This window comes from Periophthalmus magnuspinnatus, chromosome 8 (assembly GCF_009829125.3).
Source record: "Periophthalmus magnuspinnatus isolate fPerMag1 chromosome 8, fPerMag1.2.pri, whole genome shotgun sequence".
Classification (NCBI taxonomy): Eukaryota; Metazoa; Chordata; class Actinopteri; order Gobiiformes; family Gobiidae; genus Periophthalmus; species Periophthalmus magnuspinnatus.
In genome coordinates, this window is record NC_047133.1 from 14,815,760 (window position 1) to 14,937,372 (window position 121,613).

At 41.3% G+C, this 121,613-nt stretch overlaps 4 protein-coding genes across 6 annotated transcripts; 3 read left to right on the forward strand and 1 right to left on the reverse strand.

Moving 5' to 3' along the window:
• Positions 1-775: 775 nt before the first annotated feature.
• Positions 776-28,899, reverse strand: LOC117375327 (sodium- and chloride-dependent GABA transporter 2-like). Its single transcript, XM_055223790.1, has 18 exons — positions 28,820-28,899; positions 28,147-28,300; positions 27,908-27,982; positions 23,981-24,242; positions 15,506-15,640; positions 14,275-14,412; positions 13,842-13,941; positions 13,095-13,227; positions 12,377-12,511; positions 6,710-6,813; positions 5,957-6,081; positions 4,915-5,027; positions 3,580-3,717; positions 3,336-3,438; positions 3,066-3,166; positions 2,576-2,746; positions 1,791-1,881; positions 776-858 (listed from the first exon to the last, which is right to left on the reverse strand). The coding sequence occupies exons 1-18, from the start codon at positions 28,897-28,899 to the stop codon at positions 776-778; spliced, it is 2,241 nt and encodes a 746-aa protein (XP_055079765.1).
• A 4,307-nt stretch (positions 28,900-33,206) lies between these two features.
• Positions 33,207-43,794, forward strand: LOC117375328 (sodium- and chloride-dependent taurine transporter-like). Its single transcript, XM_055223791.1, has 12 exons — positions 33,207-33,327; positions 34,222-34,356; positions 36,812-36,949; positions 37,164-37,263; positions 39,123-39,255; positions 40,401-40,535; positions 41,114-41,217; positions 42,009-42,133; positions 42,643-42,755; positions 43,308-43,445; positions 43,586-43,688; positions 43,790-43,794. The coding sequence occupies exons 1-12, from the start codon at positions 33,207-33,209 to the stop codon at positions 43,792-43,794; spliced, it is 1,350 nt and encodes a 449-aa protein (XP_055079766.1).
• A 235-nt stretch (positions 43,795-44,029) lies between these two features.
• Positions 44,030-67,839, forward strand: LOC129456473 (DNA-directed RNA polymerase II subunit RPB1-like). Its single transcript, XM_055223792.1, has 8 exons — positions 44,030-44,107; positions 44,487-44,657; positions 44,833-44,934; positions 46,390-46,509; positions 47,088-47,142; positions 50,445-50,762; positions 66,675-67,758; positions 67,821-67,839. Exons 1-8 carry the CDS (start codon positions 44,039-44,041, stop codon positions 67,837-67,839), a joined length of 1,938 nt encoding a protein of 645 aa, XP_055079767.1. The 5' UTR covers positions 44,030-44,038.
• On the forward strand, positions 67,730-116,568 carry LOC117375286 (neuronal-specific septin-3-like). 3 transcript variants are annotated; one of them, XM_055223755.1, is made up of 11 exons: positions 67,730-67,970; positions 99,246-99,447; positions 100,744-101,006; positions 102,603-102,731; positions 106,961-107,042; positions 108,348-108,485; positions 109,446-109,563; positions 110,716-110,811; positions 112,694-112,790; positions 113,733-113,784; positions 114,951-116,462. In XM_055223755.1, exons 1-11 carry the CDS (start codon positions 67,940-67,942, stop codon positions 115,144-115,146), a joined length of 1,404 nt encoding a protein of 467 aa, XP_055079730.1. In that variant the 5' UTR covers positions 67,730-67,939; the 3' UTR covers positions 115,147-116,462. The 3 variants fall into 3 exon arrangements, with proteins under 3 accessions (XP_055079730.1, XP_033827474.1, XP_055079729.1); XM_033971583.2 differs by lacking the exon at positions 67,730-67,970 and adding an exon at positions 89,549-89,640; XM_055223754.1 differs by lacking the exon at positions 67,730-67,970 and adding an exon at positions 92,232-92,328 and having other exon boundaries at positions 114,951-116,568.
• The last annotated feature ends 5,045 nt before the right edge of the window (positions 116,569-121,613 follow it).

A 121,613-nucleotide genomic window follows, 5' to 3' on the forward strand; every position in this document is an offset into this window, starting at 1 on the left:
AAAAGAAAACATTGTAACAAAGCTTAAAGCTCACAAGAACCCATTCTGTGTAATATAGATCCTTTAAAAACAGCAAGGCGGTTCTTAAAACTGAGTTATTCTCTGGCGTTAAATAAACACAGATGTGCTGCACAGCTCCACAGAAAGAAAGCTTGAGTTCTGTGTAATCTGTGAATTCAACTCCCCTCCCCCACAGATAACTCCCTCCCTGCCAATAATTCATTTCATTTTAGCTGGAAAATGGTAATAGGCCTATTCATTTGATTCAAAAACAAAAACAAAAAATCCACTCTGGCAGTGTGGCTTTGTCATGACATTTGTGATGACATACCGGGCAGGCCAAATACATTTTTTTTCTGCAACAGTTTTTGAACATTAAGTAAGTTGTAAAGTTTAGTTGTTTTAGATCCATAGTGTTTTAAAGCAGACCTACTGTGCAAAATCAACTTTTTAACGAATCAACTTTTAACCATGTGTGGCATTATGGAGTGGATCTGTCTAAGCTAACTATTCTAGGGGAGGAGACACACCAAGGAAAGAGGAGCAGAGGAGAGAGGAGCTGAGGAAACACAGCAAGGAGAGAGGAGACACAGAGCAGCATCATTACTCTCTCATAAATGTGTTTGAACATGTTTTTTGTTAAGGATTATGCAATATGTAAAAAATCCCAGGACTTGTGTGGTTGCAACAATACAACTCCTCACTGTGAGACAAATTAAGTTCTATTATTTTATCTGAGGTCTGGCTCGTGAACTCTCGCCGTGGTTTCCTCGCCTCACTCCTGTTTCCTCTGTAGTTTCCTCCCCTTGCCTCCTCTGAGCTGCCGAACACCCTTAATATGGCGTCTTTGATTGACAGCTGAAAAACAAGGGAACAATGTGAGGAATTGAGAAGAAGGAAGCGAGGAAAGATAATTGAGATGTGGCCTGTTGACTCTTCCTCCTGCTCCCCCCAGCCCAGAGACAGAGGGCGCGTCCCAGTTATCTTTCTTCCTTCTCCTTGCTTCCTCTCCTCGTTCCTCCATTTCTCAGCAGTCAGTTAAATGCACCATATTAAGTGGTGTCCCAAAAGTTCGGAGGAAGCAAGGGAAGGAAACCACGGAGGAAGCATGAGCGAGGGAAGGAAACCATGGAGGAAACATGAGCAGAGGAAGGAAACCACGGAGGAAACATGAACAAGCGAAGGAAACCATGGAGGAAACATGAGCAGAGGAAGGAAACCACGGAGGAAGCATGAGCGAGGGAAGGAAACCATGGAGGAAACATGAGCGAGGGAAGTAAACCACGGAGGAAACATGAGCGAGGGAAGTAAACCACGGAGGAAACATGAGCGAGGGAAGTAAACCACGGAGGAAACATGAGCGAGGGAAGTAAACCACGGACGAAACATGAACGAGGGAAGGAAACCATGGGGGAAACATGAGCAGAGGAAGGAAACCACGGAGGAAACATGAACGAGGGAAGGAAACCATGGAGGAAACACAAGTGAGGGAAGGAAACCAAAGAGGTAACATGACCGAGGAAAGGAAACCATGGAGGAAACATGAGTGAGGGTTCAGGAGGGAGACGTCAGATATAATACTTAAGCTGTATTTGTCTCACAGTTTATATTGTTGCAACAGCACAAGAAGAGCCCCAAGAATAGCCCAGATGACAGGCTTCATGCACATTGATCTTGCGCAGTACAAAAGTAGTACAGTGTTCCAGTACATTTTATTTAACATCAAATACAACACATCTAAGGGAAGGGATGGATGGAGGACAACAGTGTGGAGGGGTGACACAGCTAACTCCTTGTGATTAAGAGCTTTGCTGTCTTCTCTGTGGACACCCTCTGCTTTAGCCCCTCCTCCTCTGCCGGGGTCCACAGAACACGCAGCCGCTGGAGAGAAGAGACGAGACCGTTAGACACTGGTGTCGGGTATCAGCTTCAAATCTGCTTAAAACTATTTAATACAAAATAATGTGTTTAATTTCATTTAAATGAATTACACTGTTTAGTTTGAGTTGGTTTATGAGAGTGTTCCATACATGAGGGGCATAGACTCTAAAAGCAGTTTTCTCTTGCTCCATGTAGATTTGTGGTACTTCTAAGTATCTCCTGAGACCTGGTACTGATGAGAACTGCATTGAATCAGGGAGGTGAGATACTGTGGCGTTTTGCCAGTATAGTTTTGTAAATGAAGTTGTGGGTCAGTGAGGTCCAGCCAACCTTGCTTTACAGAACACAGGGAGTGTAGAAAATGTCAAAGTAATAAAATTAAGAGCACTGTGTATCAGTATCAGGATAGTAGAGATAGTGTCAAGATTTTTTAAGGTGCTGTTTGTTGCTTGGCCATAAATAATGTCACTATAATCCAGTGTAGGTAGGACTGTAAATTGAATTAATGTGTTACGGTCCTTGTGGCAATCGGACAACCTCCCAAAAATACTGGCCTACGCTGGAGCTTTTAGGCCCATTGCCCTTATACTAAAAAGTCCAAATATCGACCTGATATAGTGGGCAGCCATTATATTGGTGCGCATGTACCTCACTCACCACCTGAGCCACTGTTGCCCAAAACAAGCTCTCTTACTTTTAGAATGGGGCCCTTGGAGAGGCAGATCTTGATGATGGCCCAAAGTGGAATTGGGACAATGCCAGACAGGGCAATGGTCCATCCCAGACCATAGGCCCAGTTTGGGAAGAGAGCACCATCTCTGGAGGTCAGGGGCTCAGTGATTAGGAAGGAGCAGACCAGGAACACCTGAAGTAGAGAGACACACTCAATCTGGACTTGTTTGGATAAAAGACTCTACGTTACTACTCACTCGTTCACGTAGCAACCACACAAACAAGTGGTACAAGCAATTAGCAGTGGACGTTAACACTTTAAGCACAACACTAATACACATACCTCACTGAAGTTGTGTATGTTATGATCTTCTCATGATCACACTATTAAAACTACCACAAAACTATAGTGATTTATCAGAACAGATCTTTACAGTGAGAGAGCTCACGCCACAACACTGACCATCCACTGCGTCCTATGTGAAAGACCCTTAAACACTTTGTTTCTGTACCATATAGAGCAGAGGAGTGATGTATGTCCAGCACATTTTGAACAGGGAGGGGATACTCTGTCCAGTCATGGCTTTCACTTCCTCACACAGCCGATCTGCCCCTGTGTGACAAAGGAGATGAGACTGAAGCTGAAATCCAACCATTCATATTATAGTACATGTACTCTCCCCTGTCCAGCACCCAGCCCATTTAACTTTTTGCACATTTTACTCACATGAGGGCTGTTTCATCCCATACAAGTCTCATCATATAGTCATACAATGGCTCACCGAATGCCCAGCTGGCTGCTACACACTGGATCATAGATACAAATAAGATAATGGCCCCAGATGCCCCATAGTAGTCGATGAGCTGGAACAGGTAGAGTCCTGCCTGAAAGAGAGCAGGTGGAGAGGGCAGGTTGTCTATGGCTGACAAACATGGTATCTGAACGTATTACTGCAGTGAAAATTACAATGCTTAGAACTATCAAATCAGCTGAATGTAGGAGAGGGTAAGATAAGTGAGAGTTACCGAGGTGGTCATGGGTATCTGCACGATGAAGCAGAAGAGGCAGAAGACAGTGAGGAAGATCTCCCTTCTCCACGGTCCCTTCAGCTGCTGAGGGAACAGGTCAATGATGGAGGAGGTGATGGTCTCCAGCCCTGCAAACTGAAACAGACAGAGAGAGATGCATGCTCTGCTCGGATAGAAAACAAACATGACACACAAATAAAAGGGGGGGACTGAGAAACATAAGCATCAAACTCTAATTTATCTCAGGTAAAAAGAAGTTATATATTTTGTTCTGAATTATACACAAAGATGTCTTCTGCAAATTAAGCTCATTGAGGCTAACAGTTATAAGGGCTACTTTGGAGCCCTCAAGTGTGAGTATCATAGCAACCAAAGAGCCAATCAGGAGGGAGGGTGATGAAGGTATTGCCATTAACAACACTGTCAATCAAACCTGTTGCTAATGCTAGCGGGAGTGACCTTGAGGAGAGAAGGTACCCAGGGACGATGTTCAATTATTTTTCATGTCTTTATTTACGGACAAAACAGCGAAATAAAAACACCACAATCATTTAGAGTGGGCTAAAACAAACATTTTAAGACTAAAATGACAGTTACAAAGAGAGGGCCAACACTTTTTCAATAGAAAGTGAATTGAAGCCAGAGTAAATGGAGCTGGAAACACTTCTTTGGTCACTTTCTATTTGGAATGAAGCAATGTCCATTTATATAAACAGTCTATTGGTTGGACTGGCTAAAGTTTAAGCACACACAGAGTTTTTTCGTGCTCTATGGTTCGATTCCAGACCCTCGTGCAGTCAAACAGAATGTAGAAGGCACAGGCTGCTGTTTGTACCTATTCTTCTGCTGTAGACTGGGACAAGAGTGGTCTGGGGCAAAGACAATTTGAATTTGTTTGTTCTCTAGGATTCTCTGTGCATATGAACGTGAGTAGGCCTGTTACGATAAATACTATATCGACTTACCATTCAATGCATGACAGTTATTTTTGGGGGTTCATAGTTATCGTGGGGACTTTTTCTTTGTACTAGTGGGAAAATGCAGGTTATTTTAAGAGATTTGGGCTGTAGAAGTTTGAATCATGAACTTCTATGACTCATTACAGATACAAACTAATCACTTAAGAGTTGCATTCTATTTATTGGAGTTGATTTTTTTTTTTTTTTTATCAGTATTGTACATTTAGAATAGTTTCATGGTTTGGTTTCAATATTCTCGTTTATCATCTATATTTACTTCAGAATTATATCGCACTTGTTATTGGGACTGTACTAGTAGTGATATGCTGAGATTGTTTTTGGTGGTGGTTGTAGTGATGTGGTGTGAGCTCACCACAGTGTCCAAGCCCAACATGAGGAGCATGATGAAGAAGCAGACGGCCCACAGCTGAGGTAGAGGCATCAGGGCCACAGCCTGAGGGAAGGCTATGAAGGCCAGACCAGCACCTACATGCAACAGAATATTTTAATCTATTTATTTCCCTTTTTTCACTTCATTTATCTTTCTTTATACAGGGAGAGCCCACTGAGAGTACCTGACTGTCTTTTTTATAAGCGCCCTGTTTAGACAAAACAAAGACAACAAATAACCCATTTAACTCATTTAAAACATTATAAACAGGTCCAGTATGATTATTCATTTTTATTACCAGATTATTAAAATGCTGTAATGATACCAGTGTATCCATTTGTATGTCTGGCTTCCATTTTTGGGAAGCAAAATAGCTAAAAACTTCTTTTTTTTCCCCATTTCTGTTCTAGTACAGCCAGTTTTTGGAAGTAGACAATCATGAGATCTTGTATTAAAATTTTTTGTATTTAAGCAGTCTGTCAAGTAAAATGTATTTATAAAAGTCCCTTTTATAAATACATTTTATACAGTGTTCTCTTTTGACAGAGCAATGGCCAACCTTTTTTTTTTTCAGATATTTAACTTAACTATTATTTACTGTGTTTTTATTAGATTTTTTTATTAAAGGCTCTGAACCTGACTTTTACTTAAACTCATGAAAAACAGAATAAGTCAATTTGCAGTGTTCTTAAGTTAGTACTCCTTCTGCATTCATCATTCACTGTGATGATTTCATCTTTCAGAAAAGGGAGTGAAGTTTTGCTATCACGATAACACAACTTCCATGCCAACTGTGCACTTCCTAATTGCTGGACGATAAAACGCTATACTTAGATGCAGACAGCACACAGGATTTTCAAAACAACAGGTACCTAAGTATGTTATGTGGGGAGTATAACATGCTTTCTTGGTCACCATTACACATGCATAATTTATCTATTTAATAGTGCTGTGACATGTCAAGTTTTTGTATATTTTAACAGAAAACTTGAAAACCACATAGATTTCTTTTGGAGAGTCCTACCTGAGCTGACCACCATATCCACAGTCACCCCCTGCTGTTTGGCCATGAAGCCAAGAGTGGAGAAGACAGCAAACCCGGCAACAAAACTGGTGCAGCTGTTGAGAGCACAGAGCCACAGACTATCCCTGGAAGACGCACAAAGAAACAAGGTCAGGACTGCTCAGACAAAGGCAAATCAGGAACAGACGTGGGGGCTATTGACTTAAACTGCTGTGCCCTCTACTGGTGTTTTGAATAAAAATGTCAAAAGGGAGGTTATTAATATTAATATTCTTCCAATGCATTTTAATGAACACTTTTCTTAAAATGCCAAAATTAGCCTGGAAGACTTGTTTTCATCTGTAATCCCATGCCTGATGTTATATTAGCCTAAAAACAAAAAAAGTCAACCTACAACAGCCCAACACAGACACAAATCATAGATCATGCACATCATACAGATACAGGACAAAAGGCCAGTAGGGGGCAGCAAGTGCAGGTGTAATCAGTGTTGACATGTCTGATTTTCAACTACTGTTTTAACTGCATTTTGAAAGTGTGATATGGGTGTTTGGGCTTCTAATGATTGTTGTGTAAGGTTCCATTCAGAGGCAACTCCTTTACTAACATAAAGGTGCATTGTGTAACCTTTGGAGTTACCTCTCCATGGAGATGTCATTGCCATGCTTGAAATGTTTCAGCATATGGCATTAAACTCATCTATCTTGCATTTATTAAATTACAAGTGCTGGAAACTAACTAAAACTTACTTACCGGTAGCAGTTGTTTTTCGTTTTGTTGTAGCTGCTCAGTGTGATCAAAGTCCCTGAGGCCACTCCATAGGAGAACATGACCTGAGAACAGGCTTCCAGCCACACCTGAGGACACACAACATAGTCAATGGACGTGGACTCTATCTACAGTGCAGATAGACTCTACAGAGCAGACTATCCATTTGATGGATGTTTTCAAATTGTCAACATCACTATGCCTCAATGAAGAGTGCAGACGCAAACCGTGCTTGCTTTGTCTGTGTCCTTCTTTACTTAAAACATTGTAAAGACAAGAATGCCAAACCAATGCAACAAGTTACCACTTGAGATACGCTGCTGTTAGGAGACGGTGTTATCAGAGATGTGAGCAACAGAGGAATCCAAACCTGCTTCTATCCCAGTCACACTGTTTCTGAAATTACAAAATTCCTGCCAAAAGTTGTATCAACACACCAAGTAATTAAACCGCTGATTGTGCAGGTGGGTCACCGAAAGGAATCAGACTAAAATCTTGAAAAAGAATTTCACTGAATTATTTGAGGAGCTTAATAAAGTGGAAGTTAAGACATTCATCAGTGGACCTCTTCCTAACATAGACAGAAGGAAGATGAACAGATTTACTCGGCTTTATCAGCTGAACACATGGCTGGTCAACGCATGTGCAGTCAAAGGATCGCATCACAGAACTTTGATCTATTCTGGAAACGAGAGGACCTGTTCAAGGGAAATGTTTCGCACCTGAGCAGAGGTGGAGTGAGGGTGTTGATGGATAACCTCCTCCACGCTCTTAGCACAGGCCTGAACTGGGTCCTGGACCAGTGAGAGAAAAGAGGAATGAGAGAAGCATTCCTGCTGTGCCAGCCATAGACCGAGCCAATGTGTCAGCACCATCTGCAGCACCACAACTACAACCACCACCTCCCCCAGAGAAGGAGTCACCACCAGCAGCACAACCATCTCCCCCAGCAAGAGATTCAGCAGCACCACCACCTCCCCAGAGAACAAGTCAGCAGCACCACCACCTTTCCAAGTGAAGGACGCATCTCCAGCATCACTTCCCCCAGGGCCCTTGTCACAGGCCTTGAACCTCTCTGTGATAGTCCCAGCAGTGGTTTCAGTCCCAGAAGCACCCCCATCACCTCCCCTGCCCACAGACCAGCCCCCTTTGCTACATCTACTCCCTCTAGGGACTCCTCACTCTCTTTTCCTCCCCACCTTCACCCATGGCCCTTCCCAACCATCTAGAAAGCCTCATCAGATCAGGAATTAAGATGGCTCCCCTCACACCTAATATAGTGTGATTGAGAGAAATTTAATTCACATTCCCTGTAAGAAGATAGGATCCAGTCCTACTGAAACTAATCTGAAACTTGCTGTGCCCAATGTCAGATTTTTATGTAACAAGTCATTTTGAATTAATGATTTTATCCCTTCTTTTAATCTTGACTTTATATTTTTAACCAAAACATGGCTCGACAAAAACACAGGTAATGCAATTCTAGTGGAATCAACTCCACCCAACTTCAAATTTGAATCTGAAACACGAGCAAACAAAAAGAATGGTGGTGTGTGTGCGTTTTTTAAAGATAATTGGTTGTCATTTGGGGTGTTTTCATCTTTTGAGTATGTTTTCTTTAAAATGGAGCTAAACCAATCATCCTCCATATTTTACTTAGTCATATACAAACCTCCCCAGTGCTGTCTGAGTTTTATTGATGATTTTACACCATTGCTCCAATGAAGGTTAAAATGTTTAAAGATAAGAAGAAAGCACCATGGAGGAATGATGACTCGGTCAGGGCACAGAAAAGGGAGTGCCGGAGGGCTGAACAGGAATGGTGCAAGTCAAAGCTCCAGGTTCATTATGAGATTTACAGAGAAAAGATGCACATGTACAACCACAGTTTATGTAGAACAAGGGAGAGGTATTTCTCTGACATTATTAGAAGTTGTAGTAACAACTCTCGTGTCCTGTTTGCAATAGTAAACATAAACAGACAAACCCTCCAGCTCCGCTGGTGTTAGAACTAATTTCCGCATCTAAGTGCAGTGAGTTTGCAGTGTTCTTTAATGATAAGGTTCACGGCATTAAAAATGCTATCAATTCGGCAGTGCAAATAACAGCCCAGCACCCACCTAGACACTTAGAGCTGACTCACTTTGCACCTGTAACTGATAAAACTGTCCAAGAGATCGTCATCAGTCTGAGTTCATCTACATGCTGCCTTGATGTGTTACCCACTAAATTTCTAAAGTCTGTGCTCAACAGTTTGCTGTCACCACTTATTTGCATAGTTAGCATGTCACTTCAATCTGGAACATTCCCAAGAGCTTCGAAAACCACGGTTATCAAGCCTCTCCTAAAGAAGATGTCATGATCCATGTTTTGCTCTCGCTGTATTCTCATCTCCCCCTCCCTCACCTGCCTGTCTCCGGAGCTGGGCGGAGTCCTGACTCCTCCTGCGCGTACCTGCTTCCCATCAACACAATCAACATCACCTGCCGTGGATAAGAGGGGTCAGGACCAGTCACTCGGCGCCGGAACGTCCGCGTGCTTCACGTGAATATGCTCATGGCTTAACACCTTTTTGATCTTTTGTATTCCCTTGTCTCATTGGAACTTTTTTGCTCTGCTCCAGAAATCCGCCCGAGAACCAGCTCCGGATCTCCCCAGCCCCTGCACCTCTGTCCTGGTATAGTCTTGTGTTCTCCCTGTTTCGTCGTGTACTTGTGTTTCTCCACACTCATGAACCCGCACCTACGTTCCCCAGCTTCTATGGACTATGAACTATGATTTATTGGACTATGAACTCTGATTTAGGAACTATTACTTCTGTGATCACTTAGTGTGAATAAAGACATTGTTAAACTTCGTGAGTCTCACACCTTTGGTCCCTACGCCTCACTGGTTATGACAGAACGTTCCGGCCAGAAATGGACCAAGCGGACTCTAGACCTGATGCTACGCTTCAACAGGCGTTTACTCACCACGGCGATGTGCTCGGACAGCACGAGCAAACCATCCAGACCCTGTTGGAGCACAATCAGTCCCTCGTGCAGCGGGTGTCGCAGCTGGAGAACCAGGTCACCACGCTGCTCACGCACCTGCCCTCTACCGCCGCCGCTGCGAGATCTGTTCTACCGCCCTGTCCTCCGGAATCTAGGAGCACCGATCCAGACCCGTATGCGGGGCAGCCGGACCTCTGCCGAGGCTTCCTGCTCCAGTGCCTCTCCGTGTTCCAACAGTGCCCAGCCCGTTTCCTCACTGACGCGGCCAGGATACGCTACGTCTGTGGGTTGCTCAGGGGTAGGGCGCTCCAATGGGCGGAGGCTAGGTTCGCCAACTCTGCTTTTGACAGCACGGACTTTGAGACTTTTTTAAATGAATTCAAGCTGGTTTTTAGTGATCCCCACTATTGAGCTGACGCCGCCTCCCGCCTGCTAGGCATAACTCTGGGTTCCAGGTCAGTGGCGGAATTTACTATTGAATTTTGGACACTAGCGGCCGAAGTGGATTGGTCAGACAGCGCGCTTACAGCGGTATTTTCCAGGGGACTAAATGACACTTTGAAAGATGAGATAGCCGCACGAGATGAGCCCTCCGACCTTAGGGCTTTGATCACACTGGCCAACCGCATAGACAATCGGCTACAGGAGCGTCGGCGGGAGACTCGTCCTTCCTCTGTTTGGACCGTGGTTCGCCCCCCGTCGCTGGCTGCGAAGAAGAGATATCATTCGCCAACTTGGACCGAGACATGCTGCGCAGCACCGCCCCCAGAGGGACCCCCCGACCTGGAATCCTTGTTCCCACTGGCCCATCAGTTAGAGGACAGTTTGCAGATGGGCCGGAGAGAGGGACGTCATCTGCCAGTCCAGCCCAAGATGCGCCTTTCTACCCTTCCCCCGGAGGAGCCCATGCAACTGGGTCGCACATGTCTGTCGGCCGAGGAGCGTCAACGGTGGCGCCGCCTAGCGAGGGCGTGCCTCTATTGTGGTGGACTAGGACATTTTGTGGCCACCTGTCTGGTACGGCCTAAGAGGAAGCGCCAAACAGTGGCTCTGGGAGGACTGGTGTTGCAGCCCCGTATCCCAGAGAAGGACACAAGGGCCTACGTCTCCACATGCCAGGAGTGTGCCCGGGGTAAGGCCTCCCACTTGCCTTCCACACCCGACCCGCCTTCCCCTGCTCAGGACCCTTGCTGCTTCGCTGGACACTATTTTCCGTCCAGGGACTGCCTTGTGTCCCACCAGTGACATTGTTCCCTCTGTCCGGTCCCCCTCTTCCCACCCGTATCTGTCTTTTGGGCCACCAGGAGGTGTCCCTTGGGGGGGAGGGGGGGTACTGTCATGATCCATGTTTTGCTCTCGCTGTATTCTTGTCTCCCCCTTCCTCACCTGCCTGTCTCCGGAGCTGGGCGGAGTCCTGACTCCTCCTGCGCGCACCTGCTTCCCATCAACGCAATCAACACCACCTGCCATGGATAAGAGGGGTCAGGACCAGTCACTCGGCGCCGGAACGTCCGCGTGCTTCACGTGAATATGCTCATGGCTTAACACCTTTTTGATCTTTTGTATTCCCTTGTCTCATTGGAACTTTTTTGCTCTGCTCCAGAAATCCGCCCGAGAACCAGCCCCTGCACCTCTGTCCTGGTATGGTCTTGTGTTCTCCCTGTTTCGTCATGCACTTGTGTTTCTCCACGCTCACGGACCCGCACCTACGTTCCCCAGCTTCTATGGACTATGAACTATGATTTATTGGACTATGAACTCTGATTTAGGAACTATTACTTCTGTGATCACTTAGTGTGAATAAAGACATTGTTAAACTTCGTGAGTCTCGCACCTTTGGTCCCTACGCCTCACTGGTTACGACAGAAGAGTAGTATTGATGCCACGATATTGAACAATTACCAACCAATCTCAACCAAAAGTTGCTTACCAACAGCTTATTAACTTTCTCCAAATAAACAGTCAGGTTTTAGAACCCACCACAGCACTGAGACTGCGCTTATCAAGGTGACAAATGACATCAACCTGAACATTGATGCAGGCAAAGTCAGTCTTGATCCTGTTAGATCTGAGTGCTGCTTTTGACACTGTGGATCATGGGATCCTCTTACAGAGACTAGGGGACTGGGTGGGCATCTCTGGTACTGCACTAAACTGGTTCAAGTCCTATCTAGAAAACAGGGAGTACTTTGTTGAAATCGGAAAATGTGTCTCAGATGAAATGTCCCTGACCTGTGGGGTTCCCCAGGGGTCAATCCTGGGACCCCTGTTGTTCAGTCTCTACCAGAGTCAGGACTAAACATGGAGTATCAGTGTTTAAGTTTTCCTTCCTGTCTTCCTGAAGATGTGAGACAGGCCTCTACTTTGACAATGTTTAAATCCAGGCTCAAAACGGTTCTGTTTATCTGTGCATATGACTGAAAGGTTTTTATTCTGCAATCTTCTGTTTTAATGTTATGATGATTATTTGTGATTATTTATGTTTTGATTTGTGTGATTTTAATGTCCTTCTTATTCTGTAAAGCACTTTGAATTACTCTGTGTATGAATTGTGCTATACAAATAAACTTGTCTTGCCAATGTTCTGTTATCCAAAATAGTAAAAAAAAAATCTATTTTGCGTAATTTAACTTTTAGCATAAAATGTAGGAGCGGTCACCTCCAGGTCAGCCAGGCGGGAGGGTTCGGGGTACAGGTAGAAAACCACCCCATCCCAGGCTCCTGGCAGTGTCAGGCCTCGCACCAGCAGCACAGCCAACATCACATACGGGAATACAGCTGTGACATACACCACCTGAGAGACAGCGGCACACACACACTCCATCAACCACAGCAACAAAGAACATTACACAGATGACAGTAAGCAGTCAAGAAGGCACTCCATTGTACATTTTATAAAAAATCTTTTATTGGTTACATATGGGATGGGCCAACGTGTTTTCGACACAGATCTGGTAAGATAGGATTTATCTGATAAGCCCTGACAAAAACCTGTGACTACCGATGTCAAAATGTGAGGGCTTACCCTATGTAACCAACAAAGAACTTACTATTCGGCCTCCGGTCATTTTTTAATTGCTTTTTCAGTCCATCACAGTTAGATTTTTAGTGTACAAACATGCTCATCTTCAGTTTGAAGAGCCTTTGAGCCTTATCTTTGAGGAACACCTTTTTTTGGATTACCCCTGAAGCTCTAACTCCTTCTGTGTTTTTTACTGACAATAAAGACTTAACAGAAGTATCCCCTGGCTTAGTATTTTATTTATCCAATCCCAACATTTTTTACAGATGACATTTTCCATATATATGTCCAAAAGTATTGTACAAACTCAAGTGTCCTGTAATTTGAGGTAAATACATTTGGATGGGGACCACACCTTCCCAGTGGAGCGCACTCCTTTCCAGACACAGAAGTAGCAAACCACCCAGCAGACGAAGAGAGAGAGCAGCACCTGCCACTGCACCTGCCCTGGCTCCTGGATGCCCTGGGACAAGGACAGCACCCCCCGCCTATAGGACACACACATTAGGCTTAAAAGCAGGTTAAAAAAGAGCTTTAATCTATTTTTCCCCTTCTTTTTTTCTAAATTACTGCTCTACTCTAATTATATCAGGATTTAGAAAGTGTCTGAAAACAGGCTGGTACTCTGCAGGCTACATATGCTGCATATATACAGTTGTAAGCAGATTGTACATTTATTACCACATTCAGGGCATTAGCTATGCCTTTCACATGTAAGTATGAGTGTGGTATAGAAACTGTATAAAACAAAAACATGTTAGGAAATATGGTTAAAATGGCAATGAATGTCACTGGCACAAGAGTGTTCTGTAACAGTTATCCCAAAGAATTACCCATCACACATTCTGTTCTTTGGCTTACTACTCATTGTTGTGTTTGCAACTGTGTTATTACTGTTATGCAATAACTGTAAAGTATCATTTTGGCTTGTTGCATATTACCACATTTTTATGGAAAGACAGAATTTCTCAATATGTAATAACTGGATTACTACATAACTCAGTTTTACAACTTTATGAAGTTAACTTGTTTTTCTGTCCAATGTGTTAAGACTGTTATCTTGTGCCTTCCCACTAAAGGGTGCACAAAAACATGTACTCACTCCCAGAACTCAGACACAGACGATGTGGATGTGTTTCCATCTGCCAGACTCTGGTTGTGAGAGTTGGTCCCATTCACGGAGGAGAGCTCCATGCACCTGTCTGTGCACACAACACACTGTGAATGCACCTGTCTGTGCACACAACACACTGTGAATGCACCTGTCTGTGCACACAACACACTGTCAGCACACCTGTCTGTGCACACAACACACTGTCAGCACACCTGTCTGCACACACAAAACGCTCTGGATCAACGGACCTCTATTGAGAATGGAGATAGATATAGAATGGCATGAAGTATGGTTTAACTTTGTATTTCCATGGAAGTATGCAGGTGCCACCTCCAAAAAGTGACACAGTGTTGCTTTAATGTGATTTAATCATTTCATCATTAGAAAAAGATGAAATGAAAATATAAAAAATCGTTCTGACCAGTGTTCCAGGGGTTGTTGCAGGAGGCCCAGGGCAGCACGGCTCTGAAGCAGTAGACCAGGTAGAGGAGAGCCCAGGCCAGGATGATGATGTACGCTCTGCTAAACAGCTGGATCATAAGGATGGAGTACCCTGTGCCTGTGGGGACATGTGTCTTTAACATGCTCTGTTCTGACCCTGAATATGCACAACCTTTTAAACTTTGAGCATTTTTTTTTGAGTCTTTTAAAAAATATATATGTGATTGTGTTCTGATCGGGCTTTGTTTTTATATATGAGGCCATCTTTAGATTTAAGAGTGATGGAAAAATAAGGACTTTGAGATTTTGAGAATTTATAGATAAAGCCTTAGTAGGATAACCACGCACAGTATGTTCCAATGCACACATCATTCACATCTCATTAGGGAAATACTCATATCATTTATATCTGGAGTTGTGAAACTTTTTGACATTGGGCTGAACTGTTTCAATAGAAGTCTCATATTAAGTGTATTACATTCTACTGATGGTTAATAATCACTGATCTATATTTTACAGGTCAGTGACAGGTCTGTCTGTGCCATAGCTTCCATATTTAGCGTAAATATCAAAGGAAAAAAGGCACCCCTGATGTGAGCCTAAACGTTTATAAAAGGTTAGGTTAGTAGTAAGGACTATTGGTATGTCCTTCACTCAATAAAGATGTTTTTGTTAAACATCAGAGTGCCCGGATGACTACCACGTTTCCACTGAATCCTTGATGAGCATCTGATTTTTATCTCTATATGGTTTATCCCTGAGGCACTTACATTTTTATACTACACAAAATACATTCTTGTGAGATCCAAGCCTTGTTATAATGCTGTTACCTCATCAAAACCATACCCAGAGTTTTGTTTATAATGACTTTTTTTCCATGGGTAATTCTAGGCGTGAAATCATCCAAATGATTCTTGTGAAGGTGTGTGGAGTTTAAAAACACAGTGGAGCACTTCCTGTATTACCACATGACATTACAAGTTGGAACAGCGTGTTTTCAGGGACAGAAAAACTTAAATTTGAAGGGTTTGTGTGTTAAACAATTGTGAATGAAACAAATCACAACTTTAGGTATGTTTTTGGTGAGGAAACAACATTATAACATAGATCAGAGAATAGTGTAGTGTAATGTGTGGGTATTTTAATCCTAATAATACGTAGAAGGCCCTGCACATGGTCAGACACAATTTTGGAATGTTTTTTCCACTCACCCTGAGATAATGGGCAGAGGCGGGACCAGCATGTTATTGCCCCCTGCTGACAGTACTGACCAATCACAGTCTCCAGCATAAAAAGGGGAACCCCACAGAGCACTGCAAAGAAGCAATAAGGCACCAGGAACACCCCTGAAATACACACAGTCATCGGGTTAAATACAGCGGGTTACAAGCACTAGTCCACCCAGTCAAAGGTCAGCAGTTCAAATTCCACTCCAACTACTGTGAAATAAAACCAAACATATTCAAAATAGTCATTCAATATTCAGTATACATTTAGTCTCAAAGGTGCACGATGTAGCTTTTCTGGTTGAGTGTGCATTAACTTTTATGCATGGAGATGTTTTACCTGGAATGTTCCAAAGTATGTCTGTAAACATATCTATATCCATGGAGACCAGGCCACGTTACAAATCTTATCTGTGGAGAAGTGAACACACTTTCAGTAAGTACACATGTTTTTTTGTCTTAAGCAATAAAAACTCCTATTATTGAAGAAAAAAAAAAAAAAAAAAAGCAATATATGTTAATGCCATACAATGTAACATTCCAGGCAAAGCAGTTCATCTAAATATACATTTTACACACATATACTGTGTAGGTGAACCCAAAGACTATGGGAAATAGACCGGCAGAAAGTGTGAGGATGGTGAGAAAGTCAGTCTAATCTGCTCTTGAATTTCTGACTGGAGAGGAATCCACATACACGGATGTTTATACACCAGTCGACATATTGGTGGCTTCCTTCACAGACAAATCAAACCTATTTAAGTTTCGCAATAACAGACTTTCAGTTACCTTTTCTTTTTTAAGCTCAGAAGTGGGTAATCCTCAATTACATTTGCTCTTTAAGTACAAACACACACACACACACACACACACCCCTACACACACACCCCTACATACATACACACCCCCACACACATACGTACACACACACACACACGCACCCCCACACCCCTACGTACACACACACACACACACACACCCACACACACCCCAGTACACACACACATACACACACATACACACTGACTCTCCTCAGCACAAATGACTGTTTTTCCTCTACAAATCCATATGTTCGTGTAATATCATTTTGCCTGATGCAAATTGCGGACAACACTGGTGTTTTGTTTGCTCAGTAATGAGTTCATATTATATAGAACATAAAATTAATGCAAACAGATGCATGATATATGATCTTAAAGTAATCCTGAAACATCCTGTCGACAAAACGGCCTTTTCCTCTGCTTGGATAAAGAATACACTTGAACCAGAAACAAAGTCCTTAAGTACTTAATCAAATACTTAAGCAATAAACTGCATGTTTATGCCTATACAATAAGTTTTATAAACAAACTAGAGTGGGAGGCTACTGTTAGGATAAATAACTGTGTTAGCTATTCTGTATAACCTCTACCATCATTATTATACCAAGGTCATGTGAAGATAAGGACTGTGATCACAGCTGTGAGACTCGTAGATGTATGTCAAGACAATACATGATTTTCCAATCTATCTAATAACAAACTAACTAAATAGGACGAAAACTACTGATAAGGATGATGCCATGATTTTTTGCCCAGACACACCCCAGAAGGATGCTCATCGCAGTCTGATTGGACTGTTCAACGTGCCAAGAGGCCTGGCTGGCCTGTGTACCAACGAAGAGGTGCTAAGTCCATGGGAGCCTCCCACTATAGTTTATGTATAAAACTCATCGTATGTCGACACAGACACAGACAAGAATTGCTTAACTATTCGAAGTAAATTGTCTGTACTTTATTTCTGTTTCAAGTGAATTCTTTATCTAAGCAGAAGCTAACGAACAAGAAAGGAAAAGGCCGTTTTCCTCAACAATTTGCTGACCCTGATGTGATTTCTGCTGGACCATTGGCATAGGACTGTAACATGACCTGGAAGAACGCTTTGCCACCAGAGTCACCACTTCTCTCCGATGCTGGACTGTAATATAATTTTTCACCTGAAATGGAGAAGTCACAAAAAGTCTGTTCTAATTGGAGCGATATACTTAATCCACTTGTTCCAAATACAATAAAATTGGGTCCTTTGAATGTTTATTGTGTATGTTAGCCTTTCCATCCTAAATATTTCACATACTATATCAATCCAATCATCCACTGAAGTGCAGCAGAATTTAGCTGTTTTTTAGTGATGCTCTTTTAACTTGCTGCCAGGAGGGCTTGCAACAGCTTTTTATCACTTCTCCGTTCCAAAAGAGTCTAAGTATGGATCTCACTCCAATACAGTTTTAATTTGGAGCAAGCCCAAAATATGTGGTAGTGATTCCCCGCCTCAGAACCACACTGACTCCAGCATGCCAACTTATTTCTCCCCTGTGCCGGAGTTCTAAAATATCTAATAATGTTCTTCCAGCAGTGTTTTCTCCAGGACAGGGATGCCGTTGATGACCACTGGAATGATTCTGTTTCACATGTAACGTATTACACTTGTCAGTCACATAAAGTGCATTGTATACTTTAAATATCATTTTTTGGGTCGATAACCCATATGCCGATTTCAATATTTTTAAAAAAGCTTCTTCAGATTGAGTAAAATTTGTTATACTGCAATTTGAGTTAAAAGAATGTCTGACTTGTAAGTATCTGTAAAAGTCATTTGGTTGTTTCTACGTTGCATTGCTTGAAAACTGAAAACTGTTTCTCTCTGTGAATGACAAGTAGGTGGTCAAACCCCTGTCTATCCAAGATTTAAAAACAAAATCGCTTCTGTTTGGGGGAAACTCTGTATCATAAGCACACCATCTAAATAGAGTTATCATTTTCTGAATTTGAGTCAAATTTACCACCTTTTGCCAGATCTTCAAAGTTAAATTCATCCAGCAGTTGCCCCAATTCACCCACCTGTGACCACAGATTTTTATCACCCATAAAGGCCTGCAAAGGGAACTTTTTTTTTTTTTTTTTTTATCATTTTAAACTCCATTTCTTTCCATTTTGCTTTATAATCTTCATTGCACCAATAGAGAAGCGGAACCAACTGAGATGCATAGTAATAATGTCTCAAGCAGGGAAGGGCCATGTCTCCTTTCTCTCTTCTTAATTGCATTGTACTGTACCGCACCCTAGGTTTCTTGCCTTCCCAGATAAAACATGATATCTGTTTGTCCAGCTCCCTGAAATAATTGTCAGGTACTTCCACTGGAAATGTTCTGAACAAGTACAGAAATTTAGGGAGTACGGACATTTTGATGGAGTTCACTCTAGAGGTCAAACTTAAAAAGGGGATGAGACTCCAGCTATATAAATCCTCTTTGATCGCTAATGACAGTGGTTCATCATTTATTTGAAATAGATTTGATAGATCTTTAGTCATTGTGATACCCAAATATTTTATTCCCGTTGCTTTCAGTTCAAATTATATCCCTCCTGTGGCTTTGCTGAAGCAGTGAAGTTTATGGCCATCACTTGTGTTTTAGCAATATTAAACTTGTAACCAGATCAATTCCCAACATTCAGCATAATCATCAGCTCATTAAATGACTTCTCAGGATCCTCTATGTAAACTAGTACATCGTCTGTGAACATTGCCACCTTATGTTCGACCCCTGCCATTGTCACCCCTTTAATCTGGGGACTTTGTCTTATCCATTGTCCAAGAGGCTCAATAAATAGAGAAAATATCAGCGGAGAAATTGTCTATTGTCTATTTCCCCTTTTCAACTGAAATGAATCTGAGAGATCACTGTTAATCTTTATCTGTGTGGTAGGTTTTGAATATAGAGATTTAATCACTCTGATAAATTTATCATGAAAAACAAATTTGCCCATTACTTTATAGAAAAAAAATCCACCTTACAGAATCAAAGGCCTTTTGTGCATCTAGTCCCACTATTACTGCTTCAGTTTTTTGGCGTGTTATGTGTTCTATTATATGTAGTGACCTCCTGATGTTGTCCAATGTTTGTCTTTGATGAATAAATCCTGTCTGATCTAGATTAATTATCTCTGGCAGAATATTTTCTAATCGACGTGCCAATCTACATTAAGGACACTTATAGGTCTATAGTTTCCACATTCTTGTTTGTCTTTATTTTCTTTTGGGATCAGTGATATAATGGCTTCACCCCATGAGGGAGGTATTTCGCCTGTTTGTAATACCCTGTTAAAAGTCCGCAACAGATTTGGTCTCAAGCATTTATACCACTCTCCTGTGTACCCATCAGAGCCTGGGGATTTACCAGACTTCAACTTTGCTATGGCAAGGTTAACTTCTTTAATTGTGATTGGCTTCACTAACATCTCATTTTGTAAATTTTGGATTTTAGGCAGCTCAAGGCCATTCAAAAACCTATCAATACTCTTCTCATTAACTGCTGGTGGTTGGGCATATAACTCTTGATAGAATTTCCCAAAACATTCTTTAATTTTCTCCCTCGAGTCTATCACCTGACCAGTAATAGGATTTTTTATCTAATAAATTGTATCTCCCTTTGTTGTTTTCGTAGTTTATAGGCCAGGATTTTTGCCGATCTTGCTCCAACCTCATAGTGTTTCTGTTTCAAAAACGTCAGCTTTTTTTGCACTTCTAAATTATAAATCTCATCTATTTGTTTCTGTACCTTCTTTATTTCAGATCTCAATTGGACATTGATGTTTTGGCTGTCCCTGTTTTGCATCTGTTTCAATTTTGCCTGTAGATCTGCCAGAAGTTGACCCCTAGTTTTTTTCATGAACGCTGTTAGGGAGATAAGTTTCCCTCTTAAAACTGCTTTTAATGAATCCCATATGATTGTGGGCTTAATTATACCATCATCATTAATTTCCAGATATTCTTTAACACCTTTTTTGAGTTTTAGTTCCTCTACCGTTGTGGAATCATTGAGAATATTTGAATTAAGTTTCCACAAGGTTCTCTTTGTATCTTTTTTAAAATCTACCAGCAGGATTATTGGGCTATGGTCTGATATATCAATCGTTAATATTTGAGAATCCTTTATCTTAAGTCTATCAGAACTAAATGGAAAGTAATAATCAATCCTGGAGTAAATTGAGTGTGGGCTAGAAAAATGTGTATAATCTGTAGTTGTTGGGTGCATATCTCTCCATACATCTATAACACCCAGCTCCTCCATCAAGGATCTAACTTTTTTCATTAGTGGGTTACTCTGGGTGCTCCTTCCCGATGAGTCCAGGTTTGGGTCTAGCCTGAGCCTTAAAATCACCAATCCATGGGACGTGGCCATCAACTCAAAGTTTTATAGAAGAGCCAATCACTCCCTGGTGGAGCGTATACATTTATCAAAGTTATATCAATACACTCTAATCTACCGGTAATCTTAATAAATCGTCCTCCCTCATCTATAATCTCACACCCATGTTCATATGTCAGTCCACTGGATATTAATGTGGCAACTCCTCTTTTATGTGCCTGTTTATATGATGAGGTAAATACATATTTAAAACCTTGCCTCTGAAGCTTAGCGTGCTCTAGCCCAGACATATGTGTTTCCTGGTGTTTTTAAGTTTAGAAAGAATTTTAGTTCGCTTAATTGGATTTAATACCCCATTCACGTTAAAAGAAATGCATTTCAATACATCACTATGCATATTTCCCTAGTCTAATGAAGTAACCAATTCCAATCAAAACCATTGTGTAGCTACTCCTTTTAACGTCAAAGCAAACACAAACAGAAAAACTACAACTAAACACTGTAGTAGTTAGAACGATTAAACTGTAAACATTCATACCCACTTCCAAGGATGAGGTCCTGACTCTATTGGACCTCAAGTCCGAGGGATATCCTCTTTGGCCTGCTTGGCATCGAGGGCCTTCTAAAACAGTCATTTTACTATTGTCCGCGACATTAAATAGTTCACATCCTGCATCCAAGTTCTTAAGTCCTTCTCAAAATATATCCACTCCGTACCTGTCCATTTTAGCTCCATTAGTTGCTGGTGCTTTCAGTTACTTCCCGCCTGAACACCTGTAGCTTTTCTTTAAATCCCCGTTTACGTCATCCCGGCGCTGGCATCCAACTGTACCGCTGTAGTTTCTCCAGAGAGGAAACCGGGCGCTCCACCTTCTTTACAGGTAAACCTTTATCAGCCAGATCTGACGCAGCCTCCTCTACTGAATCATATATCTTCGTCTCATCCTTCAGGCAGACCTTAAGTTGAGCTGGATACAGTGTTTGAAATCTTATGCTGCTTGCTTTAAGGACCCTCCTGATATCCCCATATTCCTTTCTTCTTGCCAAAACATCTGGTGCATAGTCGTGATCCAGGTTGATTTTGCTCCCCTTTCCTTTGCCAAGCCGCTCTGAGCACTTCGTCTTTGATCTGGTAACTTGGAATCTGAAGATTATAGATCTGGGCTGGCTGTTCACTGGGGGTCGCGGCGCTGAGGCTCGGTGCGCTCTCTCGATCAGCAGATCTTTAGTAGTTGGGATATTCAGGTTTTCACACAGCAACTGCTCCACAAACGGGATAACTGATAGAATCGTGGACCCCTCAGCCCCCTCCGGGACACCATAAATTCTTATGTTCTTCCTACGGGAGCGTCCCTCTAAGTCAGATACTTTTAGTTGAAGTTGTACTTGTTGCTTCACTAATTCGACAATGACGTCCTCCACCCCCTGCACACGTCATTAGTAGTTACAAACCTTTGCTCCACTTTGTCCAATCTCAAATTTGTCTGTGCAATATCTTGTTTTAAGTCGCAAAGTGTGTTTTTTATTCTCCTCTCGCATCTCTCTAATTTCCTTCAGGATTAATGACAGTTTATCCTCGCCACCGGCCTCACCACTGCCCTCATCTTGGCTAACAGAGTTAGCGTCTTCCTCTTCAAAATTTTTCTCATGTAGTAGAGTGATCCTCCTAGGACCTTTCTTGGATGTCATTTTCTTCCCCTTTTAAAACATTCCTAGTATGACAAAACACACTCCGTAAATTCTCTCAGGGTTGTTTTTAATCAATTTGTCGCTGTGGACTTTTCACGCTGCCATCTCTGGTGGTGACCCAGAACCAGAACCCAAGCATTTCTCAATGTATGTGGAGAAGAGCCTCCATCAAATACAATGCAAATACCTCTGAGACAAACAACTGGAGGAGAAGCATCATATTCATCATGGGAATGGAGAGACTTATTAGCCCTAACAAAGGATCTTCCACAGATTGAAAGAAATGTAAATAAGTAGATTCAAGAATATGAAGACAAAACAGTTGGAGCTGTCCTCTGCAGATGTGGGAGTAAGCACAAGGCCGCAGAAATCGTGGATGCAGCCACCAAACATATCCCACAGAACAACACTGTCCTTCCATTCAATCAGTTCAGTAAGAATCTATACGGCATACTCAGAAGAGAGATCCTCACTCAACCAGACTTACCTCATTACAATAGAATGGTTAGAATACCTGAAGACAACACAGAGACTATGGAGAGAAATGCCAGGAGAACATCATGATGTTCTTCCTTCACATGAATTGTTTTTCACTTTGCAGAAACTGTACTTTGTAATGTTGTTCTTGCAGAACAAGTAAGGGAACAAGTCACCAAGTTTACAAGTATAGTTACTGCTTTAGTAATAATAGTATTGTAATAGCACTTTTGGCTGATCAGGTTACCAGGGTACGTCTAGAAGTAGTAATTATGTTATTAATCCAAGTAATTATGTTATTAAGACAAAGGAACACCTCATAACTTGTATTTTCAAGAGACAAAGAGTCAAAAGCTTTATACTGACAATACGACATAATTAATGTGTTATTTGTTGTTTGTTTTGACAGGACTAACTGCACTTTAACAAGCAAATTCAAGTTTCATCTTATCTTATGTTAAAAGAAAGAGTAAAGAAATTTTACTTTTCAGAGTACTTTTCCAGTAACATACATTGAGTCCTACTTTTGTTTTTACTGAATAAGCAGTACTCTTACTTGAGTAAAGGGTTTGGTTTCTCTTCCCACTGTGAATAAGTCTACAAGAGACAAAAGTTTTATGTTGACAATATGACATGATTTAAACATTTGTGTTTCTTGTTCCTTCAGGTGTGATTTCATTTTTTATTTTTATTTTTTATTTTTTTCATTTTTGTGTTTGCTGTTTGAGATACCAGATTTTGTGCATCATTGAAAGTTTTGTCCTTCAAATTACATTCACATAAATATTTTAATCAGATACTTTTTAAGTTACTCTTACTGAGTAGTCATTTCCCAAAGTACATTTTTACTCTTACTTGCATTATTTCTTGGACCACTTCTTCTACTTGAGTAATATTATTTTGAAGTAAAGTTATGCTTACTTGAGTACAATTTCACTACTCTACCCACCTCTGGTCATTTCAGTAGTAGTATTAGTATTGTAGAAGTGCAAAAGTAATTTGGCTGACCTCTGTTCTTGTAGCACAGCTAGGGAACAGGTGAGTAGTGGCAGTAGTAATTGAAGGAATTGTTTTAGTATTGTAGTAGTATACAAGTACTTTTGGCTGACCTCCTCCGTTCTTGTAGCACAGGTATGGGAACCTCCAGACGTTGCCGAAGCCCACCACGTTGCCGGCTGATGCCAGGATGTACTCCCGTTTGCGGCTCCACTGCTCTCTCTGCCTGTCCATGCTGATGTCCCCCTGGATGTCCTCTGTCCTCTCGCCAGGTTGTCCTCTCTTTTCTCTCTCCAACCCTCTCTCCTCTCTTCTGTCTGCTTGGATTTCCTCTGTCCTCTCCTGGTCCTTGTGGTTGTCTTCTGTCCTGTCACCCTGGATGTCCTCTCTGCACACACTGTCCTCTGTCCCAGTCCTCGTGTCCTCTGTCCTGTCCTCCTCTGTCCTTTCTCGTGTCCTGTCTTATCCTCCTATGTCTTCTCTCCTGTTCTCCTCTGTCCTTTCTCGTGTCCTCTCTTATCCTCCTCTGTCCTCTCTCCTGTCTTACTCTGTCCTCTGTCTTCTCTATCTTGTCCTCTGTCCTTTCTCCCGTTGTTATGACACTGCCTGGTTTTATTCAGCTCTATCTCCGCCCACTCTTCTCCCAGGCTGCAGATGAAGGTTCACCTGTACACTTAAACAATTTTAACTTCAGCCTAAATACTACCAAAACTACTGCTCCTGCTAATACTACTAATACTGCTACTACTATTGTCACTACTACTGCTATTTCTACTAGTACTATATACTGGCAAAACTTCCACAGTATCTCACCAGGTCTCAGGAGATACTTAGACCACAAATCTACACCGAGCAAGGGAAAAACACTACCTCAGTTATCCTTTCAGATTAGTAACCGTTTTAACTGAGTCTGTGCACCACACTGTCTGTAAATATTTAAATGTATCTGGAACGTAGGCTGCCCATTAGCGGTAGGATGTGGGACAGAAGACAGCAGCACAGGTGTAGTCCACAATTTTTCTTTCTTTTTCATCAATTATCAAAGTGCATTGTGCAAAAAGAGGTTAGAGGAGCAGCAGCATCTCCTCCAGCAGCGAACAGGCGCCTTTTATCCTGTCCGACTGGATAAAACTACTGTTAATTAATAGGGGTGAGTAAAAAATAACATTAGCTCTTTAAAACTCAAACCTCCATAAAACCAAATAAACCCATAAACCAAATTACACTGTATACATATTAAACACATAAACCCTAAAACCAAACACCAAATATACTTAAAACCCATAAACCATTTAAAAAGCCCAACATGCCTCCCCTACACATGACCTGCCTTGGTCCTGCCCCAGAACCTTTTTAAGGGAGCTCGTTTGCCTGGGGATCTCTTTGACACCTCGACACAAGGAAGAGGTGGTAATGTTTTAAAACACTATTTCACTAAAAGCACTACGAATTGCACAACACACAAACACTTACAAACATTCTAAAACATTCTCAAACATTGCACTGATATTGCACATATCCAGTTTTATTAATTAGCTGTTAACTTTGTTTGTCCTCTTTCCCCTCCAGGACATGCAGCTTCAATTAAAGTGCCACTGTGCCTCCACATCTAAAACTGGGTAAAAGCAGACAAGTTAAATAAACATTTTAAAATCCTTTTGTGCAATTATATTATATGGTAGGTTGTCTTTTTTAAAGTGCAAATAATGTTCCAAGTGCTGTGTGCTATTAAAGTGTTCGTGCAATCTAAAGTGCATATAGTGAAAGGTGCTGTTAACTTGGTAACAAACTTGGCCGTTTGTTAAAGTACATTTTACTATGCATTGCAGTTACTGTAAATGTTGTTACCTGCGTACTCAAGACTCCCTCGAAAATTAGATGAAATCTCAATGGATTGTCCTGATTAATAATAATACATAAAATAAATACTATGCCTATTAATATTACTAATGTTAATAGTACTGCTACTACTATGTATGTTTTAATTTGTCATATTGTTATTTTAATGTCTTGTTTTATTCTGTAAAGCACTGTGAATTATTTTGTGTACGAAGTGTGCTATACAAAACTTGCCTTGTCTTGCCAACTACTGCTCCTGCTACTACTACTGCTGTACTACTACAGCTACTACTGCTTCTGTTACTACTACTACTACTACAGATAAAACGGTTCAATTGAGGTCACAAAAGATGCTCACTTAAAGCAACTACTTAATGACATTACAAGGTGAAATGGGACATTTTGAGGTTTGGGAATACAAACAGCCTAATAATCAAGGAGTATTCAAACATGTGTGAATGAAACAAAACACAATTGCATGTAAAATCTCACAAGACTCAATTTTGCATAATGTAAACCCAAGAAACACATTTTTCCTGATTGAAACATATTAAGGTATTTTCTCATAATTGTATTTGTCAAGTAATAGTTTCTGTGTACAGAGGGGTTTTAGCCTGCTGTTCAGAATAGTTAATAGGTAACGCTCATGATATTCTTTAGCATGATGTAATGATTTCCAAATAGGAAGAAACCTAAAAAATGGCTAAACTGAACTAAACTAAAATCTTAAATAATAAAACTTTTTTTTTTTTAATGAAATAAGTAGTCAAACCTGTCATTGGCACTTCAACACACAAACCCTGCATATTTAGCCTGCGTAAGACGCTCTGTTCCACCTTGAGATGTCATGTGGTAATACAGGAAATGCTCCACTGTGTTTTTAAACTCCATACACCTTCACTAGAATTGTTTGAATGATTTCTCTACTGAACAAAAGGTAAAAGGCAGCCATTAACTTCAACACTGCCGCTTCATGACCTCACAAAGTGGAACAGAGCATTTTGAGCTGTAGAGATGTAGACAGACTAATAATAAAGTGTTACTCAAACATGTGAAACAATGTGAAACAAAACACTACTCCAGGTCTGTTTTTGAGGAGGGAACATTATAACATAAAGCTCACAAGAGTCAATTTTGCGTAACATATTGACCTTTAACTCTGTCATAAAATCTTACATTTGATGCTTCTATCCTGTGTTGTCAAGTTTACATGGGGACCTATGACTTCTAAGGAGTATCACTTGTAGTAGTAGCATTTCTAGTAGCAGTAGTGGTAGTTGGACAGTATTAGCTGTGGTGGCCATTTTTTAAATGTTTGGTCTATGATCAAGGACAAGGACAACTTATTCCTTTAGCTTCAAAGCACAACCAGTCTCTTCATGTTATTTGAGACTAAAAGTCACAGCATGCAACTTTTTAGCAAATAAAAAAAAAAAGTTTTTTTATTTATGCAAGTTTGTCATTTAGGATGTGTTTATTACACCAAAAACATGGGTCCTTAACGTAAGCAGGTTTGCATCTTCACAGACCTGACTCTTATTTGGCCTGTTTTCATGGAAATGTTTTTTCTTTTCTAATAATTGTCCACAATATGACATAAAATGTGTTTATCTACATGCAGAATGTTCTGGAGTATGTTTGTAACTTTCCATTTCCAAGAAAACAAGCAGATGATGTGCCACCTCCAGAAAGTTAATCTATTCTAAATCTATTCTCAAAAGTGAGCTGGCTAAGGGCTAGAGGTACAAAAAGTACCAAATGGAATGTTGTCTTTCCTCTTTCCACATTTACTATTAAAGTTTGTAAATTTTTACACATGAGGAGTGCCTTGACTTGACTGTTGGGGAGCAACAACTTGTTACTATTGGGAAGCAACAACAACAAATTTTATTTATCAAGTCCATTTTATATGACCAGCAGAACACAAGTTCATGTGATCAGTCTCTGCCTGTATCACCACCTGTGATACAGGCAGAGAATGATCGGCCACGACCTCCCCTACATCTCGACCCCCCCTACAGCGCAACCACCTGTATTGTGACCGCCTGTATCACGATCAACCTTATTACAACTGCCCCTCCCTTACAACCGCCCCTCCATCACCACCGCCCCTACATCACCACCGCCCCTACATCACCACCGCCCCTACATCATGACTGTATCATGATCACTTGTATCATGTTCACCTAAGTCATGACTACCTGTATCATGACCCCCTGTATCACAACCGCCTGTATCACAACCACCTGTATCACAACCGCCTGGATCACAAACGCCTGGATCACAACCGCATGTATCACAAATGCCTATATCACGACTGCCTATATCACGACCACCTGAATTACAACCATTCCTACATCACAACCACCTGTATCTAACAGCCCCTACATCATGACTGCCTGTATCATGACTGCCCCTATATTATGACCACCTGTATCACCTGTATCGCAACCACCTTTATCATGACCATCTGTATCCCGACTGCCTGTATCACGACCACCTGCATCACGACCACCCCTACGCCGCGACCGCCTGTATTACGACCACCTGTATCATGATCAACTTTATCACGACCACCTGCATCACCACTGCCCCTACAGGTGGACCCTCATGTCCACCTAAGTCATGACTGCCTGTATCACGACCGCCTGTATCACAACCGCCCCTACATCCCGCCCGCCTGTTTTATGACCGCCCCTACATCACGACCACCTGTATTGACACCACTCCTACATCACAACCGTCTTCATCTCTTGTATTGTGACCGCCTGTATCACGACCGCCTGTATCACGACCGCCTGTATCACGACCACCTCTATCACAACCACCTCTATCACAATCACCTTCATCACAACTGCCTCTACATCACGACTGCCCCTACACCGCGAGCGCCTGTATCACGACCACCTGTATCATGACCCCCTGTATCATGACCCCCTGTATCACGACCGCCTGTGTCACAATAACCTGTGTCATGACCGTCTGTGTCATGATCACCTTTATCACAACCCCCCCCCACTTCACGACCGCCCCTACATCATGACTGCCTGTAGCATGACCGCCTGTATTACGACTGCCTGTATCACAAGCGCCTGTAATACAACCGCCCCTACATCATAACCACCTGTATTATGACCACCTGTATCGCGATCACCTGTTTTGCAACCACCTGTATCTTGACCGCCTGTATCATGACCGCCTGTCATGATCACCTTTATCACAACCCCCCCACTTCACAACTGCCCCTACATCATGACTGCCTGTAGCATGAACATAGCAACTCTCTTCTATTGCTCCTTCTAGGAGTGAGACCCCTTCTGTGTGGACTACTTTCTCTCTCTTTGTCACCATTCGGCTATTTCTGAAGCCCAAATGACATTCCAGTGTTTGTGCTGTAGATCCTGGTGGTGTAGATCAGTGAGTCGATGTCTCACTCATTCTTAGCGTACAGCTTGATGTCATCTATGTAGACGAGGTGACTGATAGTGGCCGGTATCCATAGCCAGTGTCGGTATCCATAGCCAGTGTTGTTGTTGATTTGGCTGAGGGGGTTCAGACCTATGCAGAACAGCAGTGGGGACAGTGCGTCTCCTTGGTATATGCCACATTTGATGGTCACTTGTGCAAGTGGCTTGCCATTGGCCTTAAGGGTGTTTTTTCTTGAAAATAAATGACAAAGATTACATGATTAAAAGGTCTGAAAAGTTGATTTTGTACAATAAGTCCACAAGCAGGACTGGACTGGGAGAAGAAATTGAGCCTGGACTTTTTAGTCTGGACCAGCTATGGATATTTAGAAAAAAAGGTATATTGTTATGTCTGTTAATACTATAGGCACACTAATGTATTATACACTATTGTAATTGTGTATAATTTGATTATAACGGGTGTCATTTGGTCTAAAACTGATTTTTAGATTGTCAGATTGCTGTCCTGTTCTTGACCTGTATTTGATGCAGTCCCTAATGCTTTTGGCTATTTTTAACAAGAAAGGACCCTGTGTGTGCTTGTTGTGCACCCCCCCTACACGCTCAGAGCGCAGATTTCACATGCTTGTGGCACTCATCTTTCATGTCACTTTTAAACATAACGGCTTTTGCTCCTTTCAGAAATCACGTAAGAAATACGCTACGCACGTCTACTGTAAACGCTTTGATTGCACCACATGAAAATTAGCTAAAAACATCAGAACAACATAAATATGATGTAAAATTAAACCTGTTGTGAATATTGAAGAGTGTAAAATGCCTTTATAGGCATGGGGACATTCCTGTGTTCTCAAAATGCCTTGATTTCAACATGATTTCAATGAACAGGTTCTTCACCAGCAGCAGCTCTGAGCATGCCGTCGACCCAGGTGATAAATCACCAAGCCAGGCCTGCGTGGGTCTGCGGTTATCAAACCTCTCCTAAAGAAGAGCAGTCTTGATGGCACGATATTGAAAAATTACCGACCAATCTCAAATCTGCCGTTTCTAGGCAAAGTCCTTGAAAAAGTTGCTTACCAGCAACTTATTAACTTTCTCCAAATGAACTCCTTTGATGTTTTCCAGTCAGGTTTTAGACCCCACCACAGCACTGAGACTGCTCTTATCAAGGTGACAAATGACATCCACCTGAACACTGATGCAGGCAAAGTCTCAGTCTCTTGATCATGTTAGATCTGAGTGCGTGAGTGAGTTTGACACTGTGGATCATGGGATTCTCTTACAGAGACTAGGGGTCTGGGTGGGCATCTCTGGTACGGCACTAAACTGGTTCAAGTTGTATCTAGAAAACAGGGAGTACTTTGTTGAAATCGGAATGTGTCTCAGATAAAATGTCCCTGACCTGTGGGGTTCCCCAGGGGTCAATCCTGGGACCCCTGCTGTTCAAGCTCTACATGCTGCCGTTAGGCCAGTTAATACGCAGCAATAATGTGTCTTACCACAACTATGCAGATGACACTCAGATCTATGTCTCACTGGCAACAGGTGAATATGAACCAGTGGATTCACTCTGCAACTGCATCCAGCAGATCAGTGTGTGGATGCAAAACAACTTTCTCCAGCTAAACTCAGACAAAGACTGAAGTCATCATCTTTGGCCCACAGAAACATAGAGAAACAGTCAGCAGTCACCTCCAGTCTCTCTCTCTAAAACCTTCAAATCAGGCGAGAAATCTAGGGGTAATAATGGACTCAGACTTGAACTTTAACAGCCACATCAAATCAATAACATCTGCAGCTTTTTACCATCTAAAAACACTTATCCATGCATCCATGCAGAACACTGCTGCTCGGGTCCTGACTAGAAGCAGGAAGTATGAGCACATAAGTCCTGAGCTCAGGTCTCTGCACTGGCTCCTGTAGCTCAGAGAATAGACTTTAAAGCAGCTCTGCTTGTGTATAAGTCTCTCCTTGACCTAGCACCAAAGTACATCTCCAACATATTAGTGTCATATGAACCATCTCACACTCTGAGGACTTCAGGGACCGGCCTCCTGCTGGTGCCCAGAGTCGGGACTAAACATGGAGCATCAGTGTTTCAGTTTTATGCAGCTAAAACCTGGAACAGTCTTCCTGAAAATGTGAGACAGGCCTCGACTTTGACAATGTTTAAATCCAGGCTCAAAACAGTTCTGTTTAGCTGTGCATATGACTGAAAGGTTTTTATTCTGCACTCTTCTGTTTTAATGGTAATTTTATGATGATTATTTGTGCTTATTTATGTTTTGATTTGTATGATTTTAATATCTTTCTTATTCTGTAAAGCACTTTAAATTACTTTGTGTATGAATTGTGCCATACAAATAAACTTGCCTTGCATTGCGTGGGGCCACATGGGCATAAGCCTGTGGTGACCTCATGGTCAAGTGTATACAGCCAGGAAAAGCTGAATAAGAGCAGGCCACTTAAGCATTATGTCAGGAAGGTGCGTTGTGCACAGGTGACCGGCCCAAAAAGTGCCTGGCCCACTGAGAAAACTCCCGGTGCTCCAGATGACCAGTCCAGCCCTGTTCTAGGGCCAGCTCCAACTTGTCATCCCAAAAATGAAACTCAAAAGCCAGGGTGGCTGGGCTTTTCTGTGATTGGCCACAAACTTTGGAACAGTCTTTCCTCTCATATTAAGACAACGCTTTTAGTTGAAGCTTGTGAGTCTCATTTAAAGGGCCCATACTACACCATTTCCTATTCTGTTATAATGTTGTTTCCTTATCACAAACAGACTTGGAGTTGTGTTTTGTTTCATTCACACAGGTTTAACACACAAAACCTGCATATGAGTGTGTGTGTATGGTTGAGTGGTTTGTTGGTGTAAAGCCTTTAAGTGCTTTGAAGGTAGAAAAGCACTATGTGAATGTGACATTTACCATTTAAACCCCATTGCCATCAAAGGTAAAGGGTAGCTGTTATATTAAAAACTACAGCTTCATGACATCACAAGGTGGAACAGAGCTTTTTTGAGATTTGGAGATGTAGACAGACTAATAATAAAGTGTTACTCAAACACATGAATGAATGAAACAAAATACAACTTTAGGTATGTTTTTGATGAGGTAACAGTATTATAACATGGCTTAAAGCTTCCGAGAGTAACATTTGCTGATAGGACCTTTAAAAACACATTTGTACTCACTGGCTTACTTCTTATTTTTATGCTATATTTGAATGTGTGTTTGTTGATGTTGTGTTTACTCTGTGTAGTACATTGGAGACTTGTGTTGGAAAAATATGCTATATAAATAAAATTGGATTGGTTGTTGTTCTGCAACTTAAAATACAGTTGATCTCCTTTCCCCTCTGTTCCTAAAGTGGTTGTTGTTTTATATGTCCTGGTTTATTTGACACACCACTGCATGGGCGGACCATGTGGGTCAAAACCTGAGCCTAACGAGTCAGAATTTGTCAGAGAACTACTGTAGGGCTTGTAATTACCACGCAAACAATAAGCTACATGAAAATGTATATTTATATTAGTATTCGTAATGTTGTCTTGTTTCAAGCAACTATAATTGTAATCCTAGTTGGTGAGGTCAGATGAAGAAAAATACTTTTTATCTATACCAAATGATAAAATAAAATAAGGTTTAAAAAACATCAAATAAAATATAGCCTACTACTACTACTACTACTACTAATAATAATAATAATAATAATAATAATAATATTAATAATAATAATAATAATAATAATAATAATAATAATAATAGTTTAAAAATTAATTTCCTTAAATCCCCCAACCCAAACTCAGTGTTTGGTCCATGCTATCATTCATAAACATGGTACACCAAGGACACACAGCTGTCTGTGTGCCTGACCCTGTATTGTACAAAAAGTAGTAGTAGCAAGAGTAGTACCAGCAGGAGTAGTAACACAGTAGCAGCAGCAGCCATAGTAGTAGTAGTAGTAGTAGTAGTACAATGCTACTACTACTACTACAATAGCAGCATGAGTAGTAATTTTGGCAGAGGTTAGCTCAAGTAAACATCCATCAGAGGTCATCTGGGGGAACATCAGCATGGAGAGGCAGAGAGAGCAGTGGAGCCACAAACGGGAGTACATCCTGGCATCGGCCGGCACCGTGGTGGGCTTCGGCAACGTCTGGAGGTTCCCATACCTGTGCTACAAGAACGGAGGAGGTCAGCCAAAAGTAATTGTATACTACTACAATACTAATCTACTGTGATTACTACTACCACTAGTAACCTGTTCCCATACCTGTGCTACAAGAACTGAGGAAGTCAGCAAAAGTAGGTTACTTTTACAGTTCTACAATATTAATACTACTACTGGAATAACTATTAGTTGTAACTTGTTCCCCTAGTTCAGTCCAAAGTACGTTAAGGTAGTGCCTAAATATACAGGCTCACTCAAACATGTATGAATGAATTGAACACAATCAATTAACATTAATTTAGGCACTAATGTGTTTGTCAACTGAGACTACAACTCAAAAGTACTACAAAAGTAAAAGTAAGAGTGACTGACAGGACATAATATTTTTATAATTTTAAGGGAATGTAACTGGAAAGACATAACCTAAAACTTAAAGTTACCCCTGTTTAACTAGGAGCAAAAGTACAGTATCCAAAACGACTTATTTCTGAACTTCAATTGTATTAAATTAATAAATGCAATTGAGAGTTACTCACTTCTGAGCTTCAATGAAAAATCAGTTGAAGGTCTGTTATTAATGTGTGTTTTGTCTATGAAGGACGCTATTGTCATGTTGCATTTGACTGCTGTATAAATGTTGACGCATATGTGTATAAATCTGCAATCTGAAATTCAAGAGCAGGTTAGAATGACTTTCTCAACATCCCCTGGTTCTACACATCTATATACACACATCCCAGGACCTCCAAATAACCTGCTGTCATTCATAAACATGGTACTGCTGTATTTAACCCAGTGCTTCTCAATTACTTTCTATCATGCCCCTCCTATGAAGAAGAAAAAATTTCGCAGAGTCTCAGGGGGCGCCTCACTATTTGAGAAGGACTGATTTAACCTGATGGCAGTGTGTATTTCAGGGGTGTTCCTGGTGCCTTATTGCTTCTTTGCGGTGCTCTGTGGGGTTCCCCTTTTTATGCTGGAGGCCTTGATTGGTCAGTACTGTCAGCAGGGCGGGATAACTTGCTGGTCCCGCCTCTGCCCATTGTCTCAGGGTGAGTGAAAAATAACAAAATGCACAAAACATGCCGCAAAATTCCAAAACTTTCCAGAATTCTATCTGATAATGTCTTCTACATATTATGTACATATTATCCAAAAGTCTAGGTTAGAGTTTTCTTTTGCATCATATGGGTTTTGACCTAAAATGTATGTTAATGCTTAAAGTACTATTACAATAGTAATAGTACAGTAATTGTCCTTAGTTGAACAACTTAACAGTACATAAACCCTTAAACTTTTGCGACTCAATTCAGGGGTGGCCTCACTCTCCTTTGTTATTCACACTATGTCTGATATAGATGATATAGATGAAATGAGGACGTATTTATGGAGTGGTGAATGGTGTGTGCACTTAGGTAGATTTATGCTAATAAGCTTTTGCTTTTATATTGCAATTTAGTATATTTATTTTTACTGACATTAAATGTGTATATAATAAATTATTTTGGAGTCAAATTAGAGAAGTCTAGGCCTACATAGTTTAGTAATATTTGTATATATTGGACACAGTTTGTGCAAACTGCTATTTATTTCTTCACAGGTTTGTCCTACTCTGACACCTTATTTATGCAGCTGAGCCTCAGTATTAATATTTTCTATGTAATCATTATTATGCATCTAGAATTATATGACTGACATATGACAGCTCTACAGACATGTAATGCACTTACTGCACAAAATGTACATTCATGAAGAGATGCTAACAACAACCGAGCACTGGTCAGACAGGTGAAGTGATCAGACAGGTACACAGCCCTGGGTCAGAACAGCACGCTAACACTCTCCTCTCACAGATGCAAATCAAAACCAGGTTTTTCCTGATGAAACGTCCTGTAGCGAAGTGAAGATGGTCCAGAACAGCCACATTTAACTCCACACATGTGTAATAGTCCCGTTATTCCACTAACAGTGTTGCTCCTTTATAAACACACACAGATCACAGATAAGACAGGCTCCTAGCTGCCCCAGCCACTGTCATTCCACTGCTTTGTCCAGATCCTCCATTTCACACAAACTAGTTTTTAGACACACGTCTTGAAAGTTGGTGTTGCTGTTGTCATCTCCTGCTGCACATGTGCACTTACTAGACCTCTACCTTAGATGTCCGATTCCCATGGATCCATTTTATGAGTTTATTCAGCTCTGTTTGTGCCTGCTGTGGTCCTCAGTATGTATCCACAAGCCTCTAAAACAGACATGGGCAAACGGCCCGGGGGCCACATACGGCCCTTTGGGCTTATTAATCCAGCCTGTTAAACGTTGTTCAAAGTTTTTCTGGTTTTGATTTGGATCTGTGAGAGGTGAGTGTGCTGTTCTAAGGCTGTGTTTAAGGTGACGTTTGTGACACATGGCTATCTTGTAAGTGCACCCGTCTGACCAGTGCAACTGTCTGACCAATGCACCTGTCTGACCAGTGCAACTGTCTGACCAGTGCACCTGTCTGACCAGTGCAACTGTCTGACCAGTGCAACTGTCTGACCAATGCACCTGTCTGACCAGTGCAACTGTCTGACCAGTGCACCTGTCTGACCAGTGCAACTGTCTGACCAGTGCAACTGTCTGACCAGTGCACCTGTCTGACCAATGCACCTGTCTCACCAGTGCAACTGTCTGACCAGAGCACCTGTCTGACCAGTCCACGGTTGTTGTTAGCATCTCTTCATGAATGTACATTTTGTGTAGTAAGTGCATCTGTAGAGTGTCATGTGTCAGTCATGTGGTTTATAGCTGCATAAAAATAATTACAATGATAACAGTAGTACTGAAGGCTCAACTGCATAAACGAGGTATAGGAGTAGGACTAATCTCTGAAGGAATAAATACCCTGGGGTTATTTAATAGTAACTGATGAAATATTGCTTGCCTACCCAGAAAAGTCACCATACGTTACTGCTCATATTCTCTTCTCTTTTTTTGGGGAAAGTTTATGAATAGTAAATTCACTTCCGGATCCAAGAGGTAGGTGGTCACTGTTGAGAACCATAATTACTAATAAAAACAACTATCGTACATATACCTATGCTTTTTGCAGAAATAAATATGCTAGGAACTGTGTTACTCACAACTTATTTGTTCTCTGCAGCATAAATATACATATTGAAGCTCCTGGGGTTTCTATGCAGTGCAACATTTTCCTGACTGTTTCTTACCCCATGCTGAACACCTCTCTAGTCTGCACCTAATGTATATCGTACTGCACCGTTACACGCAGCAAGTATTCAAATATGTATCTGTTTTTTTCTCTGGTGAGCATGCAAAAATAGTGACTCTTTAACCTGAAGAAGATGCTTCGCGTGCATTCGCATGCTTACATTTTGTTATAAAAAATGTTTACTAAAAATGTTCAAAACTATAACCAGGACATGTACATAGCACTAATTAACCAGCTAAAAAAATGTGGTATTGGGTTCTAGTTACACTTTAAATACACATGTCATGTCCCCACAGGCACAGGGTACTCCATCCTTATGATCCAGCTGTTTGGCAGAGCGTACATCATAATCCTGGCCTGGGCTCTCCTCTACCTGGTCTACTGCTTCAGAGCCGTGCTGCCCTGGGCCTCCTGCAACAACCCCTGGAACACTGGTCAGTATTTAATAAGATTTATTAGTCTCACAGTGGTAGCATTGCATGTTGCGTTTTATGAGCCAGGTGTGGACTGGGACCAAAATACAGATACACTGACAGTGTGTTGTGTGCACAGACAGGTGCATTCACAGTGTGTTGTGTGCACAGACAGGTGCATTCACAGTGTGTTGTGTGCACAGACAGGTGCATTCACAGTGTGTTGTGTGCACAGACAGGTGCATGGAGCTCTCCTCCGTGAATGGGACCAACTCTCACAACCAGAGTCTGGCAGAAGGAAACACATCCACGTCGTCTGTGTCTGAGTTCTGGGAGTGAGTACTTGTCTCTGTGTACACTCTAGTGGAAAGTAGGACTGAAACAATTACACTGGACTCCACTACAGTGGCCACAGGATTTTGTATAACTAAAAATAATGAGAGGAGCTCAGACCACATGTCGTACAGTGCGGTAGTGCCAGCGGAGGTGTCACAGCCAACCACAGACTTTCCCTTGATGAATGGTAAATTATTGCATTTACACATTGTCTCTTGTGTGCAGCTTCAAAGGCTGTGACCACAACAGCACAACAACTTGCATGCTAACAGCGCACTTTCATATTTTGTCCTTGCGAGCTTGCAATATATCTGTACTGGGGAAAAATATATACATGGAGTTAAGTTAATATGATTAATTGATTCAGGAGCAGGCCCACCCCTCAACCTCCTTCTCCTCTCCAGCAAACCACAGCTCACCTAAAGCACACCTCTAATTACCCAGAAGCCCTGTTTATACAAGCCTATTTTAGCAATAGCATCTGTCTCTGCTCTCTTGACCCCTCTCTCCCACCCCGTGTCTCAGCCCAAAGACCTTGAGATCTATTCATATCATCAGTAAATACCTTGATCATATACCATTGTTGTGGTATGGTCTTTGCTATTGAAATGTCTTTTATGAGCCAGCTGAGGTCTGGGAACAAAATATGACTCCACAGAGGCAGACCAAGTCCACCCTCCTCTAGGGATTCATACATAGGCGAACAAATAAAATTGCACCTAGAAATGAAATGAACAAAAGCCGTGTGACATACTAGAAGTTGGCATAGGGCTCCATCTAATGGCAGTAAAGGGAATCACCATTTTGAAATACTAATTTTATTAAATTAAGGAACATGCCCCGACAATATACACATGCAGTTGTAATGACCTCAGAAATGCTTAGAATGAGTCTGCGGATGGTTTATAAACTTAAAGTGTGATTTAACACATAAACTCAACCACATTTCAAATAGAGCTGCTAAAGAGAGCTGTGCATGTGGACTAAAGAAGAGTGTGGGAGGGGACGAGGGGTGGGGTCTGGAGGTACAAAGAGCAGTGTGATTGATCTAACAGGTTTCAACTGTTCAAACTCAACCCCTGTAACATATAATCAGGGTCTTGTGATATCACCAACTATAAGTAGTTGCAGTGGCAACTGGAGGCAGCAAACACTTTTTCAACAGAAAACTGCAAATGTAACTGGAGTGCACTAAAAGAGCCAAAAATGAAACAGTAAAACACCAAATACACAGTTAAGTAGCAAAAAGGGGGGATTTAGTGTTTAGTTCCACTTTTAAAACTGCACAGTTTGTATCTGCGACACAACAATCCTGTGAAAACCAAATCCAAAGTGTTTTATGACATCTCAGGCAGAGTGGACTTACTGCATAAGATTCATTAAACAATGAAGCTAAATACATCTTCAGGTATGCTTTTGATGTGAGAACATGTTTTAACATGGTTAAAAATTCAAAAATTATATTCAATATGTCCATTAAGAGGAGAGTTCAAGGCTCAGTCCAAAGATGTTGTGTGCGGGATGCCACACACAACGTTAAAGTTTTGGAGCTCGGAAGACATCTTAGAAATCTGAAAAGCTAATTCAGAATTTTAGGTTTAGAAATATCTGAAGAATTTGCAGCGACATCACATTGAGCTAGCTAATGCTAGTCAACTTGTGACTGTACTTTGATTATTTGAGAGGGGCTTGTAGTTCAGAAATGAAATGAAAACAAGATTGATTTTAGCTACTAGCATGTGCTATGAACAGCTATTGCCTTAAATGTTGAGGTAGTAAACATACCAGGCTCTTACAAAAGGGTAGTAATTAGTAAAGAAAAAAGAAGGGATAAAAAGTTGCTGTGTGTGTCCTGTAGGAGGGGGGTGCTGTCCCTGTCCCAGGGCATCCAGGAGCCAGGGCAGGTGCAGTGGCAGGTGCTGCTCTCTCTCTTCGTCTGCTGGGTGGTTTGCTACTTCTGTGTCTGGAAAGGAGTGCGCTCCACTGGGAAGGTGTGTACCCCATCCCAAAATATTTATCTCAATAAACACTTAACTTTTAGCTCCCTGATGAACAGTGACCTCTTCTTGTCCAGATGTCCAGATCCACAAAAAATATGTAAGATTAAAATACTACCTGAGATACATGTTAAGTCTTTATTATCAGTAATGATCCATTGGTTTCTGTCATCTGTGTAATTAGGCCCAAGCCGAGGACAACGTCCCGGTGAGGGACTAAGTAACACCACATTCATGGCCCAAAAAAGCAAAAAAATCAAGCAGTAAACAAATAAACTCCACATGCTCTAATTTTGAGCAAAAGCATCAAGACAAAATAATGGAAGAGAACTCAAATCAAGGTGGTAGTTAAGACAAAATGGCTCTTAAGTGACCTCTTAAATTTTTTTCAAAAAAATCATGTAAGACGTAAGTCTATTTATCATGGACTTGTGAAAAATTCACAGAGGGTTTATTTGTGATTGGGCACAACGTGACACAATCACATGACTCTAGCTATTGCCCTAACAGGAGAAAATTAATGGTCTAACAAGTTTGTTACGTTAATTAAGCCTGAGCCTGGGACAATGTTCTGGCAACAGACTAATTAAAACTGTGTCCGAACCCTCAAAAATGGCAAAATTCAAGTAGTAAGCAATACCCAACATTCCAGTAACCGGTATTGAAAATTAGAACTCGTTTAATTTTGACAGACGCCCCAAGAAAAAATCATGAATGTTGAGTCAGTAGCACCACGTCAAATTTTGATTTTCATAGGGCCAATGGAGCCCGACCCTGGAAAAAATCTATATCTGACACTCACACCAAAAATAGAACATGATGCCGTGGTGCAGACGGTCGCGGTGCAGATGGTCACGGCGCAGATGGTCGCGGTGCAGGCGGTCGCGGTGCAGACGGTCGCGGTGCAGGCGGTCGCGGTGCAGGCGGTCGCGGTGCAGGCGGTCGCGGTGCAGGCGGTCGCGGTGCAGGCGGTCGCGGTGCAGGTGGTCGCGGTGCAGGTGGTCACGATACAGGTGTCTACGATGCGGAGGCATGATCTTCCCAGTGGCATGTATCTCATGGTCACAAAAGGTGGGGAGGGCCTTAATCTCTGCGTGCAGCTTTAATGTTCTTTGTTGCTGTGTGCCGCTGTCTCTCAGGTGGTGTATGTCACAGCTGTATTCCCGTATGTGATGTTGGCTGTGCTGCTGGTGCGAGGCCTGACACTGCCGGGAGCCTGGGATGGGGTGGTTTTCTACCTGTACCCCGAACCCTCCCGCCTGGCCGACCTGGAGGTGACCGCTCCTCTGCCCCCTACAGGAGCAAACACTCATTATATGTTATTTTCAATGATAAAAGTTAAATTGAGATTTTTACCTACTTTGGATACCTGAACATTTGTGACTCGTGTTTAACTTGTATAACTCAATGTTTCCTAACCAAGGGTACAGGGAACCATACGGGTACTCCAGTTACCAGGGGGTATTTAGAATGGTTTCAGATTTTTTTTTTAAAAAGGTTGATTTGTAGCTTAAATGTTCTTTGTTCATTGTAGATCCTTATGAATAAATGTTATGACTGTTGGATGATTTGGGATTTTGGGATTCAATATTATTAAAACAAGAAAGAATAAGAATATAACAGATTTATTGGTTATATTCTAACTTATCTGTGGTATAACCAAACCAACAGGGCTTAGTTAGTCATTTAATACAACAGACCGGCAGTTAAACAGATATTGCCATTAACTTAGCTGCATAGTGGTGTTGACAATTTGACCACATCCATCAGATGGATAGTCTAAGAGGCTGCTGTTTGTACTGCTGCAGTGCAGATAGAGTCCATGTCCGTTGACTATGTTGTGTGTCCTCAGGTGTGGCTGGATGCCTGTTCTCAGGTCATGTTCTCCTATGGAGTGGCCTCAGGGACTTTGATCACACTGAGCAGCTACAACAAAAAGAGAAACAACTGCTACAGGTAAGTATTTTATGAATCAAATATTGGGATGTAAAATTTTATAAGTTCATAAAGGGTCATAAATAGTGTAGATATGCACATATCACTTGTCCTAAACATACCTTCCTGGTACTATTAGATATTACGACTGTTTGACTCTGTAGACCACTGTGTATTTTAGATAGATTGCAACACACAGTTGGTCTCACAGTGTCTGTTTTTATTTAACAAATAGGGAAATTTCTGTTTCTGTATGGTGCAGCACTCCTCAAAATATAAAATGGAGTGTAGTATTTCCCAAGGATGAATTTTAGGCCCAACTCTTTTTAATGTTTACATGTGTAATCAGACACTATGTAAACCATTTCTCTTTCAAGCCAGTACAGAGACATTAATAAATGCATTAATTACAAACTGTGTTGATTACTGTAATGCTCCCCTTTCTGGAGCATGGTTACTGACAAGGAACAAAAAGAAAGAGCACATCACTCCCGTCCTTAGGTCTCTGTACCGGCTTATCATGAGCTTCAGGACAGGTCCCACTGTCTGTGGAATAGTTTACCTGAGGACTTGAGATCCACTGCCAGTGTTCATATCTGTTAAAGTAAACTAAACTAAAAATAAAAGTATGTTTGTTTTCAGTAATTTAACATCGTGTTTTGTATTCTTACTATAACCTGGAAAGATGGATGGAAAGAACAACGGGTGGTTGCCGTTGTTGTAATTTTTCTATTGTGTGTGAAGCACTTTGTGCTGCATTTTAAATGTATGAAAAGTGCTATAACAATAAAGTTTTGATTAATTATTTCCAGGGACAGTCTGTGGCTCTGTGCTCTCAACAGCTGCACCAGTTTTGTTGCTGGGTTTGCTGTCTTCTCCACTCTTGGCTTCATGGCCAAACAGCAGGGAGTGACTGTGGACATGGTGGTCAGCTCAGGTAGGACTTTTGAGAGAAATGTATGTGGACAGGTTTTAAAAAGACATCTTATATTTACACTTTTAGTCTCCTTGACACCATAATATCTGTCCTTTACTTTAAAGGACCCATATTATGCTTTTAATTTGTTATTTAGGTGTTGGTGCTCCCTCTGCTGTCAGCAATGAGAATGAACGATTGCAAAGTAAACAAATGAAGCCCTTAGGTTAAGTGACTGGTGAGCTAATAAAACCATGCATTTGTTGTGAATACAATTTCAGAGGGTTTATGGACTTAAAAACTGCACAGAAGAAGTCTGAAGTTTTAACGGTAACACACCAATCTGGACAAAATGCAAACTGTTAAAAGAGATGAAAAAAGAAGTTGACATGTCACAGAACTTGTAAATGGTTTTACAGTGCAGATGTAATGGTAACCTAGATTAGTATTATAAGGGTAATGAAAAATCTTAAAATGATGATATAATGTATATATTGTGTGTGAGTGGATGTATCTGCATGTGTGTGCAGGTGCTGGTCTGGCCTTCATAGCCTTCCCTCAGGCTGTGGCCCTGATGCCTCTGCCTCAACTGTGGGCCGTCTGTTTCTTCATCATGCTCCTCATGTTGGGAATCGACACTGTGGTGAGCTCACACAACAACCAAAAACAAGGACAGAATATCAATGTGCTGGCAGTGGCCCAGTCTCCCTCTAATCCAGAGGTTTCTAGTTCAGTTCCAGCTCCTGTAATACTGCCTCTAGTGTCAGAACATCTGGTTCAATGGTGTTTGAATGTGTGAGTGTTTGTGACCATGAATGTGGGTCCAACAAGTGGAAATAAACTGATGTGTTTTGCACAGACTTGTTTTCATTAGTTCGGACTGTAAAAAAGTGTGTGAAAGTGTTTCGGACCGTTTAGTCCAGTGTCTTAAATGAACTATACCACTCATTTTGAGGGCTCCAAAGATCAAGCTTAAGCCATGTCTCACAGTGTCACAAACTTGGAATTACAAAACCTCCTTTGTGAATTGCTAAAATCATAATCATTATGCCTAAGTCTTTCCAATACAAATCTTATTTGCCATGTTATAAATGAACCTTAACCTCTGCTGTTTCATTATCCAAATAAAGACTTAAAATAAGTTTGAGACCGAACCCCACAGGTCATGTGTGTTCTTCTGCTGATTTTGTTTCAGTTTGCAGGGCTGGAGACCATCACCTCCTCCTTCATTGACCTGTTCCCTCAGCAGCTGAAGGGACTGTGGAGAAGGGAGATCTTCCTCGCTGTCTTCTGCCTCTTCTGCTTCATCATGCAGATACCCATGACCACCTCGGTAACTCTCCCTCATCTCATCCTCTCCTATATTCAGATGTTTTGATTATTCTATTGTAAATGTCACTGCAGATGCCATGCTTGTCAGACATATAGTACAAATGTTCCTCTTGTTTGCCTTTTCCACCTGCTCTCTTTCAGGCAGGACTCTACCAGTTCCAGCTCATCGACTACTATGGGGGCTCTGGGGCCATTATCTTTTTTGTATCTATGATCCAGTGTGTAGCAGCCAGCTGGGCATTCGGTGAGTCATCCTCTACTAGTATGGGATGTGGAGTCATTTCTTATTATAAGCAGACTAGACAAGTGCACTCATTTTATAGTACCAATTTCTATTTCTTTTAGCATGAAGGTGGAAGACTTCATAGTTTAAATTGAAGGGTCTAGATGCTGGAGGGGAGAGAGAGTGTATTTACTGTAATCTGAGTAGTGTATGAGCTCATAGTTTGAACCGCCCATGATTGATTGATTGATTCAATCACAAAAGGGAGGAGGAGGGCAAGGAAGAAACTTCTCTTCCTGGTTGGATTTCAGCTTCAGTCTCATCTCCTTTGTCACACAGGGGCAGATCGGCTGTGTGAGGAAGTGAAAGCCATGACTGGACAGAGTATCCCCTCCCTGTTCAAAATGTGCTGGAAGTACATCGGTCCTCTGCTCTATATGGTACATTGGTGGAACGGTGGCTGAGTGACTTGCATTTAACTTTCACAGCAAGAAGATTCTGTGTTCAGTCCCTGGGTCGCCTGAGCCGTTCTGTGCAGACGTTAACATGTTCTCCCATGTCTGGTTGGGTTTCCTCTGGGCACTCTGAGTTTCCCCCATCAAAAAACATGCACCATATTCACCACATCACACTAGTATTCATCAGGTTCAATGGGCTAATAAAAGTACATGTATATTAGTATTGTGTATTGTTAAGTGTTAACGTCCCCTGCTAATTGCTTGTACCACTTGTTTGTGTGGTTGCTACGTGAACGAGTGAGTAGTAACGTAGAGTCTTTTATCCAAACAAGTCCAGATTGAGTGTGTCTCTCTACTTCAGGTGTTCCTGGTCTGCTCCTTCCTAATCACTGAGCCCCTGACCTCCAGGGATGGTGCTCTCTTCCCAAACTGGGCCTATGGTCTGGGATGGGCCATTGCCCTGTCTGGCATTGTCCCAGTTCCCCTTTGGGCCATCATCAAGATCTGCCTCTCCAAGGGCCCCATTCTAAAGGTTAGAGGTCTGCTACTTCATCTTCAAGTAACTTTTCAAGTAACTGGAAAAGTAGTATGAAGTATACTGGGCCACCACAGGCCAGTTGACTGAGACCTGTGGTGTGAGAGAACAGAGGACAGGGTCAGAGGACAAGGTTGTGACCTTGGCTAACAGATATGTCTCTTCTCTCCAGCGCCTGCGTGTTCTGTGGACCCCAGCAGAAGAAGAAGAGCTCAGGACCAGGGCTGAAGCTGAAGTCCTCAATGAAACCAGCACATCTCTGAAGCACCAGGAGGTAGCTGTGTGACTCCTGCACATGGTTGTCGTTCTCCTGTCCACTGTGTACAGTGACTGTATACAATGACCCCCAGACAAAAATACTGTCCGGGGGTCATTTTTACTTTTTCCCTCAGAAACGCAGTGTGGGAGTCATTTTTAATCCTTCCCTTAGACATACCCATAGGGGTAATTTTTACCCCTTCCATTTGATGTCCAGTGTTTTTTAAATATTTAATAGTATTTTAATAAAATGTACTGGCTCACTCTGGACCTCTGTTTTGTGTTACTTTTGTACTGCACACATGTATCTCATGAAGGTTGTACCTTGTCTGTGTAATCACTCAGTCGTCCAGGTCTGATCTATAATAAAGGTTAAAAGTGAAACTAAAAGATATAAGGCAGTGTCCACCAGCAATCTGACCAGAACTGAAGAAGTGGCTTGGATGAGAAGCCAAACATCTTCATTCCTCCAACTTTTTGTCCAGTTGACTGATTTTACTTTTGGCTTTTACTATAATGTATCTAAAATAAGTCTAAAATAAATGAGATATTGTCGTGTTCCCTATTGGTCACTAGATGGCAGCAAATATTGGCAAGTTTGGTATTTTCATTCACAAACGTTTTACCTGGGAGTCTTGTGTGGTCCTGTTCAAAAATAGTCACGGTGAGAAAAACATTGGCTTTTGACTGCATGTTAACAGCCTCCTGTAGCTGTCACAGTTTGAAATCTCATAAACCAGACGCAGGCCCTGGATGATAAAAGTGCAGATGACAACAAACCACTAAGATCCTCTTTAAAACTCTTTTACAATTTTGTTCTAAGGCTGTGTCATTCAAGATTGTTTTGTTCATATTTTAGTCTTTGCTGTGTTTCCCTGTGTGCTTAAAGACTTTCTTCCAATTACATACACTTCAAATTATAAATAAGATCTTACGTCCCTTTAAGTTAATCTTATTTGAGTAGTAGTTTTCCCAAATATTTATTTACTATACTTTAGTAATATCTATCCACCTCTGCTCAGACATCACTGAAATGTCATTTGAATATTATTTGTATTATTGATTTCTTGGGATAAACAGAATGCACCTGAGTTTACCAGTAGAGGGCGCGCTCTTCCTAATGTTAATCCTGTTATTCAGGTTAATTCACTCAATCCTTTATTAAACCAGGATAAAAACTCATTTTACAAGAATGTCCTGGCCAAGTGGCAGCAGCACAAATACAAAACAGTCAACCACATTTACAAAACAACCAATATCAGGCCATGATTACCAGAGATAAGTTAAAAGCAACGACAAACAGGAGGACTTTAAAAGAGTGCAATGAAATAAGCTCCTTTAGCTGCTACTCAAGCTTGTTCCACACAGAGGATGCTACAAAGATTGGTTCGAATTTTAGGCACAGTCCAACACAAGTCCTGTGAGTACAAATAATACCTCTGGATATGGATGACATGGACTTCTGCTGCAGGTACACACAGGCACAAAGGACTTCCAGCATGGCCTTGAACAGATGCCAGTGAATCCAGCGGTGCATGGACAGAGGAACTACCTGGTGTGCCAGTACAAAGTGATGAATGTGGGACTTAAAGTTTGTAATAAAGCTTGAGGCAACAATGTGAAACAATGTGTCAAAGGCCTGGAGACACTGAATGCTTGAGTGCATATACAAAATATCACTGTAGACCATGATCGGGGTTATTGGGGTTGTGTTGTAAAAATAGCTGCTGGTTTAAGGTGCAAGGACTGAGAAAAACAAACTAAACCTCAGGTAAGAGCACGGCCACACATACCTGTTAAAGTGTGTCAAAATTCCAAGGGAAGAGTGGACATGCCTGATGCATGACCTCACAGTGCTCAGCAGGTGACCCGGACAACCCTAACTGGGCTTGACTTTGCTCTAGAGAAATTATGGGATCTGTCAAAGAGCATCCATTAGAAGTTATTTATGAATGTCAGTGATCATTAATGCCAGAGGTGGGTAGCACTTAGTTATATTTACTTGACATTTACATGAGTAACTTTTAAAAATTCCATCCATTTTCTTCCAGTTTATCCAGGACTGGGTCATGGAAGCAGCAGTCTGAGCAGGGAGGCCCAAACCCCCAGGCCAGCCAAGAGACATAGTCTCACCAGTATGTCCTGGGTCTTCCCTGGGCTTCCTCCCAGTGGGACATGCCCAGAGAAGTGTGCAGGAGGAAGCTGGAACAGATGCCCGAGCCATGTCAGCTGGCTCCTCGTGGAGGAGTAGCAATTCTACCCTGAGCTCTCCACCTGCCCTGTAAACGGCCTGCTTGGCCCGCCGGTACTCATCAGCTGCCTTAGGAGTCCCACAAGTCAAAAAGGCTCGATAGGACTCCTTCTTCAGCTGATGGCATCCCTTACTTCAGATGTCCACCACCGGGTTCGGGGATTGCCACCGCGACAAGCACAGCAAACCTTACAACTACAACTACAAGAAGCCGCATCGGCAATAGAGGAGGAGAACATGGCCCACTCGGAATCTATGTCTCCATGATTCCAAGTACAACCAGAAAACTAAACTAAACTCTGACTTTATTTAGCATGAATTAGGGTAAAACATTGTTTAAACTTAGACGATAACGCCTCTAAAAATAGACCAAATAATGGACGAGGTAGTTCTAAATTATGATGAACTCAGGAAGACAAAAACATGAATACATTTGTTTCCAAATAAAACAAACATTCAAACTGCAGAGAGCCCCACGTAACACCAGAGGCTGCCCACGTACAACAGTTTGAGAAAGACTGACATTATACTTTAAAAAACTGTTTGATACCTTACTTTTCTCAATCAACAAAATTAACAAAACTTATAACCACAACACAGGGCCTTCTTAGAAAACAACCCATCAAACTGTTACAAATCAAAATCTTTACATACAAAATCAAAAGCCTCATATACTCTCAGACAGTTTAAATGTTCCTAGTGGGAGACCACACCTGTTACACCGCTGACTTACTGTAGCTCTGTGATCTCTCCTCTTCCCACTGGAGGTCAGTCTAAAGTGACTTGAGCTTTATGTCGACAAGATGAAATGATCTGAACATTTGTGTTTCTTACACTGCTCCTTCAGATATTATTTAGTTTAGTCTCATTTTTGTGTCCATCCTGCATGATTTGTAGTTTTGTCCTTCCAATTACATTAACTTCAAATTAAAAATCAGATGTTACCTCCCGACATTCAGCCTACTCATTAAGTTACTACTACTTGAGTCATTTCTTGGACCATTAAATGGTATGATTATGATTATGATTATGATTATGATTGTGATTATGATTATGATTATGATTATGATTATGATTATGATTATGATTATGATTGTGATTGTGATTGTGATTATGATTATGATTGTGATTATGATTATTAAGTACCATGAGTACAATCTGACTATTCTACCCACCTCTGATGATAATAATGGATTTTGGAGTGAATTATATAAAGAGGGATAGAACAATATTTTGATTTCAGTAAAATATATATGTCTTTCCTTCCAACTCTCAGGCTACTTCAGTTTATTTTACAACAGTCTCCTTTGTTTGCAAAGCAGAGTTTGGTCTTTGTGGAAATTCAATTCTACATTGAGGAATGTTGCATCTCTAGTACAAGCCAAACAAATGCGTAGAGATAATTTCTCAATTACATCCCTCGTCTTATAATTATGAGCCCAGATGTAAACAAGTTGTCTGAGATCCAACACATACTTCTCCAATGAAGATGTCAGCCTGGTCACTGGTGAATCTTCCAGAGTCCAGGTGAGTGTGATTGACAGGTGGGTTAAACAATCAGGGACACACATGTCCCATCTCTATTTAAAACAAATGTGGCTGCTGAAGAAGAAACAAGAAAGGAAAAAAATATCATGAAATGCTATTTTATTCAAAATTATGGGTGACCAATGAGCTCCTTCATTGTACATGCATCACTGAAATAAACAAATTTTATTGGACAATGTTTGCTCTTGACTGGAGGAGCGACAGAGGTGGTCCCCAGACTGATATTCCTTTTGCATAAAAAAATACACTGAGATATCAGCCTTGATTTGGCAGAAAAGCAAACAAGCCAATAACACGAAACAATGGATATTTTATATTAGAGCTGCAGTCCACCTCCACCACAAGTCTGTAGTGTCCCTGGGCCTGGGTCGGGGTGTGAGAGGTGACTCTGGTGTAAGTGGGAGTCCTGTCTTTTCTTTAATGACAGTGTGGTAGCATGAGACGTTCAGGTGACTCTGTTGTGAGTGGGATTCCTGTCTTTGGTTTAATGAGAGTGTGATACCACAAGACATTCCTCTGTTGTGGGTGGGGTTCATGTCCTTTCTTTATTTTACTTTAACTGCTCACACGTAACATATTTACATCACCATGTTACCTTTTATTGCTTTGAAAATGCTATATTCACTAAAATCAACGCATTAAAATGTTTCATAAGTTTCACTTTATTTCTGAGTCTCCTCTGGCGTTCGCTCTCTGTGCTATGTCACTTCCCCTCCAGGACACTATCAGAGCACAAGCAGCGTGCCTCCCACTAATGAAACTACTGCACATCACATCAGGTTTGCTGTGTAGAGTTTTGATTGATGCTTTTGTATATTTATGAAGAATCATCATGTTGGAGCATGGGTAACGTACACTTGGACTTAGCATTGCACAGAATCTTAACTGCTTACTGTATAGTGCCCAGGAAAGATCGCTAAATTACTCAAACATGCACAGATGACATCTAAAACCTCTTCAGACATGTTTTTCATGAGGGAACAACAGTATAACATAGTACAAAGCTCAAAAATACATTCAAAACAAGAACACTTAGGAGAGAGGAGCTCCTTTGATTTTTGCAGATACAGTTTGGGACTTTCCCTCTTGTCAGTGTCCTCCCAAGCAGAGCATGTGTGAACCAGCGGTTAACTAACAGAGATGGGTAGAGAAGCCAAAATATATATACTTTGAAGAGTAGCATTACTTCAAAATAATATTACTCAAGTAGAAGTACAAGCTAGTGGTCCAACAAATTACTCAAGTCAGCATAAAAAGTGATTACTCAACTACTACTTGAAGTAAAATGAAGGACACAACACTAAATAATTCATCAAATCTGATATTTTCAAAGGATAGACGCAAAAATGAGCCAAACTAAGTCACATCTAAAGGAGCAGTGCAAGAAACACAAATGTTTATATCATTTCATACTGTCCACATAAAACTTTTGTCATTGTAGACTTATTCACAGTGGGAAGAGGAACCCAAACCTTTACTAGTAATAGTAAGAGTACTATTACTTCAATAAAAATACTACGGTATTCAAGTAAGAGTAAAAGTACAGTTTCTTTAAGGTAATGTAGAGTAAATGTGTCTGAGTAAATGTAACTGAGTAGCCTACTACCCAGCACTGCTAAATAACTGCCAATCACCCCGCCCCGCTCCCCTCGTGTGTCGGACCCCCTCCCCGCCCGAGCCTCTCACCGGACAGTGAAACCTACGAAAAGAGAAATGTCTCTTTCCAGGTGTTGTGCGTGGACTGGAGCCCCGCCCCGCGCCGTGGCCCTGGGCTGCTGGTGGGGAGGGGGAGGGGGGCTGTGAGGGGGCCGCGGGGGGCTGGGTCTCCGCGCCACCCCGTCTCCAGTCAGCGGGACAGAGCGCGCACACCTCGTTCACAGAAGCACCCGCAGCGCAGTGGTCCCATCATCACTCACCTGCTCCACCGCTCCACTCCGCGCACATCCACATCGCTTCGCCCCGGTCCGAACTCTCTGACCCGGGACTCAATATGTCGGAACTCTCGGTCAACGACCACTTGGAAGGGATTTTATCGGATTTTGAAGGTATGTGCTCGTGATGTGGTGAAAAGTATGCGACGTGACGTGAACGGATTTACGAACATAGCTGTCCAACTCTGGATAACCTGGGAAATACTTGTTAAATGCCCTGAATCCATTTAATCTGCGGTTCAACATCCTTCAAACACACTCAAACTCATAGTTAAACCTTTATCTGAGAAATCTATAGCAACGGGGCACGCCACAAGTTGTTGCGCTCTAAATTGCGCCTTTTACGCACGGGATTTGGCTTTCACTTTGTTGTTTGGTGGAAAAAGTGGGACATTGACTCAATGGGTGGCGAAAGGACAATGCGTAAAGAAGAATTTGTAGAGGGAATGTGCTATTGTTTTAACTACAGGATGTACGCATGGGTTTGTTGCTCCAAAACAGCGAAAACCGATTAGGAATTTTGTGTTTTTATTGTCCCGTAGCTATAGGCCAGTTTTCCCGAAAGAATGTCTCGTTGTGGGTTAGTGGCTGGCTGTGCTGTAGCCCCGAGGCGCTGCGTAATTACAGTAGAGGAGAGAGGAGAGGACAGGTAGGAGCAGAGCGGAGTTAATGGGGCCCGTGTAACATCATCTGCCCGCCGCGGTGAAGCCTCCAGCGGCAGGGACACGGGGAGGAGAGGGGGGAGAGGAGGGGAGAGAGAGGTGGGGATAACTCTTATCACAACCATCTAACACAAACTTAACAAACTGAGACTGTGCCAAAGCTTGGGGGAGTAGCCATTGAGTACTGTTACTTCTAAATAGGCTATTAACCTTTTACGCAATATAAAAAACAGTTAAAAAAAAAAAAAAAAGTTAACTCTCTCAACAAAATGGGGGTACTTTTTTTTTCTTTTTTCTTTTTTTTCTTTTCTACAATGTTATTACTGTCTGTACAATCCCCCAATCGTTCAGATATGATCCATATTCTCTCATCTGGACAAAAGATACAGGGTTTTGCTGCTATTTTTCTTTTATAAGGAAGCATTTTATGGAGCTAAATCATTCCGTGATTGTGGGAAAGATGGACTGTTATGGGCAGAGTTGTGTTTTAGTTTTTGTTTTTCCTCCAGTGATGCAGAAAAGAGGGCGTCACTGTCTGTGTTATGGTCTGTATCGTTACGGACCATGTTATAATGTTGTTCCCTCATCAAAAACATGCCAAGAGCGATTTTAGATTTCACCCATGCATGTTTCTGAGTAATCTGGTGATCTTCCCTGGTTCCATTGGGATCCTCCTTACGGTTAGCTGTAAGATTCTGTACAAGGCTCCGCCCACAAGCCTACGACACCCATGCACCCACATGACAATCGTCCGCAAATATACAAAAGCATGATGTAAAGTGTACAAAATAACTCGACAAGCGTGATGTGATGTGCAGTAGTTTCATTAGCGGGATGCGTGCAGGACTGTGTTGTGATAGCGCTCTGAAGGGGGAGTGACTTAGTGGGTGGAGCAAGGGGAGTGGAGTCTCAGAGTGTAAAAAAACTAAAGCAAAACGTAGAAAAAATGTTCATACGTTGTTTTTAGTGAATATAACATTTTCAAAACAATAAAAGGAAACGCGCGGATCTAAATATTATGTTAAGTGTTAGCAGTTAATACCTCATAAAAGTAAAATACCCGCTCTTTTAAAAAGTTCAGAGTCTTTGTCGTACATGTAGGATTAAAAAAAAAAAAAAGATTAATGAAGGGGGCGGAGCCTATCAGTTCAGATCTGTATTATGCTTTACAATGGCACGGTGGCACAGTGACTGGTGCTTCTGCCTCACAGCCAGAAGGTCCAGGGTTCAACTTCTGGGCAGCGTTTGTCTTTCTGTGTGGAGTTTGCATGTTCTCCCTGTGTCTGTGCAGGCAGTTTGCATGTTTTCAAGGTAACTTTGAGAAATAAAACCACTTCTAATTGAGTTAATACTTGACAAATACATTTATTCCCATGATGTGGTCCGGTTAAAGTAATAATACGTCCATGGAGACAAGCAGGTGGCAGATCCTTAATGAGTTACAAGTTACACAATGCACCTTTAAGTAAAAAATTCTGAAGTAAATGATAGTATTTGTCAGACAATTAGCTTAAAGGTCATTGAAGGTGAACTTTAAGCCATGCTAGAACATTGTTACCTTTTCAAAAACATTCAGGGAGTTGGAGTAACCCTTTATTATCAGTCTGTTTACATCTCCAAAGCTGAAAATGCTCTGTTACACTTTGTGATGTCATGAATCAGTTGGTTTCAAGTTAACATTTACCTTTTAAATTTAAATTCAGCCTAAATATGCAGGGTTTGTGTGTTAAACATGTGTGAATGAAACAAAGCACAACTCCAGGTCTGTTTTTGATGAGGAAACTTTAAAACCTAGATCAGAAAATAGCTTAATGTGGGCCCTTTAATTCTCCCATTTGATCAGTTTTGTATAAGGGCGGACCACAGTGCTACATGTACTATACGTCGCACTGATAGACTTTGTGAATGCAGTGTGTGGGCGTGGGGCGGTGGTGCAGTGAGCTCCTCCTCTTCCTCACAGTGTTGTATTGTTTTGTAGAAGCTGCTGGAGGGACTTAAATGACGAACAGTTTGGGCGAAGCGTGAACCCACTGCCTCATGTCAAACAATAGCTCCATATTGATAGTTTGCAGTAACATCACACTGGGAAGGGTTGTGCGTTTATGTCTATGGAGGAATGTTCAGCACTCAGCATAGTGACAAAATGCACACATTAGCGATATTATATCTTAATTGTGAGTTACAGTTACTTTTACTTGAGTAACTTTGTAATAAAATTGTTCGCAGACTCCATACTTTGAGTCCTACTTGAGTAATATATTGTGCAGTATAACAGTACTTTTACTTGAGTAAAGGTTGTGGTTCCTCTTCCCACTGTGACACTATGAAATGATCTGTGCCACCGCTTCAGATGTGATTTAGTTTAGTCTCATTTTTGTGTTTATCCTTTTCAAATACAACCGTTTGAGTTCATGCTACAGCTTCTAAAAAGGTCTAACCCAAAGTCTAATCTGACATCAGCCCAGGCCAGTAGTACTTCAGGCGTTTAGTTGATTAATCAGTCGATGAAGTCATAGTCAACCAAACTTTTTATTCATCATTTTATTTAGATGATAAGGATTTATATGGAACAACAGCAGAAAAGAGAAGAGAGTGAGTTAGCTGAAGATTTTGCTATTTTTTTGTATTTATTTGTAAAAAAGTAGATTAACTCATGATTTGAATCTCTCTTTATATAAATACTTTGTTTCCTAGTACTTTTTGCTCCATAAATACTCGTTTTTGCATGAAGTATAGCAAAAACTTGTGAATGCATCTTGAGCTTTTGCCATGCCCCCTTTTTAGTCAAGTTATTAAGATAAAAATGAGAAATGAGTTGTGCTTGGGTGAGGTCAGTTGCTCATGTATCAGAGCCCTGCACCCTGAGCTGTGCTTGTACTTTGTTTTCTATTCCCATGTGACCTTATATCTGTGTAATCCCTCAGTCGTCCAGGTAGATTCCACAGTGGTCCATGGGCGTATACTAGTCTATGTGTCTTATACTTCAAGATCATTCTAAAGCTGCCATTTATTAAACACTGACCCAGTTCCCTTACTACCTGTGCGTGCTGACCCCCTGACCACCATTGCGTTCTCGGGGGCCTTCGGGTGACACAGATTAGGGTGGCCCTGTCCCATGCTGGTACGCCTCCGGGTCCCACGACTTCCTGACCTATACAGTGCTGAGGGCCAGACGGCTTCACCCAAAACAGAGCAGACTTGGGACATTCCAGGCAGCATTAGGCAGTGGAGCAGAGAGAGGAGGGATCCACACCAGAGAGGAGGGGTAGAGTGGGATCAAAGATTAAAGAGTATATAAAGCAACTTTTAAACATGCTGCAACGTAGTTTTCTCATCAAATACACACCTGGAAGTGTGTTTTGTCTCATTTTGTTATGACAGGTTTTCATATGTTTCTAACTATAACTTGTGGTAAATATTTTTCATAGATTTACATAAATTAAATGAACTGTATGTAGCCTGCACTCTTACTGTTTTTTTTAAAGGTTCTACAATCACAATTGAGTCTGTGTTGCCAGAGCCTTAACCTGCAGATAGAGGACACATACAAGTTTTACCTCATTCTTAATTTATGGACAGGCCTCAAGTGAAAGTTCAGAACCTCCAGAATTCACTCACTGAGCTGCAGTGGCTGCACTAGCACTGATTCATGATTAGCTGCAGATGCTAAGGTTTAGGTAGTGACCATTCAGATCAGAGAGAGTCCTTTTAGTTTAAACCAACTGAATTTCAGCATTGAAACTGGCAACCCAAATGAGAGACTCAATCTATTTTCTGATTGGATTATCGTCTTCAGAACCAAAACACCATATTATAACATAAATAAATGAGACATCAGTATTTTATTTGAGCGACAGTACTGGTTTATGGAAAAGTAATATGAAAAGAAAAGTACAAAAATACAGAAAGTAGTGGGTTCTAAACCAGAATCCCTCTACCAATTGAAGTTTAAGCATAAACAAAACACAAAAAATAAAGATGTTGTCACTTGTCATACTTGTATTAGTATAATCATAATTATTGGGTAATTTAGACAAGTTTGGCCCTTGTTTACAATATCATTCTAGCTGTGGAATTACCCATGTCCAACCAGGAAATGAAATTATAAATTCAAAACTAGAAAAACAGATTTCTTTTTTTTTTTTTTCATATAGGCTGTAACTGTTTTACATGACACGTTCTAATCCAAGCTCCCCCATGTTTTTAAAGTTAAAGAGAGGGTATTTTACTTGGGGTATTACCTGCTGCATAACATATTTAGATCACCAGGTTACCTTTTACTGTTATATTCACCCAGAACAACAAATGAACATGTTTAATAAGTTTTACTTTCAGTTTGACGCTCTGAGAGCGTGACATCACAACACCATCACCATTCATCCAGTTAAACTACTGCACATCTCATCAGGTTTGTGAAGTTGTTGTGTACAGTTTTGTATCATGCTTTTCCATATTTATGGAGAATTGTCATGGTTTATGGCTTATGGGCTGAGCATTGCACAAAATCTTACCTGGGATAGATGAAACAAAGTTCAATTACTCAAAAGTGCATGGATGAAATCTGAAACTCTTCAGGGATGTTTTTGTTTTTTGTTTTTTTGGGGTTTTTTTTTATAAGGAAACAACATTATAACATGGTGAAAAGCTCCAAAAAGTCAATTTTGTGCAATGATCCCTCTTTCAACACATTTTCCAGTTTAGTCTTAGCAGAAATATTTTTTTTAGCTTATTTTTTTTTAGCTTTTTCACTGCACCGAAGATGCAACCAGGACCAGAAGTGAACACATGCATTATTGTCTTTCTTCTACAAACAGATATAGATACATTGTCTCCATTCATCCTTTCCTGGTGAAATGCAATAAATACAAATATTTGTATCAAAATATCAGCAGAACATGCCAGCTCTTGGTTGCTCTAATCCTGAAAAACTCTTCGTATCAACTTTAAGATGTCCAAAATAATATGTTTACCTCACTGATTCCTGCTTGATGGTTGAATTTCTGCCATTGCACATATAGTGATATAGTCTGTCACTAGTAAATGTAATGTTGGCAGAACAGATGTATTTCATTATCATTTCATTATAACTATTTTGGGCGTTCTACAGGGATCACCTGTGCACTGGATGACAGTTAGAATGACTTTACTTGTCCCTGAAGCTTTTTTCCTTCATTTTCAGTGAAGTGCACACCAGAACTGATATGTGTGACTACCAGACATATCTTTGATGCCCAAACGGGGCAAGCGACCTGCCCAAGAACTCACAAGTTGGAAAGTCAATTCAAAGAGAGCAGGTGACTTAAATGTAAGAGTATGAGGGTCCATCATCTATCCCCATGTAGACTAGCATGTGACAGTGTGATATCAATAGCCTGTAAATCAATAAATGCAAACGGTGGAACATTCCAGGTAAAGCAAAAACATCTCCAGGGAGGCAAGCACCAGAAAAAAACTAACTAAAACTTATTTGCATGTTATTCTCTTCTTACATATTTTTTTTTTTTCCAAATTGAACTTTAAAGGGAAACACTACAGGCACAACTTTTTTGTCAGTTTGCTCTTTTCAACAACAGCTTTCATCAGCAACACTGTCCAATCTACACTAAAGATGGTTCATTATTTAACTTAATCTACTCACATCTACAGTTAGACGGGACATTGGAATGTCAAAGGCATTTTCTCCAAATATATTTTTCTCCCACAGGGAGAAAAATGCACGTACACACACCAAACCTTACAATCTTGAACTCAGCAAGACTGTGATGAATCCTACAGAACAATTTTTCATTTAATTCCAAGCTTGATTTAATAAAGTTTTAACTCAAAAACTCTAGTAAACTAGATCTAGATACTAAGATATCCAGAATTCCCTCTGTATATATTTTTAGTGTCTAATATAGCAGCAAAATGAAGCAAGAAATTTAGACCTGTCTCATAAATGTCCCAAAAATTGTCAGTTTTGGTTGTTGTTACACATAAAATGTATACATTTAAAATACATTTTCTTCTTACATTTGTGAGTTAACTACAGAAGTTTTATATTCATATCTCTAAAGATTTTTTCTGATTCATCTGCAGTGTCTCACAGGCAATTTAAGTGTGATTCTTCTGTGAAGTCATGTTTCTCTTGTGCCTTGGAGTGTCATGATTATTTGATTAATCATTATTTAACCAAAGAACTAAAATTATAGTTATGGGAGAAATAAACTCAAGTCGAGACACTACAGGCAAGACTCTTTTCTTTTTGGTCAGTTTGATTTATGAACATCAGCAGACTTCCTGTGCATCGCCTCATTCTGCTTTGTTTCACTGTGGGACACATAGAGACGACAAGTCGCATATTTATTCATAAATCACAATTGGGGAGATTAGTATCATTGTTATTAGTTTGGGACTGGTCCACAAACTTATGATATTAATCTTATAGTCTTATCACTTAATCTCCTTTCAACTGACAACAATCACATTTTTGGGGTTGATTAATGGCACTACTTTGAATGAAACGCAACTCCAGGTGTGTTTGTGATGAGGACACGACATTATGACATCGATCAGAAATAATGTAACATGGGACCTTAAAGCTCTATAGCGTATAGATCTGACCTGTTGGACTGTTGGGACGTCACGTGAACACAACCAACAACAAACTTCCTCATCCGATCACTGAAAAAAGCAGATGCCCTCCCATTCCTGCCTGTATGACATACCTCAGTCCCTCCTCAGTCCCCCCCTCCCCCCTCTGGTCCTCCACTGTGTTTCATTAGAACAAGAAGAAGAATTTAAAATGTCTTAGTCCAGGACAAGTCTGGAGCTGTCGGCCACACAAAGTGTGGATCAGACACACGCACCAATGAGAGAGCAGGCAAAAGCATTAGAGCATGAGAGAGAGAGAGAACAGGAGAGAGGGAGAGAGAGAGAGAGAGAGAGACAGAGGAGAGACAGAGGAGAGAGCAGGCAAAAGCATTAGAGCATGAGAGAGAGAGAACAGGAGAGAGGGAGAGAGAGAGAGAGAGAGGAGAGACAGAGGAGAGAGCAGGCAAAAGCATTAGAGCATGAGAGAGAGAGAACAGGAGAGAGGGAGAGAGAGAGAGAGAGAGGAGAGACAGAGGAGAGAGCAGGCAAAAGCATTAGAGCATGAGAGAGAGAGAGAACAGGAGAGGGAGAGAGAGGAGAGACAGAGGAGAGACAGAGGAGAGAGCAGGCAAAAGCATTAGAGCATGAGAGAGAGAGAACAGGAGAGAGGGAGAGAGAGAGGAGAGACAGAGGAGAGAGCACGCAAAAGCATTAGAGCATGAGAGAGAGAGAACAGGAGAGAGAGAGAGAGAGGAGAGACAGAGGAGAGAGCAGGCAAAAGCATTAGAGCATGAGAGAGAGAGAGAGAACAGGAAGAGAGAGAGAGGAGAGACAGAGGAGAGAGCAGGCAAAAGCATTAGAGCATGAGAGAGAGAGAACAGGAGAGGAGAGAGAGAGAGGAGAGACAGAGGAGAGAGCAGGCAAAAGCATTAGAGCATGAGAGAGAACAGGAGAGATGGAGAGAGAGAGGAGAGACAGAGGAGAGAGCAGGCAAAAGCATTAGAGCATGAGAGAGAGAGAACAGGAGAGAGGGAGAGAGAGGAGATACAGAGGAGAGACAGAGCAGAGACAGAGGAGAGACAGAGAAGAGACAGAGGAGAGAGCAAGCAAAAGCATTAGACCATGGGAGGGAGATAACAGGAGAGAGAGGAGCGACAGAGGAGAGATAAAGAAGACATAGAGGAAAGACAGAGGAGAGACAGTGAAGACATAGAGGAGAGACAGAGGATAGATAGAGAAAAGTCAGAGGCGAGATAGAGGAGACACAGAGGAGAGAGAGAGGGGAGACACAGAGACACAGAGGAGAGGCAAAAGAGAGAGTTCAGCCAAAAGCATTACAGCGAGGGAGGAAAAGAGATAAAAGGAGAAAGTTGTAAGAGAGAACAGAGCAGCCAAAAGCGTTACAGTGATAGAGAGGGAGAGATAACAGGAGAGAGGGAGAGAGAACAGCTAAAAGCATTAGTGCAAGGGAGGGAGGGGATCAGAGGAGAGAGGAGAAAGAGAGAGCAACTAAAACCTTTAGAGCGAGGGAGGGAGAGAGAAAGCATGGGAGAGGGAGAGAGAGGGGAGAGCGCAGCCAGAAGCATTGCAGTGAAAGATGGAGAGAGGGGAAGAAACCATGAGAGAGGGAGGGAGAGATGAAGAGAGAGCAGCCAAAAGTATTACAGCAAGAGAAGAAAGGAAAAAGATCAGAGAAGAGAGAGAGCAGCCAAAAGTGAGACGGGAGGAGAAGAGATAGGGAGAAAAAGAGAGTGAGGGGAAGAAAGAAAGGGAGAGAGCAGTTGTTTTTAGAGAGAGCAGTTAAAAGTATTAGAGTGAGAGTAAGAAGAAAGGGAAACGAGAGAGAGAGGGAGAGAGGAGCATAAACATTAAGAGAGAAAAGGAGGAAAAGAGAAGTTAAGACAGTAAAACAGAGAGACAAGAAGACGGGCAGACAGACCGAGAAGGGAAAAATAAGGGAAGGGAATTATCTGAGGGAGCGGGGAGGAGGAATAGAGAGGGAGACAGAGAGAGAGAGAGAGAGAGAGAGATGGTTTGGACAGAATCATTGCTTTTCTTTCCTTTGACAATAAAGCTACAATTTGCAGAGTGGTTAACATTTGACATTTGGGAATTTTTTTAGACCCTCGTGCCTCAAAGGTTAGGACAGAGCTTGGCCCCTGACAGTGCACCAGAGCAGCCAACGCAGCACCCTAAGGAAACGCATGTGTGGGAACGTATTTATCACAGTGTGGGGACTAAACAAGTACACACAGCATCCAGAACAGCTTACATTATGTGGACAAATCTGGCTCAACAACATGGTTTAAGCTTCAGATATGGGTTAGGTTAATGGGGCTGTATTCATTTTTTATGTTGTACTTAGTCAATTTTGTTAAAGGACAGATATATTGTATAAGCAGATCTTAAGGTTGAAATAAGCCTGCTGTGTTCTGTCTGTATCTTATTATAAAGCATTTTTATCAGCTTTGAATCAGGTAGTGGCGAATAATTAGGATTCTCTTAGGACTGTACATCGCATCAGGTTTGTGAAGTTGTAGTGTATTGTTTTGTATCATGCGTGTGTATATTTATGGGACAAATACTCAGACATGCATGGATGACATCTAAAACTTCTTCAGGCATGTTTTTGATGAGGGGCCGACATTATAGAATGGTTGAAAGCTCAAAAAAGTTCATGGTAAAGTTAGAGCATGGTTCTATGGTTCTATAATGTACCCTCGATAAGGCACATCACCCTTGGGCCTTTGAGACCAATACAACGGCGTCTTTGGTTCACCTTCCAGATCTTATTATACCTCCATGGCTTCAGTATCCATGAAATTAATGTGCGTGTAGGGGGGTGGTCTTACAATAGCATTAGCATGAGGTGATGCTACGCTAGTTCTGGTCACTGTTGGGTTTTACAAGCGCAGGGCTGTGATTTTGGAGTGACTGGAATGCGCCGTCCAGATGTGTGCAACCCCCCCTCCAAATCCCCTCCCACCCCCCTCCCCGCACACGTGTCAATGCGCACGCTGTCTGTCTGTCAAAGGCCTACCTGTGTGGAATGTGAGGGGAAGGGGGGGGCAGGCCCAGGCGGGACCAGGACCCTCCCTATTTACGCCTGGGCTCCTCACAGCAGCACTGGCCACAGGCTGCACTTCTGTACCCATCAGCGGGGCATATGGGCTGTGTTCAGAGGGTTTTATGGCTCTGATAAACTACAAGGAAAAACATGTCAGCGCTTTATTAAGACGCAGCCAACGTGTGTTAAGACTCAATTATGACTCGACTTGAATTAATAGTCCTACTCCATAGTCATACTCCATCCTGGAAACATCTTAAAAAGACGCTGTACCTGATTTTTTTTAAGACGTAGTGATGGGACTTTTGGCTTTTTCACAGGACTCAGATATTTTGGGTCAATTCATGTCATTCATGTCATTATATGTATTTATGTGACAGAAGGCAATGTGAGGACTTATTTTAACAAACTAATCACAGAGAGAAATAACCAAGACTAAGACTTGTTTAAAATTGTTCAAACTGAGAGTATGAGTGTATTTATCCTTTGAAATTATCCCTTATCTAAATAAAATGTTGCACAATAATAATAATTTTTCTGTGTAAAAGGCTCTCACTCGTGTTGTCTCTTCTGCTTCTGTGCTGGTTCTTGTGTTGGTTCAGCGTTAATCTGGCTAAAAATGCATAAAAATTAGAAAGAAAAAGATTCTGCTCTTTTCAAAACTAAGATCCAATTCCGGCTGTTCATGTTAAGGATCGTTCAGAAGAGCCGAGTTGTTCATAATTGTCACAACACAATGAAAAACACAACTTGATTTTAAACTGTTTGTAATGGTTGGTTTAATCATTCGTCACTTACCTTATACATTCTGAGCTTTCTAATTATTGACTGTGATAAGTTTATAAGAGCTTTTCACAACTTTCAGAGACCAGAGCAGAGTTTTTCTGTCAACATCAACAACCTCAATAGCATGCTAGCAACATACTTCCACATTACGGTACAATAAAACACTTTCTAATTAGATGCAGACAGTACACTTAGTTTGACCTCAAGACCTACTTATACAGTATAATCTGTACTGGGGCCTATCAAGCACCCACCTCTGTCCCAGCGGTGTTGAGCAGACCGGTGTGTGACAAGACCCTACACAGCCTTGAGTCAGCTTCATAAAGCAGGTTATCTGCTCCTCCTCCGGTTCGGTGGCTGGAAGCCCCTAGAGGCTGGGGGCCCGTGGAGGGTTTATAGGGCCCTGAATGCAGTGTGTAGGTGAAGGTTAGTGTCAGTGCTAGCCTGGAGCTCACCTCTTCTCAGAGCTTATCAGAGGGACAGGACCAGGCATATCCCACCACCAATCCCCCACTCGTCACCCCCTCTACCCATCCCTCTGGCAAAAGTGGAAAGTAACTTAAGTCATTACAAATATGCAAGTTACTATATTTAAGTAGATTTTTTTATGCTTGCCATGTTGTAATTAACTACATTTAAAACCAAATGAGTTACTGAGCACTTGTCCCAATTCTACCAATGCACAGCATCATCTTTAAAACAAATTAAAGTCACAGTATGTAACGGACTTTGATTGTTTTTATTGCAATGAAAAATGGGCTTGCATATCCACAACCTGACTCTTATTTGGCCTGGCCTCCTGCTGCTTTTTTCCATGGAAATGTTGTTCTCTTGGCTATAATATTCTGCTTTCCAAAGAATTATGCATGTGACGTGATACCTCTAGAAAGTTACATACTGCACCTTTAATTTATCTTTAAATATTCAAGTATTGTATAAAAGACCAATAATTAGTACTTTGAGTGGTATTTTTAACCCCTTACTTTACAACATTACAGCAATGTACATATACTTTTGTGTCACCCACACAAATGAAAGCTGTGGCGTTTGTCTTTCCAAATATGCAAACCAATTTCACCTGCAATCAACACAGTGCTGACAGGAAAGCCATTTTTACAGAGGAAATAAATTGGATTTGGACTTCATTTATCTTTGAGGGATCTGGTTCTATCAAATATCAACATATTCCTTGTAAATTTGTCTCATTCATTCCGTACAGGTCCAGAGAATATAATCCAGTCAAGAAATTATGTCCACAAAAGAAGTTAGATCCTCCATGTCCAATCTGCTGCAGGAAACGTGGAATCTGCTCCATCACTTTTTTGCATTTCTTTTGGCGATTTCATGCATAATAAACTCCAGACAGTGTCAACTTTGCTTCTCAGTGCTAAATACACATGTTAGTTTCTGATTGACACTAAGGTTGGCCAGTAAGTTGGGGGTTGTGGGTTACTGAAGCCCCAGATAGTGAATCAGTGCTACAGATGACTGAATGTTTACACCCTAATCTCCCCCTTGTAAAATCAACCAGTTACATTACACACAGTTGGTGAGGTTTTCCCCTTACAGCCAATGAGCAGCAGAACATGACGATGTATGACATGCCATTATTTTACATAAACAGGCGGAGCTTGTCCAGTGCACAAACGAAGCTGAGTGGATCCAGAGTGGATACATTTTACTTATGAGTATTTCTGTGGTTACTATGGTCATGGATGGCTGCTCTTGTGGCTGACTAGCTGGTACATTTAGTATTTTTTAAAATTAATAAAATTTTTATCTTACATTTTTTACTTTATATTCTGGGATTTTGACCAACTAAGAAGTGCAACTGCAGCTCAAAGAAAGGAAGTTAAGGGCTGTTACATTGTGTGATTTGAGCAGTTTATTTTTCCTGTATTCGTGGCGACCCTGCTTTGTGCTAGATATGCTAGCCAGCTAGCTTTGAAATGCTACATACTTTTTATGCAAATGCAATAGACTTTCTACACCAAATATGGCAGAAAATGTTCCAAAGGAAACACTTTGAGGGAATGTCCCGTTTCATTACGACCAAAACAACAGAGCGGCGAGAGACTGAGTCTTAGAAGAGGCTTTGCTGTTGTTTCTCCAGAGTTCCCCTGGCTCACCCTGGAGGCTGCTGTGATGTTGCAGGACACAGAGGACACAGAGGAGGGACACTTTTGTCCTGACGGCTGTTACTCACCTCGCCCTGCTTTGACATTGGATCTGATGACCCTAGCATTACTTGGTCAGCTGCACTGAGACTTTTGTTTGAGCTTTCTATTATTAGTATTGTATTGTACTGCTTACTGTGCTTAAATTTCCCCTTAGGGACAAATAAAGTGATTTTGATTGATTGTTTTTTATACACATATACTTGTGTACATGTTTAGCTATGTAACTGTACTTTTACTGTTGAGCTGCTGTCACTTTAGGACCCAATGATGGAATGTTGAGAGCTTGGTAGATGCACATCTTCTCTCCCATGCTGTTTGTGTGTTTTATATGGACTATAGACTAGTAAAGTGTGGAGCACAAGACCCTGCAGCTCTCAGGCCACACAGGGACAAAGCAGAGTCCCAGGTCACACCAATCCACCCGTCAGCCGTATGAGGCCGGAGGAGGGTATGGCCCTGTTGGCAGCATGTGTCTGTTTGATCTGGAGAGTGCATCATGGAGGAAAACACAATTCAATGGGAAACAGAACTCCCTCTTGTCCCTCTTTTAGGATGTTTGCAAGAGTAAGTGTCACAAAGCTATTAGACACATATATTGGCCTGGCGACACCTGTGGTGTCCAGCCCTGTCCCTGCTTCATATCCCTGTACCTGTCCTTTATCTGTGTCCTTGTACTTGTCCTTTCTCTGTGTCCCTGCACCTGTCCTCTCTTAGTGTCCCTGCTCCTGTCCTCTTCAATCCTGATCCTTTTTCCTGCAACTCTCCGCTCTCTGTGTCCCTGTCTTCTCAATGTCCCTGCTCCTGTCCTCTCTGAGCTTATGTCCTCTGAGTGTGCCTGCACGTGCCCTCTCACAGTGTGCCTGCTCGTGTCCTCTCTGTGTCACTGCTCCTGTCCTCTTCAATCCTGATCCTTTTTCCTGCAACTCTCCGCTCTCTGTGTCCCTGTCCTCTCAATGTCCCTGCTCCTGTCTCCTCTGTGCTCCTGTTCTCTCAGTGTCCCTGCAGCTGTCCTCTCAGTGTCCCTGCTCCTGTCCTCTCTTGGTGTCCCTGCTCCTGTCTTTTCTTAACATCCCTGCTCCTGTCCTCTCTTAGTGTGCCTGCTCCTGTCCTTTCTTAACGTCCCTGCTCCTCTCCTGTCTGTGTCCATCCTATCCTATCACTGTGTCTCTGTCCTCTCTCCCTCCTGTCTTCTCTCTGTGGATCTTTTTTGTCCCTGCACAGTCTCTCTGGCACAAAGCCTTATAGTGTCATGTTTCTTCTGTCTGTAACAAGATCCTGTCCCCTATACTCTGTCCTCACACTGGTCCATTGTGTGCAAGCACACTGTTCCCACACATGTCCCTTCCTGTCCAGAGAAATATGTCCTCTGTCCTTGTCACATCCCATATTTTGACATTTGACACTTGATTCATTCACACATCCCAGTTCTGTAACATTATATTATGACTGTATCAGATGTGGGTAGTACTCAGTTACATTTACTTAGTTACATTTACTTGTGTAACTTTTTTAAGAAATTGTACTTTTCAGAGTGCTTCAAGCTGCATACATTTACTCCTACTGGAGAAACATTTTTATTGAAGTAACAGTACTCTTATTTGACTAAACGTGGTTACTCTCCCCACTGTGAGCCTACAAGTGACAAAAGCTTTATGTTGATAATATGAAATGATCTGAACATTTGTGTTTCCATCTTTGAAAATGCCAGATTTTGTGCACGATTTAATGTTTTGTTTTTCAAATTACAATAACTTCAAATTATAAATCAGATGTTGCGTCATCTACTCAGTTACTTTTACAATTACTCTCACTAGAGTACTTTTTGACTTGAGGAATTTCTTGGACCACTTCTTTGTACTTCTACTTAAGTCATATTATTTTAGCTATCCACCTCTGGACTGTATACACATATGGCCGTATACTGGTATTATTATATTGTATTATTATTATGATAGCTGGGAGCCGTTCAGAGGGGACTAAGCTGAGTGCTGTGTTCCAGTGAGAGTCACTATTCAAGAGGCTGGGCTGAAAGACTTTTAGTGTTTTATATATTTATTTGCTTTACCTCATTGGACCACGGAGTAGGCTACACCAAAGAGGCATTCACACACACACACACACACACACACACTTACACACACATGCAGTAGAGCAGAGCTGGTTTTGAACCTCCAACCCTTGGTTTGTACAGTGTATGAACTGTTTCCCAGCTTCATACACGTGTGAAGGGAAAAAAAGTCACTACTGAACATGGGGTGTCATCAGCTGTCATAGCAGCACACACACGGAGTTTGCATGTTCATCGTGTCAAATCCTTGAGCTAGTGATGGGACTTTCAGCTCTTTTACGAAATCTGAATCATTTGGATCCATTCATGTCAAAGAGCCGTTCAAAAGACTGGCTCTTATACACTGTGTGGCCAAAAAAAAAGTTGTTTAAGTTGTTCTTGGTGGGCTTGTTGCTTAATGGCTTGGGTGGATGGTTTGGTTGTTTCCTTTTCATACATAAATAACAGCTACACTTGGATCAGTTTTGTCTCATTTTATTTTGGTTTAAAGGATATAAATGCTCTTTTCTGTCTCTGCCCTGGTATCGGTTGGTATTGGGTACCAGATCCCGGTATTGGGACTGAAAAAGCTGTGCACAGAGTTAAGAGATAGATCATTATTAGACAGTCAAAATAATGTTGGTTTTTTTTACCTTTCAGTTGAAGAGATGTTTCTCATCTTCTTGTTCTAACAAAGTCCTCTCTCCACAGCTCTGAAGAGGTCCTTTGACATTGAAGACGAGGAGGACATCCCCACTTTCTCCTCCCCCTCTCTGGTCTGCTCCCCGCTACCGACTGCCTCCCCTCACTACTACCTCAACCACACCAAACCTAAGCTCCAGTCGCCCACACGGCCTTACCCCTCGCCCCTGGGCCCCCCACAAGACCACCACAGCCCCACATCCCGGCCCCGCGCTGTAGTCGCCAGTCTGTCCTTCAACAAGGGGACCCCTAGCAAGCCTCTCCACAGCAATGGGACATGTGTGACACGGGCCGCCTCCTTCCAGAGCCGCCTCAGTCCCAATGGGTACTCAGCTATGTTTGGGGCAGGCAGCGACAATGACAGCCTGCATAGCTCAACGTCCAGCCTGGAGTACTCCGGAGGGGGGTCCAAGCTCCTGTCCTACCCCTCCCCCCGCACACCAGAGGAGTACCCCCTACACATCGCCCATCAGCAACCTCCCGACCACAGGAAGTCCAAACCCATTCCAGACCTGCACAGCCCCAATGGAGACGCAGGGGGTGCTGTGGGGAGGAGTGGGGCATCGGAACGTCTCTCTCCCGGTTTTAAGTTTGCCAATTCTAACGCTAACTGGAATGGCCGTTTTCGCAACAACAGCAGCTTTGGAGAAGACATCCATTCCTTCAACAACCACAGCCCAAAGTCAGCCACCCCGGCAAGTCAAAGGAAGCTAAACAAGTTCCCCCTGGATTTGGACAGTATAGTGACCGGTCCCTCTGTCCCTTCAGAGGCAATGTCCCCTCGAGCAAGTGTCCCTCCACGTTCCCCCGGTTCTGGGATGGTCAGCTCTTCAGCCTCCCTGAGCAGCCTGGATAGCTCGGACACCCCTCCACTCTATGCACGCGTCACCCCTCCCCTCCTCACACCCGTCACCCCACCCCTCTACTCACCCGTCACCCCACCCCTCTACTCACCCGTCACCCCACTCCTCTACTCACCCGTCACCCCACCCCTCTACTCACCTGTCACCCCACCCGGCTCCCAGCGAGTCCCCCGAGTCAGCCCCTGCCCGGTCCCTCTGTCGCCCGCCCAGACCCCCCGTCTGCAGCTCCTGTCTGGTCCGCAGGTGGGACAGGTAGACAGTGTCTCCATCCCCAGAGGTTCCGTGTCCTCAGAGGGGAACACGGAAGATGAAACCGGGGACAGCGTGGGCTCCATCCTCCAGAGGATCGCCTCCTTCTCTCAGTCTACGCACCACACCAGCACCAACGGCACCTGTGCGTTGCCCAGACGAATGATCCAACCACCCGAAGGACAGCACAAAGGTAGGACAAGTCTATGTGTTAAAGTACATATGATGGGTTTTCATGTTTTTCTAATTCTGACTTGGTTTGGTGGGATAGTACCTGTGGTAAATATTTTATCTCAGTTTTGCATCAGTTAAGTGGCTGTTTGGGGGGGGGGGGAGTTGAAGAAGAGTACAAAAATACAGGAAGTGGTAAGTAAAACAGAATTCCAACAACACGGGAAATTACACTGAAAATGCAGAAGCAGTTTATGCAATTTTTTTTGTTTTTTACAATTATGGAATTGCCTCTACACATGTCACATCTGTCCTTGTTTCCAACCAGGAAGTAAAATGATTAACTTAATCTAAACAATAATTAAAAAAAAGAATAGAAAAAAGCTAGGCAAAATTTGTATTAAAAACTTGAATATGATGATGCTTTTGTGAAGTGAGTGGTGCAACATGTCACATGCACTTTAAGATCTGCACTTTAGACTGTGTGAAATATGACACAAAATTCCTGAACATGCTGAAAATCATAGTGTTGGTCAGTCTTATAAAGTGATTAAAAATAGAAGAGGAGTGACAGACATCTACTGTGTCTTAGCTGAAATGTTGTGCACAGACAGAGCCAATTCTCTTTAATCTGTGTCAGGTGCGTAACTATCAAAACATCTCAGCCACCTCCAGAGTACATAGCAACAGCCTCACACAGACATTTCTCTGTTTTCTTCACTTCTCTGCACAAGTAAACAAAGTTAGCAAATGGTGCTAGCCTAAAGTAACTATACAACAATAACAGTGCTAGAGATGGTGACTTTTACACTCCCCTTTCATTTAGTGTGATACACAAACAGAGCTGGTTTGGGGGCCCTCGCAGCTTCAGTGCCTCTCGGGCTAAACTAAAACGCACAGCTGTCACCATCTGCACAGACTGCACTAAATATCTCTGTTATACCCACGTCACACATACAGGGAAGAACAAAGAACACCAACAGACACAAAAATAGGTTAGAATACTTTACTTGTTTCCTGTTTTCTAGTGCATTTTAATGTGTTGTAAAGTGAGTTAACATTCATAGATTCTATATTATAAATTCAGTGGTAGTGCCCCACTAGTCCCCCACACATGCTCTGATCTGGTCTACAAATGAATACTTCAACATAACACTTTTATACTCACATTTATCATAACGTAAATAAAACCTATACGCTGCCATGAAAACTTTCACTTTAGTTTCACTTCATGATCATATTATTTGCAATTTTTCAATAAATGCAGGAAAAATAGAGAAGATCTTAAGATGTGTATAATATGCATTCAAATGTATGAATAAATTAGAACAACTAATTAACTATGCATGAAAACGCAAAGATTGCCTTCGCTATTGCTGAATTTCAGGCGTGAGGCAAAGTCAAGACATCAGACAGTGAGTAAATGTACATCATGCTGTGTTTGTGCTGTCACTGAGATGTGCTCATGAGCAAGAGAGGAGGGAGGAGTTGAGACACAGTCTTGTACAAACATGTTTAACCAATCAGAAAGTGATATTTATGCTGAGGAGCAGACTAGCGCCCCATTTTGTTGTTACTACAGGTAGATTAACAGGCAGACGTGAATGATACAACTATCAGGACTCTATCAGGACTCTGAGGACAGGGCCCTTCACAGCTACAGGGCCCTACGCAGCATAGTCTGGGTATAGGAAGATGTGCAGACAAAAATCTTTTAAAGGGAGTAGCCTGCTCTCTTACTGTTTTATTTATTTTATTAAAGGTTAAAGGTTCTACAATCACAACTGATCCTGTGCTGCCAGTGACTTAACCTGCATACACAGGACACATACAAGTTGTTCTCATTTCCAGTACAGTACATGGACAGGCCTCATGTGAAAGATCAGAACCTCCAGATTTCACTCACTGAGCTGCAGAGGCTGCACTAGCGCTGATTCATGCTTGGCTGCAGGTGCTGGGGTTTAGGTGTTTGCTATTTGCTATTTTCTGATTTGATAATCGTCTTGACAACTAAAATACCACATTGTATAAACTACTAATGTCCAACTTGTCCAGCATGTCCAGTGTTTTTTGAAATTAATAATAAATCAGCATAACAATTTTTATCAATAAAAGCTATATTTGATTTGGACTTGGCTACTTAGATACATAGTTAGGTCAAGTTTGTGATCAGAAACGTAATTGCTATTCAATAAAGACGAGTCCTCCCAGAGAGCTAAATGTCTCTGTGTGTCCGATGCCCTCCCTCTGTCTCCATGGGGTCTTATTCTGTGTAAAAGCTGCTAACCTTGTAATTTAGACCTCCACACATATGTTCTGAAATACCCCTGTTTATCAGATGCCCTTCCTGTGTGTCCATGGAGTCTTATTCTGTGGAAAAGTTACAAACATGTTTTGAAATGCATGGGATTCTTGGATTAGTTCATATTTTAGTCTTCCTTCAATTGTTAATACTCCTGGACCAGTTTAAAATGTGACCTGTGAGCTGAATCTGGAAAAAAAAAAAAAAAAAATATCAACTGCAAATCCAGTGGTCTTCACAATACCAAATAGTTCAGCAACAGTGGATACAGCAGTCACCTTTACAAATGGGCTAGCTTATGTTTGCTTTGACAACACTGGTTTGCATGTTAGCAGCAAGCAACATCTAATCCATCCAACAACAAGAGGAACTGTCTCAGACAAGTTCAGACCTCACGAGACTCCTTCAAAGACCTGAGGACAGAACTACATCCAGGTTCATTGCAAATGTGTTGTTGTTTTGTTTGTTTTTTTGGAGGACTAAAAGTGAGAGTGAGGAGGGGCGGGTTGTGGAGGTGTAAGAAACAGTGTGATTTGTCTTAAAGATATTCACACTTCAAACACTGCACCTGCAGCCAGATTCTTGTAATCAGAAACTCCTGGCTGTAATCAAGGCAGTTCTACGTGATGTCACATAGTACTTGAAATTGCAATGGCCACAGGAGGCAGAAGATTTAGATGTTTTTGACCAGAAAGCTGCAATAATGCTAATGCTATGCTATTAAAGCACCATACACAGTTTAAGAACAAAAACAGTTGATTTAGTATTTAGTTTACTACAAAAGGGGTGACAGCAGCTAGAGAAGTGTCGAGCAAAAAACGACAGGAAATCTGCCCAGGAAGTGCCCACACTGTGACCCTTCCATAACAATCCATTCCCTGAAAAGACCAAAAAACACTCTTGCGTCAGTGTTCCATTAGACCAGGAAAGAAGGTAAGAGGGGTTTGTCCGTCTAAAAAAAGAGCTAGAGTTCACACTGCACAATATTTTTTTGTCTTAAAGGCAGTTTGTCCAGTATGTCAATTGGTTTAAACCTAAAAGGACTCTCGCTGCTGAATGAATATGCTAAGTATGACTCAGGCACAGTACACACTTAGGGTAGTTCAATAGACCTAGCCTACTGAAACTGTAAACAATAGCTGTTTTCAGTTTCAGTGGAGGTAGTTCCTCGATTCAGATAGATATAAGTCAGTGTCCACCAGCAATCTGACCAGAACTGAAGAAGCAGCGTGGATGGGCAGTGAAACGTCTTCACTGCTAAATTTTTTGTCCAGTTAATAGATTTTACTTGTGGCTTTTACTCCTGCTCTGAACTACTTAAAGTACATACCTAAACACCAGCCCCTGCAGCCAATCATGACTCAGTGCTAGTGCAGCCTCTGCAGCTCAGTGAGTGAATTCTGGAGGTTCTGAGCTTTCACTGGGAAAAAGACAAACTTGTGTCTTCTACCTGCAGAGTAAGGCTCTGGCAACACAGGTTCATTTGTAACTGTGTAGTACTTTTATTTTAACTTTATGAGCACAGGTTTAATTTTACACTTGAATGATTACAATGTTTCTAATTTTCTAATTGTGACTATTAAGTTATGATACTGCAGGTGACCAGAAAACAAACTTAAATTTAGAGGTATCTCATTTAAAACTTCTCATTTAAAACACAGAAGGGATTTTGAATATCTTATTTAGTATTTGAGTATCTTATTTAGTTTGTGGATATGTATGTATGTGTGTGTGTGTGTGTGTGTGTGTGTGTGTATATATATATATATATATATATATATATATATATATATATATATATATACATACACACACACATACATACATATATATATATACATATAAAAAAATGAAAACAGAAAACTTATTTGCGATTAGCCTTGCCTAGCGGGTGTCCCAGTGAACTTGTGGGTCAGTGAGGTGTTTTTAGAGCGATGAAAGGGTTCACTGTGTTTACTCTATGCTGGGGGCCGGAGTGCACAGGTCAAAGGTCATGTAGGGAGCAGCTCAGTTCCTGGTGCGAGTGAGGTCAGGGCTGGAGGCGGGGCCAAACAACGCCACTCTGTCTGTCTAATCCTCAGTGTCAGACCTGCAATTTGTCCCACTTTGCACAGTCATTAAGTCAATCTAGTTTTATTACTATGAAACACTGCTTCTATAGTGCTTGGGATTGTGTCATAACAACTTAAAGGCACTGTATTTGATTTGATTGTCTTAAAAATGTGAAAAACAGAACTACATTTTAAATGGTTTTGCAATGGTCCAAAGTTATTCCTTGCTTACCTTATGCATTCACATCATCCTAATTATTCACTGCAATGACTTTATAAGCACTTTTCACATCTCTCAGAGACCAGAACGGACAGATGACTTGACATCAAGATAAAACTAACAACAACTAGCATGCTAAAGTGCATTTCCTGATTCTCAGACAATAAAAGTCAAATCATAATTAGATGCAGACAGCACACAGTGCACTTATTTTGACCTCATGAGCTGTGTATGCAATATAACTGTACTGGGACAAGACACATTTTACTCAAATCCATGGAATAAATTGTGTACACTAACTTATAAATCAATTACATCCAGACAGTTACAATGACTTATTTGAGTAGTAGGTTCCCAAGTACTTTTTTACTCATACTTAATAACAATTATGGACTAATACTTTGTACTCTTACTTTAGTAGTTACTTTGAAGTAACGACAGTGTTACTTGAATACAAATTTTGGCTACTCTACCCTGTGAGGAAGCGGGCCCGAGTGATCAAAATAGGTGGCAGACTCAAAAGAAGTCCCATTAGACACATTTATTTCCGTGTAGGGGTACACCGTGAACACACAAAAAATAATCCATATGTACAAAAATTAACGGTGCTCAACGAAAAACTAAGCAACCAAACTTAAGCAACTGAAACAAAAGCCACGTGTACCCTGGCTACACTGGTGTTCCCCATCTGTCTAATTGCCCAGACTAATATACTTCCCTGTACCGGAAGCCCCACTCCCGGTCTACTCCATCTCTTGTCCAGGGGGCGGTGGGAGTAACATAAGCCTATATTCCATAAAAACATCTCTCAGGCCCAAGTCCCTTTACCAAAAGTGTTTAACTAAACAAACTATAAACACTTAGTTCAGGAAATGAAAATACACAAGTCATTAACACAAAGAAATAAACAAACTTAAATCAGTTCCCCCCCCCCTCTCCACATGGTCCGGCCCACGACCCCACTCAAGCCTATAAAATGGCCGACATAGGGCACGCCCCCTCTTTGTCTGGACCATGTGGGGATGCAGGTAAGATGATTGTTGGATTAAACTGAATAGACATTTAACTAAATAAAATATATTTAACTAACAAATGTGTGGTGATTTAAACTGATAACAACAAAACAAACCCGGGATAGTTCTATTTCGTTGAGTATTGAAGTTATTGAAAATGAACAAACATGTGCAAAACCAAATCATAGTACTATTAAAAGGGACAAAGGCCCACTTTGTCACATACCCACCTATGATTACCAGCAGAGACCCAGCAGTTTATCAGGTTTTGTTACAATAAAAGTTTTTAAAATCTTTGATCGATGTTTGATCCCGAAATCTATTAAATGCACTACGGTATATTTAGATATCATGTCATGTCATTTGCTTGTCCTGCCTGTGTCTGGGTGTTTCTAGCTCATAACCTGGTGTGTCCCCAGCAGAGGACACATAGCTCAGACTGGAGATGAGTGGAGGCCTTTGGATTCCTGAGCTGACACCTGCGGGGGTTTCCGCAGTCTGACCCAGACAGCCCCTTTCCCCTCCTCTCCTGCTTCATATCTGATAAGAGTGAGGGGAGGTGCCAGAGTTATCTAACCTGTGGATGCCGTGCATCTGATCAGATCTAAGTGCATGGCCCTACCTGATAGTAAACACCAGTCATAAACTAGTGTTTACTATGAGATGTGTCAGCAGTGTGAGGTAGAATGGTTGAGCATTGTCGTATTGTAATTGCTAAAGAAAATTATGAGTTTAGCAGATCAGCTGATACTTCCTGTACCTCAGGTTTTTCCTTCCACTTTAGAGACTGATGACAGTGACATTTCAAACAACTTTAGGACATTTGTGGAATTGGCATTTATAACAATAAATCTCTCTTTATTTGTTCCAGCTGGGCAATTGAAGCACATAGAGCTGTAAAATGCAACAGGTGGGGTCATCAGATACAGTATCAGGGCAATTTTGGGAAGTAACAGCCCTCAGGACAAACGTGTCTCTCCTGTAGCGTCACAGTAGTCTCCAGGGGGAGCCAGGTGAAGTCTGACCAAACAATAAGAAAGCCTCTCCTCCGCTCTGTTGTTTCAGTCGGTATTGAGGCGGGACATTCCCTCGAAGTGTTTACTCTGGAATGTCTTCTGCCTGTTTGGAGTAGAAAGTCATTCTATTGTTGTAGAAAGTCTGTAGCATTTCAGAGCTATCTGACAAGCATAGCTAGCTCCATGCAGGGTCACCATCAATACAGGAAAAACAAACTTGTCAAATGATAATCCAATATTTCTTAACTTCTATCCCTTGAACTGTGCTTACCTCACCTCTTAGTTGGTCAAAATCCCAATATATTGAGTTAAAAATTTAAGGTAAATATGAGTTTAAAAACTCATCCGTGTCTCAGCCAGTCAACCACAAAAAATGGCAACCACAAAAGAGAACAATAAACTATTAAGAAAACATTTAATATCTGTCTACACTTCATATCTAGCTCAAGAGTCGTGCAAATTCTAATGAACCAGCTTTACACAACAAATTTTTGAGAGCTTTAAAACCCTGTCCCTTTGTCCTCGCGTGTCCTTCCACTGTAGATCTGTGGACTTAGTTTAGTTATTGATTACAGTTTACGCTGCACAGTAGACATCATCTCCACTCCTCTAATCTAATCTGACTGATTATTACTTACATGTTCCCTCTGCAGCTCCAAACCAGTTCCTCATACTTGATGAGCTTCCTTTCCCAGGTCTCTCTGAGATGATCTTCCCAAAGAACAGTTATAGCTGGAACGACTATGCGCTTTTTGGTCCTGTGGTGTTTTTTACTATATGGCCTGGGAACTTCAGCTATTACTGCAGTCATTTGTTTTGGCCAGGCGTCCTGCACAAGATGTTTTTGCACCTCACCAGCTTTGACAAAGGTGATGTTTTTCCTACCTGGTGCTTGGGAGTGCCGAGCCTTCTTAATGCCTTCTGAGATGGTCTTTGCGATACTTTTGAGGAAACCTCATGCTGCCACTTCGCACAACTACTAAGGATGTGTTCCAGTGGCTCATGCCTGGAACACTGTGCACATGCTGGGGAATCTAACTTGCCCCAAGTGTATCAATTGGAAAGGCTTGGGAGCACATCGTACATTGCCTGAATGAGAAATTTTATTCTCTGGGGTTCTGCTTTTCACAATTAATTCCATGTCACTCTCCTCTGGACTACACTCTCCCATCTTGCCCAGGTGCCCTGTTTGCTCACCCCCACTGTTCTTGCATGACCTTTCCTCCTTCACTCCTGCTCTAACCTTCTCTTGTGACTTTTCCTTGCCTTTGAGGGGGGCGTTTGTGGCCAAACCTGTTCTTTCTCTTGTCACTGCTCCCACAAGCCCTTTGAAGTGCAGTCTTGACTCAGCTTGTTGAACAGCCTCCTCAGGAGGCTCTATTCACTCTAGCACAGAGTGTAGCATATTTGACTTTACAAGCATATTCATGGCTAAGGAGGGTAGGATAATGGAGATGGTGCATCCTCTAATGATCCCAATTTCTACCTTGTGTCAGCTGGATGTTATTGCTCCTGAGGAGACTCTTATCCTGAAGGTGGTCTAATAATCAGAAATAAGGTCTCTTACTTTGCTGCCACACACTAATGAGGTTTGCCTGATCAAGCCACAACACAAACAGATTACCCCTGTTTTCTCTGGCTTCCCTGCTTAATTGTGTCACCACTCTAGTGTGCTCCAAGCAGCCTGACATACCTGGACTCCCACCCTTTTAGACTGTTGAGGAGATTGTTCTTTGCCAAAAATGTGCACAATTGATTGGAGACTGCACTTAAGAATATCTTAACTTCAACACATAGAAGAGAGATGGTCCGTAACTGGTCTAACTTCTTTGAGTGTTCCTCCTTTGGTATCGGGACCTTAGCCTCAGCAACTTTCCAGTACTTTGGGACTCAACCTTTCTTTAGATCACTCTAAGGATCTTCAACAAGCATGTCAAAGCCTTGGGGCAATTTGTATACACTTTGTATAAGGTGCCGCTGGACCCCAGTGCGGAGCCTTCTCGTGCCTGCCTGTTCTCTTACTTCACTAATTTATTTTTATTTATTAGTTTATTTGAATAGGGACAATGCACATTAATCGACATTTCTGTAAATGCGCCAGTATTAGCTATACAGCTAGTTTCCAACTGCAGTCCCTATGGCAAGATGTAAAATGCCACCACACGTAAAATACAAGATTATAAAAAGTTAGTTTGGTAATTAGTAAAATGTTTTAAAAGTTAGTACAGGTAAGTAGGCAATTAGTAAAACACTGTGATACAGACAGACAAAATCTACAGACAACACAGAACAGATGAGGCTGGCAGGCAGCACATGGCAGCACAATTTCACATTTGATGATCACAGGCTTGATTCAGAAGTAACCATTTTTTCACCATGATTTTAAAAGTCCTGAGTGACTCCACACTTCTGATGTGAGGCGGGACAGTGTTCCAAAACTGGACCGCTCGAACTGAGAAAGCAGATTGGCTAAATGAGCTTTTTCTCAGAGGCACAACTAGATTGTTTGAGGCAGCAGCTCTGGTGTTTCTACCACTCTGTGTAAAAAATTTAGAGAGTGGAGGAGGAGCAAGGCCATGAAGAATTTTGAAGACCAAGTTAGCATCCTGAAATTTTACTAGATTGTCCCAATTTAAAAGTTTATGTTTGCTCAAGACTTTACAATGGTGATGGCGAAAAGGTTTCATATCCAGGACTTTGAGAGCCTGTTTATAGGCTGACTGGATTGGTTTCATTGTTGTCTTGCAGCCCTGAGACCAGGAGGTGACACAGTAGGTCAGGTGAGGCATTATCATTGCATTAAAAAATAAATTTGCAGCTTCTTGGTTTAAATTATGCCTGATATGTCTAAAATTTGCTATATTTAGTTTCACTGTTTGGGTGGCCTTCTTTACATGTTGTTTAAAAGTAAGATTTGAATCTAACACAACACCCAAATATTTATATTGTGTCACGATACTTATTTTCTTACCCGCAACAACAACATCAGGATTTGGGGAAGTTGATGGTCTTTTTGTAAAAAACATGCATTCAGTTTTTTTTACATTGAGATGAAGACATGATCCAGTCAGCCAATTTGAAATATGGGCCATAGATTCAGACAGTTTTTTAGCAGTTTCATCTTTGTTTTTTCCATGTACATAGATCACAGTGTCGTCTGCGTACATTTGTACCTCACATCCAGTGCACACTGTTGGCAAATCATTGATGTAAAGACTGAACAGAATTGGTCCCAGGATAGATCCCTGGGGGACTCCAACATTGTATGCCAGATGAGATGACAGTGTGTTATTAACTTTAACTGCTTGTGTTCTATGTTGTAAGTAAGATTTGACCCAATTTACAGCATCTGGTGAGAAATTAAATTGTGCTAATTTTGAGATGAGAATTCTGTGATTAATTGTGTCAAATGCCTTTTTCAAGTCAAGGAAAATGGCACCGACCACACCCCCTTTGTCCATTTTAGATTTTACACTTTCAATGAGAAAACAGGTAGCTGTGTCGGTGGAATGATTGGTTCTAAAGCCAAACTGCAAGGGGTGCAGTCTGTATGGTGAGTTATTGAGGTGGCACAGAAGTTGGTCTGCGACACACCTCTCAGCTATTTTTGATACCACGGGCAAAATGCTGATAGGTCTGAAATTTGTGACCTCATTCGCATTTCCCGACTTGAAAATTGGTGTAACAATGGCTGGCTTCCACATCATTGGGCACAAGGATTGTCTGAAAGAAAGATTAATCAATTTGGTAATGGGATCTGTAAGAGACTCTTTGTGTGTTTTAAACAAGGTAGAGTCCAGCCCATAAACATCTTTTGAATTGGAATTCTTCAGTGCACTTATAATTTTATATACAGTTGGTTGAGAGACTTCATTTAAGGAGAACACAGGTTGAGATGTATTCAATTCTATAGCCTTACCCAAGCTTATAGGGGGACTACTTTGAGTCAACATGTCAACAGATTCTACAAAATATTTATTAAAAGCAGTTGCAACTTGCAATGGGTCTTCTGTTAAACATCCTTCTATATGTAGCTGAAATTTATTATTTGTAGTTTTATAATCTTTACCTGTTAGTTTCTTCAGTTGATTCCAAATCATTTTGCAATTTCCTTTTCCTTCACGAATTTTGTCAATGAAAAGGTTTGCTTTGGCATGTCTTAGTTCTTTTACAACTTTATTTCTGAGAGCTGTAAACTTTCGCTTGTCATGGATTTGTTTAGATTTGTGGGCTGCTTTTAAGGCCAGGTCTCTCTCTTTCATGAGTTTTAGTATGTTCTCATTAATCCATGGGAGCACATACCTTTTAAAATGTCTTGATTTTGTTTCCTTTTGAAATTGTTTCAAAATAGACTGGATAGTAGAGATGAAAGTTTGACAATCAGCATCAACGTCTATTCCCAGTAGTAAATTACTCCAATTTATTCCTCCCATTTTAATGTTAAATTTTGGCAGATCAGATTTTGGAATTTTAAAGTATCCATTTCTAGTTTCAGTTTGGATAGGTCTTCTTTTTGGCAGTTTTCTGGATATAAGCGTTAAATTATGATCTGATAGACCAGTGATCATATTGAAGGATTTTGTTATTCGTTCTGGTTTATTGCTAAATATAAGGTCAATTTGAGTTTGGGTAGTTGCAGTTATCCTTGTTGGCCCTTTGACAACTTGTACAAGATCATATTTTGTCATAATGTTCTTAAGAGGCTTTCGCATGTTTTTGTCTTCATAATTTATATTAAAATCACCCATCAGGATTACTTCCTTATTAAAGTCACATTGCTTAAGCTGCAACTTATCATGCAACACTGATGGCTTAGGAGGCTCAATCAGAGTCATGCACTTTCCCAAATTCTTCTCTGTTGCAGGATTACTGTAGACCTGTTAAAGATATATTTCCAGTTCCTCTTGTGAGCACTCCAACTTGCCACTTCACTTTTGACATAATAGCGGTTTTGTGAACCTAAAAGGGTTGGAAGTAAATTCAGCACCCTGTCAGGACCTCTCACGGTGTCATTTCCTAAAGTACTATGCACCCTGATATTCTTCCTTTGGATGGACATGAGGTGTGCTAAGCCAAGATGCTTTTTTTGTCCTGCCTCTTGTATTGTCATCAACTGCCTGATGTTGCAGATTTTCACATCTTTTTTGATCACTGAATTAGTTCAAGTGGTTCTTTTATTTTCTTCCTCTTCCCCAACTTGTTCTGCCCTAATGCTGACTATGATTGTGGTCAAACATTGGAGCTTCTTGCAAAAGACGAAGCTTAAATCTGTCAACTGGACAAATTGTCATAGGAGTGAAGACGTTTCGCTGCCCATCCAAGCTGCTTCTTCAGTTCAGGTCAGATTGCCGGTGGACATTACCTAATATCTATCTGATGGGAGGGGCTAACTACACTGTAAACAGCCACTTTCAGCCTTTAATGACCCTATTCAACCTTTAATGGTCCTACTATTATCTTTTGTTTCTTTTTTTTGCTTTGGGATGGATTCATAGATCTGTGAGAGATTATGTGTGAGATTCTCAGGCCCCCAGGACACTGTTCCCTCTAAACTGCACGCGTGCGCAATTGCGCACTGCTGACACGGTCTCCGCGCACAGAAAATCTGTGCTGTGCACAAAAAAATCGAACCGGAGTTGAAAATAAAATAAACACACAACAATTCATTCTGCGCAATTTTTCAATGTGAGTCAGTGAGTGTGACCGGCGACGAGCTGCTCCAGCCAATTATATGATTCACAGACGTATTTGCGCAGTTTATCAACGTCATTGACAGGCTCCTCATGTCCCGCTCCCAGTGTTTTAGCCGATGTGGCCGACGTGGAGCGAAAACTCGCTAATGATTCTATGTGTTTAACCCCTGAACGTTCCGACGGCCCGCCCTCGGGCAAAGATCCGCGCGTAAAATTACGTGCGCGTAATTGCGTAATTTTACGCACTGTTTTGCAGCACTTTTGCGTTTTAAACATGACGAAACGGACAAAACAAAGGAAGTACTCGACCGAGAACACTGTGGATGTTTGTACAAGTTAAACTAGAGGCATCTCGGACCCGGAGCGGTTCGTGGAACCGAGTGAAGATCTCATGATGGACTCAGGAGCAGAGGACCTGATGTGCTGATGGACTGGATGCTGTTCCTGATCGGTAAGTGTGGTTTATTCTGCTATTGACTTAATTGTGGGTCAAATGTGTATTATGTGTAATCAATTTTCATTAGCATTAGCTAATGCCAATCTGTGCCCGACCACCACCAATCATCACGCACACACCACTTGGGTGAATTGTCTTGCCTAAGGACACATTGACAGAAGTTGGTCCGAGCAGATCCTCCAACCTCTGTCAGAGAATGACTGTCACACTGTCACATGTACAGTGTATTTTTAGTTTGTGTGTGTTTGTTTACATTTTGAAGTGTGTGTGTTTGTTTACTGTTTACAGTGTGTGGTTTGTAAATATATATTTATTTTGACCCATACCACTTGTTTTGAATATATTTTATATACAAATACACATTATATATTGTGTTTTGATATGATATGTAAATGTAGTAGTAGAGCAGCTGGGTGTGCAGATACAGATTCCTCTCAGTGTGTGTTGGTCATTGACTGTCACTAGTTTATGAGTTGTAAAAATCAAATGATCGTGTCATATACTGAAAAAGAGTTAACGGACTGTCTCCCACAGTAGGACAATCTCACTCAGTGCACAAAGCTTCACACAATGGCTTATACTCATAATACAAGTCAGAGCTTTATCATAAAAATGCTAAGTGTGTTTTCAGCATTGGAGTTTACAGTTGTCTTGGTTTGGTTGGAAGCTCATGTTTTGCCATAGTTAAAATTAAATATTTATACTTCCAATAGCATTAACATACTACACAGGTCATGAGCAAGATTTTTGTCATTTTCATTGTATAAGTGGCTAAAGCACTTAATTAAAAGACTTATAACAGAAATTTAAATGCGGTAATTTGATTCTTTTAATAAACCATTTAACTTGGATGGATGCGATGCAGCATGACCACAGTGCGCACGTCTGATGTCGCTCACAGTGGTCCATGGGACGCTCAGGGAGTTTGAGTGTTTGCTCAGACTCGTGAAAAATTAGAGGGAACATTGCCCCAGGATTGTCTTTCCTAACAAAAATAGCTTCTTTAACTCTCCTCTCAAACCATTTTTTTCCCTCTGGCTAAGATCTGAACCTCTCTATCTTCAACAGAGTGGTCAGTGGCTTTGAGATGGAGATGCACAGCAGACTGGGGTCCAGAGGAGTTCTCGCACCGGGGTTGATGCATTCTCTTATGAAGTGGCTTTTCAGTTTCTCCAGTGTAACGCTCACTGCACTCTTCCCTACACTGAATGGAGTAGACCACATTACTTTGTTTATGGCTCGGGGTTTTGTCCTTTGGGTGAACCAGTTTCTGTCTTAAAGTGTTTGTAGATTTGAAATAGACCGTCTTTTGCTATGGATCAGTCCTGAGGGATTACATAGTCATTGGAGCTTCTTGTTAACATCTCCCTTCCATGTTACCTCCAGAATCTAGTCTACATTATTGTCAAACTAGCTCCATTGGGAGGAAATGCTGCTGGTCATTTGATCCGCCTCTTCTCGGACTTGGTGTTAGGGGGTGACATTCCCATCACTTGGAGGTTCTGGGTTCTGTGGGCTAAGTCCAGGTTTGGCTCCTCTTGCATCTCACCAGGTTAAACACCTGTGCATTGCGCAGGTTTTTCCACCTACAAGCACTTCTTCCTGGTAGATCTTGAGGCCTCTGTTTTTTGCATGTCTTGCCACATACTTATTTTTTTATGTCACTTTGTCTCTGTGCAGCACTTTGGAAACAATTTGTTTATGAAATGTGCTATATAAATAAAGTGGATTGGATACACACTGCTTGCTCAAATCTGTTTGTCCATAGCCTTGGTCCAGTGCTTGTCGTCTCTCCATGCTATCACTAATTCTCCAGTTGCCACCACTCTATTTGTGGTTATCAACTAGTCTTTCCTGGCCGTCACTGACTGGCTCAAGCTGTGACTATAGTTGTATCTGAATTACAGTTGCATTACAGTTTACGTTCCCCATTGTAGAGCTGTGGACATAGGTTTATTTAGATTACAGTTTACAGTGCAAAGGTAGACAGCATTGCCGTTCTCTTAATAACAGTTTGTTCCCAAGTGTCCTCTTTGTCCCCTGTCCTTCTGTTGCTCCCCATCTCCACTGTGGGATTGTGGACATAGCTGTCTGTTTACAGTGCAGAGTTAGATCACTGCTCCTCTAATAACAGTCTGTCCCCTGTCTCCACATGGCGACCCTGTCTCCTCCTGTCCCTGTGCCCACCCCTGTCTCCCCTTGTCCCTCCCCGGACCCCCGTCCCCCACATGTCCCTCCGCTGTAGAGCTGTGGACATAGTTGTCTCTTGATTACAGTTTACGCTGCACAGTAGACAGCATCGCCGCTCTCTTAATAACAGTCTAATGTGCCGTAAGTGGAGACTGCAGCTTAAATTAGTGTTTTGCTTCAAGCTGCACACTTTGTATTCCATGCAAACATGAGGAGCCGTGTGCTTCCTGCCCCCCCCTCCTCATCCCTCACCCCCTCTTCTCCCTCCTTCTCCCTCCTCCTCCTCCCCCCTCCTATTCCCCCCTCCTCTTTAGGGCAGGCAAAACTGTTCTGACAGATACACGCATTTTTCATGTTTAGTTAAAGGTCACATGTTTTTCTGTATTATGTGTGTGAGCTTAAAGCCATGTTAGAATGTTGTTACCTCCTCAAAAACACACCTGGATTTGTGTTTTCTTTCATTCACACATGATTGAGTAACCCTTTATTATTAGTCTGTCTACATCTCCAAAGTTCAAAATGCTCTGCTCCACCTTGTGATGTCATGAAGTGGTAGTTTACAAATTAACAGCTCCTTTTACCTTTTGTTCAGTAGAGATTGGAAATTCTACAGTTAAGATTATCCAAATGCTTCTAGTGATGGTGTATGGAGTTTAAAAACACAGTATTCCTGTTTTACTACATGACATCACAAGGTGGAGTAGAGTGTTTTCTGTTTCTGAGAAGACCTCACCTGAATATCACCTCACGCCTAAATATGCAGGGTTCGTGTGTCAGACAAAATTGCTGATTTTCAGATTGGAAAATAGCAGAGCCCAGTGGGAGTGTTTTCTGAGCGTTGAGCTCCAGGTCTTTGTCACCCCTCCTGGGCACCACCTTCACCTCTCAGAACTAGTGCGATCATACTCTGTCAGTTGTCCATTTAGGTCCCTGTCCCTTGTCCCACTGATTTAGATAATGTTCCTTTTTTCATTAATCCCCTATGAAATGTTGCCTGGGATCCAGAATACACCTCTAAAAAGATATAAATCTGGTCACCACTGAATCCCCCAAGTTCAGATGGACGTGATTGTCAGGGACACGCATGGTCCGTCCATATCAAAACAAAGATGGCTGCTTATGAGGAAAAAAGAAAGGACGAAAATATCACAGGGACTGAAAAACATAGAGGATTTCTGCAGAATCAGTGAGTGAAGCACTAAACTGTTGATCTGAGCTGAGAGAAGTTTCATTTTATTCAAAATGATGGGTGACTAATGAGCTACTTCGTTTCACATGTGTCAGTGAAATAAACACATCTGATTGGATGATTGTGTTTGGTTCTGGCTCAAGGCGGGACTGTATAAAAAATACAGAGATATCAGCCTGGATTTGTCATGGAACATGAAATCTATATAATTTTACTTTATAATAACTTCATAATAACTACACCATTATTAACCTTACTAAAACATGAACAAAGTCTTAATTCACTTAACTTCTATGGGGTATTAACTTTTAACACATAACATATTTAGATGACCATGTTAAAAAAATTTATAAAATAAAGTATGAACATGTTTTATAAGTTTCACTTTTGTTTTGGACGGTCTGAATCCTTCCTCCTTTTTTCCCTGTGTTAGGTCACTCCCCCTTCAGAGCACTACCACAACACAATCAGAGTGCCATAGCCTTGTGGGCGGAGCCTTGTACATGATCATACTGCTAACCGTACTGCTAAGGATGGTATGAATAAAATGCATGGATGAGATCTTAAACCTCTTCAGGCATGTTTTTAATGAAGAAACGTTATAACATAGTAGAAAGTTTTAAAAAATGTATTTAGCATAACACCCCCTCTTTAAGAATGATTCAGCTAACTACATAATTAAAGGTTTAGGGTTAGTAGTTCAGGTTAGGGTATTAATTTAGTTTATAAGTCTGAATCAATAAACTGTTTGAATGAATGATGTGTTTGTTCATGTTTTATTATGGCTATTAAAATAGTTATTATAAAGTGTTATCAACAATTCATTCATCTTAATCTGATAATTCCATAAATCAGATCATAAATTAGACTTCAGTGCAGTGTGATGGTGGACAGCCTCCCCTCCTTCTGTATATCAGTCTCCCTGTCCCGTGTCAGGTCCAGACTCGCCCTCTCCCCCCTCCTCCCCCTCTCCTCACCCCCTTCCCCCACCACCCCTCTCCCCTGGCCCCGCCCCCGCTTCCTCTCAGATCCAGCCTGTAATGACAGTGATCAGTATAGATTCCTCCTTGGCAGATGGGTAGTGTCTGACAGACCTCACTCCTCCTCCTGAGAAATGACTTATTTACATCCTCTGCACCAGACGGACAGATACACTATGTTCCAATACTTGTTCCTTGTTGTGCGTTATTAAAGGTGCTGTACCTGATTATTACTGTCTTAAAGGAACTGGAAGTAGCCTGCGATCTTACAGTTTTAAAAAGGTACTACAATCACAACTGAACCTGCACTGCCAGAGTCTTACCTTGCAGATAGAGGACACATACAAGATTTTCTCATTCTCAGTATATGGACAGGTCATGTCTCATGTGAAAGCTTAAAGCCTCCAGAATTCACTCACTGAGCTGCAGAGGCTGCACTAGCACTGATTTGTGATTGACGTCCTGTCCTGGGCCTGTCTTGCACCTGTTCTGCTCCTGTCCTGCTCTTGTCCCACTCCTGCCCCACTCTGGCCCTGCTCCTGTCCTGCTCCTGTCCCCTAATGTTCTGTCCTGCTCCTGCCCCACTCTTATCCCACTCCTTCCGCACTACTGTCCCACTCTCGCTCTACTCCTCTCCCGCTCCTGTCCCACTCTTGTCCTGTCCCACTCCTGTCCCACTCTTATCCCACTCCTGCCCCACTACTGTCCCACTCTTGCCCTACTCTTATCCCACTCCTGTCCCACACCTGTCTTGCTCCTGTCCCACTCCTGTCCTATCTTGCTCCTGTCTTATTCCACTCCTGTCTTGTCTCTTTCTGTACTGTCTCCTCCCGTCCTACTCCTGTCCCACTCCTATCCCACTCCTGTTTTGCTCCTACCCTTCTCATGTCCCCCTCCTGTCCTGCCCTTGATTTGTCCTGTCGAGGCCCACTCCTGTCTCATCTTGCTCCTGTCCTATTCCACTCCTGTCATGTCTCTTTCTGTACTGTCCCCTCCCGTCGTGCTCCTGTCCCGCTCCTGTCCCCTACAATCCCCCTGTGCTGTCTCTGTTTGTGCTCTGCTTATCAGTTGGGACAGGAAGCACATGTGTAGGTCACAGGAAGTCCCCACACTGAAGGACACAAGTCCCGCCCTCTGATTGCTCCACAAACACGAGCTGAAGTCTGTCAGAATGAGAAGGTTTAGAAAAAAAATATTATAAATTCAGCTACATTTACTTGAGTAACTTTTTAAAGACTTGTATTTTCTTGCAGCATACTTTTACTCCGACTTGAATAATATTTTTATTGACAGTTACTCTTTAAGTCACTGTTACTTGAGCAGTAGTTTTCTCACATACGTTTTTACTCTTACTTGAGTCATTCCTTGGACCTCTACTTGATTCTTCTACTTGAGTAATATTATTTTGAAGTAACATTACTCTAACTTGAGTACAATTTTTGGCTACTCTACCCACTATCACATTTATATGAGATTTAAAATAAACTGTGTTCTAAAAGTACATGTCCTTTACCCTCTCAAACACCATTAATGACAGTAGATGTTCTGGAGATCTCAAACACTATCCATCACAAAACAGGGCATCTCCAAGTCAAGGTGGTCCTCAGGGCAGGTCCTCAGAGCAGGTTCTGAGGAGGCCACGTGTCCCTTTGGAGATATATAACCTGCTCCTGTCAGAAGTACTCATCTATATTATACTTACACAAGGGCCCTGCTCCTGTCCTGCTCCTGTCCTGTCAGAAGCACTGTGGAGATGATCTATGTTACACTTATACAACAGTTCTGTCTGTCCTACTCCTGTCCTGTCAGAAGCAGTGATCTATGTTACACTGATACAAGGGCCCTGCTCCTGTCCTGCTCCTGTCCTGCTCCTGTCCTGCTCCTTTCCTGCTCCTGTCCTGCTCCTGTCCTACTCCTGTCCTGTCAGAAGCAGTGATCTATGTTACACTGATACAAGGGCCCTGCTCCTGTCCTGCTCCTGTCCTGCTCCTGTGCTGTCAGAAGCAGTGATTTATGTTACACTTATACAAAAGCCCTGTCTATCTTGCTCCTGTCTTAAACTGTCTTGTTCCTGTCCTGTTTCTGATACACACATGTCCTGCTCCTGTCTCGCTACTGTCCTGCTCCTGTTCTGCTCCTGTCCTGCTCCTGTCTCACTCCCGCCCTTCTCCTGTCCTGTCAGAAAGCTGCAAGAAGATGATCTATGTCACACTTAAACAACTACTACTCCTGCTGCTCTGCCCTGTCTGTATGCCTGAGGGTTTAAAGTTTTGGTTTTTCCCTAGAATATTCCAGAATATGACATGTGTCACACTGATGTTCATTCATTCTGACTTAGAGCAGAGTAGCACCTGCTGCTGAAGCCGAGCCATGTGCTGTCCACATCCATGGAACAGATCTTGTTCTGTCTTATAGTGGACCTATTCTGCAAAATCGACTTTTCAGAGCTTTTACCCATGTCATAGTGGTTTACCCTCAATATTTACTCAGCCGTAGTTGTATTTGGAGTGATTCATGCATGCTTGAGTAATCTTGAATCACTTATTTTCAAAACACACAGGCTACACACTGTACCTAATCTAATTGACCACGTTTGGCAACACAGAGATGCTGCCATCTTCTGGTCACTGGGACTTATTACAGGAGCATCAGCCTCTCCTCAGCTTTAGTACATGTCATCTCCTCTCTCTGTCTTACACTCTTACACTTGCCTCTTTCTCTCCCTCTCTCTCTTCCCTTCTCTCTCTCTCCCTTTCTCGCTCTGCCTCCCTCTTTGCTCTCTCTCTTTTTCCCACTCTCTCTTTCTCCCACTGTCTCTCCCTCCCTCTCTTGCTCTCTCTCACTCTCACTCTCTCTCCTCTCTTTCTCTCCCTCCTTCTTGCTCTCTCTCTTTCTCCCCCTATCCCTCCCTCTCTCTTTTCTGCTCTCAGTCTTATAACCCTGTCCCTCTCTCCCCTCTTCCTTTCTCTCTCTCTCGTTCTCCCCTTCTCGCTCTCTCTCTTTCCCCCTCCCTCCCTCTCTCTCCCTCCCTCCCTCTTGCTCTCTCTTTCTCCCACTGTCTCTTCCTCCCTCTCTTGCGCTCTCTCCTTCTCACTCTCTCTCCCTCTTTCTCTCTCTCCCTCCCTCCCTCTCGCTCTCTCTTTCTCTCACTGTCTCTCTCTCCCTCTTTTGCTCTCTCTTCCTCTCACACTCTCTCCCTCCCTCTCTCTCTCCCTCCCTCTCTCTCCCTCCCTCTCTCTCTTTCTCCCCCTCTCCCTCCCTCTCTTGCTCTCTCTTTCTCCCCTCTCCCTCCCTCTCTTCCTCTCTCTCCCTCTCACTCTTTCTCCCTCTTCCCCCCTCTCTCTCTCCCCTCTCTCTATCCCTCCCTCTCTTCCTCTCTCTCCCTCTCACCCTTTCTCCCTCTTTCCCCCCTCTCTCTCTCTCTCCCTCCCTCTCTCTCTACTCTCTCTCTATCCCTCCCTCTCTTTCTCTCTCTCTCTCTTGCTTCCCCTCTCCCTCCCTCTCTCTTTCCTGCTCTCTGTCTTACACCTCCCTCGCTCCCTCCCTCTCTCTCTCCCTCTCTCCCCCTCTTGCTCTCTCTCCCTCCCTCCCTCCCTCCCTCTTGCTCTCTCTCTTTCTCCCCCTCTCCCTCCCTCTCTTGCTCTCCCTCCCTCTCACTCTTTCTCCCTCTTTCCTCCTCTCTCTCTCCCTCTCTCTCTATCCCTCCCTTTCTTTCTTTCTCTCTCCCTCTTTTCCCTCTCTCTCTCTCTCCCTCTCTATCCCTCCCTCTCTCAACCTCTCCCTCCCTCTTTCTCTCCTGCTCTCTGTCTTACACCTCACTCCCTCCCTCTCTCTTTCCTGCTCTCTGTCTTACACCTCCCTCACTCCCTCCCTCTCTCTCTCCCTCTCTCCCCCTCTTGCTCTCTCTCCCTCCCTCCCTCTTGCTCTCTCTCTTTCTCCCCCTCTCCCTCCCTCTCTTGCTCTCCCTCCCTCTCACTCTTTCTCCCTCTTTCCTCCTCTCTCTCTCCCTCTCTCTATCCCTCCCTTTCTTTCTCTCTCCCTCTTTTCCCTCTCTCTCTCCCTCTCTCTATTCCTCCCTCTCTCAACCTCTCCCTCCCTCTTTCTCTCCTGCTCTCTGTCTTACACCTCACTCCCTCCCTCCCTCACTCCCTCCCTCTCCCTCCCTCTCTCCCTCCCTCTTTCTTTCCTGCTCTCTGTCTTACACCTCCCTCACTCCCTCCCTCTCCCTCCCTCTCTCTCTCCCTCTCTCCCCCCTCTTGCTCTCCCTCCCTCCCTCTTGCTCTCTCTCTTTCTCCCCTTCTCCCTCCCTCTCTCTCACTATCTCTCCCTCTTTCTTTCCTGCACTCTGTCTTAGACCTCACTCCCTCCCTCACTCCCTCCCTCTCCCTCCCTCTCTCTCACTCTCTCTCCCTCTTTCTTTCCTGCTCTCTGTCTTACACCTCCCTCCCCCCCTCTCCCTCCCTCTCTCTCCCTCCCTCTCTCCGTGGCGCGTGCCTCTGCCGTGCGGGCTTGTATCAGTTTCTTTCTGTTCTCTGGTGTGCTAGTGCGTGAGGTGAGCAGCCTGAAGTTCCTCAGATCCAGGTCAGGACCACACTTTACCACAATATTTCACATTCTGAACAAATCGCTGCAAAATCTGTGTGAAACTTGTGTCGTTTCTTTTATAATCGTGCGCTCCCTTCGGCGTAGCGCACTCGAGTTTGTTTGTTGACTTCCTCTTAGTTCCCCTATCAGCTCTGACTTATCACACACTTTACTGCTCCAGTCCGAGCTCAGTCTTTACCTGTGTCTTGCTTCTGGCTGAGGAGTTTGTGGGTTGGATTCCTTCATTCAAAACAGTGAGTGTATTTATTTTGAATGTCAGTGCTTTGTTAAAGATACACAATGGAACTTTTCTGTAACCGCTTGCTTAATGTTATTTCTTTGCATGTAATTTTCCTCAGTAGGGTATTCAACTTTTCTATCTCTATGGACACAAGTAAGTGGCGCTTTACCATGCTAAGTTACAGTAACGTCTGTGGAGAGGCGAGCCCGTTCACAGTTGCAATTCATGTTTTTCGAGGTATTTTTAAGCAACGAAAACACCTTTAACTAAATAAATGGTTCGTTTAATGCCATACTGTGGAATATTCAATGGAAATCATGCAGTAACAGGTGGCAGACCCTCCACAAGAAAAGTTACAGAGTGCAGCTTTAAGGCTATGTTTGTGTTGCAACATTAAGGCTTGTGTATGTAAATTGTGCATGATCTGTAGTATTCAGAGCCATTATTTAGGCTAGAAAGCGGATTGGTCAAAGTGTCACAACAGCAGAACAAATCCATTAGGTTCATTAGGTCTTTTGATAATTTATTTTAGGAGATTTTAGAAACACAGGAAACATGAAAACAAACTTGGTCTGAAAAAGAATCTAAAAAATAACAGCAGAACAATCCAAGAAATCAAACTTTAGTTTTCATGCTTTTGGTGAGTTTGGGGAAAATATTTCACATGTTCTACCTTAAAAATATTTAGAAAAATGCAAGTTTCACCTCAACAACAGACAGACAAACAACAGAACTGAACATTCAGAAAGTAAACAGTTGATGTGAGTAACAGAGCCAATTTGACCACAGAATGAAGCTCAGAGAGGCGACTTTGGATTAATGGATTAATGAACACTTTCTTTATTTCCTGAGGGGCAACTTATGAAACAGAATACAAGTTTAGACGTGTTTTTGATGAGGGGACAACAATATAATATGGTTAAAATGTTCAAAAAGCCAAATTTTGGTCTGTTTGGATGCTTCACCTTTGGCACTGCCCAAAAAACATTGCTGCCCCGTGATTGGTCTGGTCATCCTGCGACTCAAGACGTGTACAAAATGAACTCTTTTGAACTTAAGAACAAAAGTCACAGTAATTCTTAGACACGGTTTAGTCCTAGTTTGGTCTCTGTTTACTCCTCGCCCCTGATATAAACCTGTTTGGTCCTAGCCCAGGTTTAGTTCTGACTTGAATTCCAGTTAAGTCCTTGATTTGATGTCGTTGTCTGTGTGGTTGTGAATGCAGTAGTAGTAGTAGTAATAGTAGCAGTATAATTAGCAATAGTATTTTCAGTTGTAGTGTCTGTGGTGGTAGTAGTAGCAGTAGTATTTGTGGCAGCTGCAGTGGTATCTGTGGTAGTAGTGATGAGCTGGGGGTGTCTGACATTTTTGGGTTATAGTAGCAGTAGTAGTGGTTGAAGTGTTAGTAGTTCTAGTTATGCAGGTGGAAAAAAAGTGAAGTAGCTTTGTAGTAGTAGTAGTAGTAGTAGTAGTAGTAGTTGTTGTAGTAGTAGTGACATTCCTGGCGGCCTGTGATCAGTCTTTTTAATGGAGAGGTTTACAGCCAGTCCAGTCAGTAAAAGCATGTGGCTTGGAACAGACACAAATTTGAAGTATTTTTTTCATGTTAAAGGGCCTGTACCTGTTTTTTCCCCATGTATTTGAGCAAAATGTGTCTTGTCCCAGTACACATATATTGTATAAGCAGCTTTTTAGGTCAAAATAAAGTAGCAGTAAGTATTTTATTGTCAGGAAGTGTACGTTTAGCATGCTATCTGTTGTTAGCTTTACTGTGACTGCAAAACTCTGCTCTGGTCTCTGAAAACCGTGAAAAGCGCTTATAAACTCATCATTGTGAATAATTAGGATGTTCAGAATGCATGAAGTAAGTGAGGAGTAACTTTGGACCACTGTAAATCGTTAAAATAGGTACCGTGCCTTTAATTAGCACTGATTAAATGTTCAGAATGAAAATGTTCAGCCATTTTTATTTGTTTTAATGATACAAAATAAAATAAAACATCTGGGTTGAGCTATATGAGGAAAAAAATGCACTTTTTTCCTCTTATCGTCAAGCCAACCACTTAAAGGATTGCACCTGTAGTTTAGTCTTCTTACGCTGGGACATCCTGCTGACCGGAGGCCCGGGAGCAGGCGGAGATCGGGGGAGGAGGGGGATTAGCAGAGACCTATCTGATTTACATGTGAATGAACCACCCCCCTCCCCCCCTTTCTGTCCTCTCCCGCGCCCGAGTGCCCGTCCTGGGGAGAGAGAGAGAGCGTCCCGGCCTCTCTGAGTGTGGAGCTACTTTAGTCTGGACGAGAACCAGGACTAAGACCAGGACTGTGGACTGAGGACGGGGAGCACAGACCCTGCGTCCCACATGAAATGAAGGCAGGAGGCTCCCAGGGACAGTGCGGAGGTTCTGGAGAGGGGGGCGGCCCAGTTCGGTGCATGGGAGCAGGTAGGAGAGTGTATCCAGCCCATGTGGTTCAGGCCTGGGCTAACAAAGGCACATACTCAGAGGTATTCTGGGGGTATGGTACTTTCAGACTGCTAATGCTGTGACTGTGATGAACTAAAGCACTGTGTTACTCTTCGAAATGTTAAATACTGCTCTAAGTAAGACAACTAGTAGTAGTGGTAGTAGTGGTAGTTGTTATTATTGTAGTAGTTGTAGTTTTGGGTCCTGAACTGGTGCAGCAGTATTTGTACTATTAGTGAAAGAGCGAGTAATGATTTCAGTAATATCGTAACTAGATCAGAGTATAGTATTGCTTGAGTTGTTGTAGTAATACTTTTAGTTTGGGATACTGAACTGGTGATACTTGACTTGTTGATTTTTGGCAGTAGTATTTAGTACTTTTAGGTGTACAACTGGTGTAGTAGTATTTGTAATTGTACTAACATTAGTGGCAGAGCTAGTTGTTAGTAACTTTGTAGTTAGATATTTGAGAGTATTGTTACATTAATATTGGCAGTAGTGGGAGTTGTAGTAGTTGTACTATTTGTGGTAGTAGCGGCAGTAACATTTGCAACAAAGTAGTAATGATATTTTTGTAGTAGTAGCAGTATTTTGTTTGTTTTTGTTTTAGTATTTTGTGGTAGCAGTCATTTTGAATAGTGTACTCATGATATTTGAGTTGTAGTAGTGGAAGTATTAATATAACTGTTAGTAGTTGTAGTTATGGAGGTGAAATAGTTGAAATACATTTGTTGTAACAGCACTAACAGTACTTTTTGTAGTAATTGATATTGTAGTAGTAGTAGTAGTAGTAGTAGTAGTAGTAGTAGTAGTAGTGGTAGTAGCGGTAGTAGTAGTAGTAGTAGTAGTAGTGCTAAAATGCAGTTGAACTAGTAGCAGTAGCTTTGTCAGTTGGAGCATGAACATATTCACTATTCACTATTTGTGCAGGTGCTGTTTCCTATTAGAAGTATCTAGAAGTAGTAGTAGCAATAGCAGTACTATTTAAAGTTGGATGTGGGAGTTAGAGATCTCTCACTGACAATAGCGGTAATACAACTAGTGTAGCATTAGTATTTATTCTAGTACTTTTAAAATACTACCACTTCTAGCCATCTGTAAGTACTCAGTAGACTTGAATGTACTTCTCAGACCTCAGCAATATATTGTACAGTGTAACAGTACTCTTACCCGAGTAATATATTACAGTGTAGCAGTACTCTTACTCGAGTAATATATTACAGTGTAGCAGTACTCTTACTTAATGTTGACATATGAAATGATTTGAACATTTGTGTTTCTTTCACTGCTTTTTCAGATATGATTTAGTTTAGTTTCATTTTTGTGTCTGTCCTTTGAAAATACCACATTTTGTGCATTATTTAATGTTTTGTCCTTCAAATTACTTAAATTAATTATATTTAAATTATAAATCAGATGTTACAAGTTAAATGTGACAGTTACTCTTTAAGTCACTCTTCCTTGAGTAATAGTTTTCACAAATACTTAGTTACTCTTAGTTGAGTAATTTCTTGGACCACTACTTTGTAGTTCTACTTGAGTAATATTATTTTGAATTAACAGTGAAAAGTATGCCACATACTTGTATCGTGCTCTTATACTTGTTCTGATACAGCTCAGGATCAATATAAAGCTGTTGAGGAAAGGTTCATTTTTGTGCTGTGAATGTGACTTTTTTATTATCGATACCCGTATCTAGTTTCGATACTACTTTTAGCAACAATAAGTATCTGATTTTTGATACTTTTGATAACCCTAACTCACAGTAAGAATGCAGGTATATTAGGGCATTAAAAGTACACAAGAAAGGGACTCTAGATAAACATATTAAATGTCATCCCAGGTAAAACACCTCCATGAGGAAACCCCCCCACTAGAAAAGTTATCCGGTGCATCTTTAAGCCTAATTTTAGGTTAGTGAAACCCAGTAATTACAGACTTATTAAGCATAAACCCTGGATTTAGCTGTCTTTTGGTGAAAGTTTAGCTTCTACAAGTCCTGACAGTTCAAACCCGGGTTGATCAGATGAGGAAGTGAGCAGTCATAAGCACTTCCTGACAAGGGTCATTTGTTGACTAATATCATCTGTCATATTTCTCGTCAACAGGAAAACTGCACCAAACTTAATCTATGTAAGACAGAACCCAACTGAACAGTATTAATGAGTCTGGAGATAAACATATGAATTTATATTAAAATCACTCTATTTAAGACATGCTTTGAATTGAATTTGTTTTCTATGATGAAAAACACTAAAAAGCTGGAAAAGAATTGATATGAAAATAACAAGAACAGAAATGGAGTCTGACCTTTTAAAAGCCTAATTTTTCTTGAAAAATGTCTTTTCTTTCTTTTAGAGTACTTGACCGCTGATTAAAAAAAAAAAAAAAAAATGCATGTTATTATTCATTCATATAGTTATTTACTTATTTGTTTGTTTATTTATTTGTTTGTTAGCACAGAAGCTACATTTTATCCATTGTCTCAAGGCAGATCAAAACACATTCAGTTAGATAAGAACACGTTATACACACACAGACACACACAGACACACATCAGAGACATCACAAAGGACAACGAAAATAGAGACTGTTTACAAAGTTTGTCAGTTCAAATCATGCTCCTGATATAAGCAGAGTAATGTCTGTAGAGTAATCAGACCAACAGATGAATACTGTTGTTGTGTGCTGGGGCAAGACACTTAACACACATCTCTGTGCACTGGTAGGTGAAAGTATGTGTGAATGAGTGGTTACTTGCTATAAAAATGTAACTTTTTACCATCACAATCTAAAGATTTTTTTTTTTTTGATGGGGAGAATTCACCCACCTCTAAATATAGATTTAGTCAAGTCAATTTAAAAATGTAACATTTTGTCAAATTAAAGTCGCACTGTGGAACCATTTGCTTGTCTGCATATTATTGCTTTGCATGGAATGCTGAGAGTGACATCAAACTTTATCTCCATGGAGACAAGCAGGTCATACCACCAAGTTACAGGTCAGATCCGTGGAGAGGTGTGCCCCACTTACAGTAAGAAGCTATTCATTTTCAGTATTTTTAGCAACAAAAACTAAATAAAATAATTGAACGTTCATGAAGACAGGATGACGGCCAACCCCAACCAGAGAAGCCTTTTATATTTTAAGAATGAAATAATATTCTAAATTTAAAAAAATAACAGTAAAAAAATTATGCATTGACTGGAAATATTTTGTGAAATGTTCTGACGTAACCAGTTTTATTTTGTTGAATCAGTTTTTCAGAGCTTTCAACCACGTTGTAGTAGTTCCCCTTGTAGTAGTTCCCCTACCCTCTGAAGTTGTATTTGGAGTGATTTGTGCATTTTTTAGCAATCTTTTTAATGCCATTTTGCCGATCAACCCACGTTTTCACCTCCACCGGTACATGCCCACTGTGACATCTTTAAACTAGACTAAACTACTGTCTAAATCGTATGGGTCAGATGAGTAAAGTAGTTTGAAGTTGCAATAGTTTCCTGAGGGTGTAAAGGGGGAAGTGTGCACACAGGCTGTAGTTTTAGTTCCTGGGGACATTTGAACATTTGGACACATGTCTCCTGGTCTTCATTAAAGGACGAAGTGAGAGTGAGACATCTTCAAGACATGTCTTCTCACTTCTGTTCTGACATGTCCAGTGTATAAACATCAAAATATGAATAAAATCTAATGACATGCTTTTGTTATGGTTAGATTTATTTAGAGAATTCAAATCTAAGACTGATAATCTAATCCAAACTCCAGCATTACCGTCTTTTAAACAGAATAAGAGACCCACCATGGTGACGCAGGGAGGGCATCTGGCACACAGGAGTAGCTTTTACACAAAATAAGATTCAGTGGTAGAAGTACTCTATTTTGTTAGTTAAGTAACCTTTTTACAGTTTTAAACACATCAAAAACAGAGCTAGTTCATTTTAAAGGGTTTGTAGTGGTTTTATCTTTATATTTCCATGGATTTATACAGTTGATTTTAGCACAGAAAGTTACATACTGTACCTTTAAGTAAAATCTAGGTTCCTAAAAATGTACTTGTACTTCTATACTTTACTTTCCACCACTGATGAGACCACAGGACACAGGGACATCACGTTTAACCTATGGTAATGTTAACTGTCTCTCAGCACACCTTCCTCTGTCTGACACCCAGCCCCCGAGACGCTCAGGACAGGGTGAGGGTGAGAAGAGGGGGGAGGAAGAGGAGGAGGAGGGGGCATCTATTCACTGTAAAATCACTCATTCAGCTGAAGAAGAGTGATGAAGTGGGAGAGTCTTTAGAGCTGGCCTCAAATGGAGAGACTGAAGGAGGAAAGACGGAATCCAGCAGGGACAGACGTCACCATGGTTACTGAATGAACTTCAATTGAGGATGTGAAGTTCAGAAGTCGTTACTAGTTGAAGTGCATAAGACATGTTTTCAGCTTTTTTTAAATCTGCAGATGTTGTTGTGTGGTTGGATACATGTGTCAGATGCCCTCCCATCCTCTTATATCCATGTGTGTCAGATGCCCTCCCATCCTTCTGTATCAACATGTCAGATGCCCTCCCATCCTCCTATATCCCTGTATCAGATGCCCTCTCATCCTCCTGTGTTCCTGTGTGTCAGATGCCCTCCCATCCTCCTGTATCCCTGTGTCAGATGCCCTCCCGTCCTCCTGTATCCCTGTGTATCAGATGCCCTCCCATCCTCCTGTTTCCCTGTAGTGTCAGACTAAAATGGGGGCAGGTTAATCTCTCGTTAATCTGCAGATGTTGTGGTTTGGTTGTAGAAACGTGGCGGGAGAATGGACCTTGAAAACATTTGTGGGTTCGACTTTTGGAGAGTAGTTCGCTATAATGTGTGTGGTTGTATTTACTGTCAAGTGCAGTAGTGTTGTCACGTTGTGTCCAATCAGAACATGCCTGTGCACCTGTTTCTGGATTAGCCCTGCCCACTGCTTTAATCAACACTGTTATGTGTGAGAGCTAATCCGGTGTTAATGCTAACACGCTCACACTTATTCCACACTCTGCACTCGCTTTGCCAACCCTGGATTTGTTATGTAATAAACTGAGACGTCATTTTAAGATAAATATATTTTGTTTTTTTTAATGTGGGGTTTGGGTTTGCTATTTCAACATATAAACTTTGAGGTAAACACATAAATGTCCAATCTGCACCTAAAGATGTTATATTTACATTTAATCAACCTGCATCCATTGATTTATATGAAACACTGTAACATCTAGTGTCACAATATTAAAAATTCAAACTCAATTCTCGATACTCAATACCGATACCACAATGAATATTAAAAAACGCTATATTTAGACTATTCAAATTGTAGTACTTTCTTTTCTATTATCACGGTCTTATACTTGTTCCGATGCATCTTAAGCTCATTCTAAAGATCTTCAGGAAAGATTCATTTCTGTCCTGTGAATGTGACTTTTTTAGTATTGATACTTGCTCAAATGAGTATATAGTTTCAGTACTACTTTTAGTATGGTTTTATATCTGATTTATCAACATGTTGGCTCCAAAACAATATGTGATGTGATGTATTCATGAGTAAACTATAGGATTTTTTTGCTCTAGTCATTTGCAGTGTCTCACCTTAAGGGGCCTTTATGCAAAATATTCTACCACTATAATGTCAGTCTTTCACATTGCATGATTTAACATAATGTTGTTTATGTATTTAATTATTGAAAAGCACATTAATTTATCTGAATTCAAGAAAAAAAACAAACGTAAAGAGAGGGAGCAAAACCTAGCTGTCAGTAGCTGTTGAAGTTTGTTTAGCTGCGTGGAGGTGAGATAGAGACCAGAACTGATCAGATTGAGTCTGGGGTGTGAAACAACACTTTACTTATCACCGTTTATTAACAGCTGATGACATCACAAGGTGGCTCTGACTGGTGTGAGCTCTGTAGACGGAGAAAGACTGAAACTTTTGTGAATGAAACAAAACACAACTCCAGATATGAGTTTGGTATCGAAACAAGATTAAGTTATTTAGTACAACATAGCAGCTTTAATAATTAGAATGCCACATATTTATTTTTGTCAGAGTAAGTGAACACTTCTCTGCCAGAGCTGGACATCATCACACACACACACACACAAGCACACACACACAGGGAGCGGGCAGATCCTCTTAGTGTCACTGCTCTCCACGTGCGCACTCAGACGGGCGCTGACAGGGAGATCACGACCCTGAACTATCCCTCACAGCCAAAGAGGAGCGCGTCTGTCCTAACACCGGATAGGAACAGGACTGTACTAACACCTGACAGGAGCGGGACTTTTTGAACACAAGATCAGAAAAGATATTCAGGTCTTTATAATGCATCAGCAGTTGTTGTTGTAGGAAAGCAGTTCCGATTTAAAAAGTACTTGGAGAAACTGTAATAAAAACTTGAATGACCCAAAGAAAACAATATATGGAAAATAAATATATTATCTGAGACTGTTTGGTATAAATACGAAAGCCTCTTCTCTGCATGTGCATTGACGAGAGAAGCAGTATTGAAGTTGCTGTATAATGATGAGAATGAGTCTGGTGAAGGACAGCGGACTTTAAAAAAAACACACACAGGAGCTTTGTGGAGTACCACCTGATGACATCATGCAGTAACAGTATTTTGAGCTCTGCAAAGGGACAGACTAAAAAACAAAACAATAGACTGTGTATGTTTTTGATGATAATACAGAATTATAATGTGGTTAAAATGAATATTAATCAGAATATTGGAAAACAGAAGAAGGTGTGGTGCTGTTGGTGAATGTAATAGTGTCAAAAATAATTATAATATAGAAAAAAAATTGTTTGTTTTTTTTTGTTTTTGTTTTTTTTTAACTAATCTAAACCTATACATGTGATCTGTTCAGACAGTGCTGGAGACCTGGAGCGTGACGTCCCCATGGAGGACACAGATGCCCCACCCACTACCGTGACCACTGCCTCCTCTACAACCCCCTCCACAACCACCCCCATTCCAACCGCCCCCACAACCAAGAGCAACCACTCTGAGCCTGGATATGAGGACGGACAGGACCAAAACCACTGTGGAGACCAGCAGAGAGAGCAGAGGTGGGTGGATGAGCCAAAAACTGTCCTTAAATCCAGGGGGGGACAGGGCCTTTTCTGTGACCGACCCTAAGCTCTGGAATGCTCAACCCCCCACAGCCCAACAGCCCCCACAATGACAGAGAGTGTTTAAGTCTTGTCTTAAGACCCACTTTTATTCTCTGGCTTTGAACATAGAAGGAGATGTGGGGTCCTCTGTGTCTCTTATTTTATTTGTATGACTTCTGTTGATTTGATTTATTTATATATATTTTATATAGCCTGCTTTTATAGATTTTCTTTGTTTTTTTATTACCATTAGTATTAGTAGTATTATTCGTATTATTGGTTTTACTATTGTGTAGCACCTTGAAAACTGACTGTTTATGGAATGTGCTATACAAATAAAGTGGATTGGATTGGAAAAAGGTTTACTATGTAACTTTTTTGGTGGGAGGTCTGCCTCCTGTTTGTCTCCATTTTTTAGCAATTAAATTTGAGATCTGAGAGAATGACCTCACCACCTTCTAAAATCTGAAAGCCACTAATTAAAGAACAGTCTTGGCAAAGCTATAACATGTCCATGGAGATTAATCAGAAAAGTTACATAGTGCGTCTTTAAAGCCATACTGTGGAACAAATCAAATGTTCTACAGTAGGGCTTTAAGTAACAGATCATATTTATTAGAAGTAACCAGTTTACAAGAGCGGGAATTGATACTTGAAAGAAAAGTAAAGTAAAGGTGCCAGACCTGAGTTTTACTGTCTTTAAAAGTTTAATCATCATTTTAAGCGGTTTGCAGTGGTTCAAAATGATTCCTCACTCACCTTATGCATTCAGAGCATCCTAATTATTCACTGCATGCAAGAGTGTACTTTCTGTACTTATTTCTCACACACTGAAACACTATATAATTAGACGCACACAGCCCACAGTGGATTGATTTTGACCTCAAGAGCTGCTTATGCAACATATCCGTACTGGGGCAAGACATATTTTGCTCAAATACATTGTGAAAAAAATCAGGTACACACTAAAATAAACATGCTACCTCTGAAAGTTACACAGTTTTGCTTTAAAGACGGGGTATTTACTTCTGTGGGGTATTGATTGCTAATACATGATATATTTAAATCACCATGTCACATTTTATTGTTTTGAAAATGCAAAACACCGTGTTAACATGTTTTATCATTTTCAGGAGAGATCGCTAAATTACTCAATGTTATAACACGGTAGAAAGCTCAAACACATCAATTTTGCATAATACCCCCTTTTTTAAGATGTAAGTAAATAAAGAAAACTTCCATGTCTTACAGGGAGGTGATCATGCCAGCCCTAAATGACCACAGTGAGGGGCCCCCAGGAGACAGTGAGGGGCCCTGGGACTCTAGCAGGGCCCAGCACCCGGAGAATGGTGTGCACCTGGAACCCCAACCCGCACACTGCTCTTCCCCTGACCAGGACATGAGCTACATTAGCGGGGCAGACCTGTTCGGATACGTGGGCATCGAGGCCGTCCTGGACCAGATGAGACACAAAACCATGAAGGCCGGTTTTGAGTTCAACATCATGGTGGTTGGTGAGTGTCTTGCTCAAGGGTACAATGGGAGTGTCATAAAACAGAATTTAACTCACCATCCTTCTGATGCTATAACTGGGATGGGCGTTTTGTGACATCGATGAATTGTCACAAATGTGGACTCTTTGGAATGACAAAATTTCAGAAAATATTTATGTGATATTCAAACTCTTTTTTGTGTGGGTCTTTTTGCAGTATGTTAACCTGGTCCATGCTAGATTTATACTTATAGCACTTTCTTACTTACTGTGAGTGGGCTTGCATCTCCACAAATCTGATTTCTTCTTATTCTTATTTGGCCTGGAGGAGGGCCTTATCCTGCTTGTTCCCATGGAAATGTTGTTGGTTATAATATTCCACAGTTGATCTGTCTCCATGGAGAATATATGGAAGTATGATTTTAGCTTGGAATCCATGGAAATATGCAGGTGACGTGTCTTCTCCAGAAACTTGCATACTTTACCTTTAACATCAGTGAATCTATCTGGAAAAAGAATGTGTTTATCTTGTCTCATGAGTTAAGTGTGCACAAGTGTGCACGATCTGAGCAGGCGACACAAATTTTGAAAAAAGAAGTTGGTCCACACAACACACATATTCCTTACACTTTATTTCTGTCACCATGTTTCAGTTCTTCATCAGATATGAAAAGTAGTAATCAACACACCTATATGCAGCACACTTGATTGCATAGTCACATGACAATGTAGAGTCAAATACAATATTGTACAATCTTGCCAAATGTCAAATATCTTATATATAATTTTGAATATTGAACTCTACACATCTGCAAATCTATGTGCCCAAATCTGTCACAGGAAGTGCAATGCCTCAAGGAGGAAGTGGTTTCCTACTTCCTGTTCCATATTCTACAACATGCTGATAATGTTGGCCACTAAAATGGGTACAACAACCCTCCAGTTAGAGGGTACAGACAGCCTTGTAAATATTTGGGGTAACTGCGTATTTAGACATAGTAAATACCAATTCTGACACCATGGTGATAGTAAAAACACTCCATCTTTACACAATAGAATGTGATTTTCAACATTAAGTGGTAGTACTTTCTTTTCTATTACCATGTGGCTTTATATCTGTGTAATCCTTCAGTTGTCCAGGTAGGTTCCACAGTGGTCCATGGGTGTTTACTAGTCTATGTGTCTTATACTTGTTCTGATACAGCTCAAGATCATGCTAAAGGAAATGAGGAAAGGTTCATTTCTGTCATTTCAATGTGATTTTTTTAGTACCAATACCTGCTCAAATGAGTATTTAGTTTCCATACTACTTTTAATATGGACTAGTATTTGATTTGCAATACGTTTTTGACCACTATGGAACCTACCTGGACAACTGAGGGATTACACAGATATAAGGCCACGTGGAAATAGAAAAGAAAGTACTACCATTTAAAGTGGAAAATCACATTCTATTGTCTAAATAATGAGGGGTTGTTTTTTTTTTCTTCATCGTGGTATCAGATTCAGTATTAAGTATCGAATCTATTCCTTAGTATCAAAATCGATTTTGAAGTTTTAGTATCATGACAACGCTAGTTCTTAATACTAATCCTAAACTACTGTAATGCGTGCGCAGGTCAGAGCGGTCTGGGGAAGTCCACACTGGTAAACACTTTGTTTAAGTCTCGAGTGAGCCGAAAGTCCTGCTCCAGCCTGCACCAGGAGAGGATTCCAAAGACTGTCCGCATCCACGCAGTCAGCCACAGTGAGTACCACAACCACTCAGGGACTCAGTGTACTGTTGTGTCCTGTGGCAAGGCACTTCAGCCACATGGCGTAGTATGGATGTGGTGTGTGTTGGTGGTGGTTAGAGGGGAAGATGGTGCAGCCTCACTTCTGTCACCTCCAGTTCACAACTCCCATAGGACCCATAGAGCACAGACATTTAAACACAATCAGTAACATTTTAAATTTCATCTGATATGAAATAGGGAGCCAGTGCAGGTCGCACAGCACAGGTGTGATGTGCTCTTTTCTCTTGTTTTTATCAGCAGACAAGCTCCAGTGTTCAGGACATTTTGCAGGCGCTGCAGGGAGCCCTGGTCCAGCCCCATATACAAACTATTACAATAATCCAGACGTAATATTACAAATGTGGGGACTGCTTTTTCAAAATCTGCCTGGAGAAGGTAAAGCCCTACCTTCTCCAGGCAAGATTTTTAGCAAAGAGCCTCAATTGAATGAAGCTGGACTTTATGACAGAGCTAATGTGTTTGTCCAGTTTGAACATAGAGTCCACAAGATTCCACACCAGAGGGCAACAATAAGGGGATAGAGGACCAATCACAATGACCTTACAATGACAATGACTTTAGATGAGGAGGCAGGGGGAGAAGCAGGGCAAGAAGCCAGGGCGAGGAACAAGAGGTCCCTGGGAGGAAAACTGTCCGGTGGAGCTGTGACAGAGACATAGGGAGATGCCCACCCCGGGCGGAGAGATGTGTCCAGCAGTAGCTCAGAAGCAAACAAGGAGTTCTGCTGCTGAGGTCATGGAGGAGGAAGGTCGAGGTCAGGAAATCGTCTTTGTAGTCCAGTGGTAGAAGCTTGATTGGTGATGGGCTGCAGGTGAGTAGTGGGTGGTAACATTGGTGAGGGTGGTGCCAGACTCTCCGCCCAGCTCCAGACACACAGACACTGAAGGGAGGGGGGAGACAGCACAAGAACCCACACGGGAAAAAAATGAAATCCTGACAAAGGTCCAATAGAATCAAGAATTAAATATTAAACACACATGAATCACTCTAAATACAACTTCAGAGAGTAAATGAGAAGGGAAACAATTATAACAATGTTAAAAGCGCTGAAAAGTCCATTTTGCACTGTATGTCTCTTACAGTTGTAAAATATCTCATGAGACACTTGTTTACATAGTGTTCTCTCTGCTCAGAGGCGTTTTGACCAGGATTCTGACAAGTGATACAGCAAACTGAATATTGCCAGAGGACAGCTTCAAATACACACACTCATGTAGAACTTGTCAAATTTACGAGGTCATAAACTAAAATCCACTACATGTAACATCTGCGACCTGAGTGAGGTACTATGTTTGAATTTTGAACAGGATTATGCCCATATTTAGACATTAGACTAAACCTGACTTGGATCTTGAACCGTACAGTGCTTTCATATGACACAGTTTACTCAGTCTATCACTGATTGCTGAGTGCTAGCACACACACACACACACACACACACACACGTCTCTCTCTCTACCCCTCATACATACACACACACACACACACACACACACACATGCTCCCAGAAAGTGTCTGAAAAAGGTAAAGAATGTGGAGAAGGGTCCTGGTTTGTCCCACCTGTGAGATGCCTGACCTCCAGTGTCCACTCTAGAGAAACTAGAAAAGATCATACATTTTAAGTTCCTTCATTTGGGCTGAACAATTTTGATTTTTCTGACAAGCATTGTGATTAGATTAGCAATTTATGTTTGTTCACAATTTAAATGCATCCAGGAGGACTGACAAAAGACTGAAATCTGAAATGATAAAGTAATTCAATCACATTTCAGAACTTGTTTGTACAGAGTTAAACTACTCGGTTAGCAGTTTTTATGCAGAATAAGACACGAGATTTTGTTGTTTGTGAAGGAAATTATGGTACTTAAAAAATACAGTATTTGTGTCCATTCAAATCTCTATTTCTATTTGATTATGATTAACCTTGTAACCCTGCTTTCAATATGATGGATAGTTTGGGGTCAGAAAGACAACACAAATTACAAGAACAATCTTATAATTCCGATTTCCCCAATCAACCCAAAACAATAGCTCAAATCCTCCAACTAAGGCAGTCCTGACCAAGACTAGCTCAAGATCCCTACATCAGCATTCTCCACACTACATTTTGCAGTTCCTGGTACATTTTTTTGTTGCCGTACCCGTTTGATGTATTTTCACCACCAATTACATCTGGTTAGTTACATTTCCTTAAGTAACTTTTATAGTTTTACTCCTACTTACTACTTGAATAATATTTTACTTCACTATTTTACTGCACTGTTTCACTTCAGTACTAGTTTTCCTAAATACTTTTACTTGAATACAATTCTTGGCTGCTCTACCCACTTCTGATGTTCACACAGAGTAGGAAATGGGACTGGAGCCACACTTTGGTTACTTTTTTTTTTTTTAGCTTTTTAGCCTTTGATGGCACAAATACATGTACAACACTGCCTTTGTTGGAAAAAACACGTTTCATTCATTCTCAAACAAACTTTTATCAGTCAAGTTAGCCTCACTTTCACCGACTGCTGTGCAAACTTGATCAAGAGGCATGGGTGTCTCCGTGTGTCTATTGGACTGGAGGTTGTTGGTACTGTTATGAGTGAAATGAGTCTATAGAGGTTCATAGAGTCTGTGGGGGCCATAGGAAATTTCTGTGTGCTGACCCATACCGGGGCCCATGGTCTGAGGGCCGCTTTGTCCTGTGACTAAGTAAAGTGAAGCTGTCATTACGTGAGATCAGGTGACAGGAGCAGCGTTTACACACAGGTTAGGTCTTAAGTCTTATAGAGGGTGTTATTAGCACAGTGGGTGAGGGGAAACCAGGAGGGAGGGGCTTATGGGAAAGATGTACAGCTGACTCCGTGACATAGAGGTCAAGTGTCCTGCATATGCACCAGGCTGTAGAATTCTATTTCCATGAATTCAAATAACAAATTAACTAAGTAAATAATTCAATATATATTAAATGAACTGTGCTGTTACAGTTTTATAACCATATATACAACCACAGCTGAACCTGGGTTGCCAAGTTTTTCTCATTTTCAGTTTATAGACTCCTGTGAAAGTCTTTTTTTTTTGTAATTAAGAATAAGTCAGAATTACAATTGTAAAAGCTGAAGTTCAATCTGTCAACTGGACAAAAAGTTTGCTGCTCATCCAAGCCGCTTCTTCACTTCTGGTCAGATTGTTGGTGGACACTGCCTTATATCTGTCTGAAGGGAGGAGCTAACTACACTGAAACTGTAAACAACTTTTGTTTACTGTTTCGGTATGTAGGCTAGATCTAGTGGGCTACCCTAAGTGTGAACTGAGACTGGGACCTACTTAGCATAATCATTCAGCGTAAACGAACCTACTGGCTAGCTCTTTTGTTTTCTTTGGGTCTGAGGATGGACTTATAAATTGGAGATACATTATGTCTCAGGCCCCTCTCCTGTTCAAGGACAGATTGTCTTCCTTACACTAATGGCAGACAATACTTTGTTTATAGCTCGGGGGTTTGTCCTTTGGGTGAACCAGTTTCTGTCTTAAAGTGTTTGTAGGTTTGAAATAGACCAGAATTTCAAACTGTCTGATAATTCTCTGAAGTTTTTCAGACATACCCGCTGTGTAAGGAATAGTTACACCTTTCCTTCTAGGTTCAGATTCCTTGCTTTCCTGTTTTTTAGCTCTCTTAGATCTATTGAAGGCCCATTTTGGATATCCACAAGCAGAGAGGGCTTTTTTAGATGGTGTGAATCAAACAGCAGGTATTTGTCAGTGTGTGTGGGTTTCCTGAAAACTTCTATCTGGAGTCTCCAAAGCTCAAAATGCTCTGTTTCACCTTGTGATGTCATCAAGTCATACTTTTCAAATTAAAAGCTACCTTTTACCTTTTGTTCAGTAGAAATTGGCAATTGCAGGGCTAAAATGATTCAACTGATTCTAGTAAAATGTATGGAGTTTAAAAACACAGTGGAGCCCTTGTATTACCATGACATCACAAGGTGGAATGGAATGTTTCCCATTTGAAAGAACCTAAATATGCTAAAATATTTGTGTGTTAAACATGTTTAGAAATAGTCACCACTGAGTGTGACTGTGGTTTCAATGATTAATGCAATCTGAAGAGATGTTTTGTGTGAAAGGTCTATCACTCACTTTACTACAGCCTGGACTTCTAACACACCTCATGTCCTTTTGCTGTGTGCAGTGATTGAGGAGAAGGGTGTGAAGATGAAGTTGACCGTGGTGGACACTCCAGGCTTTGGAGACCACATCAACAACAACAATTGGTGAGCACAGAGCTACTGGCTGAGGAATATGTCAATGTACTCACTACTCAAACTATTTAAATCAGCGTGAAAAAGTAACTATAGACATGTACCAAAAATACATATTTAGAGTACTATTTTGAGTGACTGTATACTGAAATAAAAATTGAATACAGATATGCTATGCTAACGTAACATCACGTAACATCACTGATGTTTACTGTGGTCTTACTTCTTCATCACAGTTCACACCGTAGAACTAGCAAACATATAATATATAACATAAACTCTGGCTGATATTACATATACACACAAAATTGCATATGAACGCATAGAAAATATACATACCACTTTGGCCTGCAAGGAAGCAAACCAGTGAACCGAAAACTTTATATTTTACTTTTCAATTGTTTCTTAAAGTGCTCTGTCGAGTAAGACTTTGCATTAGCGTAAAAGGGTGAACCAGAACACAGGAAGTAGTTTTCGAGACCTTAAACTAGACTTATGATAAACTAAACATTTATAGTATTGTTCCAAATGAAAGGTTATCTTATGGCCTTATAAATGAAGGGGAAATAAATAAGGGGAAATTAAATATGAAATGTATAAAAGGAAACAAGTCAAGTACTTTTTCTTACAGGTATTACAAACACACCAATCATGTATAATCAGCCATTACATAACATATTTATTCAACTACATAGACAACGAACTGAGTAAGTGTCTGGTATGTTAACGTACGATATTAACAGTTAATCAGATAACTAAAGTAAAAAAATAAGCTAACAAATTTACTCTCGATCTCACTCCAAATCACTAAATCCATTAACTTCTTCATCCTTGGTCTCACTTCTGAACAACTCCCCCTGCCCCAGAAGTAGATGATGCGCCGCTTTCGCATCTGAGTATAAGTCACACCCCCGGACAAACTATGAAAAAAGTGCAACTTATAGTCTGGAAAATACAGTTCTTTATTTTTACACTATAATATAATGCAATACAATGTGAAAATATACTAACTATTCTGAATACAATACCCCAATTAGGCAATATAAATTACATTTTAATGCGGATATTCAGTATTCTTCCCATCACTGCACACTATGAAGAAAAAATCAATTATTACTACTTATTTCATATTAAAACAAATAACCAAAACACCATCTGACATTTTTACTACTGTTCTTTTTTTAACAAACCACCTACATAATCAAATGAAGTTGCTTAGCCTATTAGTTCAAATAAGTGCATTTGGTCATGAGTCTTTTTTTAACATTGTCATCTATCCATACGTATCTTATCTTGCTTTGTGCTGTTGTGTTGCAGCTGGGAGCCCATCGTGTCCTATGTGAATGAGCAGTATGAGAAGTACCTGAGGGAAGAGCTCAACGTGATGCGCAAGCGCCGCATTCCTGACACCAGGGTGCACTGCTGTGTCTACTTCCTTCCCCCCACTGGACACAGGTTTGACCACACCTTTACCTCTGTCAGTCATTCATTTAAATACAGACCATGGATTCATATTGGGAAATAATGATCTGGCAATATATACAATATTCTTGACCATATATAATAACGATCACATTCTGGGCTCTAGAATATGCCTTGGGTCCTTGCGCCCTCTGCTGGCATTTTGTAAACATGAAGTTCTTTTGCATATATATCTGTATAACGTTGTTCCCTCACCAACAACACACCTGAAGAGGTTTTCTATGTCATCTGTGCATGCTTGAGTAATCTAGCAATCCCTCGATCCCTATTTGAACCCTCCTTACAGTTAACTGTAAGATTCTGTGCAAAGCTCAGCCCACAAGCCTACGTCATTCATGCTCCCACATGGACATTTTTCATAAATATAGGCTACAAAAGTATGATACAAAAAACAATACACAACTTCACAAACCTGATGTGACCTGCTGCACTCAGAGGGTCAAAAATGAAAGTGAAACTTATGAATAAAAGTTAACATTGTGATCTAAATGTGTTAGCAATTAATAGCTCAGAGAAGTAAAACTTGGCTAATTGGCTTAATATTATAGGCTTTCTGAATTTAGAATGTTGCATTAAATTAAATGTTTTGTTTTTTGTTTTTCAACAAAATAAATATATATATAAGGAAAACCCACAAAATGAACCGAAAATGTAGTATTAATGTCTTAGCACTACTTGCTAAATGTCAATAAAAATACAAGACTACAGATTAACAGAAGTGATTTTATCTGCCCCAATCTCCATTAAATTCTTTAGGCCTACAGAATGGCATTTTGGCATTTGGTTACAGCCTACAGTAGCCTTTGTGCTCAGAAAATGAACAACAAGAATAACTTGGCTGTGTTTCCTCACACCACAATGCTACAATAATTACAGATAACTACTGTCATTTACTTTATAAATGATGCTAAATATGGTTCTGTTTGTTTGTAGGTTACGGGCCATAGACTTGGAGTTCATGAAACACTTGGGGAGCATCGTTAGCATTGTGCCAGTCATTGCTAAAGCCGACACGCTAACTCTGGAAGAGCGGCTCGACTTTAAGCACAGGGTGAGTTCATTCTACCCCTTCACTGGTGTGGCTAACGCTAACCTGCTAGTAGCACTGTGGTCTGATGTAGCTAATGCTAACCCATCTGTAGCACTGTGGTTCAAGCCCCAGGGTCCAAACATGGACCCTGGGCATGGCCCATTGAATGGCCCATGGCCCATTGAAATCAATGGGCCATGCTCAATGACGCATGCCACGAGTTTAGCCTTTAGCGGCTAGGTACATCTGGTCCTACCCTGCCCATGGACCGTGCACAGTTGAGCTGTTTCCCATGAGACTTTGCACAACGAGAGCATGTGGAGCGGCCGCGAAGAAGGCAAGGAAATAATAAAGAAATTACAAATGATAAATTATGTTTATGCTTCCAGGAGCTTCTGAACCATGTTCTAAACCTGCGATTCATTCATGACTTTCGCATTCAGTTCGCATCACTCATATGCTCGTTCATGTCATAACACGTGGCCGTTCTAACCAACCAGCATTTGAGCTTAGCTGGAGTGGACATAGAGTGTAGCCGAAGCTAACGATTAAAAAGCATTTTCTTTTAAGACGACAGACGGATTTTGAGCTCAGAAAAAGTTTATGATCTGAAAATAGGTAAAAATCGCCACAAAAGTGGACCTTTGTGAAAGTTAGGGGTTCCCTGTCAGTCCCTGACAGCCGAACAAGAGCAGTTTGTGATTACATTGTGCTCTATGAGAAAAATCCTTTCTGGGCAGGAGGGATTTTTTTGTTGTAGTACCAATGCAAATCCAACTTGAGACAGCTCTAAGCAATACCCTATCCAGTTGTTTTAACAGATCCATGCTGTGCTCTGGTGTGGCTTATGCTAACCCATCTGTAGCATTGTGGTCTTGTGTGGCTAACGCTAACCTGTCTGTGGCACTGTGGTTGGTTCTGGCTAACGCTAACCTGCCTGTAGGTTGATAAACAAAAATAAATACAAAACACATTAAAAGAAAAAAAAATGCCTCAAATATAATTTGTGAGAGGAAGGTTTATGTTGTCCATATTCTTGATATTGTGTTTGTAGTTTTAATTACCTTTTTATTTTCTTTAACACTGTGGTGTGGTGTGGCTAATGCTAACCCGTCGTTAGCACTGTGGTCTAGTGTGATGTGGCTAATGCTAACCCGTCTTCTCATGATACAGATCCGGCAAGACCTAGCGGCTAATGGCATCCAGGTGTACCCCCAGAAACAGTACGACGAGGACCCTGAGGAGAGCATTCTCAACAACAGCATTAGGGTGAGCACTGAGGGCACAAAACACTATAAATCAGTCCAAACAAATGTATCAACTCCAATGCAATGTTTAGCTTTAGAGCTAACCCAAACACAATCTGTGTTATCAATTATCTCTGGTATTCAGTGTAATCAATAACACAACACCATTTCTCTATGGTGTCACCACTCTTTGATAGTTCAATAAATAAATTAATGCAGTGGCATAAATCAAATCTAAACTGGTTCTAAACCTGATCTAAGCTGGATTTAAACCAGGTATATACAGTGGGGCAAAAAAGTATTTTGTCAGCCACCAATTGTGCAAGTTCTCCCACTTAAAAAGATTATAGAGGCCTGTAAATTACATCATAGGTTCACTTAAACTATGAGAGACAGAATGGGGGGAAAGAATCTAGGAAATCACATTGTAGGATTTTTTATGAATGAATTGGTAAATTCCTTGGTGAAAAAAAGTATTTGGTCACCTACAAACAAGCAAGATTTCTGGCTCTCACAGACCTGTAACTTCTTCTTTAAGGGGCTTGTCTGTCCTCCACTCGTTGCCTGTATTAATGGCACCTGCTTGAACTCGTTATCAGTATAAAAGACACCTGTCCACAACCTCAAACAGTCAGACTCCAACCTCCACTATGGCCAAAGAGATGTCACAACAAAATTGTGGAGCTGCACCAGGCTGGGAAGTCTGAATCTGCAATAGGTAAGCAGCTTGGTGTGAGGAAAGAGGTGGGAGCAATTATTAGAAAAAAGAAGACATACAAGACCACTGATAATCTCCCTTGATCTGGGGCTCCACGCAAAATTTCACCCCGTGGGGTCAAAATGATCGCAAGAACGGTGAGCAAAAATCCCAGAACCACACGAGGGAGCTAGTGAATGACCTGCAGAGAGCTGGAACCAAAGTAACAAAGGCTCCCATCAGCAACACACTACACCACCAGGAACTCAAATCCTGCAGTGCCAGACGTGTCCCCCTGCTTAAGCCAGTACATGTCCAGGACTGTTTAAAGTTTGCTAGAGAGGATTTGGATGATCCAGAAGAAGATTAGGAGAGTGTCATATGGTCAGATGACACTAAAATAGAACTTTTTGATAAAACTCAACTTGTGTCTGGAGGACAAAGAATGATGAGTTGAGTCCAAAGAACACCATATCTACTGTGAAGCATGGGGGTGGAAACATCATGCTTTGGGGCTGTTTGTCTGCAAAGGGACCAGGACAACTGATCCGTGTAAAGGAAAGAATGAATGGGGCCATGTATGGTAAGATATTGAGTGAAAACCTCCTTCCATCAGCAAGGGCATTGAAGATGAAACATGGCTGGGTCTTTCAGCATGACAATGATCCCAAACACACTGCCCGGGAAACGAAGGAGTGGCTTGGTAAGAAGCATTTCAAGGTCCTGAAGTGGCCTAGCCAGTCTCCAGATCTCAATCACATAGAAAATCTTTGGAGGGAGTTGAAAGTCCGTGCTGCCCAGCGACAGCCCCAAAACATCACTGCTCTAGAGAAGATCTGCATGGAGGAATAGGCCAAAGTACCCACAACAGTGTGTGAAAACCTTGTGGAGACTTACAGAAAACTGTCATTTCCAACAAAGGGGATATAACAAAGTATTGAGCTGAACTTTTGTTATTGACCAAATACTTATTTTCCACCATAATTTGGAAATAAATTCTTTAAAAATCAGACAGTGTGATTTTCTGGATTTTGTCCCCCTCATTTTGTCTCTCATAGTTGAAATGTACCTATGATGAAAATTACAGGTCTCTCTCATTTTCTTAAGTGGGAGAACTTACACAATTGGTGGCTGACTAAATACTTTTTTGCCTCACTGTACAAGGTCTATAGCAGGTCTAACAGTTTAATTGTATATGTATATGTAGGAGTGCATCCCCTTTGCAGTGGTGGGCACTGACAGGGAGCACCAGGTCAACGGCAACAAAGTCCTGGGACGCAAGACCAAGTGGGGAATCATTGAAGGTACGACCGACTCCCTACACCCATTGAGACCCAGTGACACCCGCTTACAAATGCTGACAACCAGTGACTTCCTCTGACACTTGCTTACACCCAATGACACTGATTTCTATAGTTTAAATATTTGGTTATTAATAGTGTGTACTTAATGCATTTATTCATCATTAACTTGCTATAAAATGATGCTGTGTAATTTTGTTGTTATGTTATATTTAACGTTCTAATAGGTTAGCATTAGCATTGACACACAAAGACGTACCTTTCTAAACACAGAAGTGTCCTTCAGTGAAGTTTTCCCGCAGCTCCCTGTCCACTGCCTGATCTGTCAGGGTTTATTGATTGTAGCGCGACTCTGGTAAAAAAACTCATAAACTTCTATAAATTTCTCAACTTTTCCATTTAGCAGTTATTGTTTTAACCACATTAGAACTACTTCAGTCCAGTGCAAAATGATATGCCTTGTAACGGTTCGCCCATATAGATTAATCTTAAATCACCAGCAGAGGCTGATATTTTGTTTGGCCCAACCAGCTGTCTAAATGAACATTATTTGCTTTATTGTAACTCAATTAGTCCAAAGAGGTTTCTGCACAAATGTGACCACTGCTTTTGTATCCAGTTTGTAGTAAAACAAGGGCGTGGTCGGGTATGTACTAAATTCAAATGAGGTACTTGGGGGTAAAATTACTACAATTGACCTTGCGTGTCAGCCCAAAAATATTGTCAGAGCTTATTGGCCATCCGTTTCTCTGGATTCTCAACAATCGTATTGACATCAGCCTTGGAAAAAAAAACTTATTGGTCGATCTATACTCAGGGATTAACTACTTTCACTTGTACATATTATTAAGGTTATGAAATTAATTCCTAATTCTAACATTTTTCTTTATCCCTGAAAGAAAAATAACAAACTTCCATATTCTCATGACTTTTGATTTTCCACAGTTGAAAACGCAGCTCACTGTGAATTCTCCCATCTGAGAGATCTGCTCATCAGGTCAGTACTACAGCACAAACTAATAAATATAGCTTATTCAGTGATTCTTATTACTCATGTGTGGGTGTTGCTTTCTCTTCCTCTTGAGACTTTTTGTCCAGTACACCACTTCTGGAAATATGTACTTACTAACTAACTAATAATATGTTTTTATTAATATTAATGTATGTGGTTCCCAGTTCATTATTGCTATAATGCATTCAGGAGTATTTACATTTGAATTTGGATTGACTACACCACTAGTACTCCTAATATTAGACAACAGCACCCCCTAATGGATGGTAGTGCTGCAAGTAAATGAGTGAAATTTGTGTAGTGTGGTTAAAGGAAGTGTATGTAGCCTGCGATCTTACAGTTTTAGAAAAGGTACTACAATCAAACCGAACTCTGATTAATGATTGGCTGCAGTTGCTGGGGTTTAGGTAGTGACCATTCAGAGCAGAGTCCTTTTAACCATATTTAGTTGCAGAAACTAGGGACCAGAGGCTTCTTTTGCTTTCTGATTGGATAACTGTTAATTGTTTTGGTTAAAACGGCAAATTATAATATAAACAACTTAATTAAGATTAAATCAGCATTACAGTTGTTATCAGTAAAAGCTACATTTGTTTTGAACATGTTTACCTTGTATCTGGGGACACAGAGAGGTCAGGTTTATAAAATGTTAAATAAAAACCTTATATACAATTCATTTTAAGTTTAATTTACAATCTAAATGTTAATACTTTTTTTTATTCATAAATACAAATACAAGAGTTAAGTTTCTGATATGTAGGCACTTCTAATGGTTTGTTGATCCCTTTGTTTTTATCCACTCTTTTTCTTACTACTACTGCTGCTGCTACTGCTGAATTAAGGTCTAGTCCCATTGTAGACCTGTTCAAGCCCGACTTTAGATCTGATAGTCTTGTTATAGACCTGGCTAAGATCTGGTGGTAGTCAGAAGGTGTTATTTTGTTACATGATAATGGTAAATGGCAATAATTACAGTGATATTAGCCATAAACCAGGTCAACCAATCTGAAGTCTGACAGTTAAACAGCAAATTCCACCATAGAATTCAGACGTATCCTTCAGCTCAGGTCAAACACTTAGAGAATCTTTTGTCTCAGTATACATTTGATGCATGATATCTGATCTAATTCGTGTGTCTGCTGTGTGGATAGGTCTCATCTCCAGGACCTGAAGGACGTCACTCATAACATCCTGTATGAGACGTACCGTGTTCGGAGACTCAACCAGGCCAACGTGGACTTCAGCGAGCTGGGTCTGCCCCCATCTGGGTCCCCCCTGTACTCCAGCATGTGCTCCACCCTCTGCTCCGGGACCCAGGACACATGTGAGGGCGAAAGCCAGCTGTGACCCGCTCATCTCCACGCATATTTGACCCCACCCATGTGTGGACGCCACCTCTTGCGACTCCGCCCCTGCACTCCTCAGACCTATCAGAGCAGAGAAAATCAGCTATAACCCCACCTCCTTGTAACTCTAGACCCCCAACACTCCGGGCCAATCAAATCAGAGAAAGTAACTAGTGACCCTGCAAATTGTCTGCTCTGGACCAATGAGAGCAGAGAGTTCCACCTGTGACCACGTTCCCACACCTCCCTGGACCAATCGCAACTTAAAGTGTGGTGCCTGTGACTCTGCCTTCTGTAGCTCCACCCATACAGTGCTCTAGACCAATGAGAGTAGTGAGAATCTCCTTTGTCACTCCCCCCTTGCATCAGGCCAATGAGAATAGAGATGGTCAACAACGTTCCACCCCTTATGCATGGACCAATCATAGGAGTGATACCCACCTGCGCCTCTGCTCCCTGCCATGCTCTGGGCCAGTCAGAGCAGAGAGTAAATATTTTGATGTTAGATAAAGACTTTGTAAAATTCCTCCCATGTTTTTATAATGGGAGTATAGTTAGTGATTGTTTTGTTTTTGTACATTTTAGATACTTTTCATAGAGATAATTTTCAAATCTTTGATAATTAAGACGTTTATGGAGCAAAGGATCCAGCAGCAGACTGGATCAACAACTGACTGTTACCGTGACAACAAAATAACAATCAGAGCAGTGCTGACTTCCACAAATCTATACGCAGTTTTTATATGCAATCTGATGCTATAGGTATGTAGATAATCAGCTATGAATGCAGAGTGACCAAACTGACTCAAAAGTGCTTTTACTTCATAAATATAAGATACAATGTACAATAATTTGTGTATTTTTAAAGAATAAACCAGAAATATTTGACAATGTAAATATATTTGTCAAAAGTTTTGTTGCACGCATGATTATTAACTACAAAATTGTACTACAAAATTAAATTACGTAAAAATTCTGTACCTGATTTTTCCCATGTATTTGACCAAAATGTGTCTGGCCCCAGCACAGATATATTGTATAACCACTCTTGAGGTCAAAATAAGTGTGTACTGTGTACTGTCTGTATCTAATTATAAAGCGTGTGCTAACATGCTAGTTGTTCATTTTACCATGATGGGAAAACTCTGCTCTGGTCTCTGAAAGTTGTGTAAAGCACTTTCAAATGTATCATGGTGAATAATTAAGATGCTCAGAATGCATAAGGTGAGTGAGGAATAACTTTAGACCCCTGCAAATCATTTAACATGACCTAGATCAATTTTTGTCACGTTCTGATTATTGTAAAAAATCAGGTACAGCACCTTTAAGTACAGTGAAAGTAAGAAATATGTGATGAAAGCATTCAAATGAGTGCAATTTTATTCAAAACATTTCTAAAATAAAAGTATGTCCTGTTATATTTGAGCAGCTGTGTGGTGTCCACTGTCTGTTAATAGTCAGTTAGTAATAATATATTATTATTAAACTATTATTCTGAACATTAGTTGCAGCCTTATTAGACAGTAGAATTCTCACCCATCCACTTGACCTCCCCGTGACCAGAGCACGCACAGAGACCACAGAGAGCCGGGTGTTCCAGTAGAGTGTTTATTGGCTGCATGTAAAGTTGTGCTGTACAGGGCTGTCAAACGCTGGAACCTCAGACAGATGTGAGTGAGATCTGACACAATGTAAACACATGAGAAGGACCTGTGCACGCTCCAAACACACAGTCTGACCATGCTCTGATCCACAGGTGGGCACTTACATTTATTAGAGTAACTTTTTTAATTAATTGTCCTTTTCAGAGTACTTTTCTAGCATCATACTTTTACGCCTACAAGTGCCAAAAGTTTTATGTTGTCAATATGAAATGATTTGAACATTTGTGTTTCTTGCACCGCTCCTTCATATGATTTAATTTGTCTCATTTTTGTATCTTTTGAAAATACCAGATTTTGTGTATATATTATAAATGAGATGTTACATCCTGATAGTTATTTGAGTGGTAGTTTTCCGAAATACCTTTTTACTGTTACATTTAATTTTTTTTTACGTCTTACTTGAATAATTTCTAGAACCATTACTTTGTACTTTTCTTTGAGTAATATTATGTTGAAGTAATGTTACTCTTACTCAGACTGTATAAAGAATTGGACTAAGGGAATGTGACGTCACCCATGGTGTTTGGCTACAGTCAGATGTTCATTGAGGCTGCAGTTATAGGGGTGAAATCGGAGCTAAGTTCCATATTTGGAATTCTGACAGCAAGTATCATAGCAACCAAAGAGCCAATCCAGAGCGAGGCTGTTGAAGGTAACAACCCTTCCTGTCAGTGTAATCCCTCTTTCAAGAGTGGTCCATGGTGCAAAAGGCTTCAGAGGTAGTCATCTGGACACTGTTGTTGAAACTGAGACTTCTGAGATTTCAACTGCCATCTGTAAATCAGTTTTCCAACAGTAGGTAGTGTTCTGAAGATACTGATCTGAGGAGCTACAATTTATACTGTCCTGAGCTAGTGTAGTCATACTCCTCAGGAGAAGCTATAACTTGAAGTTTCCTCTGATGTTGTTTACTTGCTATGCTAGTTTTTATTGCTCTGTCTGGAATGTTCCATTATATGGCATTTAACTGCCAAGCCCTTGGTGACACCACCAATCTGTTACAAGTAAGATCTGTGGAGAGGTGAGCTCACTGAAACTAAGAATGCATGTTTTCCAAGCTATTTTGAGTAATAAAAAACATGTCACTGAACACAAGATGAATGGCATACTCTGGAATATTACATTATTTGAAACATGTAAACTTATAAACAATGTACTATTGTGTATAAAATACAAAATACTAACAGTAAAGCAAGTTAAATGATCCAGATGAAGAGAAATCATCAATGAATTAGTCTTTTTAGTTAGCAGACTGTGTAGTGTATGAAGGGTACATGATAATCCAGCTGGGTATTCTTCTCAGCTGGGTACTCCTGACCAGGATTCAGGCTCAGATTTGGAATGATGGATTGCATTTGAAGCCCAAACTTGGAATAACCTGAAACTTTCTCTGACCTTTTTACTTGTTAGGGTAGTTTTGGGTCACTCTGTCAGACCCCCCCTTACAGCTGCCAAATACCTGATTTCACATTTAACTGGTTCGATTTCTTTTTTTTGTTTTCCTCAGACCTGCGCCTTCACATTGAAAATAAAGAAAAATGTATTGTAGGTATCATATGACTATCTCTGAAACCTTTGTTTATGTGCTGTTCATTCCCCTGGACCCACTGCATGATGCCAGTGGTGATTCTGATTGTTTCGTTTTTGCTAGCAGCTATTGTTTTTAGCCTCACTCCTGGTTTCAGTCATTTCCCTTTGGTAGAGGAGGTAGAGAAGGAAAAGAGGATGGAGCCAAGGAGGTAGAAAAGAATATAAGGTACTAGGACAGGTGATGAGGATGGAGCGAAGAAGAGAGGAGGAAAAATGGATGGAGGAAAGGAGGTAAGTAAAGAAGAAGGAAAGGATGGAGTAAAAGAAAGAGCAAAAAGATGGATGGAGGAACAGTGGTAGAAAAAGAGGACAGAGGAAAAGAAATAAGGAAAAGAGGACAGAGGAAAGGAGGTAGGAGAGTAGGAGGCTGCACTTGGATATAAATGTGCTGCGGCCCAGACTGTGTGTTCTAGAAGTTTCCACAGATCCACGAGTTCAACATTACACAACATGGCCCTTATGGATTTGTACAAAATGTAAACATTCTTTGATGTGATTTGGCCCCTATTGTGGGCCCCAGATCACATGGCCATACTGTGAGGGCCCCAGATCACATGACCACACTGTGAGGCCCACAGATCACATGGCCACAGTCTGTGGGCCCCAGATTACATGACCACAGTCTGTGGGCCCTAGGTCACATGACCACAATCTGAGGGCCCCAGGTCACATAAGCATACTGTTAGGGCCCCAGATAACATGACCACGGTCTGAGGGCCCCAGATCACATGTCCACAGTCTGAGGGCCCTATAGATCACATGACCACAATCTCAGGGCCCCAGATCACATGAGTATACATTTAGGGCCCCAAATCACATGACCACAGTCTGAGGGCCCCTGATTCACATAAGCAGTCTGAGGTCCTTAAATCACATGAGCTTTGTCTGAGGGCCCCTGATAATTAATGTGACCACACTGTGAGGGCCCCAAATCACATGACATACTGTCTGAGGGCCTTAGATCACATGGCCACAGTCTGAGGACCCCAGATCACATGACCATAATCTAAGGGCCCCAGATTACATAAATACTGTCTGACTGCCCCAGATCATTTAACATTACATGATCACAGTTTGAGGGCCCTTGATAACATGAGCACACTGTAATGGCCCCAGATCACATGACTGGAGTCTGAGGGGTCCTAAATCACATGACTACTGTCTGTGAGCCCCAGATCACATAACTGAACTGTGAGGGCCCCAGATCAAATAACTGTAGTCTAAGGGTCCCACATCACATGACCACAGTCTGAGGGCCCCACACATAGACATTAGTAGACGCAGAGTTCAATGTTGGAGCTAACATAATGAAACCACTTTAGCAAGGCTCGACAGCAAATTCTGATAAATCAATTACTGCATTTACTGCAGAAATTGAAAATGATCTTTAGATAATTTGGTAGTTTTAACGGCTGTGATATTTAAACATGGTGTGAAAATGTTATTAAACATATCCACCTTTAGCTGCTTTTTGATAACAATTAGCATCTGTGCTAATTTTACATGTTAAACATTTTACTGTTAGGTTTCAATTGTGAGGTAAAAGCAAACTAGACCAATTATTTAAATGTTTTCTTTACACTGAGCGGAAAATAATTGTTATATAAAAAAAGACAACATAAAAATACTTTACTAGCCTTGTTAGTATTCTAAACCAATAATAATGATTTTGAATGCTACTAAGGCCAGTGAAGTATATTGTTTTTGTTTTTGTTTTTTTGTTTTTTTGTTGCTTATAAACTTCCATGCTACAATTAGCCTACTTGAAGAAACTGTCAGCACCAATGCAACAAATGTTACGTCGACTGATGTCTATGCCCCAGATCACATGACCAAAGCCTGACGGGCCCCTGATCACATGACCGCAAGGAACCCCCAGCACTGTGAGTGGTGTATGAGCAGAGAAGGAGAACACATATGACACAAACTGCACATGGCTTGGTGTTAGCATGTTACACATGTTAGCATGTCACACCGCATGGAACTGTCGCAGTCCTCTTTTGGCTCTGAAAAAATAAAAATGACTGCTTTTCAGGGCCTCAACATTCGCCGCACAACCCCTTCTCCTCAATAAATACACATTATTTAAATAAGACACAACTCAATGTCAATAAATAACTTAAATAAATAGAGGTATGTACAATGAAGAAAATGAACACTGCCCCTGGAGGGCTAAACCATGCACAGTCCGCCGTGGCCCTTGAGAGCCCGCACTGCTGTTTGGCACTGACTAATACTGGCCTGGTCACATTACTCAGCCAGAGAGGGCCTGGCATAATCTGTGGATGCCATGTGCAGATTTACACTACAGCTGGTCTGCTCTGAACTCCATCCCACTATTAGAATAAATACATTTTGTCTGCATCTGAAAAGCATATGATTTCACAGGATAATATTACATTTTGACAGATATCAACTAATGATTTTAAGTATTCTTGTAAAAAGGATTACAACAAGATATGCACAATGATAAAATGAAACGTCCCTAAACTCGTAATTTCATGATACATGTATATATAGAGACTGCCTGGGATCTAGAATACACACTTCCCTGATGAATCTCTCCGAGTTCAGACGGTCGTAATTGACAAGTGAATTAGCCGCCTGTGAAAGTGGCCAATGAGGAACAAGCATGGTCGGCCTGAATCAAAGCAAACATGGCTGCTTACGAGGAAAAAATAAAGGAAAAAATATCACAGGGGACTGAAAAGCATTGAGGATTTTTGCAGAATCCATGAGCGAAACGCTAAACTTTTGCTATGTCATTTATTTAAAAAAGATAGATAACTAATGAGCGCCTTTGTTTCACTTGTGTCACTGAAAAACAAATCTGATTGAATGATGATCCTGGCTTGATTCTGGCTCAACACGCGACAGAGGGAGTGGTAACCAGACTGATATCCCTCTGTATGAAAAATGGATAATATCGCAAATAGATACACTTTTGTGGTTAAGTTTATGGTCTAATTACATTCTGTGCAATACTTGAACTTCATCTAAGACATTTACATGTACATTTTAACTGATTCCTGATGCATTGTTAAGGTATTGTCAGAGATAATTATTGTAATAATTGTTTAGAGATAATGCAAAAAATATCAAGATTCATTTTTGTAAAAGTATATTCAATTATTTTGTAAAAACATCTGCATCTAGTTCCAATAAACACATGTCCAGGTAAAAAAAAAAAATCTATTGATTTTCATATAAGTAT

What these genes read in the sequence shown, in the direction of transcription:
- LOC117375327 (XM_055223790.1), bottom strand. Translation starts at nt 28,899, where the DNA reads ATGATACAGGCGGTCAAGATACAGGTGGTTGCAAAACAGGTGATCGCG. An exon ending in GTGCTACAAGAACGGAGGAG is followed by an intron (nt 15,641 to 23,980) that starts GTCAGCCAAAAG and finishes TGTGTATTTCAG; the next exon opens with GGGTGTTCCTGGTGCCTTAT. An exon ending in CCAAGGGCCCCATTCTAAAA is followed by an intron (nt 1,882 to 2,575) that starts GTAAGAGAGCTT and finishes TCTTCTCTCCAG; the next exon opens with CGGCTGCGTGTTCTGTGGAC.
- LOC117375286 (XM_055223754.1), top strand. Translation starts at nt 92,253, where the DNA reads ATGAAGGCAGGAGGCTCCCAGGGACAGTGCGGAGGTTCTGGAGAGGGG. An exon ending in CTTCCCCCCACTGGACACAG is followed by an intron (nt 108,486 to 109,445) that starts GTTTGACCACAC and finishes GTTTGTTTGTAG; the next exon opens with GTTACGGGCCATAGACTTGG. An exon ending in CTGAGAGATCTGCTCATCAG is followed by an intron (nt 113,785 to 114,950) that starts GTCAGTACTACA and finishes CTGTGTGGATAG; the next exon opens with GTCTCATCTCCAGGACCTGA.
- LOC117375328 (XM_055223791.1), top strand. Translation starts at nt 33,207, where the DNA reads ATGGAGAGGCAGAGAGAGCAGTGGAGCCACAAACGGGAGTACATCCTG. An exon ending in GAGTGCGCTCCACTGGGAAG is followed by an intron (nt 39,256 to 40,400) that starts GTGTGTACCCCA and finishes GCTGTCTCTCAG; the next exon opens with GTGGTGTATGTCACAGCTGT. An exon ending in AGATACCCATGACCACCTCG is followed by an intron (nt 43,446 to 43,585) that starts GTAACTCTCCCT and finishes GCTCTCTTTCAG; the next exon opens with GCAGGACTCTACCAGTTCCA.
- LOC129456473 (XM_055223792.1), top strand. Translation starts at nt 44,039, where the DNA reads ATGACTGGACAGAGTATCCCCTCCCTGTTCAAAATGTGCTGGAAGTAC. An exon ending in TCGGTCCTCTGCTCTATATG is followed by an intron (nt 44,108 to 44,486) that starts GTACATTGGTGG and finishes TCTCTACTTCAG; the next exon opens with GTGTTCCTGGTCTGCTCCTT. An exon ending in CCAAGGGCCCCATTCTAAAG is followed by an intron (nt 44,658 to 44,832) that starts GTTAGAGGTCTG and finishes TCTTCTCTCCAG; the next exon opens with CGCCTGCGTGTTCTGTGGAC.